At 43.5% G+C, this 144,179-nt stretch overlaps 1 protein-coding gene across 2 annotated transcripts; it reads left to right on the top strand.

The window, feature by feature from the left end:
* Nucleotides 1–84,162: 84,162 nt before the first annotated feature.
* Nucleotides 84,163–140,416, top strand: UBTD2 (ubiquitin domain containing 2). Of its 2 annotated transcripts, none has more exons than XM_075860039.1 (3): nt 84,163–84,541; nt 122,872–123,108; nt 139,930–140,416. In XM_075860039.1, exons 1-3 carry the CDS (start codon nt 84,472–84,474, stop codon nt 140,325–140,327), a joined length of 705 nt encoding a protein of 234 aa, XP_075716154.1. In that variant the 5' UTR covers nt 84,163–84,471; the 3' UTR covers nt 140,328–140,416. The 2 variants fall into 2 exon arrangements, with proteins under 2 accessions (XP_075716154.1, XP_075716155.1); XM_075860040.1 differs by lacking the exon at nt 84,163–84,541 and adding an exon at nt 121,140–121,160.
* Nucleotides 140,417–144,179: the final 3,763 nt, after the last annotated feature.

The raw sequence follows: 144,179 nt of genomic DNA, 5'->3' as shown, positions 1-144,179 counted from the left end.
CAAATGCACAGATTGCACACCTTTTAAAGCTCAGTGATGAGCTGAACTGCAACACCTGAGTTGCAGAGAAAACCCGTACTGGCAAACAAGGGAATGATAGGCCCCACTACCAATTTGTCTATCATTCCATAAAAATCCAGCCCCGAACGTAGGAATTACCAGAGTCCTTAGCAAAACTACTCCTTGCTAAGGAAACTCCGCTTACCTGGATTCCTTCCACCTCATCCAGATTTCCCTGGATAAGACAGATACTTCCTGGAGCATACTACACATATGAGAGGAATCTTGGGGCAATATGGAAAGCAACGTAGCGGCGCTCCCAGTATTTCCCCCCTCTCGCGCTATGCTTCTCAGTGGACATTTTTTTCAAACTGGTCAAAAAAGATCTAGAAACTATCTCTGATTTCGATACACCTCGTAATCTCAACTATAAGGAAAGGCAGGCTATTTTGGAGCTTAGAAAACTCAGAGATGTTGTTATCAAACCAGCCGATAAGGGGGGCAATGTTATATTATGGCCGGCACAGATGTATGAATGTGAGGCTTTTCGCCAACTTGACATGAGTCATTGCTATCGTAGGCTACCATCTGACCCAACGTCAGTTTTCAAAGGAGAACTTGATAACTTATTACAAAGGGGTGTGGATGCCAATATTATTCATTCCAAGTTGAGGGTGGGCCTTTCTGTGGATTTCCCTATCAAGCCGACGTTCTATTTACTGCCTAAAGTGCATAAAAATGTTACCTGCCCCCCTGGTCGTCCAATAGTATCAGGGATTGGCGGCCTGTGTGAGAATATCTGTAGATTCGTAGATTTTTATCTACAGAAATGTGTGGAAACCCTACCGTCATACATTAGGGATACCACAGATATGTTGCAGCGACTTGATGGGCTGCACCTAGAGGACGATATGTACTTGGTCACATGTGACGTGGAGTCCCTGTACACGTCTATATGCCACGACCACGGGATCCGAGCATCTAGACATTTTCTACAGATGACTAATCATGAACCGGATCTTATAGAGTTTGTTTTATGTCTCCTTGATTTTGCATTAACACATAACTTCTTTGTATTCAAGGATCGCCTCTTCCTACAGCTCCAGGGGAAAGCAATGGGGGCCACGTGCGCACCCTCATATGCCAACTTGTTCCTGGGGCTGTGGGAGAGGGACACTGTGCAACAAACTCCAGGCCATGATTCAGTGCTCCTGTGGTCGAGGTATATAGATGATATTCTTTTCATCTGGCAGGGCTCCACGTCCAATTTAGAGTCGTTTCTTGGTTCCCTTAATAGGAATGATATCAATATCAAACTCACGTGGCAGTATAGCCAAACCCGTGTTGATTTCTTGGATATTTGTATTTGTAGAGATGACAGTGGTTTCATTTCTACCGACATTTTTAGGAAAAAAACCTCTACAAATGCCCTCCTCCATGCTACGTCTGCCCACTATCCGAAGGTCACAACATCTATACCTGTGGGCCAATTTCTGAGGGCTAAGCGTATCTGCTCCAATGACAGCAAATTTGAGCGCCAAGCATTGGATCTAACGGCAAGATTTCAGAGTCGTGGGTATAGTCAGAGGGTCATTAAGAGAGGATATCTCAGAGCCAAGAATTCGACACGTGATGAACTTCTGGTAAGTAGGCCTAAGAAGCATAAAATAGATCAGAATGTGAGATTTATCACCACTTTTAATCCTCATTGGACTAGGATTCGTGATATTCTGCAAAAACACTGGCGGGTACTTCTTACTGATCGAGATCTGGCAGGGGTTTTACCCAAATATCCCTCCATTACTTGGAGGCGATCCAAAAATCTGAAGGACCTTTTGACGGCTAGTCATTACATCCCCAGCGCTCCACCGAATCCATTTGGGAGCAAAGGTCCTCCTTGGGGGTCGTATAACTGCGGCAAATGTTCCGCTTGCAAATATGTTCCACGTACCTTCAACTTCTACAGCTCTGATAGAGGGAAAGAATATAAAATCGTTTATAATATCACATGTAGTACAGTAGCTGTGGTGTATTTTGCCACTTGTCCGTGTAGGCTCATCTATGTAGGTATGACCACTAGGCAATTGAAGGTGCGGGCACTGGAACATGTTGGCAAAATTAAGTCGGCTTCTAATGCTCTGGATGTGGATAAACTCCAGCCTGTTGCGCGACATTTCCGCGAATTCCACTCCTGTAACCCTAGGGGCTTTGAGGTACGTGGCATCGATAAGGTTTCCCTGGGCTGCAGAGGTGGGGATGTACGTTTGGCTTTGTTAAGAAAAGAAATTAAGTGGATCACGTTATTGAACACTACAGCCCCATTTGGTTTAAACAAAGCCACTAGTTTCAGGCCTTTTTTGTAAATTTCTAACCATGCGTGAATTTTATTTATTTTTTCTAGGGTGTATTATTACTTTTTATTCTAGTTTTTCTGTTACAGTTTATCTCCTCTAGCGAAGGGGCATAGTAAACGGAGCTATACATTGGTAAAGATTTCGTATGGCTACAAATGAAGTTTCGAAGGAGAGAAGATACATACATAGATTCTGATATATTTCTGAAATGTTGCTTATTTTTATATTTTTGTGGCACTATGGATAATACATGTTTTGTATATATGTGCTGTAGTATGGATTTTTACATGTATACATTTATATTATACTGCACAGTTTTATGTCCCGAGTATATTTACCATCATGGCATTTGGTACAGTTATTTAGACTTGTGATATTTTCACTATCTAGTACTATTATATACTGTGTTTTTTATATTACTTGCATATGCTTTGATGTATTTATGTACTTATCATTATTTATATATGTCTGTATATTTATGTATCTATTCCTTTTCACACCTTCGCAAATGTCGAATACTATGTATTTTTATCTTTTTATTTTTATTATATACATATATAGTTATACATTCACACTTTATATTTTTTATTTATTATTTTTTATCTAATCTCACTTTTACAATTTTATTTATTATGCCTTATATCTCACACATATACATTTTTTATCACTATTATCACTTTATTTGTACACGGCACTTTATCATTATTATCGTGTTTTTGATAAATGTCCTTTTTTGTATTTTGCACAGTAAATTATTTATTACGTTAAATTATTTGTATTTTTGGTGAATATTTCTTCACTTCTTTATTTATTTATTTAGTTTTTATTTTTTGCACGTTCCATACATCACTATTAACTATTGACCTGTGTTATCTTCTTGTTCATATGTATTTTTTAATATATGTATTTTTTATCGACATCTGTATAACTATCCTTCTTGCATCGTTGTACTCATTTCAAACTATATACAAATACCGTCAGCTGGCCCCTTTGCTACAGGTATTTTTCTTTTCCTTTTTTTGTCATTTTGGGTTGTCTCTCCTGCGGTGCTTGCACAGACGCTCGGCCGCGCAGGAGCGGCAGGGCAGGTATCCGGGAGTGCCGCACAGCGTCTAGGGTTGCCATGGAGATGTTTCCATCACGTGGCACCTGTCACATGAAGCGCGGCGCGTCCCGTGATGCGTGTGCCGCCCGGTGGGCGTGTCGAGCGCCGATTTTCATTCACTGCAGGTGAGCCTAACTCTGTCTACTTATTATTTAAACCCCTGGATTTTTAATGTATGTAGCCTCCTGACGAAGCCGGTCACAGGGCGAAACGCGCGTCGAGGCGCTTGTTCACCCATCCACTCCTTTGAGCCTTCACGCCTTTCATCATGTCTCAGGGTATGTGCATAGGTTTTTTCAGCTTTGTGTAGCCTCCACAGTATTGTGCTTTGTCATTCAGCTATGTCAGCTATATTTTTCTTGGCCATTTGAGCCGTTATACCATTTTGCATACGTTTACAGCTGCATTCGTTACGTACTACCATATATACTTTGCAGGTTTTGTACGTACTACCACATGCTCTATATTCTGTGCAGGCTACATTTCTCCATACGTTGATATTTTAGCTGATAGCATGGCACTATGTATGGGACCTACCACCCCATACCCCTGGACTTACTGATTACTTATTTATACTCAAGCGTGTTATAGGTCATCAGTGGACGGTTGATTCTGTTGGTCTTGGTCTATTTCCATCTGACCCTGTTGCATATGTCTCCGTATTTATTGTATCATATCTCTTTTTCATCATTTGTCATTTGTTATTATATTCAATAAAGATTTTTTGTACTTTTATTTTTGGAGTACATTACTTTTCTAAGGGCTATGTCCCATTTTGGTTCGTTTTTAGGTTTATATTCTATAAGGGACCCCAATTTATGCCATCTCTGGTGTGAGGTTTTTGTTTAGGTTGTTTTTTTCCTTCCACCTCATCCAGATTTCCCTGGATAAGACAGATACTTCCTGGAGCATACTACACATATGAGAGGAATCTTGGGGCAATATGGAAAGCAACGTAGTGGGGTGAAACCGCAGCGGAGTGCGGCTTGACTGGGGGAGAAGGAGGAAGGCACAATAAGCAGCTTATTTTAAATTAATTTAATTGGGCCACAGTATTATTTCGGCCCAGCAGGTGGTGGTACGTGCACTGCCTGGGTGGGGTTATAAGAGGAGGAGCTAGGGGGGAAGGTGCCTCAGTTGGAGCCAGAAGAGAGAAGTTTATGGTCTGGTGAAATACAACAAATGGAGTTCCTGGGGGGGAAGGAGTCCCCAAGAATAGTTGGATAAGTTGCATTCGGTGCCCTTGGGCCAGGTTTGGACGGCTATGGGTAAGAAGTTTTACCTCACTTGGAAAGTAGGGGTCAAAATGGAGACTGCCTCCCTCTAAGGATCGTTTTTCCCCATAAAGGTTGGTAGATAGAATAGGTATTTGCATAGCTATGTATGCATGTTATGTATATATTGTATTATTATGTACATTTTATTGAAGTTATTTATGAGAATATTTGTTTTAATAAATATGGCTTCTATGGCCTTTCACCACAACGGTAGTCGAATTTTATTTATAAAAGGGTATAGTGGGGCCATGGTTGAGCCGGATGTCAATCTTCTGTCCTTAAAGTCAAGTAATCTCCTACCACATTTCCTGTCACTGTCTCAGTGCATACAGGTTGCCTGTCTGATCCAAATAAAACAATATAAAAGGAAAGTCCCAATATGAACCTTGATCGTACTCAAATAAGCTAACCTGTAATTATTACCGGTGTTTGACTCTTTTATGACACATTTACAGAGGTTCTTTATATTGATTTTTTTCAATTTTTGTAAAGCTGATGGTGATCTGCAGAGAACATACTACTATGGAGGTTGTCCAGAATGTGACTCACTGAATACATTAACCCTCAGGAGGATAGGGCTGGTTAACAAATATGTTTTTGGTCCAAGATTGTATTTCCCAGTGAAGTGATGAAGCTTTAAATAGCACATATAAAAGATTTACAGGGTTTATGTCTTGTATACAATATCTAATGCACTATTATTGTACCTATAATATGGTGTATGGTTATTCTAATGAGCTTGGTCTTAACAAGTGTTTTACCTCCTGGGAAATATTGTACATCATTACAATGTGCTGCCAAGCCAGAAAGTTGCTGATGTTGCCGATATTGACATTTCATTACAGTTTCAGTAAAAACAAGAGTATCAGGCTCTGCTATATACTTCCTATTCAGATAATGAGCTTGGAGGTGATAAGGGCTTATGTATAGTTCCATTTGGCAGGCAGTATAAAAATTAATGCATTTATTTTTTTGTCTTCTAGGTAATTCACCCTCTGGAAATACATAGTAGGTTAGAACTAAGAAAAATTCTGCATAATAAAATTGAACATGTAGCAAATGGAAGCTTTTTACAATGAACACAGCAGTCTAGCACATTCATTCACCTTTCTTATAAAATTCTGGAAGGGAAAAGGGAATTAAATAAATACAAATAGAAAAGCTGAAAAAGAACAGCATACACGGCTTCACTGCAGGGCTTAAAGGGGTTGTCTCCTAAAGACAACCTGGTCATAAAGCGGGTTCCCCTTCTTGGGACCAACTCTATGAGCCAGAGCAGAGATCTGCTCAATAATTGCAGTGGCAGTGGGCCCCGGCACTTGCCCGCGTTCGCCGGGTGCTGACGCTGGCCCTGGATGGATTGGAGGAGCAGGTAAGTGCTTAGATGTGTGATCTGAAGGACATTGTGGAATCAAAGGTTATCCCGAGGAATAGCCTTGGACTTGGGAGGCTGGGGAAAGTATTGAGCCATAAATAGTGACTGATAGTTCTGTAGGGGGTTGAATGGGATGACAGAAAACATGAAGAATTTGGTTTTCAACATGTTATGTTTTGAGAAGCAGTAGGAGAAGTGGGGGAAAAAGAAAGAGGAGGTAGCTGACACTCTGGATAGCAGACTGGTATCAGCAGTTCCAGAAAGGTAAATTAAAGTGACATCAGTGTAAAAAGTTTTATTGAAAGCGAAGGGATTTTATAAGTTGTCCTACAACCAAGATATAGATAGAGAAGAGAGGAGAGAGCCTTAAAGGATTGTCAAAAGAGAGAGTGACAAGAGGAGGTTATTTCCACGTGGGAGACACTAAATGTACGGTTGGTGTGGTATGAGAGGATCCAGGCAGGGGCCAAGTCTGTGATGCTAATGGACATTGAAATTGTGGGAGTGAGGGTTCAACTGTTTCAAAAGCAGGGAGCAGGTCTAAAAGCACAAGTGGATTTGTACTAGGAGGGAGGGTTCGACTGTTTCAAAGGCGGAGGACCAGACTAAAAGGAGTAGTACAGAGTAATGTCATGCCACTTTGGTAGTTAACAGATAGTTTCTGACTTTGGTTAACCCTTTCATGACCAAGGGCCATTGTGTCCAGGTCAAATATTCAATTTCTGATGTGCACTTCTTTAAACGATGATATCTTTGCAACCGTTTTGAATATCACAACTATTTTTACTTTGTTTTCTTTTTACAAGACTTATAAGGTTTTAATTTTCTAGATTAGTTTAATTAATTCCATGTTTTTAATTTTTATTATGAGTAGACAAATCACAAAAAATGTACAAAAATATTAAAAAATTACAAATGTTTTTTTTTCTATTATCCATCTATCTATCTATCCATCCATCCATCCACCCATCCATCCATCTATATATATATATATATATATATATATATATATATACATACTGTTGCTGCTCTGTAACATTTAGTCTTCTCTTTCTTAGAGAGTGAAGAAGGCTAAGGCCCTATTCACACGACAGGGATTCTCGGCCAAACAGCTGGCACGGGGCCGCAGTAGGAACAATAGACTCCAAATGGGGCTATTCACACGGCCGACTTTTTGACAGCCTGGTAAACCGAGCCGTGAAAAAATGGAACATGCCCTATTTTGGCCCATTCTCCCAGCCGCACGGCTCCCATAGAAGTCTATGGGGCCGAGTAAAGCACGGCTGCCACTTGGATGTGAAGGAGTGACGGCCGTGCTTTCTGTCGCTCGTTCACTCTCTTTTCCTCCTTACAGTGCGAAGTGCATGTGAGGAGGAGGAGATTTTCTTGCTCCCTGTAGGAGCAGAATCCCTAATCCCCGTCCACAGGGTTGCTGAAGCTGTGGCTAGGAATTCCTCTCCAGAAGTCCCTGAATTTACTGTCCATATATAGACAGTGACGTCAGGAACATGAAGCGGAATCCCTGGCCACAGCGCCACACAGCCTTAGGTAATGCCACACACCCCCCATAGGTAATGCCACACAGCCCCCTTTAGGTCAGTATGGACAGTGACGTCAGGGACTTCTCCTGAAGCGGAATCCCCGGTCACAGCTGTCCCTGACACAGCTGTGGCCGGTGAATCCGCTTCATGAGAAGTCACTGTCCATATATGGACAGTGAAGTCAGGGACTTCTCCTGGAGCGGAAATACAGGACGCTGTGGCCGGGGATTCCGCTTCAGGAGCAGGGGACCACTCCAGGAGAAGTCCATGACGTCACTGTCCATATATGCAAAAAAAGTAAAAACGTGTGCACATTAGACACATTATTGCTTGACAGTTCCCATTATCGGGTGTTTTGACCGGGTCACATAGTTTGGGTCACGTGTTGTGCCTCTTTCTTTGCGAGAGCTGTCATTGTTTGACAGCCGATCATGTAACTATCTTTGGTCACGTTAGGTAGCTGGGATATACAGTGATACCTCCCGAACGCAATCACGGACATGTGATTGTTAATGATATACACATGGCTGTGACCCCTTCAGCTTGGGTGAGATCTATTTGTTGATCTACCTATGAAAATGTACAATTGATTGATTAAATCAGGTGTGTAATGCACATTGATGAATTTGGACCTCTAATAATGCTAGATTCGTAACTTTATAGATGTATGCCCCTTTTTTCTTCATGAGTACTATTCTTGATAGAATATTTATCTACTTTATATAATGTTATATGCACTTTTAAGGTTTTATATATGTACATTTTGTGATTTGACGCCACCCACTGTAGTGCTATTTTGGAAACACATGTTTAATACTGCTTGACAAAGGCTGATTGAGCAGCTGAAACGTTGCATCATCTCTGTTTCACATATGGGAGAATAAATCTGGATTCTTGAAATCTTTGCTGGAGTGCTGCTTCCTTTTCCATTTTGCATCTACTGTGCATATATGCATCTACTGTCAGGGACTTCTCCTGGAGCGGTCCCCTATAGTGGGGCTATCTACGGGAAGGGCGGGGGTGTGCCATCTATGGTGGTGTGCCATCTACGGGGGTGTTCCATCTATGGGGGCATCTACGGGGAGCTATGCACAAGGGGGCTGTGTGGTACCTACAGGGGGGCTGTGTGGCACTACCTACAGGGGGGCTGTGGCAGTATCTACAGGGGGCTGTGGGGCATTATCTGCAGAGGACAGTGTGTGGCATTATCTACAGGGGGGCTGTGCCAGTATCTACAGGGGGCTGTGTGGCATTATCTACAGAGGGAAGTGTGTGGCATTAACTACAGGGGGCTGTGGCAATATCTACAGGGGGCTGTGTGGCATTCTCTACAGAGGCAAAACTGAAAATCGACCCTAATTGAGTATTATAAACCAGAGTGATGAAGGTATAAAATATAATTTTATTGATTAAAAATTAAAACAAAATACAACGGAAAATATGCAAAGCTGAAACAACAATAAAGCTGGTACACATGCAGTAAGGCGGCTGGTTCACTTTCACTCTGAGGGTATGTGCACACACACTAATTACGTCCGTAATTGACGGACGTATTTCGGCCGCAAGTACTGGACCGAACACAGTGCAGGGAGCCGGGCTCCTACCATCATACTTATGTACGATGCTAGGAGTCCCTGCCTCACTGCAGGACAACTGTCCCATACTGAAAACATGATTACAGTACGGGACAGTTGTCCTGCAGCGAGGCAGGGACTCCTAGCATCGTACATAAGTATGATGCTAGGAGCCCGGCTCCCTGCACTGTGTTCGGCCCGGTACTTGCGGCCGAAATACGTTCGTCAATTACGGACGTAATTAGTGTGTGTGCACATACCCTGACTCTGACTCTCACTCTGACTTCCAGGTATATCCCTGTTATTCGCTCCACATCACTGGGCTTTTGAAACTTGTATTGTATCTATGTGACTATGGCTGTGACCTTCTTAGATAAGAGATACTTCCTCATCCAGCACTGTGTAGACTGATTACTTTCTTTGACTAGATACATTATTATTGCTACTCTAAATTTAAATAAAACTGGGGTATTGATTTTATATATATATATATATATATATATATATATATATATATATATATATATATATATATATATATATACCATAAACACAACAAAAATTGAACAGCACATTCCAACTAAATGATACAAAATACGCAGGTGCAAGAACACCTATGACTGCAGATATACAGCAGATATAAAAAAATGGCGACAGCACCCTGCAACACTAATGCCACCTAAACCACTAAATATAAATAGATATGCACTAAAGCTAAATCTACCTACAAATAGGGAGGTTCTTAGTGCACATTTTGATCAAAAAGTGTTAGCCCACCTGCCACGACAAGGCAATATTCTGAGAAGAGAATGGCGTCTATTAACTAGGGCTTTTCCCCTTATTAAGGAATTCCAAGAGCCACCATTATTAGTATACCATAAAGGTAAAACCATCAGAAATAGGCTAGTAAGGGCAGATATTGGATCTAAAACTAAGATGTCACAGAGTGTTCTAGCCCCTCCAAAATATGGATGCTTCCCGTGCCTGGGATGTAATATGTGTAATCATATGACTAAGGGAGATAGTTTTTGTCATCCACAAACAGGTAAAACTTTTAAAATTCAGGGCTTCTATACCTGTAAAACCACCTTTGCAATCTACCTATTGATTTGTCCATGTGGCCTATATTATGTGGGTGAGACCACTACGGAAGTAACGCTTAGAATGAGGAACCACAAATCTAGTATTAACACCAAGAGAAGAGATCTATCAGTCTCTAGACATTTTGTAGACTGTAGACATAATGTATCCCAAATGCGCTTTAAAATTATTGATTCAGTACCCCTAAACAGACGAGGAGGTGATAGAGAGCTGGCCCTCAAACGTAAAGAACTTGAGTGGATTTTTACTCTTGAAACCATGTCCCCAAAGGGACTTAATGTAGAATATACATATTTCCCACATATTTGAAAGCTCATGTATATATGACATGATCTATTATGAGTCTGATATATTTATATACGATCCATTCTTTTGAGTGTAGGTGGGATCATTTTGACATTGTTTTTAAATTTATATAAATACAGATGTATTTTTATGTATACTCATTTTTACATATTTTCTCACTTTATATAAAATATTTTTTCTATTCACAGATACCAACTTATATGAAGGGATGTACATCATGGGAGCAGAGGTCACGTTTCCTAATCAATTTTTGTTCCAAGGATTATATACAGATTTTCTTTGATGTAAATCAGAAACTTTCTATGTGTATTATATGCTCTCTGTGGAAATCATGTGGAATAAATTATAATCAATATATGTAATAAATCATTACTTTTCTATTTATGTCTATAACATGGTCCTTAAATCAAAAAGACATGAGTGGGTGGTTGAGACTATGTTGTCTCTGTGAGATACGGCCACCTATTTGTAGGTATAGCCGTTCTCTCCATTTATGTTGTGGTCCGTGGCCATTCCCTTTAGACTACATAAATGAGTCTTTTTGTTATAGACATTTAAATATATCCCGCATATATATATATATATATCTAATATGGGCTATCTATATATAAAAAATTATAGATTGCTGGTTATATACTCTTCTGAGTTCTTTTCCATATTGATGTAAACATACGTCGGGACAGAGTTCACTGTCTGCGCATGCGCGGCTATACTGCGTTTCAGATATGCGTTCCACATGACGCATTTCCGGCAGTTCGCCATTTTGCGCATGCGCATTATTGACCGCGGGATGCCATGGTTTATTCCATGCATCACCGAGAGCTGACACTGTAAGTTTTATGATATAATATTACTTCTTTTCCACTATAATTGCATTGGAACATTCCCTCTGCTCCTCCCCCTTCATTATGAGCTGGTGCTTTTGATTAGGGTAATTATAATACTACCTTATTTTTCCTGTATTATTTTTCATATATTATGAGATGTTGTTTCTTAAACACATTTAGCTGGACACACATATTGGTATATGTCTACTTGTGTATAACTATATGTTGTATATTAATGGATTTTTTACATATATATTATTAATTGCACTGTTGAATGTAGATTCTTTGTATCCCTATTTATATGTGGCACTATGCACTGTTGTAATTAGCTTGAGAAAGGTTCAGGTGTGAACCGAAACGTCGCTCATTCTTTCCACCTGGTGGCGAATAAACCAACATCTCCCCAACATTGAAGTCCTGGTGCCGTTACTTGCTCTTTATTCCTGCTATATATATATATATATATATATATATATATATATATATATATATTATCCACAGAGGGCAGTGTGTGGCATTATCTACAGAGAGGCTGTGGCAGTATCTACAGGGGCTGTGTAGCATTATCTACAGATGGAAGTGTGTGGCAACAAAAATTGACAAATGAAATACATCCGTTTTTAGACGCCTAAGGCCTTATTGACACGACAGGTTCCGAGTGTCGGCCGTTTTTCTCGGCTGGTTTGCATCCATTTTGCATCTGTTTTTTTCCCTGTCCGTTTTAAAATCGGATTAATTTCATTTGTAAATGTTTGCTACACACTTCCCTCTGTAGATAATGCCACACACTGTCCTCTGTAGATACTGCCACAGCCCCCCTGTAGGTAGTGCCACACAGCCCCCTGTAGGCAGTGCCACACAGCCCCCTGTAGGTAATGCCACACAGCCCCCTGTAGGTAATGCCACACAGCCCCCTGTAGGTTGTGCCACACAGCCCCCTGTAGGTTGTGCCACACAGCCCCCTGTAGGTAGTGGCACACAGCCCCCTGTAGGTAGTGGTACACAGCCCCCTGTAGGTAATGCCACACAGCCCTCTGTAGGTAATGCCATACAGCCCCCTGTAGGTAATGCCACACAGCACCCCCATAGGTAATGCCATACAGCCCCCTGCAGGTAGTTCTACACAGCACCCCACCTCCATAGATGGCACCCCCCCCCTACCTGTCTGTAGATAGCGCCACCGGTCCTGGAGAAGTCCCTGACTTCAATCTCCATATATGGACAGTGAAGTCAGGGACTTCTCCTGGAGTGGAGACATCGGCCACAGGGTCGGGCTTTCCGCTTCAGAAGGGCCTGATGTCACTGTGTCCATATATGGACACAGTGAAGTCAGGGACTTCTCCTGGAGCGGAATCCCTGGTCACATCATCGGGGAGTCCGCTTCACAAGTCGCTGACATCACTGTGTCCATATTTGGACAGTGAAGCCAGGGACTTCTACTGGAGCGGAATCCCCGGCCACATTGCTGGGGATTCCGCTTCAGAAGTCCCTGACTTCACTGTGTCCATATATGGACAGAGTGAAGTCAGGGACTTCTGCTGGAGCGGAATCCCCAATCCCCGGCCACAGCTTTGCCGAAGCTGTGGCCGGGGATTGGGGATTCCGCTCCTACAGGGAGCAAAAAAAATACCCTCCTCCTCCTCCTCACATGCACTTCGCATTGTGGTGAGGAGAAGAAAAGAGTGCGAGCGACGAAAGACACGGTCGTCACTTGGAGCACATTCAAGTGATGGCCGTGTATTACCTGGCCCCATAGACTTCTACGGGAGCCGGGCGGCCAGGAGAACGGCCGAAAATAGGGCATGTCCCATTTTTTGACGGCCGGGTTTCCCGGGCCGTCAAAAAATCGGTCGTGTGAATAGCCCCATTAGGGGTCTATTGTTCCTACTGCAGATGTGTGACGGACATTTTTTGAACGGCCGTCACACAGCCGGGAAACTCTGTCTTGTGCATAAGGGCTAAGGCTCTATTCACATGACAGGGTCCGAGTAACGGCCGATAAAAACTGCCGTTTTGGGCCGTTTTTCTCGCCAATTTTGCATCAGTTTTGCATTAGTTCCGGGCCGTGTTTCCATTTTTAACGGCCGATTTTGACCCATTTTGAATCCATTTTTTTCCCTGTCTGTTTTGAAAATGGATGAATTTAATTTGCAAATTTTTTGCCACACACTTTCCTCTGTACACAATGCCACACACTGCCATCAGTAGATACTGCCACAGCCTTCCTGTAGGTAGTGCCACACAGCCCCCTGTAGGTAGTGCCACACAGCCCCCCATAGGTAGTGCCACACAGCCCCCCGTAGGTGAGGCCACATAGCCCCCATAGGTAATGCCACATAGCCCCCCATAGGTAATGCCACACAGCCCCCCGTAGGTAATGCCACACAGCCCCCCGTAGGTAATGCCACACAGCCCCCTGTAGGTAATGCCACACAGCCCCCTGTAGGTAGTTCTACACAGCACTCTTTCCCATAGATGGCAACCCCCCCCCCCTACCTTTCTGTAGATAGCGCCACCGTTCCAGGAGAAGTCCCTAACTTCAATGTCCATATAGGGACACAGTGTAGTCAGGGACTTCTCCTGGAGCAGAAACACCGGCCACAGCACCAGGGATTCCGCCTCCGAAGTACCTGATGTCACTGTGTCCATATATGGACACAGTGAAGTCAGGGACTTCTCCTGGAGCGGAAACACGGGTTGCCAGCGCCGGGGATTCCGCTTCAGACTGACGTCACTGTGTCCATATATGGAGAGTGAAGTCAGGGACTTCTCCTGGAGCGGAAACACCGGCTGCTGTGCAGGGGATTCCGCTTCTAAAGTCCCTGACATCACTGTGCCCATATATGGACAGTGATGTCAGGGACTTCTCCTGGAGCGAAATCCCCAATCCCTGACCACAGCATTGCCGAAGTTGTGGCCAGGGATTGGAGATTCCGCTCCTACAGGGAGCAAACAAATACCCTCCTCCTCATATGCACTTTGCACTGTGGGGAGGAGGAGGAGAGAGTGAGCGATGAAAGACACGGCCGTCACTCGGAACACATTCCAGTGATGACCGTGTATTACCCGGCCCCAGAGACTTCTATGGGAGCCGGGCGGCAGGGAGATCGGTTGAAAATAGGGCATTTTTACCCGGCCCGTCAAAAAATTGGTTGTGTGAATAGCCTCATTTAGGGTCTATTGTTCCTACTACGGCCGTGTGACGGCCGTCTTTTGAACGGCTGTCACACGGCCGGGAAACCCTGTCATGTGAATAGGGCCTAAGAGTTAAAACAAACTTTTCTATGACCACCATGAGACAGTCATGGTGATCATCAGATCCTTATCTGCCAAGATAACGAGCACACTGGCTCTGTTATCTCTGGGCAGAAGCCGTGGATGGAGGAAGAAAGAGGGGAGAGGTGCCAACACACGGGGAGAGAGCAGGGAGAAAGAGAAAAGTGCAGGGTGCTTAATTTCATTAAAAAAAGGGCTTAAAAACTGGAATTCAGTGAAATGGTGAGGTTGAAAGCCAGATTGTAGGTAGTAAAAAAGCAATATAACACCTCTTAATATATATATATATGTGTATATATATATATATATATATATATATATATATATATAGTGAAGGAATTAAGTATTTGATCCCTTGCTGATTTTGTAAGTTTGCCCACTGTCAAAGTCATGAACAGTCTAGAATTTTTAGGCTAGGTTAATTTTACCAGTGAGAGATAGATTATATTAAAAAAAAAACAGAAAATCACATAGTCAAACTTATATATATTTATTTGCATTGTTCACAGAGAAATAAGTATTTGATCCCCTACCAACCATTATGAGTTCAGCCTCCTCCAGACCAGTTACACGCTCCAAATCAACTTGGTGCCTGCATTAAAGACAGCTGTCTTAAATGGTCACCTGTATAAAAGACTCCTGTCCACAGACTCAATTAATCAGTCTGACTCTAACCTCTACAACATGGGCAAGACCAAAGAGCTTTCTAAGGATGTCAGGGACAAGATCATAGACCTGCACAAGGCTGGAATGGGCTACAAAACCATAAGTAAGACGCTGGGTGAGAAGGAGACAACTGTTGGTGCAATAGTAAGAAAATGGAAGACATACAAAATGACTGTCAATCTACATCGATCTGGGGCTCCATGCAAAATCTCACCTCGTGGGGTATCCTTGATCCTGAGGAAGGTGAGAGCTCAGCCGAAAACTACACGGGGGGAACTTGTTAATGATCTCAAGACAGCTGGGACCACAGTCACCAAGAAAACCATTGGTAACACATTACGCCGTAATGGATTAAAATCCTGCAGTGCCCGCAAGGTCCCCCCTGCTCAAGAAGGCACATGTACAGGCCCGTCTGAAGTTTGCAAATGAACATCTGGATGATTCTGAGAGTGATTGGGAGAAGGTGCTGTGTTCAGATGAGACTAAAATTGAGCTCTTTGGCATTAACTTAACTCGCCGTGTTTGGAGGAAGAGAAATGCTGCCTATGACCCAAAGAACACTGTCCCCACTGTCAAGCATGGAGGTGGAAACATTATGTTTTGGGGGTGTTTCTCTGCTAAGGGCACAGGACTACTTCACCGCATCAATGGGAGAATGGATGGAGCCATGTACCGTCAAATCCTGAGTGACAACCTCCTTCCCTCCACCAGGACATTAAAAATGACTCGTGGCTGGGTCTTCCAGCAGCACAATGACCCAAAGCATACAGCCAAGGCAACAAAGGAGTGGCTCAAAAAGAAGCACATTAAGGTCATGGAGTGGCCTAGCCAGTCTCCAGACCTTAATCCCATCGAAAACTTATGGAGGGAGCTGAAGATCCGAGTTGCCAAGCGACAGCCTCAAAATCTTAATGATTTACAGATGATCTGCAAAGAAGAGTGGACCAAAATTCCATCTAACATGTGTGCAAACTTCATCATCAACTACAAAAAACGTCTGACTGCTGTGCTTGCCAACAAGGGTTTTGCCACCAAGTATTAAGTCTTGTTTGCCAAAGGGATCAAATACTTATTTCTCTGTGCACAATGCAAATAAATATATATAATTTTGACAATGTGATTTTCTTTTTTTTTTTATATATAATCTATCTCTCACTGGTAAAATTAACCTAGCCTAAAAATTCTAGACTGTTCATGTCTTTGACAGTGGGCAAACTTACAAAATCAGCAAGGGATCAAATACTTATTTCCTTCACTGTATATATATATATATATATACATATACATATATATGGATATAGATATATATATATATCTAAATGTATACATATATATGTGAAAATCTAACTCCATCAGTTCACTATTAATTGCAATTATTTTTTTAATTTGTACAAGAAAATTGCTGGGGTAAGATTGGAGTTTAAATAGAATATAACTTTTACTAATATCTGTCACGGTCTGTGTGTATGTGGACCCACTAGGCCGCACAGCCGTAGCGGGGAGGCAGCTGGCCAAACAACAGAGTACCCCAGCAATACAAAGTCCCGGACTAGGGTACCTGAATAGTCCAGACAGTGGCCGAGGCTTTGGCATGGATGGAGTTGGATGCAGCAAGTTACACCAAACGTGGCAGATGGCACTGGACGTGGCAGATGGCACTGGACGTGGCAGACGACAGCAGGTGCTGAGGGACACGACTCCAACACTAACAGGCTCTGGAACACGGACACAGCACGGGAAACAGGATACAGTGCACGGGTAACAACAGGAACAGGATAACACTAAGGGACCATTTGCAACGCTGACATGGGAACGCTAACAATGCTCAGGCACGGATTAGAAGGGCAGGGCCCTTTTTATAGTCCAGGGAATCATGGGCAGTTGATGATGATGATTCCATTTGTGCACACGCTGGCCCTTTAAGACCGGGGGCATGAGCGTGCGCACCCTACGGGACACAGCGGACCGGAGCGGAAGTGAACGCTGGCATCTCCTAGGAAGCCAGCGCTCACAGATGCATGGTTGCGGTCGCCCTGATCTGCACCTTTTGGTGGGAGCATGCATCATAGTCTGATGTTCGCTTTCCACCTATCTGCCATGGGTTTTCGCACTGCGGTGGCGCAGTAGCAAGCCGTGGTGTGCCTGCGCGCAGTTGATATGTTGGCATGATAGAGCGACACATGAGCCAAGTAGGAGGGACTGTGCTCTGCTGACACAAGGCTGAGATACCCATATATGGGAGGTGCTACGTCACCGTTTTCGGTGGGGTATCAGGACCCAACATTGCACACACCTCCCAATACGTCATGGGGGGTGTGTGCCGAATGGGAGGAAGTTACTCAGATAAATAGGATGGACTAAACACTGATAGGTGATGACGTCAGACGCCACAACAGGTGTTCATACCAGCCCGAAAAAACATGTGCTATACTAAGCTACCTGCCACTGCAGAATCTAGAGATAAAAAATATGTGCTGCAACAGCACTGTCTGTTGAGCCTTGTTTGATAGGCTATTTGGCCATATCTCCCCGGATTAATTCTGGCCGTAAGGAAACGCCTCTGGAGAAAGAGAATATCGTTCCTTAAACATGGATAAGCAGGTTTCCCAGTCCCCTTACCGAGGAGTGGAATTGACCCTGCTGTACTATGGAACGGGTAGGGGGGTTAATTACACCAGAGGAGGCTATATCAGCTTATGGATGACAGAGGAAATACTTTCTTGCTTTTATAAATTAGTATCTGTTTTTGAGCATTTTACATACCCTGTGAACCGAAATAGGGGATTTATACATAATTACCTTTAATAGTTGCATACTTCATCAATGAGGGGAAAAGTTGAATAACCATGCTTTTTGCCCCTGCAACAAGGAAGGAAAAACAATTCTTCAATTTTTGTAAAAAATAAAACTTCTTTATGTGAGTCTACATTTGTACGTTTTTTAATATATTAGTAAAAGTTATATTTTATTTAAACTCCAATCTTACCCCAATGATTTTTTTTTGTGTGAATTTAGGTGGGGTATATAATACGGCACAATACCTTTGGTGAAAGGTCTCCAAGTTCACCACCTATATTCAGTCTTAATTTGTACAAGACAGAAACTCCCAAATCTCTTTATATCAAACATCAAGGTCAAGATAAATATGCAGACACTGCTAATATAGCTGACAGGCTTTATCGCTCCATATATAGAAGTTAGCAGAGACTGTTATACTGTACTATATTTTTGGAGATTGTCCAACATCTGCCTAATAATACAAATTAGTCTTAAACCAAGCAAGGGTGATTTCACATGAGATACAAATCTCCAAATCTTTCAAGCTGAACACATACAGAAATGCTGGAAACCCAGGATCAAACAAAATGAATAGAAATAAGGTGTGCATTAAGGCGCCACTGCACCAATGTTGTCGATGCACCCTAACCTTATATGTAGTAATAACTTGCTATGTCAAGTTTTACTATTATATTGGGGGGAATGATCCTGTATAAAGAATTAACTTTTTTATTAACACGATTACACAAAGCACTGTTTTTAAAACAAGACAGCAAACAACTTTTTTGAATATGTTTCCAAAATGTTTCCAATTAATTTCCTGTGCTTGTGTTTTCAAGCTTCGCAGTTTTATTGAACGTATACTCATATAAACAAGAGCAGTGGAGGATTAAGTGTACCATGGGCCCTGGGCTGTTGACACAACTTGGGCCCCCTTCCTTCTCACTCATAAGCAATTCAAATCCCCCAACCCGTCCGTACACCGATTGCTTGGCTTTCCGAGAAAATCAGATCAAAAACTAAGCAGCACAGCGGTCATCTGAGCGCTTCTGCCACTATGTTTTAGCGATCGGTGGGGGTCTCAGTGCTCGGACCCCCACCGATCAAAACTTCTGACATTTCACTATAAAGTGTCAGAAGTTTATTAGAAATTTAGTTACCCTTTAGGGCATGACCACACGTGGTGGATTTCCTCCGCAACTGTCCGCATCAATGCCGCACAGAATCTGCGTTGCAGATTCTGCTGCGGATCTGCACAAAATGTGCAGTAAATTGATGCGGACTAGCTGCTGCGGACTGCGGGAAAAGTGCTTCCCTTCTCCCTATCAGTGCAGGATAGAGAGAAGGGACAGCACTTTCCCTAGTGAAAGTAAACGAATTTCATACTTACCGGCCGTTGTCTTGGTGACGCGTCCCTCTTTCGGCATCCAGCCCGACCTCCCTGGATGACGCGGCAGTCCATGTGACCGCTGCAGCCTGTTATTGGCCTGTGATTGGCTGCAGCCGTCACTTAGACTGAAACGTCATCCTGGGAAGCCGGACTGGAGACAGAAGCAGGGAGTTCTCGGTAAGTATGAACTTATATTTTTTTACAGGTTGCTGTATATTGTGATCGGTAGTCACTGTCCAGGGTGCAGAAACAGTTACTGCCGATCGCTTAACTCTTTCAGCACCCTGGACAGTGACTATTTACTGACGTCTCCTAGCAACGCTCCCGTCATTACAGGAGCCCCATTGACTTCCTCAGTCTGCCTGTAGACCTAGAAATACATAGGTCCAGCCAGAATGAAGAAATGTCAAGTTAAAAAAGCAAGACGGATCCGCAGCACACATAACATGTGCATGACAGCTGCGGACTTCATTGCGGAAATTAGAATCTCCATTGAAGTCAATGGAGAAATTCCGCCATGAGTCCGCCACTGCTCCGCAACAGACAGAGCATGCTGCGGACACCAAATTCCGCTCCGCAGCCTATGCTCCGCAGCGGAATTTTACGCCTCGTCTAAACGAACACTGCTAAATTAAAGTGTAAGTCAATGGACAAACGGCTCCGCTGCGGATTAACGCTGCGGAGTGTCCGCAGCGGAATTTAAGTGAAATTCCGCCACGTGTGAACCCAGCCTTAGGCTGGGTTCACACAGAGTTTTTTGCAGGAGGAAAATCTGCCTAAAAATTCAGTTTGGAATTTTGAGGCAGATTTTACTCTGCCTGCACGCTTATTTTCGCACCGTTTTTTGCCCGAGGCCATTAAGCGCCGCAGGCAAAAAACGCAGCGAAATACACTTTCTCTGCCTCCCATTGATGTCAATGGGAGGTCAGAGACGTAAACGCCCAAAGATAGGGCATGTCTTTCTTTTTCCCGCGAACTGGTTTTTCCACTCGCGGGAAAAAAACGCCTCTGCCTCCCTTTGAAATCAATGGGAGGCATTTTCGGAAGTTTTTTGGCGCGTTTTGTGGCACGGATCCGCGTCAAAAAAACTTGTCAAAAAACTCTGTGTGAACTGGCCCTTAAAGGGGTTTTCCCATGAGGAACATTTATGACATATCCACAGGACAGCTGTTTCCGTAACTCTGGTAATCTCGTAGTAGTGTATGGCAGTTACAGAAGCAGCGTAGCATGCGAGCTACGCCGTTTCCGTAACTATTATTCAGTTCTATGGGACTTACGGAAACAGAACGTTGTGAGCAGTTGTGCTGTGGCTGAATGACTGAATGACTTGCCCCGCCAATCAGCACCTTTCAACAATGGAAGTGGCACGATGATGTCATCGAGCCGCAAGCGCCGTTGAAAGGCGCTGATTGGCAGGGCAGAATGACTTTCCCCGTCAATCAGCGCCTTTCAACAACAGATGCGGTGCGATGACGTCATTGCGCTACTAGTGTCTTTGAAAGGCGCTGAGTGGCAGGGCAGAATGAGTCGCCCCGCCAATCAGCGCCTTTCAACAACGGAAGCGTCGCAATGACATCATGCCCGGCCATTCAGCGCTTATGCATGTAATTCTATCTGCATCCTATAGACGCAGGTACAATTAGTTAAGGAGGGGGTGGCGGCGGCTAGTTTCAGTTGTGCCGCTACCCCTTTAGAGAGGCAGCAGGCCACTGCCTGTGGCGAGAAGCTCATCTCGCCTCATGGACGGTGCGGCCCTGCCCTCCCCCTCATCCCCATTAGCAGTGGCCCTATTCTGTCCCAGCCCGCCCCTGATATTGCTCTCCCTGCCCCACCTCCCCATCAGCAGCGGCATGCGGCCATTTGCAGCACTAGCGCACGGCAATAATGATTTTTAAAATTATGTACGGTTCGGGCGTATGATGAGCTGCAACAATATTACTAGTACCACAGTATGATGAGTATTTTTGCTTTAAATTTAGTTTTGGTGTAAAAAAAAAAAAAAGCACAAAGCGAGGGCTGTTCTTTTTATAAACTGGTTTGTTGGACTCATTTTAATAAAGGCATTTGCTGATCATTCCTGTTCATGGGCATAATCACTAGGGTGGTAGGCACAGCAGCTGCTACTGGACCCAGCAAGTAAAGGGAGCCAACCTCCAATCAGAGGTGAAATGCAGTTAGAAATTACTATGGGTAATGGAAGGGGAGCATGGAAAATTTAATGCAGATCACTGCGAGACAAAGGAAATGACATTGTGTTATATTACCTTGTGCATTATCCCTGTACTGTAATGCTCACTGATAACTCTTTGCATTATTTCTATGGTGTGACATCACTGTGTGCATTATCCATGTACTGTGACTTCATTATGTGCATTATTTCTCTGATGTAATTTCACTGTATGCATTATCCCTGTGATGTGACATACCTGTGCGCATTATATCCCTGTGCTGTGACTTCCCTTTCTTCATTATTTCTGTACTGTGACATCATTATGTGCATTTTCCCTGTGAGCTCACATCACTGTGTGCATTATGCCTGTACTGTGACATAAAAAATACAAAACCTGCAGCACATCACAAATCCCAAAACCAAAGGGAAGATAGTTTCAACGTATATAGACTTGGTGCAAGTGGTGTCGAGCTGTAGCCTTTTCAACTCTACTTCAACGATAAATTCAGGAAAAACCGGAGCACACATTCTTGAAATTGTAAAGCACAAAAGATTTTTATTTTACCACAACATAGTGACATTTCGACCCAAGCATGGGTCTTTCTCAAGCCTATGTTGTGGTGAAATAAAAAGCTTTTGTGCTTTACAATGTCAAGAACATGTGCTGCAGTTTTTCCTGTACTGGGTCATAACTATGTGCTTCATACCTGTACTGTGACATCACTATGCGCGTTATCTTTCCACTATTACATCACTATGTGCATTATAGCATTATTGTGTTTTCACTATTTGCATTGTTCCTGAGCTGTGATCAGTGGTGTGACTACCGCGGTCGCTGCCATAGCGGCTGCTACGGAGCCCGCGGCTTGAGGGGGCCTGTGCTGCCAACCGACACGCCCCCCCCATATGCCCGGTGGCGCCGCTAGCAGCCATTATGGCTGCTACAGCAGTAGCGCCGCTACTATGGTGCCCGCGCCGCCGAGCCTCCAACAAGTATCGGCCGGGCGACATAGGTCCTCTGATGCCTGTAGGCGTCGCTAGCACCGGAGGGGATCCCGGTGCTAGCGACAGCCAAATACATGCACTAGTGCTTAATGGCCAGGCATGTTCCGTGCCCGACCATTCAGCGCCTTACAATGACGCTGATTGGCTAGCGGCGCAATTACGTCATCGCGCCGCTTCCATGCTTGAAAGGTGCTGATTGACGGGGCAAGTCATTCTGCTCCGCCAATCAGCGTCATTGGACGACACTCGTTCAGCTCCTGCAGACCCGCTCAGAAGAGAGCAGATCTGCATCGCCAGCGAACAGGAACGGGATCATGTGAGTATGTAAAGTGATCTGCAGCGAGATGATTATGATATGATTTTTTTTTTGTGAAACAGCATCTCCCAGCATATCCTCACCATTGTTCGGGCCATGCTGGGAGCTGTAGTTTTATGCTGTACAAACCTATACGGCAGGGGTTGCACTAAATTGAGCTATATTTGTTCTAGTGTTGTATATATGTACTGATCTTGGTTCTGATGCTGTATGTAAGTACTGAGCTTTGTTCTGGTGCTGTATATACGTATGAGATTGGTTTTGGTTCTGTGTAAATATGTACTGAGCTTGGTTCTGGGGATGTATTTATGTACTGAGTTTTGTTCTGATGCTGTATTTATGTACTGAGGTTTGTTCTGGTGCTGTATATATGTACTGAGCTTAGTTCTAGTGCTGTATTTATGTATTGAAGTTGGTTTTGGTGCTGTATTTATGTACTGAGGTTGGTTCTGGTGCTGTATATATGTATGGGCTTTGTTCTAGTGCTGTATTTATGTACTGAGCTTGGTTCTAGTGCTGTATATATGTACTGAGCTTTGTTCTGGTGCTGTATATATGTCAGAGCTTGGTTCTAGTGCTGTATTTATGTACTGAGCTTGGTTCTAGTGCTGTATATATGTACTGAGCTTGGTTCTGGTGCTGTATAAATGTCAGAGCTTGGTTCTGATGTTGTATATATGTACTTAGCTTGGTTCTAGTGCTGTATTTATGTACTGATCTTCGTTGTGGTATTGTATTTATGTACTGAGCTTGATTGTGGTACTGTATATATGTCAGAGCTTGGTTCTAGTGCTGTATATATGTCAGAGCTTGGTTCTGATGTTGTATATATGTACTTAGCTTGGTTCTAGTGCTGTATTTATGTACTGATCTTGGTTATGGTTGTCACGGAGCGGGTTAGTGGACCCACTAGGCCGTACCGCCGAAGCGGGGAGGCAGTAGGCCAAACAACAGGAAACCCTAGTAATACAATGTCCCACACAAGGGTACCTGGATAATCCAGACAGTGGCCGCAGCTCTGGCACTGATGGAGATGGGTGCAGCAGATAATGCCAAACGTGGCGGATGACACAGGAGCCGCAGGTTGCGCCAGACGTGGCGGATTCCTTTAGACGTGGTAGATGACACAGGACGTGGCGGATTCCTCCGGACGTGGCTGATGACAAAGGACGTGGCGGATTCCTCCGGACGTGGCAGATGACACAGGACGTTGCGGATTCCTCCGGACGTGGCAGACTCAATACTAAAGGCACAGCACGGGAAACAGGAACAGGTAACAAGGCACGGATAACAACTGGAACGGGGAAACACTAAAGGACCATTTGCAAGACAGACTGGGAAAACTAACAAGGCTCGGGTAAGGATCAAAAGGCCTGGGGCCTTCTTATAGACCAGGAAATCGTGGCAGTTGATAATGATGACGACTTCCTTTGTGCGCGCGCTGGCCCTTTAAGGCCGGGCACGAGCGTGCGCGCGCACCCTACGGGACCTAGCAGACCAGAGCGGAGGTGAGTGCTGGCGTCTCCTAGGAAGGAGATGGGGGCCAGCGCTCACGGATCCATGGCTGTGGGCGTCGGGAGGTGAGTAAACGCGCCCATGGATGCTACAATGGTACTGTATATATGTATGAGCTTGGTTCTGGATCTGTAGTTTATATAAGATATATTTATAATAACAATAAATTGCAGGGCAGATGGAATTGTTCTCAATTCATTGTATATGTAATGGGAACCTGTCTGGTAGTTTTAACCCCTTAAACCACCACCATGCGGTGATACATGTCCTGACAATATTTCCAAACATTCCCTTGTATGTTTTTTTTCAGATGCAGCAAAATTCTTAAAATCCACTTTTAAAACGACGCACACTATATGCTAATTACTCATTAGAGGGTCATGGGGCGGTGCCGCTATCCTGAAGAGTCACATAGTCCTGCCTCCAAACCCAACTTTCCATGTTTGTGTGACATCTCCCTGGCTGATACAACTTTCTCGGATGCGCCATTGCCTTGTGGCACTACACACAAGGGGGGACTGTGTGGCACTATACACAAGGGGGGGCTGTATTGCAGCATACACAAAGGGGGGGCTGTGTGGCACTATACACAAGGGGGAGCTGTGTGGCACTATACACATAGGGAACTGTATGGCACCATTTACAAGGGGAGGGCTGTGGCTCTATCTACAGGGGGCTGAGAGTGGCGCAATCTACAGGGGTCTGTGTGTGGCACTTTCTACTAAGGGGGGGCTGGGCTGCACTTTCTACTAAGGGAGGGCTGTGTGGCACTATATACAGTGGGAGCTGTATAGCGCTATATACAGTGGGGGCTTTATGGCAATATCTACAAGGGGGAGGTGGGGGCGCTATCTACAAATGGGGTGTGACACTGTCTATAGGCGGGGCTACATGGCACTGTCTACAGGGGGGCTGTATGGCATATTCTACAGGGGGCACTATTTATAAGGGGGCTGCTTGTGGCCCCGGTCAGGAGTTTGCTATGGGGCCCAGACTTTCCTAGTTACGCCCCTGGCTGTGATCTTGATAAGTGGATTAATTATTCCTGTACTGTAACATAACTATGTACAGTATCCCTATGCTGTGACATCACTTTGTGCATTATCCCTGTAGTGTGACATAATTATGTGCATTAATCGTGTGCTGTGACATCACTGTGTGTATTATCCCTGTACTGTGTCATCATTATCTTCATACTATGACAATTTCTATTATTCCTGAGTTGTAACCTTGCTGAGTGGATTATCCCTGTACTGTGACATCATTATAAGAATTATTCCAGTGCTGTGACATCAATGTGTGCATGATTCCTGTATTGTGGCATCATTGTGTGCATTATTCCTTTGCATTAGAAAAAAACCCACAAAAGAATGGAGATTAAAATAATCATAAGCTTTGATATTTTGAACTCACTTGCTGCTGAAGGTGGTCATATTAGATTGGGGCCCCATTCCAAATTTTGCTTAATTGATTACTTGTTATTATCCTTGTTTAAGCTCAGTATTCTAATGGTGTCAATTTATATAAAGTGTCATTAAATATTATTGGAAAATTAAAATGTTGCACTCTACTGTAACAGAACTGATATCAGTGATTATACACCAAAACTGTATAGAGCACATTTTTCTTTATAAACTATAACAAATATACATTTTCATTTTGATCCAGTGATTTTTATTTTGAAAGAACTGACAAAGACTAGGAGCTTCATTTTTTTAATGTTAATATCCAAGCACCATCTTGTGGGCAATGCTAACAAAAACAAATTCAAAAAGGAAAGTTTAAGGCGGGATTCACACGACCGGGTCGTTCCCGAGCCCGAGTATCGGCCGGTAAAATCGGCCATTTTGCCCGGCCGGTTTGCATAAAGTTATGCATCCGTGCCGGGCCGGGCAGATCCGGACAGTGACATCAGCGGCAGCTCCTGAAGGGGAATCCCCATGTGTTCGGGGATTCCGCTTCAGGAGTTTCCCCTGATGTCACTGCCCAGATATGGACAGAGACATCAAGCGCTCTGTCCAGGAGCGGAATCCCCGAACACACGGGGATTCCGCTCCTTCAAGGAGCTAAAGTGCGGCTAGCACATAGCAGAGCGGGGAGATACCTCCCTGCTCTGCTATAGTGGCGTCGCTGCAGTAGTAGCAGCCGCAGCGGCAGCAGCTGCTGCTACTAGCGGGGCCATCGAAGGTGTCGCCGAGCCAGGGTGCTTTTAACAAGCAGGGGAAGGGAGCCAGCGCAGCGCTCCCTCCACCTGCTGTACACCCCGGCCCTGCAACACAGTGTACAGCGATGCCATTCGTCAGAATGGCATCAACTCCTCCTCCTCACATGCACTCTGCGCTGTGAGGAGGAGGAGATAGAGCGCAACCGCCGGGAAACCCGGCCATCACTCGGAACACATTCCGGTGATGGCCGTGTAATACCCGGCCCCATAGACTTCTATGGGAGCCGGGCGGCCGGGTGCCCGGGCAAAGATAGAGCATGTCCTATTTTTTGACGGCCGGATTTCCCGGCCGTCAAAAAATCGGTCGTGTGAATAGCCCCATTAGGGGTCTATCATTCCTAATGCAGCCGGGTGCCGGACGATTTATGAACGGCCGGCACCCGGCCGGGAAACCCTGCCGTGTGAATGAGGCCTAAACTTTCGAATCATCTATTTTAAAACAGTAGATCAACACATAAAAGCAACTCACTAAAAGACTAATTTTCGGTCAAGTAAAGCACCAACTTTTTATTAAAAGAACAGGACCACAAAAGTATGTGCACAGGAGAATAATTAAAGTACACTAACTATACAGAATAGTATGATTGTACTCTGCTCTGCAAAATAGACAATGTCTTATGGGCTACATGGAAAGCCGCTGTTGATAGTGGAATGTTTCACCTTTTACTTGTTAACACCTTGGTGACATGTAACATAATTGTACAGTCACCAAGTGGAAGTATGGAGAGGGCTCACAGACTGAACCATGCTACATACTAAATGGGTGTCGGCCAGATGTTACAGCCGACACCTCATTGCAACAGCTAGGAACACCTGCAGTACCACACACTGCAAAACATAAGTATTGCATTCTATAGTATCAGCGATCAAATGATCACTTGTTCAAGTCCCCTAGGGGTATTGAAAAAACACCCTGTAAAAAACTGTTAAAAGGTTTTTTTCAAAATACAAAACAAAAAAAAGTTACTGGTACCCCAAAATGGTACCAATAAAAATAATAGCTCGCCCCGCAAAAAACAATCCTTACACCGCTCAATCATAGGAAAAATAGCAAAAAATTTTTGCTCTCAGAATTAAAAACTTCAACTTGTCCCACAAAAAACAAGCCCTCAAATGGCTATGTAGACAGAAATATAAAAAAAATGTATGGCTTTTGGAAGGCAGAGAGGAAATAATGGCAAACCGAAAAATGCCTGAGGTGGAAAATGGTTGATCTGCCCCTGGATACTGCCATAATAAGTTGAAAAATGTATATACAAATAAAAATGTAACCATTTGCCACTATTTTAAAGACAACAGGGGATATTTATTGAGCTTGCGCATTTTTACAAAGTGGTTATTCTGTAAACTAGCAGTTTAAACTGTATCATATTTTTTTCAAACTGGCAAGCAAAGACTCAACTTTATATGCATTTTATAGTAGCTATTCACTTATGTGGCAAAGTGCAGTGCAGACGCTTCCAATCTATGGTCAAGCACTTATTAATTACGATGGGACTTAGGCAGCCAGTATGTGCAGGAGTAACAGCAAATTACCCTATTTTCAAAGTAAATAAAATAGGTTAAATGGCCCTTTAACAGGTTCCCTTTTAAAAAAAAGTTTCACATTATATAACAGTTTTACATTTAATTGCTTTATATGTACTACAGCATATAGCGTACATACGTTCCATTGCCACAGGTCTATAAAATCAAGCACCAAGCCATGCAGAATGTCTTTACAAACATTTATGAAAGAATGGGTCGTTCTAGAGAGATCACTGAATGCCAGCATGGTACTGGAATAGGATGTCACCAATGCAACAAGTCAGTTGGTGAAATATATTCCCTCCTAAATATTCCACGATCAACTGTGGGGAGTATTATTGCAAAGGACGCGTTTAGGAACCACAACAACTCAGCCACAAAGTGGCAGACCACTTAAAGTTACAGAGCGGGTTTGCCGGGTGCTGAGGGTCATAGTGCATAAAATTTGCAAACGCTCTGTTGTCTCAATAACTGCAGAGTACCAAACCTCCTCTGGCATTAACATCCGCACAAAAACTGTGTGCTAGGAGCTTCATGGCATGGGTTTCCATGGCGGATCAACTGCATGCAAGCCTTACATCACCAAGCACAATGTCAAGCATCGGATGAAGTGTTGTAACGTACGCCGCCACTGGAATCTGCAGCAGTGGAAACGTGTTCTGTGGAGTGACGAATCACGCTTCCCTATCTGTCAGTCTATCTGATGGTCGAGTCTGGGCTTGGAGAATACCAGGATACTGTTACCTGCATCACTACATTGTGCCAACTGTATACAGAAGAAAAGGAAATATTGATCCAGCACTTGTGAAGAGTATTAAAAGGAAGCAATGTTCCAAGTTTATTTTCCAAAGGTTAAAAAAGAAAATTCAAAGTGCATGGGGGTGGTGACAACAGCCTACGCGTTTCGGACAACGCTCTTGTCCTTATTCATGGCTCGTGTCTGATGCTAATGCGAACTGTCAAGATTTATATCCGATTGGAAAGGGGATTAATTATTTCGCACCTGAAATAGGGCAGGATTTAACAAGAACCGGAACATCGTCTACACAAGGTAAGAAAAGATAAATGTATGTATACGTCAAGCCGCCAGTATCAGATCGTAGCCTGACTATATTGGAACTTTACTGTTTACAAAAAATATATATGTGAATTCCGGTTTTAATATATGTTTTCTTTATGTAGCCTAAATTGAATGTTTTTGGATCGAGTACATTTAACGTGATAGTCACTTAGCAATAGACGTAAGGCGTATATAAAACAAAACAAAACAGAATATAACGTGCATGATGACTTATAAAACAACTGTTTAAAATAAATAAAATAATAACTGCTCGGAAATGGTCTGGATATTACAACAATTCACAATGGGTGATATAATATTCGTAAATATTGTACATTGTCAAAATTTTGTTTGTTTGTAAATTGAATTGAAACACATAATAGCCCAGTAGACAATAGAATATTTTATTCATGTACAAGGTTTCTATATTTTTAAATTACATCTGCGTACGCTCAATTTCATTGTAATTTGATTTTTATATGTTGTCAAAATTTTGTTTGTTGGTAAACTGGATTAAAATATATATTAACCCAGTAAATGGTAGGGTTTTTTATTCTTATAATAAATTTCTCCATTTAGAGTGTAATGTTTTCGTGCACTCCAATTTATTGTAATTTAGTCATGATTTCAAGCCGCCAGTATCAGATCGTAGCCTGACTATATTGGAACTTTACTGTTTACAAAAAATATAACAATACTCTTTGGAACAATACTCTTTTTAATACTCTTCACAAGCGCTGGATCAACATTTCCTTTTCTTCTGTTGCCTTGCCGTGTGCCGTCACGCAGGATCCGAGCGCAGTCTGGACCGAGACGATTGTTGTGTGAGCCGGAGGATTCCTCCCAGTTTTCTTCTTATGCCAACTGTATAGTTTGGTGGAGGAGGGCTAATGCTATGGGTTTGTTTTTCAGGGGTTTGTCTAGCCCTCTTAGTTCTAATGAAGGAAAGTCTTAATGCTTCAGAATACCAAGACATTTTGGGGACGTTTGTGGGAACAGTTTGGGGAAGGATCTTTTCTGTTCCAGCATGACTGTGCCCCAGTGCACAAAGAAAGGTCCATAAAGACATGGTTGGGAGAGTTTGGTATGTAAGAACTTGACTGGCCCGAACAGAGTCTGACCTCAACCCCATTGAATACCTTTGGGATGTACTAGAATGGCGATTGCAAGCCAGGCTCTCTCATCAAACATCAGTGTCTGACCTCACAAATGCTCTTTTGGATGAATGGACAAAAATTCCCACAGACACACTTCAAAAACTTGCAGAAAGCTTTCCCAGAAGAGTGGAAGATGTTTTAGCTACAAAGAGGGGACTAACTCCATATTAATGCCTATGGATTTCGAATGGGATGTCATAAAAGCTCCTGTAGGTGTAATGTGTAGGAGTCCCAATACTTTAGTCCAAATAGTGTATATCACATGACAACATTGCATATTATCACATGTGATGTCACAGCTTTATGTTTGGAGGCCCAGGTTCAGCTTTACCACAAGCATTCGCAAAAATTTAGCTACGCGGATGTATTGCAGACAAATGCTGGTCCACGCGTTAAAGTGTCAATCATTAAAGGGGTTTTCCAGTGACAATTCATTTTCTGGGTGGGCAGCGCACGAGCACTTAGGAATTTCATTATCACGAACAAAAGGAGGCGGGCATTGAGGCGTAAGCAGAGAATTGAACGGGGCGGGCATTGAGGAGGCTGTGAACCAATAGGAAGCATCAAACCCGGGTATACGTCAGAAGTGCCAGGTTTAAGTCTTCCTATTGGTCTACAGCCTCCTCAATACCCGAGTCGTTCATTCTCTGCTTGTGCTTCAATACCTGGGCACAATTTTCTTTAAGTTCATGGTATTCCTCTTGTGCTGCCCGGCCCGAAAAAAAATTTGGCCCGAGCAGCGCACGAACATTGAGAAATAGCATGAACTTGAAGAAAATTATCCTGGCATTGAATCATAAGCAAAGAATGAACGGCACGGGCATTGAGGCTGTGCACCAATAGAGGAAGCCTCAAACCCGGGTATACGTCAGAGGTCCCAGGTTTGAGGCATCTATTGGTCCACAGCCTCCTCAATGCCCACGCCGTTCATTCTCTGCTTATGCTTCAATGACAGACCTTTGTCAATACTCAGTGAGGTATCGACACAGGTCTGTTTGCAAAATAACACTCGTGCACGAGCGTGTGTCGAAGAAAAAAAAAGTATGATGAAAAGCAGAACTTCCGGCCGGCCAGAGGTAGGGTGAATAGGAACAAATGCGTTCCAATTTTTGACAGAATGAATATTAGGAAGTTTAATTAATTTTGACATAGAGTATTAGAACAAAAATGTTATATCCCTGGAAAAACCCTTTAAGATGCTTGGCACAGTTTACTCTTCCTAAAATATTAGGAAAACAGAAATTACATAATGTTTAATAAACTATGTCCCATATTAATAATCATCATCCACATTATATTATATGGCATTTTACAAATATAGCACCAGAGGTCACTGTTACTCTCGGAGTAAGCTGAACAGTTCACACAGTTCACAGAAATCATTCTTATCGCTGCAGTAGAATATGCACATGTACAAAGATAAAATATATACTAACTTAAGAATTACATTTCATCATCATCCAATCACAAATTCACCAATCTTTTATGAAGTTGTTTTTAAGATGAACACCTTTGAAAAGAACTTCAGTAAATTAAGCTATTTTCACATTAGTAGTTGCACCGTAATGAAAAGACCAAATGACCAGGTTGATGGGCTTCCTTTTTTTTTTTCCTCACATTCAACATTATAAAGTATCTCATGCAAAATTATGACAAGACACCCCAAATGCAGAACAAAAATAAAAAAATTAGTAGTCCATGGTAACTTACTAGAGAGAAAAAAGAAACCTCAGATCCTAAATCCTAAACATCAGAAAGTAAATACCAAGTACTAAGTACTGAATACAAAATGTGCAATGAATTCAAGTATATGGCAACTCATTGAAAACAGCAGCTTAAATGCTACCCCATGTTTAATTTACATCATGTTCAGGAGAATCATTCTCCAGTATGTCTTTGAAGATCAAAAGAATCTGATAAGATGTGGGGAAAACATTCCCTAATATTTCCTTACAGAATGTTTCACCTCTTTAAAGGGCCGCAATCCAATTCTAAATTTGTTCTAAAACCATGTGCGAGAGAGTGGATCTCCTGATGTAAACCGTGCTTAATGCCTTATAAAATTAAATAAGTGTTTTTTATTTTGTTTATTACTTTGTTTCCTTTGGTCGCATATAATACACGATCTTGCCTAAAGAATATGGACACCTAACTATCCTACCTATATCAATTTGTTGGACATCCCATTGCAAAACCATGGGTATTAATATGGAGTTCTGCCTGCTTTTGCAGCTACAACTGCCTCCACTCTTCTGGGAAAACTTTCCACAAGATTTTAGATTGATTCTGTGAGAATTTGTACCCATTAAGCCAAAAGAACATTTGTGAGGTCAGACACTGATGTTGTATGAGAAGGTCTGGGTCACAGTCATCATTCCAGGTCATCCCTAGGCAACATTCACACGACAGTTAAAACGGCCGTGTGACGGCCGTTTTTTTTACGGCCATCACGCGGCTGTTATCAGAACAGTGATGTTCTATGGGTGCATTCACACGCCCATTTTTTTTTAACGGCCTGTGAATATTGGTCATCAAAAAATAGGACATGCCAGAAGTGAATGGATTCGTTTTTAACGGCTGTCAATACATGAACAAACATTTTATAAAAACTGATTTGTGACATGGGGATTCTAGAGCCAAGGGAACTATTGGTTCCCTTTCTGGCTATCGGCGGCGCGATGAAGCTGAACGCTCTACACATTCACCGATGCAGCGCCGTCTTCTTCAGGTGTGGTCTCTAGTCTTCATGTGTTCTGCAAAGGCGTCGCGATGTTGTCATCGAGCCACCTTCGCAGATCCCATGTAAACTACAGAACACACCTGAAGAAGATGGTGCTGCATCGGTGAGTGTGTAGGGTTGTGTGGCATCATCTACAGTGAGGCTGTGTGGCATCAGCTACATCAAGGCTGTGTGGCATCACCTACATCGGGGCTGTTTAACATCATCTACAGGGAGGCTGTGTGGCATTATATACAGTGAGGCTGTGTGGCATCATCTACAGGGAGGCTGTGTGGTATCATATACAGAGCGGCTGTGTAGCATCATCTACAGGGAGGCTGTGAGGCATCATATACAGGGGGGCTGTTCGGCATCATATGCAGGGAGGCTGTGTGGCATCATTTACAAGGGGCTGTGTGCCTGTGTGGCATCATCTACAAAGGGATGTGTGGCATCATCTACAGGGAGGATGTGTGGCATCACTTACAGGGAGGCTGTGTGGCATCATCTACAGGGTGTCACGATGCGGGGTGTGGAGCCACTAGGCCGTACCGCATAGCAGAGTCAATAGTCCAGAAAGGTTACCTGAGGCAATGTAGATAGTAGCAAGGCAGGCTCGGCTGGGACCAGGCGGCAGGTAGACGTCAGGCGTGGAGTAGCAGAGCAGGCATGGAAATGCAGCACAGCACGACAACAGCTCAGCACGGCAGTAGATCAGGATAGTACTGGATAGCACGGGATACAGGATACAGGTACTGGGAACACTGGGAAGCTGGAAGACACTTAGGAGACCATTTGCAAGACACACTTTGGGAAACAACAACAACAACGCTCATGCAAGGATCAGAAGGGCAGTGGCCTTCTTATTGTCCAGGAAATCATGTGAGTTGATGAAGATGATTTCATGCGCACGCACTGGCCCTTTTAGAGCGGGCACGAGCGCGCACACGCACCCTCCGAGGAGGCCGCAGAGAGCTCTCCAAAACCTCAAGGTGGACTGGACTCCTCGATCCAAGACAATATGCAGAGGCAAGCCGTGCAAACGGAAGATGTTTTGTATGAAGAGGTCAGCCAGTCGAGCAGCAGAAGGCAGACCAGTCAGTGGAACAAAATGAGCCATTTTAGAGAATCGATCCACCACCACCCAGATCACACTGCATCCCGCAGAGAGAAGCAGACAAAGTCCATTATAACATGCCGCCAGGGGGCATTGGGCACAGGCAGTGGTTGGAGCAGACAGGCTGGTCTGGAGTGGGCAACTTTGTTTGCTGCACACACCGTACAGGAGGAAACAAAGTACATGACGTCTTTGGGCAGCGTGGGCCACCAGAACTGATGGGCAATTAGGTCTCGGGTCTTACGGGCACCCGCGTGACCTGCCAGCTTGGAACTGTGACCCCAGCGAAGGATTCTTCTTCTGTCTGCCAAACATACAAAAGTTCTTCCTGGAGGAATGTCACTAACCTGCAGAGGGTTAACAGAATAGATGCAGGAAGGGTCGATAATATTCTGTGGGGACTCCACAGTGTCCTCTGTTTCAAATTACCTAGACAAGGCATCGGCCCTCACATTCTTGTTGGCAGGTCGGTAGTGTAGTTCGAACCGGAACCGAGCAAAGAACGACCACCTGGCTTGACGAGGGTTCAACCGTTGAGCCATCTGTAAATAGGTCAGATTCTTGTGATCCGTGAAGACCAGGATAGGATGGACTGCGCCCTCCAGTAGATGTCTCCACTCCTGCAGGGCCAGCTTGATGGCCAGTAACTCCCGATCCCCAATCGAGTAGTTGCGCTCTGCGGAAGAAAACAGTTTGGAATAGTAGCCACATACCTTTAGAACCTCTCTGGAACAACAGTGCACCTGCACCAACAGAGGAAGCGTCCACCTCTAAAGAAAACTGTAGGGACACATCAGGATGGTGAAGAATAGAGGCTGATATAAAGGCTTTTTTTAAAGTCTCAAATGCGGCTTCTGCCTCCGGAGTCCACATTTTGGCATTCATACCATTTTTGTGAGGGTAGACATGGGGGCTGTCAATGACGAGAAGTTGGGGATGAACAGCCGGGAGAAGTTGGCGAATACCAGGAGGCATTGTATGGCCCTTAAGCCTTGGGGGCGTGGCCACTCCAGGACAGCTTTTACCTTCTCAGGGTCCATCTTGAGGCCCTGATTGGAGATGATATAACCGAGGAAGGGAAGAGATCTTTTTTCAAACATGCACATCTCCAGCTTGGCATAAAGATGATTCTCCCTTAAACTAAGCAACACCTGTTGGACATGACTCTGATGAGTTATCGGATCTTGGGAAAAAATCAAAATGTCATCGAGATACACCACAACACAGACATAGAGGAGATCACGAAAAATGTCATTGACAAATTCTTGAAACACCGCGGGGGAGTTACACCGGCCGAAGGGCATAACTAGGTATTCATAGTGCCCATCACGTGTATTAAATGCGGTCTTCCACTTATCACCCTGACTAATCCGAATCCGGTTGTAGGCCCCCCGCAAGTCCAGTTTAGAAAAAAAAATTGACCCCCGTATGCGATCAAACAGTTCCGAAATCAAAGGCAATGGGTACCTGTTCTTCACCGTGATCCGATTGAGGCCCCTGTAGTCAATGCGGGGTTGGAAGGATCCATCCTTCTTCTTGACAAAGAAGAACCCAGCTCCGGCCGGGGATGAGGACTTACGAATGAAGCCCCTCTCCAGATTCTCCTTGATGTAGGTCGACATAGACTGAGTCTCTGGCAGGGAGAGAGGGTATACACTACCGTGAGGAGGAGATGAATCAGGAACCAAGTTTATCGGACAATGGTATGCTCGATGTTGCGGCATGGTCTCCGCTTCCCTTTTATTGAAGACATCAGAGAACATAGAGAAACAAGAAGGCAACCCTGCCAATGTTTGAAGCGGAGGAGGCTGCGGTGGCTGGATATGACCCAGACAGCGGTCGAGACACTTGGGGCCCCACTGGACTGGACTGGACTCGGGCGTGCAAACGGAGCCAAGGCAAACCCCACAGCTTGGGGTTGACGGCCTTGGGCAAGACAAACAGGGAGATAAGCTCAGTGTGAAGAGCTCTCACTTGAAGTCTCAATGGCTTGGTCACAGACAACACTGGGTCAGGCAATGGCAGTCCATCTACCGAGGCGACAATCAACGGCCATTCCAGACAGACAGTGGGCAACTGGAGAATATCCACAAGGTCTTGACAGATTAAATTAGCTGCAGAGCCAGAGTCCAGGTAGATAGAGGCCAGATGGGGTTTCTCGCCAACAATGATGGTCACGGGAATAAACAGTTTGGAGGAGAGTTCACGATTAAATGCAGTGGCGCCCAGGGTTGTCTCTGCAACCAAACCTAGACGTTGTTTTTTTTTGGAATTTGTGGACACAGACGCACGACATGGCCAGTGAGGCCGCAATACAGACAGAGTCCAGAGGTGCGCCTGCGCTGTTTCTCTTGTACAAACAATTTTAGGGGATCCACCTGCATCGGAACCTCGGGCAAGGCAGTAGAGGACGGTAAGAGTGGTTGCTGGAAGTTGGGCGCCAATCTAGGAAGCTGTTTCTCCTGTCGAAACTCATGAGATTTCTCCCTGAGCCTTATATCCACCCGGGTAGCCAGCAGAATTAGGTCGTCCAAGGCAGGTGGTAGATCTCGGGCAGCAAGTTCGTCCTTGATCTCGGGCGAAAGGCCATGCCAGAAGGATGCTACCATGGCCTCATTGTTCCAGGACAGCTCCCCTGCCAGGGTCCGGAAATGGATGGTGTATTCGCCCTCGGAGGTGTCCTCTTGGCGCAGGTTGAAGGTAGCAGTGGCTGCCGACGAGACTCATCCTGGCTCCTCAAAAATAGTACGGAACAACCGCATGAACCCCTGGAAGTCTTGAGTCTCAGGTCCCTGACGTTCCCAGATTGGGTTCGCCCATGCCAGGGCCTTGCTAGCAAGTAGAGACACGAGGAAGGCGATCTTGGTTCAGTCCGACGGAAATGCTCGGGTGTCCAGGGACAAATGGATATAGCATTGGTTCAGAAATCCCCTGCACGAACTTGCGTCTCCATGGAACCGAGAAGGTAATGGCAGCGAGAACCGAGGATCCGAACCGGAACCGCCAGGAGGTTTAGGAGGAGGGTCGGTCGGAGGAGCTTCCACAGAAGCAGGAAGGGAAGCAGCTAGCACCCCTAGCTGCTGCGCCATGGATTCCACTGCCACAAGAAGCTGATCATGTCTTGCTCGGTGGTCCTGCAGGTCCGCCTGCATGGCTTGGGAGGGTGACATGCCCTTAAATTGACCAGCAGGGTCCATGGCCTGAGCATACTGTCACGATGCGGGGTGTGGACCCACTGGGCCGAACCACGTAGCGGGATGGCAGCTGGCCAAACAGGTATGGTACAGAGTCAATAGTCCAGAAAGGTTACCTGATGCAATGTAGACAGTAGCAAGGCAGGCTCGGCTGGGAACAGGCGGCAGGTCGACGTCAGGCGTGGAGTAGCAGAGCAGGCGTGGAAATCCATCACAGCATGACAACAGCTCAGCACGGCAGTAGATGAGGACAATACTGGATAGCACGGGATACAGGATAAAGGATACAGGTACAAGGAACACTGGGAAGCTGGAAGACACTTAGGAGACCATTTGCAAGACAGACTTAGGGAAACAACAACAACGCTCAGGCGAGGATCAGAAGGTCGGTGGCCTTCTTATAGTCCAGGAAATCATGTGAGTTTATGATGATGATTTCATGAGCGCGCGCTGGCCCTTCTTTAAGAGCGGGCACGAGCCTCACAGGGGGACGACGCAGCACAGCAGCAGGATGTCCATGGCCGCGGTCGTCGAGGGGTAAGTTAGAACGACGAACCGCGGCCATAGACGTTACACAGTGAAGCTGTGTGGCAACATATACAGGGAGGTGTGTGGCATCATATACAGGGAGGTGTGTGGCATAATTTCCAGGGTGGCTGTGTGGCATCATCTACAGGGGGGCTGTGTGGCATCATCTACAGGGAGGCTGTGTGGCTTCATCTACAGGGAGGCTGTGTGGCATCATCTACAGGGAGGTGTGTGGCATCATATAAAGGGAGGTGTGTGGCATCATCTACACGGGGGCTTTGTGGCATCATATACAGTGAGGCTGTGTGGCATCATCTACAGGGAGGCTGTGTGGCATCTACAGGGAGACTGTGTGGCATCATCTACAAGGAGGATGTGTGGCATCATACACAGGGAGACTGTGCAGCATTATCTACAGGGGGGCTGTGTGGCATCTACAGGGAGGCTGTGTGCCATCATATACAGGGAGGCTGTGAGGCATTATCTACAGGGGGTCTGTATGGCATCATCTACAGGAAGGCTGTGTGGCATTATCTACAGGGAGGCTGTGTGGCATTATCTACAGGGGGTCTGTGTGGCATCATCTACAGTAAGGCTGTGTGGCATTATCTATAGGGGTCTGTGTGGCATCATATACAGGGAGGCTGTGTGACATCATCTACAGGGGGCTGTGTGGCATCATCTACAGTGGGGCTGTGTGGCATAATCTACAGTGAGGCTGTGTGGCATCTACAGGGAGGCTGTAAATAGTGTCTAGGTGAACATGTGACCTTCCTTTGGGTTTTTCACAGGGGGTTGGGACAAAAAAAGCCTGACAATAGAAATTCATCAGTTGTTTTAAAATGACCATGAATAACAGGTGCAAACTGGATGTCAAACAGCCATTAAAAACGGACAGAAGCACTGGAAATGGATGAAAATTTGGAGACACACTGATGCAAAATCGCCATGAAAACTGACAATTGATCCGTTTTTAATGGCCATTTTTTTTTCACTGTCGTGTGAATGTAGCTTTAGGTCGAGCTAGGGATTCCGCTCCAGGAGTAACCCCTTGATGTCACTGTCCATATATGGATAAGTGACGCCGGGTTGCTTCTCCAGTAGCGGAATCCCCTGCCAGAGCGGGATCTGGCCGCTGGGGATTCCGCTCCTACAGGGACCTACAGTTGGGCTATCTCCAGGGGATGGGGGGGTTGCTATCTTCAGGCAGGGGGGAGCTATCTACAAGATTGGAGTCCCCGGCCAGAGATCTTGCGATGCATGTCAAGGACTTCCCCTGGCTCAGCGTGCAAAATAGCACTGTGTGCGGAGAATCCTCAGCCAGGATCAGTTTTTACAGGCCGTTTACGAGGATTGTTTCCTGAAAAACGGCCAGTAAAAACGAATCCATTGACTTTTATGGGAGCCGTAAGACCGTCAAAACGGCCAAAAATAGGGCATGTCCTATTTTTTGACGGCCAGTGTTCACAGGCCATTAAAAAAAACGGCCGTGTGAATACACCCATAGAACGCTATTGTTCTGGAAACGACCGTGTGAATCAGCTTCACAATCTCATCACCAATATAAAAAAACTTTTAATTTCTCTAATTACACTTGACTCATTTCAGACCCCCTTCTGAGTGTACTTGTATATTATACTTATTTGCAATATTATATTGCAGGATTCATTTTTATTTTGAATCAGATAACATGATGTTAAATCCGGGATGTTCAAATATTGCGAAGAAGGCTAACAATACTAATAAAAATCTAAATTAATAAAATTTGACAAGTTCAAATGTTCAACATTTGTCAATTTACTAAATCCTGAGAAAGTTTAAAAAAAATCTCTACGTAGTTATGGACCAATGCACACGGCACTACTGTATGCACAGAGCCCTTAGGGGTGAACTTACAAGTGGTAGATATCTCCTATGTAGGTTAGGCCGTGAATCAGAGGCAAATCGACAGCAAAATCGAAATGTGTTACACGCATATTTTTCAAGTAGATTTGCAGCAATTAAAATCTGAATTGACATGCTGCGTATTTAGAAATCTGAAGCATGCCCTGAATTCTGCGTAGACTAATCGGATTTGCTGCAAAATCCACAGTGGAAATAGCGTGTGCAATTGAAGTCATAAATACAGTTTGTGCTGCTGCAGGATGTTTCCATAAAGCACCATATTCTCTCCTAGAAGCACTACTTCTAGTGGATAATACCTCTGTAATACAGCATGCTGTAACGAGCATGTTACGTCCGTAATGGACGGAAAGTATTTCGGCCGCAAGTCCCGGACCGAACACACTGCAGGGAGCCGGGCTCCTAGCATCATAGTTATGTACGATGCTAGGAGTCTCTGCCTCGCTGCAGGACAACTGTCCCATACTGTAATCATGTTTTCAGTACGGGACAGTAGTTCCACGGAGAGGCAGGGACTCCTAGCATCGTACATAACTATGATGCTAGGAGACCGGCTCCCTGCAGTATGTTCGGTCCGGGACTTGTGGCCGAATTACGTTCCATCCATTACGGACGTAAAATGCTCGTGTGAACCCAGCCTAAGAGATTTTTACAATCTTTACTTTAAAACGCCCCTCAAACCAATATGGACTTTGTGCAGAAAATCCTCAAGTCATGTCCCAATAGTAGGAGCCAATAGCATTTTGTAATGTGTATGAACCCTTAGGTACTTGCCAATCACTCTTTTACCAGCTAGTGTGTTCTAAAATATCAGGCAAAGCTTTTGATAATTTTTGTACTTCTATTGAATGAATAGATACTGTATGTACCCCCTGGGGCGGTTCCCCCAGTAGATGTTTAGGGCTGCCTGTCCACGGCCCACCTTAGCTATGATTCCTCTGTGAATCCCCGATGAGTGGCGGCAGCACAAGTATACATTGATGAACAATACAGGAGCAGGTCAGTTACTGACTGTAGGCTATAAATGATTGAATGTAGACATCTGGGCTCAAACGAGACCTCAAGAGGGCAATAAATAGTATTTGGGCACCGATTTCAGTGCCTCCTTAGTGGCCATTTGCCATTTATTGCCTCTTCAGTTCCATTCTGTGACAGAATGGTGCTAAAGGGGCAATAAATGGAAAATGCGCACCAATGGGGCACTGTGTGTGGTACTATCTACTGGGGGAACTGTGTGAGGCACTATCACTATTAGAGCCCCCAGACATAGCTTTGCTTGGGGCACTAAAAATGCCAAATTTGCCCCTGAGGGTAAATATAAGGATACTTACTGCTGGGGCCCTGTATCTAAGTGTATCATGTGTGATATTGTCTGCTGGAGCCATGTATCTAAGTCTATCATGTGTGATACTGACTACTGGGACCCTGTATCTAAGCCTATTCCATATGAGACTGTTTGCTTGGGCCTTGTATCTAAGCCTATCATGTATGATACTATCTGCTGAGCCGATGTATCTAAGCTTATCATGTGTGATACTGTCTACTGAGCCGATGTGTCTAATCCTATCGTGTGCTACTGTCTGCTGAGACAACACAGGGCTCCTGTGCAGAACAGTATATGGGTTCCTATCTTTCCAACTGCTAATTTAATAAGCAAGAGGTGCTAGTCATACAGCACCTCCTTTTTGAGCCTTAAGAAATTCCCTTATTGTCGGCCTACTGAAGTCAGTAGGAAGCCTCATTATTTATTTATTTTTTCTAAATAGTAAACTCTCTCGCCCACTAGGCACCTATGAAGCTGCACAGGTTGCACATATGGTTTGCTTAGCCCTGAGATGCTCATAGACTTTAGCATTAGCTTGTGCATAACTGGAAAATCAGTATCTGGGCCTCAAATGATTTCAACTTCCTAATCAGTAATATTTTTCAAGACTGAAGACAATAATTTCTTGTACCAAAAAAGTGCTACAAATACTGGTTCCAATAACATGAAGTGTATTCGTTGTACCAGAATACAAAACTTGAATTATTTTACAACTTCAAGAATTATTTATCTAAGGCCCTATGCACACGACCGTAGCCATGTGCACGGCCGTGATTTTCGGGTCGGCCGGCAGCGGAGTGTCACCCGCAAGCCGCCCGCAAATCGCGGGCCGTGCACATGGCCGTGTCCATTATTTCCTATGAGCCTGGGCCATGCACGGACCGTGAAAACTACGGTCGTGTGCATGGCCGCATAGGAATGAATGGGGCCACAATTCTCCCGTGGATTTTCGGGGGAATTGCGGCCGCAAAAGCACATTCGTGTGCATGGGGCCTAACATGTCCATGTCCTGAAACAATATTGGGTGAAGAACAAATGGCCAATTACAGAGTGATTTTTTGGAAGAATCACTGAACTTTAGTCTATCAATTTTATGTCACTGAGTATTGTATGTCCCCCTTTACAGGTAACGGCTATGTATTTTTCCCAATATACATTCTATTAAAATAATTTTGAAAGAAAAATTGTGTCTATACTTTTTGGAGGTAAACAGGCAAATACAGTATGTAAGGAAAAAAAATTCTATAATAAACTATGAATGATAGAATAACTTTTTCTTACAGAACTCCAGAAGCAAACTACAGCAGCTAAAGAAAGGGAAGCGGAGCGAAATCAAATTCACTATGACTCCTTGCTGCTAGAGGGCCAATGGGTAGCTCAAGTTGGCTCCATGCCCCCCCCTAATGGGCAGAATAAACTTTTGTAGTGCTCCCTCTATCTATAGGTTCTCGAAAACCCTAGAAACAATATAGAAATATATTTAAATGTCACAATCAGTGAAACAGAAAATAAAAATGTCCATTGTATGAAGAGCTCTCTGTACATAACCATGGATCAAAGAAAAGTCACTAGGGCTTTGCTACCAGTTACTATACAAATAATTGCTAACTAACAGGTCCCTACTGGATGCACCAAAGGGAGCACCTGAATGTCTCAATTCATGCAAAAGATCACTCTTTAATAACCTTTCTTTTAACCTGTTATACTGATTGTTCCTTCAGTATGAATTTTAAAGAGGGGGTTTGAGATTAAAAAAACTTCTTGTAACTAAGCTGAAATTCTTAAGGCTCTGTTCACATCTGCGTTGGGGTCCCGTTCTGACGTTCCGTCTGAGCTTTCCGTCAGAACGGGACCCTGAACAAACGCAAACTGACACGAGGGGTTCCCGTTTTCCATCACCATTGATTTCAATGGTGAAGGATCTGGTGCCCATGGTTTCCACTTGTCTCTGTTGTGCGCCGGATCCGTCGTTTTACCGGAAGCAATAGCGTAGTCGACTACAGAATGTCAGAACGGGACACCAACGCAGATGTGAACAGAGCCTAACACGGAATAGTGTTTTTTTTATTTAAAAAAAAGCATAACCCAGTTTAGCAGTTTTGTTTAACAGAATTTCAGAGAGTGAATATAACGACCCCATGACCCTCCAAGCTGCTATGTATTGTTATATTGTAACCACAGCACGCACTTTACAGAGAAATGCAATACTCTGACATATGATATAATGTTTGTTTTATTCTATAATATCTTCACTTTCTTCACCTTCCCATTTTGTCTAATTCTATTTTTCTGCATTAAAGACATCGGAAATTCAACTGACAAGAGATTAAAAACCTGACAATATAAAAAAAATAACATGGCCCTGTCTATGTAATAAAATGAATACTAAAAATAAGAAATCAATTCATTTATACACTTTTAGACTGGAGTATTTTTTTTTTTTGAGTTGGGAACATGTAATAAGAACTTCTACAATTTTTTTTATCCTCTACCTGAATTTTTTTCCTTTACATTAAATACTATGATTATTTTCCCCCAATCCTTTCTTGTTAACATCTACGGTGTTTTAACCAACCCCACTCCCACTCCCACCTACCCATACACACTACTAGATGTTTCCTATTATTTCAGATTTTGATAACTTTGTTACTTAAATACATACATTAATGAGTTAATACAAAATGTGGCCAAGAGGGGGGGGATGCAATAAACGGGCCCTTACTCAGCTGACATGTCAGCGGGGTCCCCGCTGTTTGTTGACATGGCGACAATAATGACGTACCCATATACCAACTAACGTGTTTGCAATACCGCTGAGGCTAGTGATTGCCTCCAGTAATCACGTGGTTATATGGGCACATCATTGCTGCAGCCATGTGAAGAAAAAAGTGGTGGGGAGGACCGAAGTGGCAATGCTGGAACCCCAGGAATCTGTCGGGTTAATAATGGCCGAACTCGGAAAACCCCTTTAAAAATTAAAAAACTGTATTTTGTGTTTACTCAGTGTCTCTTTATCAAATACTACATTTTATGTAATGGATATCTGGAAGAAATAGGTGGTACTTTTTTACAGCATTATTTGATTTGCACTTTGAGTTTTTAACTATCATTATATTATTTCTGTGCATAAATCAGTAATAAATATGAATACTTGAAACTCTGTAATATATCCTAATATGGGGCAATTGGTGTCCGTCTCATAGAGTTGTTACCTTCCTCTGGATCAACACTGTAGGCAGTGGCGTAGCTATAGGGGTCGCAGCGGTCGCAGTTGCGACTGGGCCCCTAAGCCTGGGGGGCCCCCGTTGCCATACAGCATGTTTCCTAACTAAATCTTCTGTGCCGTGAAGCCGGCACTTCCTGGTTACAGTCACATGGTACACTTAGTGTACCATGTGACCGTGTTGTCATGTGACACGGCTCCCAGACAAAGCAGAGGAAGAGTCGGTGCGGAGGACTCAAGGTAAGCTGCAGTGTAATGTATTGAGTTGTAATGTAATGTAATGTATTGTGTTGTAATGTATTGTGTTGTAATGTAATGTATTGTGTTGTAATGTAATGTAGTGTATTGTGTTGTGATGCCTTGTAATGTATTGTGTTGTTTGCGGTGGAGAGGGGGGGCGTTAAATCACAGCCCCCCCTCCTCCACCGCAAACTGCACAATACAACACAATACAGTATAGTAAATGACTATGAGAGCGGGGCTGCGGCTGTGTAATACAGTCATTGCCCCGCTCCTGAGTCCTGACATGTGCGCGCCGTTAGGATGATGCGATGTGGCCAGCGCTGCACTAATGATCTGCGGCACTGAAGACAGAACATGGCGGGGCGCGCTGCAAAACACCCCCATGTTCTGTCGGCAGTGCCTGAACCGCCGCTCATTAGTGCAGCGCCGGCCGCATCACCTCATGCTGACCGCGCGCGCACTTACTGTCAGGAGCGGGGCAATGGTTGTATTACACAGCTGCAGCCCTGCCCTATAACTGCGGAGATCAGAGAAACCTCTCATCTCAGCCGTTATTCCCCTGAATGCTGCGATCAAAGCTGACTGCAGCATTCAAGAGGAAAGTGAGAAGGGGGGGGATGCCCCTTGGATCGCGTCACAGAAAATCCCTGTGACGCGATTAAGGGACATACCATATATGGGCAGACAGCCCAGGGTCTATTGACGGAGCCCAGGGCTGTCCTACCATATTTCCTGTTAGGGCATACTTAGGTATGTCCTAACTGCCTGTGTGCTATCAGTACACAGGCTAATGTACTGGCATATAGATATATGCCTGTGTACTATCAGTATATAGATATATGCCAGTACATTAAAGTTTAAAAATAAAGTAAAAACAAAGTAATGTTAAATTTAAAAAAATACACATACACCTTTTTTACAATAAACATTCAAATAAGTCTCAATACATGAAATATACACATAATCAGTATTGGCGCGGCCGTAATAACCTTGTTTTTGCATCATTTATGATGTGTACTCTGTAAAAAAACTAAAATAAAAATTGCTTTCTATCACTTAGGCCCCATTCACACGACCGTGCCCGCAATCACGACCCGCGGTTGCGGGCACGGCCGGCTGCCGACTGCCACCCGCATTTTCGGGCCGTGCTCCCATACAAAGTATGGGAGCACGGCCCGCAAAATGCAAAAGAACGGACATGTTCCATAATTTTCGGAACATTTCTACGGCACAGACACCCTTCCGTAGCGCTGCGGAAATGTGTCCGCGCTCAATGAAAGTGAATGGGTCCATTTTTGCGGACCGCTATTGCGGTCCGCAAAAACTGAGGTTATTTATGGTCGTGTGCATGGGGCCTAATTGTGAGGCACAAGGTGCGATGATGAATTTAACCTCCATGTGCCTCACATTACTAGTAATTAACCCCATCATGTACCTCACACATTAACCCATTATGACTGAGAAACATGATGGGATTAATTACTATTAATGTGGGGCACATTCAAAATTCATTGCACCTCGCGCCTCACATCAGAAAATGGAAGAACTTTTTTTTTTTTATTACTGTTGGCAAAGTAAACGAAGTATCGGTATCGAAGTCCAAATTTTGGTATCGTGACATCCCTACACTGTGGGTCGCGTCCCCCTGGGGGTTCGTGTGAAGACCTCCGGTGGGTCGCGAGTCACTCACCGAGGTCCCGGTTCCATTCAATGCTGGAGCAAGGAGCTGACATCTCCCTGATCCAGCATTCACTGTGCCCTGAGCGGCTCAACGCAGGCAGGCGGGATGTAGCGACATCATCGCGCCTGCCTGCGCTGAGTCACTCATATTACAGACCGGAGGAGGCGAAGGATCCTCCACCCGACGTGGGAACGGGGATAGGTAAGTAATTATGCTATTTTTATATTATGCACATATGGGGGCATTATACTGTATGGGGAACGGATATGGGGGGCACTATACTGTATGGGGGGCTGATATGGGGAGCTTTATACAGTATGGGGCTGTAATGGGGGGCATTATACTGTGTGGGGGCAGCTATGGGAGCATTATACTGTGGGAGGCAGCTATGGGAGCATTATACTGTGTGGGGGCATTATACTATGGGGGCTGTTGGGCAAGGCGTCTGGGGTCTGATGATGATGATGGTGTTGGGGAGTGGTAGGGGGGCCCAAGCTGAATTCTTGCACCCGGGCCCTTGAGCCTTTAGCTACGCCCCTGACTGTAGGAATGGACTTGATAGACCTGTCAAACTTCTCAACTATGTAAGAAGTGGCATCTTACTTTTGCTGCCTGTAGGATCTCTGAAAATATACAGAAACCTCCTCAGTCTCTGAAAAATCCTTCTAGTATAAAATACCAAATAGAAGACATGTAGCTGCAGATAGGGGAGGAGCAGCAGCAGAGATGAGATATCTGATTGGTCAGAGCACACAGCATAGGTTTTAGACCACATAGGAAGAGCTCATCCACTAACTCAACATGCATAGAAAGAGACAATAAACATTTAGGGTATGTTCACACGACCTCTTTTCAGACGTAATGGAGGCGATTTACGCCTCGAATTACGCCTGAAAAGACGGCTCCAATACGTCGGCAAACATCTGCCCATTGCTTGTGGGTCTTACGATGTTCTGTGCAGACGAGCTGTCACTTTACGCGTCGCTGTCAAAATACGGCGCGTAAAATGACGGCTCGTCAAAAGAAGTGCAGGACACTTCTTGGGACGTTTTTGGAACCGTTTTCTCATAGACTCTATTGAAAACAGCTCCAAAAACGGCCGTAAAAAATGCAGCGAAAAAAGCAGCGAAATACGCGAGTTGCTCAAAAAACTTCTGAAAATCAGGGTCTGTTTTCCCTTGAAAAGAGCTCCATATTTTCAGACGTATTTTGTTAATCGTGTGAACATACCCTTACAGAAACCAGGATATAAAAGAAAAGTATGCAGGATATGCTTTGTTCATATCTACGTCGGGACTCCGTTCACTGGTTCCATCAGAGCAGTCCGTCAGGGGAACCCATGAGCGGAATCCAAACTGAAACAAACGGAAACCATAGCTTTCCATTTGCATGACCATTGATTTCAATGGTGACAAATCCAGTGCAAATGGTTTCCGATTGTCACTACGGAATCAACGGATTCAGTAGACTACGGAATCAATACCGTATTCGACTGCTCCATTCATTCCATCCAAACAACGAAACCCTTACACAATGGAGACAAATGGAGGCACCGGATCCATCACCATTGAAATCAATGGTGATGCAAACGGAAACCTATGGCTTCCGTTTGTTTCAGTTTGGATTCCGTTCATGGGTTCTCCTGACGGAAAGCTCTGACGGAACCCATGAACAAAGTCCCGACGCAGATGTGAATGAAGCCTTACACACAACATTTCTGGCTGCACTATATCTACAGCTGCTTAAAGCGGATTGATCAGATATTTATGCTGCCCTGTCTAAGAGCAGCATAAAGAAGTGACTGATACGTTGATTTAAGGGCCTGTTCACATCATTGAGGGGTTCCGTCAGAGCTTTCAGTCGACTGTGCTATTGAGTCAATCAAAAAAAAACAACCCTTTCGCCACAGTGACAAACAGAAGCCATTTCCAAAGTATCCATCACCATTTAGATCAATGGTGATGCAAATGGAAGTTATGGTTTCCGTTTGCCTTTCCGTTGAGGGGTTCCCCCGATGGAAAGCTTGGACAGAACCCCTCAACGGAAAGACAACACTGATGTGAACAGGCCCTTAGTTGTCATTTATTAGTTAATGTTTTATAGTTTAGGAAAATGTAGAACTTATATTTGCGGTGCGCAGCCAGCGCCGTAAGTATGAGTCCAGGTATATTCATATATTCACGCTCCAACGCCCCTAATTGACACAATTTTCTCCCTATGCACAGTAATAGGGAGAAAAGATGAATCAGTGGCTGGTTCTAAATACTCTATAACTACTTAAAGAGGCTCTGTCACCAGATTTTGCAGCCCCTATCTGCTATTGCAGCAGATCGGCGCTGCAATGTAGATTACAGTAACGTTTTTATTTTTTAAAAACGAGCATTTTTGGCCAAGTTATGACCATTTTCGTATTTATGCAAATGAGGCTTGCAAAAGTACAACTGGGCGTGTTGAAAAGTAAAAGTACAACTGGGCGTGTATTATGTGCGTACATCGGGGCGTGTTTACTACTATTACTAGCTGGGCGTTGTGTATAGAAGTGTCATCCACTTCTCTTCACAACGCCCAGCTTCTGGCAGTGCAGCACTGTGACGTCACTCACAGGTCCTGCATCGTGTCGGCACCAGAGGCTACACTTGATTCTGCAGCAGCATCAGCATTTGCAGGTAAGTAGCTACATCGACTTACCTGCAAACGCCGATGCTGCTGCAGAATCATCTGTAGCCTCTGGTGCCGACACGATGCAGGACCTGTGAGTGACGTCACAGTGCTGCACTGCCAGAAGCTGGGCGTTGTGAAGAGAAGTGGATGATACTTCTATACACAACGCCCAGCTAGTAAAAGTAGTAAACACGCCCCGATGTACGCACATAATACACGCCCAGTTGTACTTTTACTTTTCAACACGCCCAGTTGTACTTTTGCAAGCCTCATTTGCATAAATACGAAAATGGTCATAACTTGGCCAAAAATGCTCGTTTTTTTTAAATAAAAACGTTACTGTAATCTACATTGCAGCGCCGATCTGCTGCAATAGCAGATAGGGGCTGCAAAATCTGGTGACAGAGCCTCTTTAATATTACTTAAAGTGGCAGCATGCTGAAATCTGTCACTTCTTTATGCTGTCCTTGGACAGGTGTTACAATTAGCAGCAGTACTGCTGCTAATCAATGATTTCTCTTATCTCTGTCTTTGGGTGTTGCTAGGAAATGCCTTTGGTCTGAATCTGGATTTGGTCATCATTTAGCTTTGCCTGGTTAATTAGGGCGGAGTACTTTTCTTGGGCTATATATATATATATATATATATATATATATATATATATATGTGTATATATATATATATATATATATATATATATATATATATATATATATATATATATATACTTCTGGATTACTCAGGTGCTGGTTATACTGTTTCTGGCATGTACTAATCGCTTTCCAGATTCTTGTTTGTGACTTTATTCTTGTCTGTTTGTTTGTATTGTGAGGCCTGTTGATCCTCTGAGAGACTTAGTTTTTGTATAGTGGTTTTATGTATATCCTGGGATCTGTAGTTCCACTGGTTTGTTTACCTTTCCTGTGAATTTGATCTGCTTCCAAGCTGTTGTCTTACCCTGCTGTGGAATAGTATTCAGATAGGGTCAGTGAGTGCTGTTAATTGCTTCCAAACTATTAATCTGCCATCCACTCCATTTATGCATCGTCTTCATCTTCTGCTACCTTCAATATTCAGTTCTGCTCATCCACTGGTGAGCTACTTGCTTTTAAATTTTGTTATCAGTATTGATGTGTGCTTCAGGCCTCATTTACACGAGCGTGTGCGTTTTGCGCAGGCAAAAAAACGCAGCGTTTTGCGTGCGCAAAAGGCACTTGACAGCTCCGTGTGTCATCGGTGTATGATGCGCGGCTGCGTGATTTTCGCGCAGCCGCCATCATAGAGATGAGGCTAGTCGACGTCAGTCACTGTCCAGGGTGCTGAAAGAGTTAACTGATCGGCAGTAACTCTTTCAGCACCCTCGACAGTGAATTCCGATCACCATATCGAGTAACCTGTTTAAAAAAAAGAGGTTCGTACTTACCGAGAACTTCCCGGCCGTTGCCTTGGTGACGCGTCCTTGGTGACGCGCCTCTCTTGACATCTGGCCCCACCTCCCTGGATGACGCGGCAGTCCATGTGACCGCTGCAGCCTGTGCTTGGCTTGTGATTGGCTGCAGCTGTCACTTGGACTGAATTGGCAATCCGGGAGGTCAGACTGGAGGAAGAAGCCGGGAGTTATCGGTAAGTCAGAACTTTTTTTTTTTTTTACACGTTCACGTATATTGGGATCGGAAGTCACTGTCTAGGGTGCTGAAACAGTTTAACTCTTTCAGCACCCTGGACAGTGACTGTCTCCTGCCGGGTTCGGTCAAAACGAGTTCGGCCGAACCCGGTGAAGTTCGGTTCGGTCATCTCTAAGACACTCCGTTCGGATGTTTGTAAACAGAAAAGCACGTGGTGCTTTTCTGTTTACATTCAGTTTGACAGTTCTTGCGCGAATCACGCAGTTCGCACGGAAGTGCTTCCGTGCGACCTTCGTGGTTTTCACGCACCCATTGACTTCAATGGGTGCGTGATGCGCGAAAAACTCAGATTTTTAGAACATGTCGTGAGTTTTTTTCAGCGCACTCACGCTGAGCAAAACTCACGGACTGTCTGCATGCCCCCATAGACTTGTATAGGTCCGTGCGACCCGCGTGAAAAGCACGCGAGTCTCACGGACGTATATCACGTTCGTGTAAATGAGGCCTCACCCATATGAAAGATTGTTTGGTGTTTTGCAGACTTGAGCACCCCCAGTAGTGTAACAATATATCCACCTCCACCGGGGTTGCCGCATCATGTCTGATGCTAATCCTGTGCAAAATTTGACTGATCAGATTCAGTCCTTGGGTTCTGTGATGCAGAATGTTCTAGCTCGTTTGGGTTCTCAGGAACACCTTCCTCATAATACGCAGGGGGATGAGTTACTCCGGCAGCTTGTCTTGAACCTTATATAGATTTATCAAACCAATTCTCTGGTGATCGTACTCAGTTTAGAAATTTTTGTGAATTGTAGATTGTATTTTTCATTGAGGTCTAGATCTTCGGTGGGGAAATTGGAATTATTTAGACCATGTTACAAGGTTATCCACATTCTTGGGCTTTTAGTCTTAGGCCTGTAGATCCAGCATTACTAAGTGTGGAAGCATTCCTGTCAGCTTTGGAGGTTCTTTATGATGACCCGGATGCAGCTACTTGATCATCTTCGGGCTTTAAAACAGGGAAACAGGACAGTTGAAGAATATTCAGCAGAATTTAGACGGTGGGCCACTGTTAGTGATTGGAGTAATGCTGCCCTCCGTAGTCATTATCATTAAGGCCTTTTTGTCCAGGCAAAGGATACCATGGTACAATTTCCCTTGTGTGATTCTCTTAATAGCCTTATGCCTTTAGACGTTTATGACGGCATCCGAGTGGCACCCGATAGTCTTCACGGACCCATTCACTTTAGCAGGTGAATCGGGTCCGTGAAAATGGTCTGAGTCTCCGATCCGAATATTCCCTATCTTTCCTCGGATCACTGATGGGACTCGGACGGCACACTCGTTCATGTGCATGAGGCGTAAGGCAGAGAAGGATAGGTTTTCGTTTGTAATGCGGTAAAGAGGGACATTTTGTCCAAAAATGTTCCCTAAAGTTGGGGAAGCTTCAGAGCCTAGAAGTCAATGGGGAGATTGTATTGTATTGCCCTCTAAGATTGAATGAAGGGCATATCTTTGCATATGTAGGCCTTTGTTGATTGTAGTGCTGCAACAGATTTTCCAGATTTTGATTTGGCCAAGAAGTTGGGTATTATTTCTGTACTTCTGGACAGTGGCGTAACTACCGCCATAGCGGCTGCTACGGGGCTTGTCGCATGAGGCCCCCATTCCGGTGGCGCTGCTATGGCTGCTGCAGCGGTAGCGACGCCACATTCAATAGTATCTGTGTCCTTAGGGCGCAGATACTGAGGAACACTATGGCAGACCAGGGAGGTATCTCCCTGCTCTGCCATTTACTAGGCCACAGGCCGTCACTGGATCACGCCGGCCTACACAAGGATCCCATCGGCATTGTGGAGCAGAACCTTTCGTCGTGGGAACGGGGGCTAGATGAGTTATATTTATTTTTTTCCCAGGGGCAGTCTACAAGGGGGAGGTGGGGGGCACTGTCTACAATGGGGAGGTGGGGGTCTGTACAGCAGTATCTACAAGGGGGAGGTGGGGGCACTGTCTACATTGGGGAGGTGGGGGTCTGTATGGCAAGATCTACAAGGGGAAGGTGGGGGCACTATCTACAAGAGGAGGTGGGGGCACTATCTACAGGGGGGCTGTATGGCACTATCTACAAGGGGAGGTGGGGGCACGGTCTACAAGGTGGAGGTGGGGGGGGCTGTATGGCACTATCTACAAGGGGGAGGTGTGGGCACTATCTACAGGGGAGCTGTACTGCACTATCTACAAGAGGGAGATGGGGGTCACTATCTACAGGTGTGCTGTATAGCACTATCTACAAGGGGGAAGTGTGTGACACTATCCACAAGAGGAAGCTGTATGGCACTGCCTAAAAGGGCGGAGTGGGGCACAAACTACAGGGGGGCTGTGTGGCACTATCTATGAGGGGGGTGTGATACTATCTACAGGAGGGGCTGTATAGCACTGTCTACAAACAGAGCTCTATGGCAGAATCTACAAGTGGGGCTGGATGGCACTATCTATGGGGGAGCTGTATGGCATAATTTACGGGGGCAGTATGGCAGAATCTACAGGGAGGCTGTATCGTAGTCTAAAGGGGGGGCTGTATGGCACAATCTACAGGGGGCACTATCTACAAGAGGGGGCTGTGTGTGTCACCCAGTTTGCTATGGGGTCGTCTTTCCTAGTTACACCCCTGCTTCTGGAGAAACCTATTGACAATTGTTCATCGGATGGTAATCCTGTATCTGCAGGATTGGTAAAATACCGTACACTGTTGGCACATGGGTAGTGCTATATAAATGCCAATGTACTGCCATGTTTTCAACTGTACCATTACTACAACATACTATAAGAACATCATGATTTAGCTTTCAGCTATCTGTTCTACATATCTAGTTTAGTGCGTCGCCGTTTCCTGTTGTAGGGCCTTGATGGTGTGTTGCTATGGCTTAAGACGCTTTGTCACCACATTATAAGTGCCCTATCTCCTATATAAGGCGATCGGCGCTATAATGTAGGTGACAGTAATGCTTTTTATTTAGAAAAACAATCTATTTTAAACCACTTTATGAGCGATTTTTAGCTTTATGCTAATGACTTTCTTAATGCCCAAGTGGGCGTGTTTTACTTTAGACCAAGTGGGCGTTGTACAGAGGAGTGTATGACGCTGACCAATCAGCGTCATACACTTCTCTCCATTCATTTACACTGCACTAGCGATATAGTTATATCGTTATGTGCAGCTACATACACAAACACTAACATTCCTGTAGTTTCCTGATAATGAATATACATCACTACCAACCTGGACGTGATGTTTATTCAGAATCCTGACATGTCTGTAGCGTCTGTGAGATTTACAGCAAGGCAAACGTAATCTCGCGAGATTACGATGTAACCTGTCATTTCAAACGAGATTACGCATGCCTTGTTGGAATCTCACAGAAAGATTCAGAAGTGTCAGGATTCTGAATAAACATCATGTCCAGGCTGGTAGTGATGTATATTCATTATCAGGATACTACAGTAATGTTAGTGTTTGTGTATGTAGCTGCACATAACAATATAACTATATCGCTAGTGCAGTGTAAATGAATGGAGAGAAGTTTATGACGCTGATTGGTCAGCGTCATACACTCCTCTGTACAACGCCCACTTGGTCTAACGTAAAAACACACACACTTGGGCATTAAGAAACTCATTAGCATAAAGCTAAAAATCGCTCATAAAGTGGTTTAAAATAGATCGTTTTTCTAAATAAAAAGCACTGCTGTCACCTACATTATAGCGCTGATCTTCTTATATAGGAGATAGGGCACTTATAATGTGGTGACAGAGCCTCTTTAGTTAATGAGACCTCTGTATGATGCCAATTGGAATCTACCGTACTCGTCTGTCTTGAAGAAGTGGGTGCTTTGGTGTTTATTCTGCCCATAATCAAGTCCTCTCTCACTTTGCAATGAGTCATCTGAGAGAAAGCATTCATTGCAGCACTAGTACACAAGACCAGCAGCACAGCTGCGTGAAGCAGGAGAGATATTCCGATGACACATAAATCAAGAAATTAAAAGCATTTTACTTAAACATGAAAAATAGTTCTAGGGGAATGAAAAGATGACAAATATGACAGGTTCAATAGAAAAAGGATTATCACTCGAGTAAAGTTAGGGTGCTCCAAGGACGCTTCATCTAGTTACATTTAAGAAATATATCAGCAGCACACCATTAAAAGTATGTGTATAAAGTCGTTTTTTTACTGTTTAGGCGAAATATTATATTTAGATACTCTGCTTTATATTATGTTTAGACCTTTTCACTGTATCAGTAAAAGAGCAAAATCAATAAAACATTTGTATACAAAATACATCTCATAGATAGACCATAAATACTAGTATAAATGTTAAATCAAAATAGGGATTACATCCCCAATATATATCAAGATATGAACTTTTATGTGCAGATGGAAGGACATCTTCCAATGCACATGAGAAAATCTGTATAGAGTAATAACAATATTACTAAAGTATTATTAACATACAATCTTACTAAATGCTCGCATCAGTATACCATAAATGGTGTAGAGTCCACGGCCGAGGGCCGTCGGGTTTACTCTCCTCACGATGCCAGCAGCCATGGATCCGTGAGCGCTGGTCCCCATCTCCTTCCTAGGAGACGCCAGCACTCACTTCCGCTCCGTTCTGCTGTGTCCCATAGGGTGCGCGCGCACGCTCGTGCCCGGCCTTAAAGGGCCAGCGCACGCACAAAGGAAATCGTCATCATCAGCATCATCAACTGCCATGATTTCCTGGTCTATAAGAAGGCCCCAGGCCTTCTGATCCTTGCCTGAGCGTTGTTAGTCTATCCCAGTCTGTCTCGCAAATGGTCCCATAGTGTTTCCCCGTTCCAGTTGTTACCCGTGCCCTGTTACCCGTTCCTGTTTCCCGTATTGTTCTTGTTCCTGTGCCTACCAGTGTCATTTGCCACGTCCAGTGTCTTCTGATACATCGGATACTGCCCGCCACGTCTGGCGCTACTTGCCGCACTGACCTCCATCCGTGCTGAAGCCACAGCCACCGTCTGGACTAGTTCAGGTACCCAAGCATTGCTATCTGCTATTGACTTTCGTATAGACTGTGACCTGGTCAGCTGCCTCCCCGCTACGGCGGAGCGGCCTAGTGGGTCCACATACCCTGTGACCGTGACAAAGGGTAACTAAACTTTCAAAAAACTTCTGACATGTCAGAAGTTTTGATCGGTGGGGGTCTGAGCACTGAGACACTTGGTTTCTGATTGGCTTTTCTCGGCCCGTTCTCTGTTTTACATTTTGATTTTGCTGTATCATTGAGTCACGTCATGTGCATCATATTTTCACTATATTTAAAACTGGGATTTACTACATATTTCCATCATACAAACTTGATAGCTATTTAGCTGGTGTATAGCTTTCTAATCGATTCTTACCATATATTGTTATTCTATTATATAATCGCTCTATATTCCATTGTCATTGAAGTTGTAAAGTGCAATCTTGTGTGCTCACTGGTTTTTCTGGTGATTCATCAATTATTATTCTTTTATTATGTGTAACATTTTTAATGTATTTCAATAAAATATATATTTTTTATTGGTATAAATAGTTACGGCTGCATGACTTTTTTTTTTCCAATTTTGGTTGTATACTTGAATGGAGTTGTAGCTAGATTCAATGATCGGTTTGGACTATATATATGTATAAATGTCACTATGACATGTTAGCTTTTCGAAACTTTAGTTACCCTTTAATACATATTTAACTGTATGGAATTATGGATCATGTGACCATAGTTACAATAAGGACCTATCCCTGAGAGTTATAAGAGTTGTATTCTATATAAATATGGCAATTCAGACATATATGTCAACCACCCCTGGCCATATACAGTCATAGGAATATCACAGAGTGTAAAGCGGAGAGCAGTTGCAAAAGTGAGGCCCTAGCTCCAAAGGACTTATTACATGGTCGCCCTTTGAATTCAATGGATGCTATGTAATACTACGTTTGCCCAGAAATGACACTGCAGAGGAATTGTGGACTTCAATATGCCCAATCCCTTCTTCTCCTGGGAGCAGGGCTGTATTTACCACTAGGCACTGGGGGTGCAGTGCCTAGGGCATCCAGCAGGGGGGGCGGCTGGATGATCGTATTTTTCTTTTTTAATTAAAATCTTAACTTGTGACCTGACCGGCCAGCCGTCAGGTCGCTCACAGGGCAGGGGGGTGTTGTGCGCTTCACTAGCGCTCCTTGGTCTGTAAAACACGCCCATTGTTAATGGATTGACCAGAGCAGCTGTGGCCAATACGAGAACAGTGGGCGTGTCTTAGACTTTTAGAACTTTTTATTATTGTTGGCAAAGTATCGTTTTGGTATTGAGAATTGCAATCCTACACAAAGTATCGGTATCGAAGTCCAAATTCTGGTATCGTGACAACCCTAATGTAATGTACTGTCCTCAATTGTATCCGAGTCCTTAGGAAGCGGATACAATTGAAAGAGCAGGTGAAGCAAGGGAACCATTAGTTCCCTACCTCATCATTCGACGCTTTCTTGTGGCGCAGGCGGTACGATGACCTCATTGCGCCGCCTGCCGTCGTTCCGCTGGAGCAGGCCTGATCAGAAAAGACCAGGCCTGCATCAAGGAAAACTTCATTGCTGAGCCCCGCCGACACTAGTAACTCCTAGTGTGGGGATTCATTGTTTCTGAAGGAGTCCCCACACTAGGTTTATAATGGCACACGCACCCGAGATGCGCCACAATTCTGGCACATCTCGGGTGATCCTGCGTCACTTACAAGGCTTTGTAAACTAAGCAGTGACAGCTCTAAGCTGTCATTGGTTAATTTACATCATGTGGTGGCTGGTTACCTAAGTTCATTGGCCTCATTTTAAAAGTGTGAACTGAGGTAACCTGGGACCATTTGATGTAAATGAACCAATGACCGCTAAGAGCAAGTATGATAATGGTTTTGCTTTTTTACTTATTAAAGAGGCTCTGTCACCAGATTATAACTGCCCTATCTCCTACATAATCTGATCGGCGCTGTAATGTAGATAACAGCAGTGTTTTTTATATTGAAAAACGATAATTTTTGAGCAAGTTATGAGCAATTTTAGATTTAGGCTAATTAGTTTCTTAATAGACAACTGGGCGTGTTTTTACTTTTTACCAACTGGGCGTTGTACAGAGGATTGTATGACGCTGACCAATCAGCGTCATACCCTTCTCATTGTTCCATTGTTACAGCGTGATTGTGCAGTGAAAGAGGCTGGGCTGGAACAATGAGAAGTGTATGACGCTGATTAGTCACTGATTGGTCAGAGTCATACACTTCTCTGTACAACGCCCACTTGGTAAAAACACGCCCAGTTGTCTATTAAGAAACTAATTAGCATTAATCTAAAATTGCTCATAACTTGCTAAAAAATTACGATTCTTCAAAATAAAAACCACTGTTCTCTACATTACAGCGCCGATCAGACTATATGTAGGAGATAGGGCACTTATAATCTGGTGACAGAGCCTCTTTAATGTTAATGTTTTATTGTGGGTTTTTTTAAGGAAAAATGGGGGGACCCCACGTCGTTTTTTTAAAATAAATAATTGAAAAAACTACTTTGCGTCCCCCTATTTTTCATAATAAGCTAGATACAATAAAGTAGCTGCATTACCAGGGTGGGAAGGGACATTGTTTTTGGGCTTTGCCAGGCTAATAATACCAGCCCGCATACGCCCCAGTACCCAACCATCACTTTAGAAGTTCGGGTACTGGATTGTACTCTGCTCTTCCTAGCACCCCCGGTGGCGGTGGATACTGGGGTAATAATGGGTGGGTTAGTGTTAGCCTCTCCACCGGCTAACACTAAGCCCCGCCTTAGTAATGGACACTGTCTATCGGAGCAGTAATGAAGTTAAAAAAAAAACACCCACACAGAAAAAAATATTTTAGAGAAATAAAAGCCCCCACAGAACCCTCGTTAACCATTTTATTTCAGAAAAAAACGCCGTCATCAAAGTAGTCCTCGAATCCGATGCAGTCCAACAACCGAACCTGTAAGAAAACACACACAAAAAAAAAACAGTACCACTAATAAATAAAAAAGCAAAACGATTATTATACTTACCTTCCTGGGTCTGTGACCGTAAACTGAGCTAGTTTACATCACATAGTCCCAGGTTACGATGTACTGAAGTACCTTGCAGGGCATTTTCTGCTCTGCTTTTTTCTAAAAAAATAATAAACTGTGACCTGATCAATAATAGGGGAAATGGGCCCCAATGTTCATGTGGGGGCATGGGAGAGCATCTTACTGGGGTAGCACTGAGCATTTCTTTTAGGGTATGTTCACACGTAGCGTAAATACTGCAGATTTTACGCAATGGATTTAATTGTGAAAAATCTGCAGCGTAATACAGTAGCAGTAGAGTGGATGATATTTGAACAAATCTCATCTACACACTGCATAAATAATCCACCGAAAAAAAACTTTCATAAATTTAGCTGCGGTGCGTTTTTTTAAATTCCGCAGCATGTCAATTCATGTTGTAGAATCGCTGGTTTTCTGTTGCACTTTTTCCCCATTGAATGCAATGGGAGGTAAAACCCGCAACAATTAGCACATGTTTTGATTTTTGCGGAAAAAGCTGCGTTATCGGGGGGCGTCAGCCCTAAAAGTGCTGAGTGCAGCACAAATTCTAAATACGGCCCTAACTGGGAGATAAACGTCTGCTATGGGAGCTGTATTTTTAAAATGGTAGAATATGTTTTTATCAACGCTATTTTCAAAATTGCTTTAATTTTCATTTTAGATTGGAGAAATTAAAAGTAACTGGTTGCAAAGGTGAAGAGAATGTCACTAGGACAGTTCTATTAATGGGGATGTCCACTTTTGACAATTCCTTATGTCTACTGACAATAACTGTCCCACTGTTGTCCTATTAAGGCATATGGAATGTGTCTTAATGAAATAACTGTAGATGAATGCATTTACTGGGACACCATCCAATTGACAGATATTCCTTAAAATCGACATACAAGTTCCTAAAAGCTCTTGAGTGGGGTTTTACATTTTGCTTGGTGAAAGGATATTCTAATGTGCCAGCTGCTATTCTCTGATGTCCAGAAACTGTAAGGTAAGGGTCATTTGTGAGGTGGTTGCCTTGTGTGGTATTTTGGTGTTATGAACTCTAAGGTCTGGGCCAGTGCAAACTCACATGCGATATGTGAGACGGGTTTGTTGGCGTTATGGGAAGGGGCTGTAATGTCAGTTCTGCAAAATTTGCAAAAAAACACCGATCACTGTAGAACTTTATGCAACTGCGAAGATCACGAATGCATGACACAGCTAGCATTGCATGTGACATTAAATTCCTTGAGGAGTGAGCCATTTTTGGCCTTAAAGACCAACATTTTTTTTTTTCATTTTCTTTTTCCCTCTCTGCATTTTGGCAGTCATAACTTTTTTTAAATTTTTTTGTTTAACATGAGGTTTTGTTTTGTAATGGGACCAGTTGTACGTTATGTGTCATTTTTTGGTATATATAAATTAGAATTTAATTTATATCTTTTTTTTTTTAATTTTGGCAATAACCTAGAAAAATGCTATTTTAGCATTGCCTTCTTATTTTTTTAGGGCATACGCCGACCAACATAAATGATCCTATAAATTCAATGAACAGGTTGCACGGTCGTGACAATACCAAATTAAAATATATTATTTAATGTTTAACCGGTTAAGGACTAGGCTGTTTTACAGCTAAATGACCAGAGCAAATTTCACAATTTTGCTATGCGCTTCTTTAGATGACTATAACTCTGCAGGTGAATAAAGTTCATCTTTGAATTTTACACTCTTTTTAAAGGACAGATAGGGCTTTGTTTTAGTGGCATTTGTCAATATATATCATTTTTATTTTTTTCTCTAAAGTGGGCAAAATTGGATAACAATGCAAGAATTTTGCAATTGCGTCAGTTTAGGCTAGCATTTTTCACACACAGTATGGACCACGGACAAAATTAATCTCCTTTCACACTCTTCCACTTCTCCCGTGCATGGGGATACCAAATATGTGTGCCTTATTCACTGTGCGGGCATGTGCCAGGGCTTGGCATAAAAGGAGGCTTTTTGGCCTTTTCAGTCCAGGAATTTTGCATTTGATTTTATAGCCGCATACTGTTTTCTGGGGGGTGTAATGCTGCAGAAACATTAGAATCACCCCATAAATGACTTCATTCACACAAGTAGACCCCACAAGGTTTCCTTCAAGGGGTTTATCATATTTTTAGCAAGTCCAGTTTTCTTCTGAAAGTTTCTTGAATAAGATGGAACAAAATAAAATGTGCTTTTTTTTAGCAAATGCGTCAGTTTATGCTAGCTTTTTCACACACAGAATGTACCACGGACAAAATTCATTCCATTTCACATTCTTCCACTTCTCCCGTGCATGGGGATACCAAATATGTGTGCTTTATTCACGGGCATGTGCCAGGGCTTGGCATAAAAGGAGGCTTTTTGGCCTTTTCGGTCCAGGAATTCTGCACTTGATTTTATAGCCGCATACTTTTTTCTGGGGTGTGTAATGCTGCTGAAAGATTAGAATCACCCCATAAATTACTTAATTAACGCAAGTAGACCCCACAAGGTTTTCATCAAGGGGTTTATCATATTTTTAGACAGTCCAGTTTTCTTCTGAAAGTTTCTTGAATAAGATGGATCAAAATAAAATTAGCAATTTTTTAGCAAATGCGTCAGTTTATACCAGCATTTTTCACACACGGCATAGACCACGGCCAAAATTCATCTCCTTTCACATTCTTCCACTTCTCCTGAGCATGGGGATACCAAATATGTGTGTCTTATTTATCACATAGAGATGTAGGACGTCGGATGATAAAAGAAGCTTATTTCACAAATCGCTTTTTTTCAAAGCTGGTTTTACAAAACTCAACAGAGTTTCTATAACACTTCCAAAATATCTGCTCTTGAAGCAGAAATCCCAAAATATTCATCTAGGGGTATAATGGGAATTTATTTTTTGGGGTTTTCTAAAATAAGAAATTGCAGGTTTATGCAAATGGAGCTCTCCAGCAGATGAACTTTAGAGAATATGCAAACATGACATCCACCCCCCACCCATTCCCTCCCTCACCCTTGGAGTAAAATCAGGGGAAAAATAAAAACGTAATGTAGGGCAAATATATTTTCAACAAATTAACTAAAATCTAATAATTCAGAACAGTGTGGTATCTTTTAAAACATGGCTCAATGCACAGGCCTGGTTGCGAGGGACATGAGGGACAGAAATATCGGGAATCTTTGCGGTGCCCGTCTTTTCTGTAGACGCGGCACTTTTTCTGGGGGTTGCTTCTGGTTGGTGTTGGGGGAATCCGACTGATGAAGTGTCTTTCAGTCAGTCGCATGACATCCTCAGACTGGGGGCATTCTCGGGTGTCCTAAACATCAAATATGAGGCCTTCAATAATTTTCTCCTGGAAATCCAGGTATGTGTCTCTGCCTCTGTTTTTTTTGTAGAGCACAAATGAGTTGTGGATGGGCACCTGTAACAAATAAATGGCCACTTTTTTGTACCAGGTTTTTGTTTTTCGCTTCTTATATTTGGACACACTCACTGGTTTGTGCTTGTCCGATGCTGCCCCTCTTTCCCTCACTGCCACTGTTCCTGCGGTATGAATCGTGCTTAGCACATACACGTCTTTGCGATCCCTGAACTTGACCGCCAGCAATTCCTCGGATGCATAAGCACAGGAGTCCCCCTTTACCATGCGCTTCCCCACTAATTGCTGTGGACCATGCGGTTTTTGTGCATGGTACCACATGCCCCAGTCCTTGCAGCATGCAAATGCCTAAACAGGGGCACACTGGAATAAAAATTGTCGCAGTACAGGTGGTACCCCTTGTGAAGCAGAGGCTGCATTATCTCCCACACGATCTTACTGCTGGTGGAAAGATCAGGGGGGTATCCAGGAACATTTATTGAGCGGTCCCGCCCTTCATAAATCCTGAAGGCGGTGGTATATCCTGACAAGCTTTCAAACAATTTGTAAAGCTTAACACCATATCTTGCCCTTTTGGAATGTAGATATTGGCGAAAGCTAAGTTTTCCATGAAAGTTGAGGAGGGATTCGTCCACACTTACATTTTGCTCAGGGGTGTAGAGTTGCAGAAATAAATTATTCAGGGAATTTATTAGCGGTCTAATTTTTGAACAACCGATCCCGGTTTGCATCGGTACTTGGGGAGGCCTGTGCGTTGTCGTTGAAGTGGAGGAACCTCATTATTGTCTCATAACGAGACCTGGGCATTGCTGCAGAATATACTGGGGTGGCTTGTGCGGGTCTTGTTGACCAGTAAGACCTAATGGAGGGATTGTTGACAATACCCATATTTAGGGTGAGCCCCAAAAATTTTTTTAATTCCTGCAAATTGGTGGGCGTCCAATCTCTGGCATGGGTGGATGAAGGTTTCTGCCTTATATATTGAGTGGCATATAAATTTGTTTCGTGGACAATCTGATTTAGGATGTCGTCCGTTATAAATAAATGGAAGTAATCCATTTGGACAAAATTTGTATTGTCCACGGTTATGCCAGGAGTGGCAGTAAATCCATGGATTCTAGGCCCAAAATATGGGGCAGGTGCCCATACAAGAGCCTGGACTGGAGGGACCAGGCTGTCCCGTGCTACAGCGCTACTTGGCCCTCCGCTTTCATGTTCTGCAGTTTCAACTGCATCAGGGACTACGTCCCCTGAAGATGAACCTGAAGTGACGCTATCATCGTCACTGCCCAAAACAGGTTCCATCTCTGACACCATCTCTGATGCGGTCTCCGACTCAGACCACAGCATGGCGTATGCCTCCTCGGCGCTAAACAACTTCCTCGCCATAACGTCACTAACACTAAGCCTAACTAAACAAATTTTTTTTTTTTTTTATAAAACACACAAACTAACTGGTATATATATCTACACTACCGCTAACAAAAAAATAAATCGCTATTGCTATATATATTATATATATGTGGATATATATATAATTATATACTCCCTACCTGCCTATTCTAATAGAATAAAAGAAAGAAAGGTAGATAGATAGAAAAAAAGATAGATGGATAGATAGATTGTATAGATAGATAGAAATCTATCTATACAGAGAATGTTTTATAGTGTAACTGTATTTTTTTTTACTGTAATCTTCTGCTGTTGGTAACAGCATGGGCACAGGGCTGTGTGGGGGTTATCTCTTTTGGCGTGGTCCCTTCAAACTGTTCAGGAGCCAGGGGCGTAGCTAGGGGGGAGCAGGCAGGGCACGTGCCCCAGGCGCAGTTCAGAGGGGGGCGCCAGAGCCACCTCCTCCTGCACTATAATTGTACCTGTGTCGCAAGGACACAGGTACAATTAGAAGCAATGAATGACCGCCTCTCCACGAATGAAGCGACTGGTACCTTTTGTACCAGTGACGCTTCCGTCGATGAAAGGCGCTGACTGACTGGCAGGGAAAGTCATCCTGCCCAGCCAATCAGCGCTGTGTTCAACCCCCTGGAGACCTGCGCAGAAGAGCGCAGGTCACCATGGCTGCCAGACGGCGTGGGAGCGGGAATAAGGTGAGTTTGAATATTTTTTTTAAATTGTAATAGACGTGTGTCGCTGTATCTGCGGGGGGGGGGATACAGGGGGACTATATCTAGAGGGGGTGGGCTATATACAGGTGGACTATATCTACAGTTGAGGGCTATATACAGGGGGACTATATCTACAGGGGGTGGGCTATATACAGGTGGACTATATCTACAGGGGGGGCTATATACAGGGGGACTATATCTACAGGGGGTGGGCTATATACAGGTGGACTATATCTACAGGGGGGGCTATATACAGGGGGACTATATCTACAGGGGGTGGGCTATATACAGGTGGACTATATCTACAGGGGGGCTATATACAGGGGGACTATATCTACAGGGGGTGGGCTATATACAGGTGGACTATATCTACAGGGGGGGCTATATACAGGGGGACTATATCTACAGGGGGTGGGCTATATACAGGTGGATTATATCTACAGGGGGGCTATATACAGGGGGACTATATCTACAGGGGGTGGGCTATATACAGGTGGACTATATCTACAGGGGGGGCTATATACAGGGGGACTATATCTACAGGGGGTTGGCTATATACAGGGGGACTATATCTACAGGGGGTGGGCTATATACAGGTGTACTATATCTACAGGGGGGGCTATATACAGGGGGACTATATCTACAGGGGGAGGGCTATATACAGGTGTACTATATCTACAGGGGGGGCTATATACAGGGGGACTATATCTACAGGGGGTGGGCTATATACAGGGGGACTATATCTACAGGGGGGCTATATACTGGGGTGGGCTATCTATGGAGCACCATATACAGGGGTGGGCTATAGCTACAGGGGGGGCTATATAGTATATAGCCCCATGTAGATATAGCCCACCCCTGTAGATATAGCCCACCCCTGTAGATATAGCCCACCCCTGTAGATATAGCCCACCCCTGTAGATATGGTCCCCCTGTAGATAGCCCACCCCTGTATATAGTCCCCCTGTAGATATAGTCCCCCTATAGATATAGCCCACCCCTGTATATAGTATCCCACAAATAGCTTCCCCTATAGTGCTCCACAGAAAGCCCACCCCTGCATATAGCCCCCTTGTACATATAGTCCACCCCTGTATATAGTGCTCCACAGATAGACCACCCCTGTATATACTATATACAAGGGTAGGCTATCTGTGGAGCACTATATACAGGGGTGGTCTATCTGTGGAGCACTATATACAGGGGTGGACTATCTAGTGGAGCACTATACAGGGGTGGACTATATGTACAAGGGGGGCTATATACAGGGGTGGGCTATCTGTGAAACACTATATACAGGGGTGGACTATATGTGGAGCACTATATACAAGGGTGGGCTATATCTACAGGGGGCTACATACATGGTTGGGCTATCTGTAGAGTACTATATACAGGGGTGGGCTATATCTACAGGGGGCTATATACAGGGGTGGGCTATCTGTAGAGGACTATAGGGGGAGTTATTTGTGGAACACTATACAGGGGTGGTCTGTATGGGGGCACTATCTACAGGGGCTCTATGGCAGGCACTATCTACAGGGGGCTCTATGGCAGGCACTATCTACAGGGGGCACAGCGTGTGTGTGTGTGTAGGACACGGTGTATGGTGCTATTATAATTAGAGGTGCAGTGTATGGTGCTATTATATTTAGGGGCATAGTGTGTGGTATAATGATAACTTTATATTTATTTATAGGTGCAGAAATGTTGGAAAAGTGAGAAGCTGAAGACATCTGAGCAGCAAACTGCAGAAATGGGCTGTGACCGGGAGAAGCCACCATAGAGGTCTGGACCGGATGGAGAAAAAGAACTAGAATCTGAGACGTCACCGGTGAGTCACTTAATGTAAATGTTTATTCTGCCTCTGATCAGTAATGTAGTCACTGTATGATCTGCAGCGAGATGATGGGTGGTGTGATTATGATAGGATTTATTTTTTGTGAAACGGCATCTCCCAGCATATCCTTACCATTGTTTGGGCCATGCTGGGAGCTGTAGTTTTACGCCGTACATACCTATACAGCAGGGGTTGCACTAATTTGAGCTGTATTTGTGCTGGTGATGTATATATGTACTGAGCACTATTCTGGTGTTGTGTATAGAACCATATTTCTTGTAAAATGTTCAAATGTTTTTATGCTCGCGTTACATAAAAATAAATGACACGTCGAATGGTAGAGTAAACAAACACGGCGAGGGGGAAGATGTCGGGAAAGAGGTTGGGGGGGGGGGCGCCAAACTGAATCTTTGCCCCGGGTGCTGGAGAACCTAGCTACGCCTCTGCAGGAGCATGCACCGTTTAGCTATTTTTAGTACACGTTACTTAAAGGAACAGTGTCATCACAAATTATTTTTTTATATGTTAAAGATGTTAGTGCTTTATTAAAAACGTTTATATTCATTTGTGTGTTTGTGTTTTACTTTTTCTTATTTTTACACTTTTTCTTCCCTATGGGGGCTGCCATTTTTTGTTCCATTTCTGTGTGTGTCGATTAACAACACACACAGACATGGAGTACGGCAGCCACAGTCCCATAGGGACTGCGAACGGCTCCCGTCCCATTGACTTCAGTGTACGGCGTCTGTGTGGGAACTGCGCATGCGCCGCTCCCACACAGTCCAATTCGAAATTGGCGCCGTCCGGCGCCATTTTCCTGTGGACCGGAAGTCGCGGCCGGACAGTAATATTACTACTTCCGGTCGCGGCTTCCGGATTTGTGCACTTGGACCAGCGGCAGCAAACGGAGCGGACGGGCCGGAGGGAGCCGCGGCGGCAGGAGCAGGTAAGAGATTTCAATGTATGTTCGTGTTTGTGTGTGTTTACTACTGTATGTAAACCTACTACACTGTGTGTTAGCTCAAAAAATGGCGACACACAGTGTAGGCGGTTACACCGTTCAAACCCCTCGTTTATCCCGGCACTAGCCAGGATAAAGGAGGGGGGATGCTGAGAGCTCACTAGAGCGAGGGCTTTTAACCCAATGTTGCAATGCTGCAATTTTGGGAATAGCTCCATCTAGTGACCAAAAATGGGTAGTATTATAAATTAGAATTAATTTATAATATTTCCTGACTATTTCCTGACTCGTGAAAAAAATAAAAAAAATTTGAACAATGTTTAATCACCCACACACTAAATGTTTAATTTTTAAAAAAAAAACATGTTTTTCTGGCAACACATTCCCTTTAAAGGGAATGTGTCGCGAATTAAAATATATTTTTTTAGCATGTTCATTTTTTTGATTATGTTTTTCTCATTTTTATTTTTCTTCTACAAGGTGGGAAGTTTAAAAAATTAAATAATAATTTCACATGTTTTTCTATGTTGGCCACCAGAGAGAGCACTTCCCAGAATTACAGCAAAGTCAATCAGGTAAAGCAACCTGACATACAGCTGCTCTAAATGTGGGAGGGAGACTCACCCCTCTCACTATTTTTTTGGCTACAAGCCAGGAAAAGGTGACTTCAAATTGCCAAGAATTGTCTCCATTTTTGAAGAGATTTTACAAATGGCAGCTGACAGCAGCTCTAGGACACACCAAAAGGCTAAGAATAATGAAAGTCAAGAGGGAAGACCGTGTGGTGAATGACTTTTCAGTTGACTGGTTCACACAGCGTGTATTTTATGTGTTTTTTGGCATATTTTACACGCCGAAAAATGAGGAAAAAAAAAATATGTTTAACATTTACATCAATGGGAAAGCGCGCTGTCAGTACATACGTGCTTTTTTACGCGCCAAATGTTCCCATAGTCAATGGGAGTCCTAACTATGCACCAAAAAACGAACAAAAAAAAGCATGCACAAAATGCGTCAAAAAAGCTTAAAAATAAAAAACTTGATTAAGCTTCCCATTTACATCAATGGGAAAGCTTTTTTACGTGAGCGTTTTAAAAAAACTTGTTGCGTAAAAAACTGGTGTCGGATTAATTCTTTGGTGCATAAAACGCGCTAAATGTTCCCATAGTCAGTGGAAGTCCTAATTACAGTGAAGGAAATAAGTATTTGATCCCTTGCTGATTTTGTAAGTTTGCCCACTGTCAAAGACATGAACAGTCTAGAATTTTTAGGCTAGGTTAATTTTACCAGTGAGAGGTAGATTATATTTTAAAAAAAACTGAAAATTACATTGTCACAATTCTATATATTTATTTGCATTGTGCACAGAGAAATAAGTATTTGATCCCTTTGGCAAACAAGACAAAACCCTTGTTGGCAAGCACAGCAGTCAGATGTTTTTCGTAGTTGATGATGAGGTTTGCACACATGTTAGATGGAATTTTGGCCCACTCCTCTTTGCAGATCATCTGTAAATCATTAAGATTTCGAGGCTGTCGCTTGGCAACTCGGATCTTCAGCTCCCTCCATAAGTTTTCGATGGGATTAAGGTCTGAAGACTGGCTAGGCCACTCCATGACCTTAATGTGCTTCTTTTTGAGCCACTCCTTTGTTGCCTTGGCTGTATGTTTCGGGTCATTGTCGTGCTGGAAGACCCAGCCACGAGCCATTTTTAATGTCCTGGTGGAGGGAAGGAGGTTGTCACTCAGGATTTGACGGTACATGGCTCCATCCATTCTCCCATTGATGCGGTGAAGTAGTCCTGTGCCCTTAGCAGAGAAATACCCCCAATACATAATGTTTCCACCTCCATGCTTGACAGTGGGGACGGTGTTCTTTGGGTCATAGGCAGCATTTCTCTTCCTCCAAACACGGCGAGTTGAGTTAATGACAAAGAGCTCAATTTTAGTCTCATCTGACCACAGCACCTTCTCCCAATCACTCTCAGAATCATCCAGATGTTCATTTGCAAACTTCAGACGGGCCTGTACATGTGCCTTCTTGAGCAGGGGGACCTTGCGGGCACTGCAGGATTTTAATCCATTACGGCGTAATGTGTTACCAATGGTTTTCTTGGTGACTGTGGTCCCAGCTGCCTTGAGATCATTAACAAGTTCCCCCCGTGTAGTTTTCGGCTGAGCTCTCACCTTCCTCAGGATCAAGGATACCCCACGAGGTGAGATTCTGCATGGAGCTCCAGATCGATGTCGATTGACAGTCATTTTGTATGTCTTCCATTTTCTTACTATTGCACCAACAGTTGTCTCCTTCTCACCCAGTGTCTTAGGCTGGGTTCACACGTGGCGGAATTTCACTTAAATTCCGCTGCGGACACTCCGCAGCGTTAATCCGCAGCGGTGCCGTTTGTCCATTGACTTACACTTTAATTTAGCAGTGTTCGTTTAGACGAGGCGTAAAATTCCGCTGCGGAGCATAGGCTGCGGAGCGGAATTTGGTGTCCGCAGCATGCTCTGTCTGTTGCGGAGCAGTGGCGGACTCATGGCGGAATTTCTCCATTGACTTCAATGGAGAGTCAAAATTCCGCAATGAAGTCCGCAGATCTTATGTGTGCTGCGGAGCGTATTGGTTTTACTACCATGACATTTCTTCATTCTGGCTGGACCTATGTATTTCTAGGTCTACAGCCAGACTGAGGAAGTCAATGGGGCTCCCGTAATGACGGGAGCGTTGCTAGGAGACGTCTGTAAATAGTCACTGTCCAGGGTGCTGAAAGAGTTAAGCGATCGGCAGTAACTGTTTCTGCACCCGGGACAGTGACTACCGATCTCAATATACATGTATCTGTAAAAAAACATATAAGTTCATACTTACCGAGAACTCCCTGCGTCTGTCTCCAGTCCGGCCTCCCAGGATGACATTTCAGTGTAAGTGACGGCTGCAGCCAATCACAGGCCAAGCACAGGCTGCAGCGGTCACATGGACTGGCGCGTCATCCAGGGAGGTCGGGCTGGATGCCGAAAGAGGGACGCGTCACCAAGACAACGGCCGGTAAGTATGAAAATCGTTTACTTTCACTAGGGAAAGTGCTGTCCCTTCTCTCTATCCTGCACTGATAGGGAGAAGGGAAGCACTTTTCCCGCAGTCCGCAGCAGCTAGTCCGCATCAATGTACTGCACATTTTGTGCAGATCCGCAGCAGAATCTGCAACGCAGATTCTGTGCGGCATTGATGCGGACAGTTGCGGAGGAAATCCGCCACGTGTGGTCATGCCCTTACTTATGGTTTTGTAGCCCATTCCAGCCTTGTGCAGATCTATGATCTTGTCCCTGACATCCTTAGAAAGCTCTTTGGTCTTGCCCATGTTGTAGAGGTTAGAGTCAGACTGATTAATTGAGTCTGTGGACAGGAGTCTTTTATACAGGTGACCATTTAAGACAGCTGTCTTTAATGCAGGCACCAAGTTGATTTGGAGCGTGTAAAAGGGTATGTGCACACACACTAATTACGTCCGTAATTGACGGACGTATTTCGGCCGCAAGTACCGGAACGAACACAGTGCAGGGAGCCGGGCTCCTAGCATCATACTTATGTACGATGCTAGGAGTCCCCTGCCTCGCTGCAGGACAACTGACTCGTACAGTAATCATGTTTTCAGTACGGGACAGTTGTCCTGCAGCGAGGCAGGGACTCCTAGCATCGTACATAAGTATGATGCTAGGAGCCCGGCTCCCTGCACTGTGTTCGGTCCGGTACTTGCGGCCGAAATACGTCCGTCAATTACGGACGTAATTAGTGTGTGTGCACATACCCTAACTGGTCTGGAGGAGGCTGAACTCTTAATGGTTGGTAGGGGATCAAATACTTATTTCTCTGTGCACAATGCAAATAAATATATATAATTTTGACTATGTGATTTTTAATATAATCTATCTCTCACTGGTAAAATTAACCTAGCCTAAAAATTCTAGACTGTTCATGTCTTTGACAGTGGGCAAACTTACAAAATCAGCAAGGGATCAAATACTTATTTCCTTCACTGTATGCACCAAAAACGTGCAAAAAGCAAGCACAAAACGCATTAAAAAAAAAAGCGAAAAACACATAAAAAATGCCTGTAATTTAAAAAGCGCTTTACAAGAAATGATCGTGTATTTGACACGGTTACACAGTTTTTTTGAGCGCTGTTTTTCATTGGCCTCTAGTTTCTATTGCGGTGCAGTGGAGAACACAGAAGTCGCTGTAGGTGAGTATAAGATTTTTATTTTTCAAATTACTAACTTTATTTTTTAGTTTTGCAGGACTGTTTGGACTACGTCGTAGAATAGTTAGACTACTTCGATGATCCACAGTTTTTGTTTTGTTTTTTTAAATAAAATGGTTACCGAGGGTTGTGTGGGGGAGTTTTAATTTCAATTAAAAAAAACTACATTTTCTTAGGGTATATTCACACAGTGTGGTTTTGCCGCTTTTTCCCATGCGGCCGAAAACCACATCGAAAAAATTGCGGTAAAAACGCATGCGTTTTTGAAACGTGATTTTCCGCCGCGCAGCAAAACCACACTGTGTGAATGCACCCTTAGGCTGGATTCACACGAGCATGTTCGGTCCGTAAATGACGGAACGTATTTCGGCCGCAAGTCCCGCACCGAACACACTGCAGGGAGCCGGGCTCCTAGCATCATAGTTTTGTACGGCGCTAGGAGTCCCTGCCTCTCTATGGAACTACTGTCCCGTACTGAAAACATGATTACAGTACGGGACAGTTGGCGCTAATTCAAATGCCGTTTCCGCGTAAAAAAACCTCTGTTTGAACATTGACTTATGTCTGTTTTTTAATACTTTATTAGCGCCTTTGTAATTGCAGTTGTCTGTTAGACGACGTCCATTACTAAGGCGGGGCTTAGTGTTAGCGAGTAGAAAGGCTAGCACTAACCACCCTCATTATTACCCTGGTACCCACCGCGACCAGGAGTATCGGGAAGAGCCGGGTCCGATCCAGAATCCAACCGTCTGTAGTGATGGTTGGGTACTGGGGTGGCCACAGACTGGTATTATTATTCTGGGAAGGGCCAAAAACAGTGGCCCTTTCCACCCTGGTAATGCTAGGCTACAGCTGCTTTATTGTATCTGGCTGGTTATGAAAATGGGGGGAACCCCATGTCGTTTTCATCAATTATTTTTATTTATTTTTTTAAAACTACATGGGATCCACCCCCATTTTCATAACCGGACAGATACACTAAAGCAACCGCATCCTAGCATTATCGGGGTGGGAAGGGCCACTGTCTTTGGCCCTTCCCAGCCTAATAATACCAGCCTGCGGCCACCCTAGTGCCCTACCATCGCTATGGGTGGTTGGGAACTGGATCATACCCGGCTCCTCCCGGTACCCCTGGTGGCGGTGTGTATCGGGGTAATAATGGGGGTTACTGCTAGCTATCTTACTGGCTAACAGTAAGCCCCGCCTTAGTAATGGACGCTGACAAACAGACAACTGCCATTACTCCGGTGCTAAAAAAATATAAAAAAAACACAGAGGCATAAAAATCTTATACTAACCTACAGCTGACTTCTGTCCCCTCCCCTGTGCCGCAATATAAACTAGAGGTCAATAAACTATAGTTTCTACTGTAGCACATGGGACTTAGAGATGCGGCAGAAATATTAATGCATATTAATAATTCTGGCGCATCATGAAGCTCCCCCCACATGGAGCCGCTCCACAACCCCCCCACATGCAGATGCTCCGCAAATCCCCCATACACGGCCGCAACCCTCCACACACAAACCCCCCAAACATGCAGCCCAAAACCCACACCCCCCCCCCCTCCACATACACACACACACCTGACCTGCTGTGCTGCCGGTCTTTACCAAAATGGCATCTGCTTTCCCCCTACAAACCAGCTTTTACGCTAGTCGTCGTTCTAACTCTGAATTGCGCATGCATGTAGGCGTTCAGCTAGCGTTTTTTAAGGCGTATATCGATGTGTTTACGCCCCGAAGTACACCGTTCTAACTCTGAACTGCGCATGTTTGTAGGCGTTTAGCTAGCGGTTTCAATGTGTATTTCCGGGTGTAAATGCCACGAAATAAACTTTGAAAACGCTAGCTAAACACCTACAAACATCTGCCCATTGAATTCAATGGGAAAAACTGTGTTTAGTTCAGACGGGGCGTTTTTTTACGCCGCCGTTTTAAAAAATGGTGCGTAAAAAGACGCACCATAAGGGTATGTTCACACGCTTAACAAAAAACGGCTGTAAAATATGGAGCTGTCTACAAAGCCTGTGATTTTCAGCTGTTTTTTAAGCATCAAGCGTTTTTTGGTGCGTTTTTTACAGCCGTTTGTGGAGCTGTTTTTCTATTGACCCAATGAAAAACGGCTCCAAAAACGGCTCAAGAAGTGACATGCACTTCTTTTTTACAGGGAATTTTTTTTATGCGCGATTTTTACAAACAGCCGCATATAAAACGCCCCATGGGAACGGAACACTGTTTTTACTATTTAAATCATAGGGCAGATGTTTGGAGGCGTTCAGCCCCAGTATTTTTAGCCGTTTTTCAGTGTCGTTTACGGCCCGAAAAACGGCTGAAAATAAGACATGTGACCGTACCCTTCAAAGAAGGAGCATATCACTTCTAGAGCCGTTTTTGGAGTTTTTTTAATTGTGTTAATGGCAAAATAGATCCAAAAACGGCTCCAAGAAACACCTCAAAAAACATTTTCGGCTAAAAAAAACGGCTGAAAATCAGAGGCTGTTTTCCCTTGAAAATAGCTCTGCCGTTTTTGATTTTGCGTGTGAACATACCCTTAGCCTCCTAAGTCTACATTCACACGACAGTGAAAAACGGCAGTGCGACGGACGTTTTTGTAACGGACATCACACAGCCGTTTTCAGAGCAATGAAGTTCTATGGGTATATTCACACGGCCGTTTTTTTATCGGCCCGTGAAAACTGGCCGTCAAAAAATAGGACGTGTCTCACGGCTCCCATAGAAGTCAATGGATCAATTTTAAAAACTGATCCTGGTTGAGGATTCCCCGCACACAGCGTTACTTTGAGCGCTGAGCCTGGGGAAGCCCTTGACATTACTGTCCATATTATGGACAGTGATGTCGGGCTTTCAACTGTGAAGTCTCCAGCCAGAGCATCGCGAGATCTCTAGCTGGGGACTCCTGTCTCCCTCCCCCCCCCCCTGTAGATAGTGCCTCTTCCGTAGATGGCACTCCCCCCCCCCAGATAGCGCCGCTGTAGCTCCTTGTAGGAGCGGAATCCCCAGCCGACGCTCTGGCCAGGGGATTCCGCTACTGCAGAAGCCCCTGGCGTTACTGTCCATGTCTCTGTTCATATACGGATAGTGATATCAGTGGCTACCTCTGGAATACCCTGCCAGAGCGGAATCCCCGGGCGACACTCTGGCCAGGGGATTCCGCTACAGGAGAAGCCCCTGGCGTCACTGTCCATATATGAGCAGAGACATCAAGGGCACCCTCTAGGAGTGAAATCACCGGCCAGAGTGATTCCGCTCCTACAGGGAGCTACAGTGGCGCTATCTACAGGGGGGAGGTGTCATTTAAGGGAGTTGGTGCTATCTACAATGTGGTGTGGTGCTATCTACAGTGGGGTGTGGTGCTATCTACAGTGGGGTTGGTGCTATCTACAGGCGTGTAGCGCTATCTACATGGGCACTGTGGCACTATATGGGGGTGTGACACTATCTACAGGGGACACTGTTGTGCTATCTACATGGGCACTGTGGCACTATGAGGGCACTGGCACTTTATATGTTGTAATGCCCATGGCCGCGGGCCGCCAGGTTTACTTAACTCCTGACAGCCGCAGCCATGGATCAGTGAGCGCTGGTCCCCATCTCCTCCTCAGGTGACGCCAGAACTCACTTCCGCTTCACTCTGCTGTGTCCTGTAGGGTGCGCGCACGCTCGTGCCCTCTCTTAAAGGGCCAGCGCGTGCACCTGAATTAAAGACCAAATTAGCCCATGAGCACCCTGCACTATAAGAGGGGCCCAGCCCCTTCCTGCATTGCCTGAGCCTTGTTGTCGTTTACCTATTTTTGTCTCTGCAAATGGTCCCTTAGTGTTTCCTAGTTCCCAGTGTTCCCGTTCCTGCTACCTGTATCCCGTGCTATCTAGAACCACGTGCCGTATAGAGTTGAAGTCGGGCTGCGCTAAGTACTACACCTGTCCTGTTACACCACGCCTGGTGTCTGCCTGCTGCCAAAGTCTCATCCGAGCCTGTCTTGCTGCTGTCCGAAGTTGCCACAGGTACACCTATTTGAACTATAGACTTTGACCTGTGTCCTGTTGGCCAGCTGCCATACCGTTAAGGGCATCATATCACTGTATATGTGTGTACTGTGGCACTATCGGCTGTGGGCACTGTTGCACTATGGGGGCAGTATCTACAGTGGGCACTGTGGCACTATCTACATGGGAACTGTGGTGTTTTCAGGGGGTTTAGACAATAAAACCAACAAATTAAACCTGGTTTTTTAACGGCCATGAAAAACGGATGATAAATGGCCATTACAGACGGACTGGAAATGGATAAAAATTTGGAGACCCACTGATCAGGGGCGTAACTAGGAAAGACTGGGCCTCATAGCAAACTCTTGACCGGGCCCCCCCGGGTGCCACAAGCAGCCCCCCTTATAAATAGTGCCCCCTGTAGAATGTGCCATACAGCCCTCCCGGAAGACAGTGCTATATAGCCGTGCCTATAGACCGTGTCACACCCCATTTCTAGATAGCGCTCTCACCTTCCCTTTGTAGATAGTGCCATACAGCCCCCTGTAGATATCGCCATAAAGCCCCCACTGTATATAGCGCTATTCAGCTCCCACTGTATATAGTGCCACACAGCCCCTTCCCTTGTATATAGTGCCACACAGCCCCCTTAGTAGAAAGTGCCACACACAGACCCCTGTAGATTGCGCCACAGCCCTCCTCCTTGTAAATAGTGCCACAGTTCCCCCTTGTGTATAGTGCCACACAGCTCCCCCTAGTGTATAGTGCCACACAGCTCCCCCTTGTGTATAGTGCCACACAGCCCCCCCTTGTGTATAGTGCCACAAGGCAATGGCGCATCCGAGAAAGTTGAATCAGCCAGGGAGATGTCACTCAAACATGGAAAGGTGGGTTTGGAGGCAGGACTATGTGACTCTTCAGGATAGCAGCACCGCCCCATGACCCTCTAATGAGTAATTAGCATATAGTGTGCGCCGGTTTAAAAGTGGATTTTAGGAATTTTGCTGCATCTGAAAAAAACATACAAGGGAATGTTTGGAAATATTGTCAGGTCATGTATTACCGCATGGTGGCGGTTCAAGGGGTTAAAACTACCTGACAGATTCCCATTAACCCCTTCAGGACCAAGCTCATTTTGGCCTTCAGGACCAAGCTCATTTTGGCCTTCAGGACCAGACCCATTTTTTCAAATCTGACATGTTTCACTTTATGTGGTAATAACTCCGGAACGCTTTTACCTCTTAAAGCGATTCTGAGATTGTTTTCTCGTGACACATTGGACTTTATGATAGTGGAAAAATTTGCTCGATAAATTCAATATTTACCAGTGAAAAACACCAAAATTTTGTGAAAAATTGCAAAAATTAGCATTTTTCTAAATGTAAATGTATCTGCTTGTAAGACAGGCCGTTATACCACACAAAATTGTTGCTAATTAACATCCCCCATATGTCTACTTTAGATTGGCATCGTTTTTTGAACATCCTTTTATTTTTCTATGACGTCACAAGGCTTAGAACTTTAGCAGCAATTTCTCACATTTTCAAGAAAATTTCAAAAGGCTATTTTTACAGGGGCCAGTTGAGTTGTGAAGCGGCTTTTAGGGCCTTATATATTAGAAACCGCCAAAAAGTCACCCCATTTTAAAATCTTCACCCCTCAAAGTATTCAAAACAGCATTTAGAAAGTTTCTTAAACCTTTAAACGTTTCACAGGAATTAAAGCAACGTAGAGGTGAAATTTTCAAATTTCATTTTTTTTGGCAGAAATTCATTTTTAATCTATTTTTTTTGTAACACAGAAGGTTTTACCAGAGAAACGCAACTCAATATTTATTGCCCAGATTCTGCAGTTTTTAGAAATATCCCACATGTGGCCCTAGTGCGGTAATGGACTGAAGCACCGGCCTCAGAAGCAAAGGAGCACATAGTGGATTTTGGGCCTCCTTTTTATTAGAAAATATTTTAGGCACCATGTCAGGTTTCAAGGGCTCTTTCGGTGCCAAAACAGTGGAAATCCCCCAAAAGTGACCCCATTTGGGAAACTACACCCCTTGAGGAAATTATCTAGGGGTATAGTGAGCATTTTGACCCCGCAGGTTTTTTGCAGAAATTATTGGAAGTAGGCCGTGAAAATAAAAATCGTCATTCTTTCAAAGATAATGTAGGTTTAGCTAATTTTTTCTAATTTCCACGAGAACTAAAGGAGAAAAAGCACCACAACATTTGTCAAGAAATTTCTCCCGAGTAAAACAATACCCCACATGTGGTTATAAACGGATGTTTGGACACACAGCGGAGCTTAGAAGGGAAAGAGCGCTATTTGGCTTTTGGAGCTCAAATTTAGCAGGAATGGTTTGCGCAGGCCATGTCGCATTTGCAAAGCCCCTGAGGGGACAAAACAGTGAAAACGCCAAAAAAGTGACTCCATTGAGAAAACAACACCCCTTGAGGAATCCATCTAGGGGTGTAGTGAGCATTTTGCCCCCACAGGTGTTTCATAGATTTTATTAGAATTGGGCAGTGAAAATAAAAAAAATCCTTTTTCTTCAATAAGACGTAGCTTTAGCTCCAAATTTTTAATTTTCTCAACAAATAAAGGAAAAAAAGAACCCCAACGTTTGTAAAGCAACTTCTCTGGAGTACGGCAATACCCCACACGTGGTCATAAAATGCTGTTTGGGCACACGGCAGGGCTCGGAAGGGACGGAGCGCCATTTGCTTTTGTTGTACAGATTTTGCTGCATTTGGTTTCTGGGCGCTATGTCGCATTTGCAAAGTCCCTGTGGGACCAAAACAGTGGATCCCCCCCAAAGTGACCCCATTTTGGAAACAACACCCTCAAGGTATTCACCTAGGGGTGTAGTGAGCATGTTAACCCCACAGGTGTTTTGCAGAAATTCGTGTGCACACGATGTGGGAGAATGAAAATGGGAATTTTTCCTTAGATACGCCAATATGTGGTGCCCAGCTTGTGCCACCATAACAAGACAGCTCTCAATTATTATGCGGTGTTTCCCTGTTTTAGAATCACCCTACATGTGGCCCTAATCTTTTGCCTGGACATTGGACAGGGCTCAGGAGTTAAAGAGTACCATGTAAAATTGGGGCCTAATTTGGCGACATATAAAGTATTGGTTCACAATTGCAGAGGCTTTGATGTGAAATAATAAAAGAAACCCCTGAGAAGTGACCCCATTTTGGAAACTGCACCCCTCAAGGCATTTATTAAGGGGTGTAGCGAGCATTTTCACCCCACGTGTCTTTTCCATAAATGATTGCGCTGCGGAAGGTACAAATTAAAAATTTTCCCTAGATATGCCAATTCAGTGTCAAATATGTCCTGCCCAGCTTGTGCCACTGGGGACACACACCCAAAAATTGTTAAAAGGGTTCTCTCGGGTATGGTGATGCCATATATGTGGAAGTAAACTGCTGTTTGGGCACACTGTAGGGCTCAGATGGGTGGGAGCGCCATTTGGGTTTTGGAGCGTGGAATTTGCTTGGTAATAATTTTGTTTGGAGTATCACTGTTGTTTCCGTTTATAATGTGGGGCATATCTGAGCTGGGCAGAGTACATCAGGGGCATAGTCAGGTGGTATAATAAGGTAAAAAAAATAATAAAATGATCCATAGATGTGTGTTACGCTGTGATCGATCCTGTCTGCACAGGCCGGTGTCGCACTGATAACTGGCGTCCTTCCTTATCCCCCTTTTGGTCCACACTCCACACCTTTGCAGTTTGGGGAATTTTGCCGGGAAAGCGTTGTCCTGGTATAATACGGTCACCGTCGCTTCCAGCGGATATGGTTGGGCCCTCCCCTTCCTGGTTCCCTAATTTTAGTGCCTTGATACATCGCCTTTTGAAACAGAAGAAACGTTCCCCTCGGGCCTTCACAACTGGATAATTTTCTTTCCTGAATTATTGGAGCCTTAACTTATTTTATTTTTTCATAGACGTAGTGGTATGAGGGCTCTTTTTTTACGGGACGAGCTGTAGCTTTTATTGGTACATATTGGGGTACAATCAACTTTTTGATCACTTGTTATCCTTTTTTTGGGAGGCAAGGTGACAAAAAAAACTGAAATTCTGCCATAGTTTTTTTAGTTGTTTTTTTTTTATACAGCGTTCAACATGCGTTATAAACTACATGTTACCTTCATTCTGCGGGTCAGTACGATTCCGGCGATACCTAATTTATCTAACTTTTTTATAACTTTTTGCACAATAAAATTACTTTTGGAAAGAGAATGTATTTTTTCTGTCGCCAAGTTGTGAGAGCCATAACTTTTAAATTTTTTCGTCGATGGAGCTGTTTGACGGCTTGTTTTTTGCGAGACGAGTTATAGATTTTATCGGTACCATTTTTGGATACATGCGACTTTTTGATCACTTTTTATTTCAATTTTTGGAAGACCGTGACCAAAAAAACAGTAATTATGGCAGTGTTTTTGAGTTGTTTTTTTTACGGCGTTCACTGCGCTGGATAAATAACATAATAGTTTTATAGTTCAGGTCGCTACGGTCGCAGCGATACCAAATATGTATGGCTTTATTATTTTTTTCTATAATAAATGACTTGATAAGTGAAAAAGGGCGATTGTGTTTTGTGTTATTATTTGAAACTTTTATTGTATGTTTTACAACTTTTATTTTTACTTTTTTTACACTTTTTTTTATACTTTTCTTTAGTCCCACTAGGGGACTTGAATGTCCAACTGTTTGTTTGATGTTCTAATACATTGCACTACCTATGTAGTGCAATGTATTGGAACTGTCAGTTGTTCACTGACAGCAAGCCGATCAGGCTCCGCCTCTGGGCGGGGCCTAATCAGCTCACGTAATGGCAGACAGGAGTCCATTGTTAGGGCTCCTGTTGCCATAGTAACAGTCGCCAGCCTTGCCATCGCAATCACAATGGATCGCTGCATCGAAGGGGTTAATGCCAGGAATCGGAGCTAGCTCCGGTTCCTGGCGATAGATCGGGGTGTCCGCTGTAACATACAGCGGACACCCACTGCTGATGACGCCGGCTCAGCTTCTGAGCCGGAAGCTGAGGCGGCGCCATCTTGCCGATGGTACCGGAAGCCTCCTGGGCCCCGCCGACGACAGGGCATAGGAGGATTCCGTTACAGGCTGATCGGGAGGTAAGCATTAGCCCTCCGATCGCCTTTGCAGCCACCGGCAACCCAGCGATCACGTTGCTGGGGTGCCGGTGGCTATAAACTCCTCACATGCTGCGATCTCTATTGAACGCAGCATGTGAGGGGTTAATCGGCCGGATCGGATGCTGGCTCCGGTCCTGGCCGATACCTCAGGGTGCCAGCTGTAACATACAGCTGTCACCCGGCGGTGATGTCGCTGGCTCAGCTCCTGAGCCAGCTTCATCTCCATGACGTACAGTAACGTCAAAATGCGGTAAGACACCGTTTTTATTGACGTTAATATACGTGATCCGGCGGGAAGGGGTTAAATATACAATGAATTGAGAACAATTCCATCTGCCCTGCAATTTTGTTATTAGAAATATATCCTATATAACTACAGATTCAGAACCAAGCTCTGACATATATACAGTACCACAACTAAGCTCAGACATCTATGATGGATTTCTACCGGCCATGACCCATTTCTGCAGTTTTCCGCTCAGATGTCTTCAGCTTCTCACTTTTAAAACCTTTCTGCACCTATAAACAAAGTTAAAATTCTCAACACCTCTTGCACGTCTAACTAAAATAGCGCCATACACTGTGTCCCTGATTATAATAGTACCATACACTGTCACACACACACACACACACACACACACACACAGTGCCCCCTGTAGATAGTGCCCCCATAGCCCCCTGTAGATAGTGACCCCATAGAGCCTCTGTAGATAGTGACCTACATAGAAGCCCCTGTAGATAGTGTCCCACATACAGCCCCTGTAGATAGTGCCCACATATGGACTCCAGAGCTGCAAGGCAATAGTGCTAACCACTGAGCCACCGTGCTGCCCTACATATAGCTTCCACTATAGATAGTGCTCCACGCAGGGGCATAACTAAAGGCTGATGGGCCCTGGTGCAAGAATTCAACTTGGGCCCCCCTACCCCTCCCCAAGCAGACCCTGCTCGCGCCCATACGCAGTCGCCTTGCCCAACGGCAGGACCAAAATCTTATTAGGAGAATACATTATAATAATAATAATAATAATAATAATAATAGGGATGACATCTCATAGTAGTAAATAATATATTTTTTTTTATTAAAAAATAAAAAAATCTGAAGATAAAAATGTAGAGGCCCGGGTACTGGGAGGACACACTGTGGCAGACCTATAAGCAGGAAAAATAGCTGCCCCTACAGTATAATGCACTCCCATAGCAGACAGCCCCGTTTAATGCACCTCCATTGCTCCCCCCCACAGTATAATGCACCCTCATAGCAGACAGACCCCTGTATAATGCTCCCCCATAGCAGACAGCCCCCCTCCCATACCCATACCCCATATGTGCCGAATAGAAAACTACTTACCTAGCCCCGTTCCCCCGACGGGTGGAGATCTTTCTCATCCACTGTGCTGAGTGACTCGGTGCAGCCAGGCGCGATGACGTCACTACATTGCGCCTGGCTGCGGCTTCCATGGCTCACGGCACAGTGAATTCTGGAGCAAGGGGCCGTCAGCATTGAATTCAATTTTATCTGTGTCCTGACGAAACAGATACAGTTGGAACAGGAACCTCGTTTAGTGGCTCACGACCCCCCGGAGGTCTTCAAACGACGTCCCCAGGGAGTCGCGACTCACTGTTTGTAATATATTGTATTGTGCTGTCCTCTCTCCACCGCAAACACAGACAGCACGATACAATACATTACATTACACATCACATTACACTACGGGCCCCCTCACCAGGTCTTGCTGTTTTCTGAGGAGTCGGATGATCGGCTCCAACTTCCAGTGCATCCAGGTTCTATTCCTCCGTCCGCACCACGCTGCGTTCTCTTCCTGAATGCCTGGTACGCCCTTCATGTGATGTCACATGGTACACTGAGTGTACCAATGTTATTGCGACGTCATGTGAGGGCCCTGCCTAGTGCCAGCGTCACCGCAAGTAAAGGTTTAAAAAATCTATTCTACAGTTAGCGCCGGTTGGCATCGGGGGCCCCCCAGGCTTAGGGGCCCGGTCGCAACTGCGACCCCTATAGCTACGCCACAGGCTCCACGTATAGCCCACCTCTGTAGACAATGCTCTACATATAGCCACTCTGTTGCTATTGCCCCACAGGTAACCCACCCCTGTATATAGTGTCCCACATATAGCCCACCCCTATAGAAAGTGCCCTAAAAAAATAGCTCCCCTATAGTACTCTACATATAGCCCACCCCTGTATAGTGTCTCACATATAGCTCCCCCTGTAGATAGTGGCCCACATATAGACCCCCCTGTAGATAGTGGCCCACATCCCCACATATAGACCCCCCCCCCTGTAGATTGTGGCCCACATCCCCACATATAGACCCCCCCCTGTAGATTGTGGCCCACATATAGACCCCCCTGTAAATAGTGGCCCACATCCCCACATATAGACCCCCCCTGTAGATTGTGCCCCAAATACAGACCACCCTTGTAGCTAGTGCCCCCACATATAGACCCCCCCCCTGTATATAGTGACCCACATATAGACGACGCTCCTGTAGATAGAGCCCCCACTATAAACGATATAATAATGCCATTAACAGTTTTATGAGAAGAAAAACCCCAAAACTTTACATACTCAGATGATCCTATTCCCACGCTATTCGCTGGCGATGCAGACATGCTCTCTTTTGAACGGGTCTGCAGGAGCTGAACGAGCGTCGTCCAATGACGCTGATTGGCGGGGCAGAATAACTTGCCCCGTCAACCAGCGCCTTTCAAGCATGGAAGCGGCGCGATGATGTCATTGCGCCGCTAGCCAATCAGCGTCATTGTAAGGCGCTGAATGGTAGGGCACAGAACATGCCTGGCCATTCAGCGCCAATGCATGTATTTGGCTGTCGCTAGAACCGGGGCCCCCTCCGGTGCTAGCGATGCCTACAGGCATGAGAGGCCCTGTGATGCCCGGCCCATACTTGTTGGAGGCTCGGCGGTGCGGGCCCCATAGTAGCGGCGCTACCGCTGTAGTAGCCATAACGGCTGCTAGCGGCGCCACCGAACATACTGGCGGCACGGGCCCTTCAAGCCGCAGGCCCCGTAACAGCCACTGATGCAAACTGGACATGAAGAACTGACAGTTGATAAGTTTTTAATGGCCATTTTTTTTTTTACTGTCGTGTAAATGTAGTTATACAAGCATCCCGGCGATCATGTGACCAGTCACATGATCGTCGGGACCAATAGTGACAGCGTTCATTGGGTCCCTGGCAGTCTCTTATAGCTGGTCACCTGACATTCAGCAGCCCAATCCCTGGGGCAGCAAGCTTAAAGCGTCGGCGGTCCTGAACCGGTTAATAAACGACTATAGTCCCTGACTTTAATTGAATAAACTAATTGTAAGGTTTTTTTCACAACTATTAAGACACTAAAATAAACTTGATATTATTTTTTTCGTCATATAAAAATGTTAGGACAACAGAAGTAGAAGGATTGAGGGAAGTTCACGTCAAGTTCTCAAAAGGACGAAAAAAATACTCCTAGAAGCTCACAAAATTGCAGTAGAGGCGGTGGAACGGAAGTACATGCCTGCTCCCGTCCCCTCCGCAGACATCCAATGAGCTGCCGCATGTCGGAGAACTCAACGGTCCCCACTCAGTGACCAGCAGCGTACTAGACCCCTCTGTGACGCCATCAGCACGGCAAAAGAAGGCCGATACTGCGGGGTGTGGAGCTCAGTGACGTCAGAGGCGCGCTGCCGCGACGTACTCTTTCCTCTTCTTCGTCCCCGCTTTCGGTGCCGCGCAGCGTGAGCGCGCCCGCCCGTGTGAAGGCAAGAGGGAGATAACGGCAAAGGCTGCCCCCGCCGGCACCCATGGGAGGGTGTGTGGGCACTCACCACGACTCTTCGGGCAGCCTGAACGAGAACTCGGACGGGACCGGAGGTGAGGAAGGAAGGATGTGGGGAAGAGGAGGAGAGAGAGGGGGAGGAGGGAAGATGAAAAGGGATTCGCTGCTCTTTTGTCTGATGCTGGCCCGGTGCAGATAATGCCCCCTGAGGGGTAACAAGCTCTGTCTGGCTGCCCCCAGCCCATAACCTGAGTGGGGGATATAAAGTGCATGATGTCCGGGTATCATTTCTGTATTCTGGTTCTTGTCCCCCCTATCGTGCACCCCACTACTTTGGGGTTCAGGGCACAGGTCAGCCTTGCATAGACGTAGGATAGCTCCTCCTGGTAGTGTAAACCGCTTTCTTGGGGATGATTTTCTATTACAACTCCCATCATTGTAGATTGGATGCTTATATAGACCGGTACAATGGAGAACCATACTCTTCTAACTCTGTGTACCAATCTGATCACTCTTCAGGGTAACTTATCTCCTCGGGTGCCCTCTATTGCCACCTGGCACTATGTTATAATGTATCATTGTATATGTGTATTTCACTTCTCTAATTTGGAATCTAAAAGTACCACCCAGAATTTATTTCTGCACAAATATAATTCCTCATATATTCAGATCTGATCTATTTTATGTTTATTTCCATACTATTTAGTGTTGACATTCACTGCTTTTCATACATAACTTTTTCTGGTTTCCACTGATGTGTAGATCTAAGTTTTTTGTTTTTTTTTGTTTTTTTTTGGCCTGGCTATTAAAAAAAAAATCACACTGGCTCTGGAGTGGCTCATGAGGCCAGGCGGGGGCGTAGCTATAGGGGATGCAGAGGTTGCCCAAATGCCCCTCTGCCACATTAGTCACCGGTATTATAAATGGCACATGGTCGGTGGCGGGTCATGTTACAGATTTCGCGCTGGGGTCCAGAAGCTTCAAGTTACATCTCTGAAGCTGGATTCACATGTTGTGAACACATCAAAGTTTGTGCATAAATTAACATGGATTTTTCTGCAAACTTCACACCCGACAGTCTATGTAATCCACTCCCTTTGTACGTGAAATCTGCGACCTGCAGACGTGCTGCGGAATACAAGGCTTGGTTCCCACGTAGCGTAAACGCTGCAGGATTTCCGTAATGGAATTCTGTGAGGAAATTCCCCGGCATGTTACAGCAACAGAAAAGTGAATGAGATTTAGCAAATCTCCGCCACACGCCGCGGATAAAAAAAAAAAACGCAGAAAAGTCGTGTGGAAAGTGGTCTGCGGTGCGACTTTCAATTCCGCGACATGTCGATTGATGCTGCATGTTTGGCCCATAGACTTCAATGGGGAGCGTAAATTCCGCAACAGATTTGTTTTGTTGCGGTTTGTACAGCGTTTAAGCCGCTGGAAATCCGAAGGTACACGTATTCTTTGCTGTAATCAACATTTAACGCTAGATCCACAGGCAAAATTGCTGCGGAACAAACGCGGCAATATGCGCAGCAAAAATCACTATTTGCTGCAGCATTCTTTGACAGATTTATCTGCTTTTTTTTTAATTTATTTATTTTTTATATAGATTCCGTTGCAGATTTCCTGTTGCAGAAATTCTGCAGCACATCCTGTGTGTGGGAACACACCCTAAGGTCTCGTGCACACTTACATCACCGTTTTCACGGCCGCTTTTGACGGGTCCGTGAACCCGTTTTAGCGGCCGTGTGATTTCCGTGTGCACTCCGTGTTTCCGTGCGCCGAGCATGGTACTGTCCAGGGTGCTGAAAGAGTTAATAAGCTGCACTTATCGGCGGTAACTCTTTCAGCACCCTGGACAGTACCATGCTCGGCATGCGGAAAATAAAATTTTAATGTAATAAATAATAAGTTCATACTTACTTTCCTCCTGTCCGGCCTCCAGCGATGACGTTTCATCCATGTCGCCGCTGCAGCCAATCACAGGCTGTAGTGGCGATCACGCATGTCAGTATGACGTCAGAAGGCCGGCCTCCAGGGATCACACTTCATCCCACGTGACCGCCTCTGCAGCCAATCACGGGCAGCAGCGGCCTCTGCAGCCAATCACAGGCTGCCGCGTCACAAAAGAAGGTCGGACTGGAGGAAGAAGAGGGACTCGTCACCAAGACAACGACCGGGTACGTATGAAATGCTTTTTATTTTATTTTTAATCAGCAGCCTCTTTTCTCTATCAGTTATTGATAGAGACAAGTGGCTGCCGATTAGTGTAATATTTTTCTAATGTTTTTCTGCCCGCCCGGCGGTTGCTAGGCAACGGCTCCGTCACACACGGACGGCACACGGATGCCTTCTGTGTGCCTTCAGTTTTTTTGATGGCCCCATTGACTTGCATGGGCCTCACGGTCACGGAATCCCGGACCAAAGTAGGACATGCTCTACTTTGGATCGGAACGGAGCAACGGACCGTCAAAAAAAACTGTAGTGTGCATGGCCCCATTGAAATGAATCGGTTCAGGGTGCTATCAGTGACAAAAACGGATAGCACCCTGAAGGAAAAAACTGAAGTGGGCATGAGGCCTAAGGCCAGGTTCCCACATGTCGGATACGCTGCGTAAAAGTACGACCTGGAAGGAAAAAAAAACAGCTTTTTAAACTAAGTGTATGTTCACACGCAAACTCAAAAACGTCCGAAAATACGGAGCTGTTTTCAAGGGAAAACAGCTCCTGATTTTCAGACTTTTTTGAATCTGAAAATGAAGCTTCTTTGGCTATGTTCACACGGAGTATTTTGCAGGCAGAATTTCTGCCTCAAAATTCCGTTTGGAAGTTTGAGGCAGATTTTCCTCTCCCTGCACGCCAATTTTCGCGGCGTTTTTCGCCCGCGGCCATTGGGCGCTTCGGGCATAAAGCCGCGAAATACGCTTTCTCTGCCTCCCATTGAAGTCAATGGGAGGTCAGAGGCGTAAACGCCCGAAGATAGGGCATGTCTCTTCTTTTACCCGTGAGGCGGTTTCCGCGTCAAAAAACTCGTCAAAAAACTCAGTGTGAACTTAGCTTTAAAGGGGAAACCACGTCGGAAAAAGCGCCAGAAAACCGCTTAAAATGCCTCCTATTGTTTTCAATGGGAGGCGGAGGCGGTTTTTCCCACGAGCGGAAGAATCGGCTCGCGGTAAAAAGAAGGGACATGCCCTATCTTCGGGCGTTTACGCTTCTGACCTTCCATTGACATCAATGAACTTTATTCAAAATACAAAAATGATAAAAAGATGAGTCATTGCAAAGCATGAACAAGACGTCCCTTATTGCAGGGAACATGTATGGACAGCAGTATAACACGTGGACATGGATTAGATAGAAATGAGGATATAAAACGTATGTATCCTGAGGTCACTGTCCATCCTTAAATATATTAGCTGAACAGCTGGCAAAATGATGCAAGTGTGCAGCTGGTCATTAGATGCAATGATCAATAATATATTGTATAGAACAACATATCATTATACTTGAATTACATACCCATGTGACTTGCCCTGCAGGCAAGAGACGTCAGACCCGACGCGCGTTTCGTCCGGGGGTGGCGTCTCTCCAGTGGGGACCTCCATTAAAAGGTTAGCTCAGCCAATCGGACAAAAATAGGGCGTTATCATCCAAAGCCATGTATGGGCGTCGCACACCTGGTATGGAGATGGTCGGCGATGTACTTCCGACCAAGCGTCATCGAGGTCATCGCCGACCATATCCATACCATGTGTGTAACGCCCATACAAGCACATACATGGCTTTGGATGGTAACGCCCTATTTTCCTATAATGTCATGTGAATATGCAAGATAGCTGCACATGCACTGGTGTGACACAACCATAGACCAACGTAAAATAACCGCTATCTTAGCAGTCAATGGTTGGAGAGTGTGCTGTAGTTTAGCCGGCAAAAGCAGGAATTAAAATATGAGGAGCCCCCCCGAAATGTTTCGCTACTGCTGTAGCGTCCTCAGGGGAAATGGGGCTAAGGTCTGTCTTATTGTGGTCTGTCTTATTGCTATATATAGCACATTAAAGAATTTACTTTATTTAATTATCTATCTCTTATGGTAGTTGGAAAACAGGGTTTTTTGCCTAATGGCAACTAGTTAGTATTGCTAACCTAGTGTAGGCACATAGGCCCGGACCCAGTAAATAGACATCTTGTGGTATGACAGTGGTGTAGTCCCCCTGCTGATCTCTGCTCCAGCACCACTCTGGTGAAACATCCTACTACATCTGGTTTTTGTCTCCTGTCCTGTCTGTATCTAGTTAGCTCGGATTACGCTGGGCTGTGAGCTTGACTTGCCACGTTCATTACCAAAACATAGGTACACATAGCTGTCCACAGCCATTGAGTGCAGACGGGCGAAGTGTGTTACAAAAATAAAAAAAGATTCTTGCCGATACACCCTCTGGCTTGGTCATGCATATAGCGTCTTTCTGACCCATCATAATTGTTTTCTAGGTGACATTTATTTTTATTTTACCTTCATGGTCTCTGTGTTTAGAGAAGGCCACTTTTTTTTTTTTTTTCTTTTCTTTAAATGCAATGAACATTTGCCTGTAGTGACTAATACTCCAGCATTTGTCAGTCATTTTAACTGTAGTTATTTTAACGAGTATCCTTAGGGTCCTCTTGGACATGGACCGTGTAAACGAGCGCCGATCAATGAGACAGCTCAGTGATCGGAGCTTGCTTGCTCTTTTCACAAGGATCGATGCATGTAGACGAGCAATCGTTACAGTTGGCCATAGAAACGAGCGCCAATCAAGGAGACAGATCGTTGATCAGCGCTTCTTTGCTCCATTTACAAGGAGCAATGTTTTGGTTATGTATAGGGACGAGCGATCGTTGCTATATTTATTGCTGCATTAACGATACGATCAGCCAACGAACAAGCATTTGCTGATCGTTGCCCTGTTTACACAGGCCAATGACCGGGAACGAGAGTTCTGTGAACGCTTGTTTGCCCAATAATTGGCCTGTGTAACAGGGCCTTCAGATTGCAGGTACTTTTCACAAAGCTATTTTCAATTACATAACAAACATGACAGGAGTTAAAGAAGCTCTGTCACCAGATTTTGCAACCCCTATCTGCTATTGCAGCAGATAGGCGCTGCAATGTAGATTACAGTAACGTTTTTATTTTTAAAAAACGAGCATTTTTGGCCAAGTCATGACCATTTTTGTAGTTATGCAAATGAGGCTCGCAAAAGTCCAAGTGGGTGTGTTTAAAAGTAAAAGTCCAAGTGGGCGTGTATTATGTGTGTACATCGGGGCGTTACTAATACATTAGTATTGCAGTATATCATGCAAGTGATTCAACGATCACTGGTTGAAGTCCCCTAGGGTGATTTATAAAAAACTTTAACTGTTATTTACTTTTTTTTTTTTAATGTTCCAAAAGAAAAAAATATTACAATTTAAAAAAAATCCCCCTTTTCCCATTTTTTTTTCCCTAAAGCAATGTTAAAAAAAAATAAGTTCACATAACTGGTATCGCCACGGCCGTAAAAGTCTGAACTATCACATTGCAGCGTTGTTTAACCCGCTCGGTGAACGCCGTAAAAAAAATATATATATAAAACATGCAACTTGCTGTTTTTTGGTCATCTTATCCCTCCAAAAAAATTGTAATAAAAAGTGATAATGTAGCATGTGCCCAAAAATGGTATCGGTGAAAACTACAGTTCGCCCCGCAAAATTTAAGCTCACACAGCTAAATTGATGGAAAAATAAAGTTATGGCTCTCAGAATATGGCTAAACAACTTTTTTTTTTGTTATTACTTTTTTTTTTAAAGTGGTAAAACATAGAAAAATATTTTTTTTTACCGCCTGATGGATGCCGTAAAAACAAAACTCTCACAAAAATTGAGTAATCACTGTTTCTTGCCCATTTTACCCCACAAATATTTTTTCTTCAGCTTCCCAGTACATTATGCGGTACAATAAATGGTGCCATGAAAAACCACAACTTGTCCCGCAGATAACAAGCCCTCATACGGACGGCTATGTCGACAAATAAATTTTTTTTTTTAGGGCTTTTGGACAGTGGGGAGATAAAAACGAGAATGAAAAAACTCGGCCCAGTCTTTAAGGTGTGTGTGTGTGTGTGTGTATAAACATCATATTGTCCTGTCAAACTTGCTCTTAGTTATTAGGCTGGGTTCACACGTGCACGTCCGTTACGGCTGAAATTACGGAGCTGTTTTCAGGAGAAAACAGCTCCGGAATTTCAGCCGTAGTGGCATGTGCAGGCGTTTTTCGCAGCGTCCATTACGGACGTAATTGGAGCTGTTTATCCATGGAGTCAATGCAAAACGGCTCCAATTACGTCTCAAGAAGTGACAGGCACTTCTTTGACGTGGGCGTCTTTTTTACGTGCCGTCTTTTGACAGTGGCGCGTAAAAAAAAATTACCGTCGGCACAGAACATCGTAAAGCCCATTCAAATGAATGGGCAGATGTTTGGCGACGCTTTGGAGCCGTATTTTTGGACGTAATTCGAGGCTGAAACGCCTGAATTACGTCCTTAAATAGGGTGTGTGAACCCAGCCTAACTGTTTCTAGGAAAAACTGTTTCTAAAATGCATGTATTTTACAGCGATTTGCGAAACAAAATAAAATCGCCCTGCGGAAAACCAGCTTTGGGGTCAATGCACACGATGTGTATTACATGCGGTTTTGCCGCATGGATTTGCACGCTACAAATCTGCAGAGTAATACAGTACCAGCATAGCCAATGAGATTCCAGGAAATCTCATGTCCACGCTGTAGTATCTTTCCGGACTGAAATTGACCTCTGGTGCGTTTTTTAGAATTTGCAGCATGTCAATTCATCTTGCGTTTCCGCTTGCGAATTCTGTCTTCCTAGTGCAGAGGAAAGTCACACCAAAATCCGCAGCATGAAACCGCATCAAAACTGAAAAACCGCATAGAAAAACACACATTCAGGTGCAGGTTTTTTCCTGTGAATTTCTTGCGGTTTTGCTGCGTATTTTCCGCAGCAAAATACGCAACATGTGCATGTAGCCTTAGGGTGCATTTTACGAAGACTTTTTTACCACACTGTAAAATACACATAAGAATTAGCGGCACAAATGCACACACTGATTTTCAGCCACAATTTTATTTTACGTGTTTCACCTGTAAAAACTGCACTGGCGAAAATCGCAATACCGTGGCAATTCGTGCTTAAACTGTTATCGGTTTTCCCACTATGCGTTTTAACTGCTTGGCCCAAAAATTCTCATGAAAATAACGCCTTAAGGCCTTATTCACACGAGTGTATTTCACGTCCATGTTACGCACATTAAAATGGGCGTCACGCGGTCCTATGAAATTCAATGGGGTCATTCAGACATTGTGTTTTTCATGCAGCGTGTGTCTGCTGTGTGAAACTCACTGCATGTCCTACACTTCTGCGTTTTTTACGCAATTTGCTAATTGGGCTGCAATACATTCCTCTTCTCCAATTCCTGCAGAACTTCAGCTCGATCCAAGAGCTCCAGCACAGCTCTCGTGTCTATAGATATGCAGGCAGCCATTTAAATCATTGGATTCTGTATAACGTTTTATTTTTTTTCAACAGCGCCAAACCGATCACTTACACTGAAGCTCCCTCTACAATCGGTTTGTGTCTAGGAGCCGCTATGTGAAAAGGACTATCCAAAGGTGGTAAATACGGGAACATTTTTGCCTGTGTTTACCACCTTTTACAATTCAGCTTGGCAATTGGCTATTGTTTGCTCCATTGAAATGGAGCACTGATCGGGAGTGTGGGGATGAAAAATTGTTAGGGTCCATTTAGAAGTTAAGGTGCGGATAAAACCATCCATTTTTTACCGTGACTATGTGCGTCTTTCAATGCAATAGCGGTGAAAAATGCAACTACATGGTAAAAATGGATGTAGTTTTCGCATGCGGTTTTAACTGCTGCTCAATCTCAATGTCTGAATGGACCTTTACTATGATCGTTCCTCCCCGTATATTAGCACCTTGTCAGCATCACATGGCCTGTATACATGGGGAGATGTGCTGCTGACAAGCGACAGTTTTATGGCCCTTGTCAGTCGATGAACGAGCGTTTGCTCGTCCATGATCTGATCGCTGCCCTGTTTACACAGGGCAATGATCAAGAATGAGCGTTGATAGGAACACTCGTTCACCCGATCATTGGCCTGTGTAAAAGGGCCTCTGAAAGCCTCTTATTTTGTACACATAGAGGTTTCATAGTTACGCAGAGGTTTTTCCCCCACAGATTCATACAAACTTTGTGAGAAAAACATTGTAGCACACTGCAACGCATTCCAAATTACGATGCCTCCATACAGTGCCTACAACTTCATCAAATAGGCTATCCGTGGCTCCATGTGCTACCATACAAGGTGTTTACATAAGGCTTTACCATGTGCACATGAGGCCTTAGCCAGGTCTAGGAGCCAACTCCAAACGTTAGGAGTCTGCAACGACAATCTGTAGGATGATGCGGCTGGGGATGTGCCAGGCCTCAGCATAGACATCCCTTTGGTAATTACAGCAGCGCCCCCACTATTTGTAAACATTGTGTCCCTTTTCTCCTAGTAGTAAAATTTGGTCACGCTCTCCTATTAATTTCCCCTGTCATAAACGCTCACAACCACGAGCAGTCCCATTACGGTTGCCATAGGATTCTCAGTTCAGACTAGACCGCCCTGTCAAGGCTGAATCTGTGGAAAGTAAATATTCTTCACACTGTCAAGTCAGGGCTGCAGGAAAAGTGGATTAACTTTCTAAACTCTGGTTCCATTATTTCTGGGAAACTGGAGTAAGTGCTGCTCTAATGCAATCGTGATGGAAAAACCGGTATAAGAAAAAAGGTAGATGCCTGATACAATGACTTATTTCCACTACTAACATTGCTATAGCTTTGTAATGTGCTAGTAAATATTATCGCTCACACATCTTGTTTCTAATTTTGGCATTGCTAGAAATGTGACTGAAGACTGCTCTTATATCGAATTTAAGAAGGAATTGGGTGGTTGGTATTTTATAGAGAATCGCTGCAACAAGTAAGAGTCTTCTTAAAGAGATCCTGTGTTATTTTGATGTTGCATTTATAGAAATAGAATTTATAGTGTATTTTAATCTAGTCCCTTAGCTGAGATGTCGGGGATTCCCAAAAAACAGTCCTCGATACAGACCTCTTCGCTTGTAAGCTGCATCAGAACAGATTGTAAAGTTTCATACCTTTCAACCCTTTATTCTCATATATATCAAAGTAGTGCAGAAGTCAATACCAGCCCTGACTTCCAAGAAGACAATACCTCCGGCTTCCCTGAATGCTGAGCCTAGAGAAATCATTTTAGGAATCGGTTTGCCAATAATAATTTTCAATTTGATGCCTGGATATTATAGGTGAGACTCTTAGGCCTGATGCACACGACCGTGTTCGGTCCGTGATATACGGTCCGCATGTCGGCCGCTTGTCCCGGACCGTACAAAGTACAGGGAGCCGGGCTCCTAGCATCATACTTATCTATGACGCTAGGTGTCACTGCCTATCCACGTAACTACTGTCACACACTAAAACATGATTACAGTACGGGACAGTAGTTCCGCGGACAGGCAGTGACCCCTATCGTCATAGATAAGTGTGATGCTAGGAGCCCGACTCCCTGCACTGTGTTCGGTCCGGGACATGCAGCCGACATGCGGACCGTATATCACGGACCGAACACGGTCGTGTGCATGGGGCCTTAGTGATTTGATACCATTATTTCTCCATGTCACATTCACACTATGGGACAGATTTACTAAGACTGACTTTTTTTATACTCCAGTCTTAGCTTTCTGCTCCACTGAAGTAAGGCGCACTCCTCTCAATAAATCTGTCACATCGTTCCACTGGCCGTGTGCCACAACTGTGGCGTAACAATTCGACTATGACCCCCCCCCCCCCTTTCCCTATTTGACAAAAAAAAAAATTGTGTTTACCTCCCTGCTATAATTTAAATTTTAGTCCCATGTGTAGGGACACGGCCTTCTTTTGTTAAACCACGCTTCCCTTTTCTAAAAGTGTCCAGGGCAGTACAAAATGCCCAAATGTCGACTCTTGCGATTTTTCTTTGCCAGAGAAATGGTGTATAAAAGGTTCATATATTCTCTCCCAATGTGATTAGTTTCATGTAGACTGCATTAAAGATGTACAGTCTTTAAGGGATCAGGAAACACCATGCGCAGCTCAAATTCCACAGCAGGTAAAGCTCAGTACACAGAGTTCAGTATGTTTTACCATGATGAAATCGCATAACAGCACCCCTATGAATGAGAAGATCAAATAGTTGTGTAAATCGACTATACAAAAATTATCCTCTCAATAGATAAGGGAATTGGGGTTCATTCACGTATATCTGATGCATCCGTTTTTTTTCTCAAGTGATTACAACTGATGCAAACATGTATCAGTTGCCATCAGGCTTTTTCACAATTTTTACTACAAAACCTTTAGTTGGCATCAGTTTTTACCATACGTTTTTACCACAGTGGTCCACCAAAAAGGTAGTCTAGGGTCTGAAAATGTGCCAATTTTACCAGAGTGGTGTAAAGTTTGTGATAGACTGGATACGTGATAGATGAGATACTTGTTGTGTACCATGTCAGGGCTCTCCTCTACTACGGCCTCAGCGCTATACTGAAGTCTGACACACCCATTGTAATGTCATGTGTCATATTCCGTGCAGCACCAAGGCCGGCGCCAAGAGAGCCCAGAAGGCAGCTGCAGTCAACTGACCTGAGATCAGTTCTTCGAAGCAGCCTTGTGAGCCTGCAAAGACGCCAAACACTTAGCCCTAACTTCAGGCGAGTAGCTAGTTTTTGGCGCCTTTACAGCTACCCAATCCCACCCCGAATCTCGAGGTCCGTTTTTGATGGCCGTTTTGTATCCTTTCCGTGTCAGTGTTTTCTGTTTTTGACAAATTTTGAAAAACTGAATTTCATGTGTAGATAAAGAAACCGTGCCCTCTCTAGATAATGCCGCAGTGCCCTCTGTATATAGTTCCACACTCCCCCTGTAGATAATGCCGCAGTGCCCTCTGTAGATAGTGCCACACACCCCCCTGTAGATAGCGCCACACAGCGCCCACTGTAGATGGCACAACGCAGCACCCTTGTAGATTGTGCCACACCCCCCCCCCCACCTGTAGATAGCGCCACCCCCACTGTGTGTGTGTGTGTGTGTATATATATATATATATATATATATATATATATCGCTACCCACCTTCCCCTGTATATAATGCCACAGTGCCCTCTGTAGATAATGTCACACACCCCTCCTGTAGATGGTGCCACACAGCGCCCCCTGTAGATGGCGCCACCCCCACTGTACATAGCGCTACCCTTCCCCCGGCCAGAGCATTGCAGACGGTGTGGCCGGGGATATCCTCCAGGAGGAGCCACTGTCCATATATGGGCAGTGACGTCAGGGGTTACTACTTGAGCGGAATCCCCGTTTCTGGCTCCGGCTGGGGATTCCGCTCCAGGAGTCGTCCCTGACATCAATGTCCATATATGAACCGTAACCTTAGGGGTTTCCTCTAGGAGCGGAATCCCCGGCAACGTCGATTCCGCTCAAGGAGTAGCCACTGATGTCACTGTCTATATATGGACAGTGACGTCAAGGGCTTCCCCGAGCACAGCGCTTACAGTAGTGCTGTGCCTGGGGAGTCCTCGGCGAGCAGAGGACCTCCCTCTGCTCCTCGGCTCTGAATTAATTCTGAAGCAGGGAGCTGATGGTTCCCTGCTTCAGAATTGAGTTTGACAGTGGGACATACCCCCGGCCGCCTTCCCGCTGGGTGATGCCGGAAGGTGGATACGGCAGCACCTGGAGTTCATACGGCCACAGTTAAAATAGATAGGATATGGTGCCTGACCTCCCTGGGAGCCGGACTCAAAAACGCTGCAGGTAATGTTTTTGGATAGGCTCCTGCATAGGTCCAGCACCGTACAGAGCCGCAACTGATGTCCCCTGTGCCAGGACAGATCCCATAGAAAACGAAGGGATCCGTTCCAGCATCCATTTCCCTCCGGCTGTTCTGCAAACACGCCGGAGGGAAACTGACAGGAGCAACGGACATATGTGAATGGCCCCTAAGTTAGAAGGTTTTGGGATCGCCTATAGAATAGTGTTTTCCTTTATAGGGACGGTGTCGTGATTTATTTTTTTTAAATAAATTTTATTTTTTATTTAATAAAATATATTGACTTTATTTTTTCACACACAATATTTTTTTTATTAACACTTTCTTACTTTACTGGGGGCTGCCATGTTTTATTTAATCTGTGTATGTGGTATCCGTGGAAATAATGAGCAGGTCTTTTTTTTTTTTTCCTCTGCAGCATGGTCAAAAACCTGTGCAGATTTTTTCCGTTTCTTGTGAATGGGGTATAAAATACCCCTTTCACTTGCACTGGCATACGGAATGTGAGCAGATTTGGTGAGGATTTAGATGTCCTCATCAAATCCATATTTGAAGAGCCATAACTTTTTTATTGTTCCGCCAATGCAGTTTTATGAGGGCTTTTTTTTTGCGGGAAGACTTGTAGTTTTTATTGGTACCATTTTGCAACTTTTTGATCACTTTTGATCACATTTTTTTAAAGTCATAATTCACAGAAAACAGCAATTTTTCCATAGTTTTTTATTTTAATTTTTTACGCCGTTCACCGTGCGGGACAAATAATGTAATAGCTTTATAGCTGGGGTCGTTACGGACGCGGTGATACCAAATATTCAGAACTTTTTTACTTTATTTTGGTTTCTTAATAGTAAAGCAGTTTGTAAGGGGAAAAGGTTGGGTTTTTCATTTTTTTAACTTTTTTTTTAAACTTTATTAAACTTTTTTTTACTAGTCCCACTAGGGGACTTTAATATGCGATCATCCGATCGCTATTATAATACACTGCAATACTTTTGTATTGCAGTGTATTACTGCCTGTCCCTTTAAAATGGACAGGCATCTGCTAGGTCATGCCTCAGGCAGGCATTCACTACAGGCAGACCTGGGGGCCTTTATTAGGACCCCAGGCTGCCATTGGAGACAGACACTCGACGATCTTATCGCCGGGTGTCGGGAGAGAGAGGGAGCTCCCTCCCTCTCTCCAAATCAGCTCAGATGCTGCGCACGCTATTGAGCACCGCATCTGAAGGGTTAAACGGGTGAGATCGATACTTATATCGATCTCACCCGGTCGAGCAGGGACGCCCCCAGCCCTCAGCTACATCTGGCAGTTGAGAGCAGGGAGATTTGACAGCTCCCTGCTCTGTTTATTTATTCTGATGCAGCACCGTGAAAAGGCTTATGCATCAGAATAAAGCCCATTAGTGGCCAACGTGAAAAGGCGTATTGGCGGTCACTAACGGGTTAAATAAAAAGTGGTGTTTACTGCCTGGGTTTTTGAGATATCACTGTGCATTCTTGGGGTTGTTATATAACATGGAATTTTTTGAATAAATTTTTTTACTTTGTGTTATCATAAATTATAATCTAAGACGATGTCTCAGATTATCATTTGACAATATTCTTTAGATTTTGTGCAATCATGGAGGCAGTCTTATTAAAGGGGTTATCCAATGACAAGTAGAAAAAAATAAAGGAAAGCCACCAAACACCTATAACAGTGACCATTATGTTTCTACCGTTAGAGCCATACTGCTGCTCACGCACTGTAAGAATGCCTGGTTCTAAGTGGGACTGCGTGCTGTTCTTGTGACGTTTTCCTACATGTCCCATTATGCCTTCCTTTCCTTTCTGCGCAGTCAATGCCACCCACCAAATCTCTCTGCCCGTCGTCCTGTATTGTTCCGCCCCTAGTCAGCTTAGTTTCCACCTTGCGCCCTCTAGTAATCAATTAGAACCTGCGCAGGCGCAATGCTATATTGATGTAGGGCGCTGGGTTAGTAAACTAACGTCATCAGTGACAGCCCCTTGCAGTCACATGTTGAATGATGCGTCTGCACCGAGAGAAGCAGGAAGAACTTCAGGTCATGTGTATCGGTTTTGGCTCGTCATCAAGAATCCGAAAACGACAGAATAAACTGATCACGTGACCGCTGCAGCGACTGGCGTGATCATCCAAAAATGCAAAAGCAAGTATATTGAGAAGAATATTTATATGTAGGGGAAAACTGTTTTAGAGTATGTTTAAGTGGTCTGGATAACCCCTTTAATAGGTTCTTATTCAGCAATAAAACTTCCAAAATTCCTATTGCAAGCTGCGTGAGACGTCCCCCACCCCCCCCCCCCCTACAAATTACACTTGTCTCATTAGATTACTTCCTTGAATATTGCGAGACATACTGAGAATAGATGTAGAAAGCAATTGAATTATACGGTAAGCCTAGGAACAACTTTGCCAAAGGAGCTGACCCAAAGGTTTTCATTGGTACGCAGCATCAAATATTCACGGCACGGTAGAGAGTTAGGTGCATTTATAAATTTCGGATGACTAGCTAGATCAAGTTCCTCAAACTCTCTTTAATAAATGTATGCAGGCTGTTTGGCTATGTAATGGCTGAAATATACTTGGGTTGTTGTATAGGAAGATACCTTGCAAAGAGCAGGGGAGCTCCGCTGGTTTTACATGGAGAAAGGTCGGTGGCACTTATTGATGCCTCATTCCCAGGGAAGAGTGGCTGGGGGGACATTAGTAATGGGATTGCCTGATTCCTGTCACAGTTCTTCTTCAATAGTGAAAATTAAATAAATATACACTATATGGACAAAAGTATTGGGACAACCTCTTTATTCAGGTGTTTCCTTTAGTCCCATTGCACAGGTGTATAAAATCACGCACCTAGCCATGCAGTCGGCCTTTACAAACATTTGTGAAAGAATGAGTCGTTCTAAAGAGCACAATGAATTTAAGCATGGTACTGTATTAGGGTGCCACGTTGTAACAAGCCAGTTCGTGACCGTTTCCTAGATATTTCAGGATCAACTGTGAATGGAATTATTGAGACGTGGAAGCGCGTGGCGGACCATGTAAAGTTACAGAGCGGATTGCTGAGGCGCATAGTGCATAAAAGTCGCCAACGCTCTGCTGACTCAATAACTGCAGAGTACAAACCTTCTCTGGCACTACTAACTAAATATGCACAAAATTACTGCCCCCGCAGTGTCATGGCAGGGCTTTCATGGCACGCAAACCTTACATCACCAAGCACTATTCCATCCCTCAGAGTGGTGTAAAGTACGCCACCACTGGACTCTGCAACCGTTGCAATGTGTTCTGTGGAGTGACAAATCATGTTACACTATCTGGCAGTCTGATTTACCAGTCAGGGTTTGGCGAATGCCAGAAGAACGTTACCTGCTTGACTGTATTGTACCAACTGTATAGTTTAGTGGAGGAGAGATTCTATGTGTTTGTTTTTCAGGGGTTAGCCTAGGCCCCTTAGTTCCAGTGAAGGGAAATCTTAATGCTTCAGCGCATCAAGACATTTTGGACAATTGTAGGCTTTTGGGGAAGGTCCTTTTCTGTGCCAGCATGACTGCCCCAGAGAGGTCCATAAAGATAAGGTTGGGTGATTTTGTTGCGGAAGAACTTTTATTGGCCTGCATAGAGCTCTGACCTCAACCCCATCGAACGCCTTTGGAATGAACTATAAGGCTGGATTCACAAGAGCATGTTCAGTCCGTAAAGGACGGAATGTATTTCTGCCACAAGTCCCGGACTGAACACACTGCAGGAAGCCGGGCTCCTAGCATCATAGTTATGTACGACGCTAGGAGTCCCTGTCTTGCTGCGGGACAACTGTCCCGTACTGTAATCATGTTTTCAGTACGGGACAGTAGTTCCACGGAGAGGCAGGGACTCCTAGCATCGTACATAACTATGATGCTAGGAGCCCGGCTCCCTGCACTGTGTTCGGTCCGGGACTTGCGGCCGAAATACGTTCCGTCCTTTATGGACCGAACATGCTCGTGTTTATCCAGCCTAATAGAGATTGCAAGCCAAGCCCTCTCGTTCAACTTTAGTGTCTGATCTTACAAATGCTCTTCTGGATGAATGGGCAAAAATTCCGACAAACACACTACAAAATCTTGTAGAAAGCCTTACCTGAAGAGTGGAAGCTGTTTTACCTGCAAAGGGAGAGACCAACTCCATATTAAATTAATTTTCCAGTCCTAAAAGATAGCCTCCAGATAGGCCATCAATACCTGATTGGTCTGGGACGGACTCCTGGCACCCCCGCCGGTCAGCTGTTTTCAAGGGGCCACGGCACGATTCCCCTTCATTTCAACCTGCACGTACTGTGAATCGCCGACACACTTGAAGCTGCAGTTCACAGTATTACAGCCTTCTCCCATTAAAGTGAATGGCAGAATGCTGTAATACTGTGAACTGCCACTACGTGTGTCGGCAATTCACAATATTGAGCAGGTAAGTTATGAAAGGGATCCACCACGAGTGCTGCGACCCCTTCAAAACAACTTATCGGCTGGGATACCTCGAGTCATTCCCTACGATCAGGTATTGATGGCCTAGCCTGAGGATAGGCAATCAATTTCCTATGAATAGACAACACCTTTAATGCCCATGGCTTTAGAATGGAATGTCATAAAAGCTCCTGTAGGTGTCCCAACACTTTTGTCCATATAGTGTATCTGTGTTCTATTCAGTCTTTTTACAGTTATATTTGTTTCTAACCACTAATACATTCAGCGTTCTAGCTTCCACAGGAATTTTCCTGCAGCTTTCCTAGACTTGTTATGGCAGCCTTCTTGGTTGTCACTTAAATTCACACACTATTTTTGATTCTATAGAACTACTGCATTTTCCAGATGTTTCACAAAGTTTTTAGGGGATCCTGTATTTTTGTTCAAAGTGTATTGTCTTATTCATTGTGTTTTTATGCCATTCAGGTAGTAATTTTGCGTGGCATAGGAAAGATGCAGATCTGCTTTTCTACAAAAGCAGTTGTAGAAAAAGTTCTAAGAGAAAAAAGTTAGAGAAAAAAATGTAGCTGCATAATTACCATTGTGTGTACCCTAACCCAAAGCATCTCCCTTCACGTCATCTTTAAATAAGTCCCCTATGTCAGTACCCATAAATAGCCTGAGTATAGCCTAATGCACACGAGTGTAGTGTTTTTGTTTTTTGTTTTTATTTGGTTTTTTTTATCCGTGTGCAATCCACAATTTTGCAGATGGTACACTGACCCATTCATTTGTATGGAGCTATGCACACGACAGTGATGTTCACGGATCCCTGTGGGGGGCGCGAATCCAGACTGCAAAAACTCAGGACAAGTCATTTTACAGTGCGGATTTGCGGCTAGATTAAGCTGGTGACATCAATTTTTATTGCGTATTCGTGAATCCTGACAACACACTAATGCACATTGTAAGGTTTTGTTTTTTTGCGGACAAATGGAGTGCAACTGAGGTTTTGCGGCTCGCAAAAGCACTACGGTCATGTGCATTAGGCCCATATGTGTGGCAGCTACCTGATAATCCGTTTCTCGTTGGTGGTTTAGTTGTTTGTGGATTATTACTGATATTCGCTTCACATGTACTTACAACCTGGTTAGCTTGTGGTGGGTCTGTTTATACACAACAGTAGGGGTGAGCTTGTAGAGCTGCAGTGTATAGCATGAGAGGCACTTTTTAGACACTACAGTTAAGTCTGCACTTGCTGATCATAGTTGTCTCCTAATCGATTAGTCAACATTAAGGCCTTATTTACACGAACGCTGCGCCTCTCAGACGTAAAAAACTGCAGATTTTTCACGTCCGAGGTGCATCCGTGCTCAGCGCTGCGGGACACGATGTCATTCATCCCCCATAGTGGAGAGTCTATGGAGGGATGCGTGATGCGCGAAAAGAATGGACATCTCCTGTTTTCCCACGGACCCTTCACACTGTCGGTTGAAACAATGGCTGTGTAAACGGCCACATTGAATTGCATAGGTCCGTGGGACGGCCGCTGTTTCAACGGCCATCCCACGGACGTTTAACACGTTCGTGTAAATAAGGCTGAGTTCACATATGGGCGGATATACTGCATGAAGGCATGCAGCATATTCGCCCTGTACACCGCAGGGAATTCCGGTCGAAAAACCGCCCCAAACTGTGGTGGTGTTTTTCACCTGGAATGTCTGCTGTGGAAAACTGCAGCACTTGGCTGGCCCTGTTATTGGCTGCAGCAGCGGTCACATGGGATGAAACCTCATCCCTGGAGGGAGGAACACAGACTTCTAGGTAAGTATGAGATTTTTTATTTTTTTCGGAGTTCAAAGGGGAAAACCCACAACAATTAAGCAGCGTTTACACAAATACAATTGACCTGCTGCGGATTAAAATTCTGCGCCACAAGTCAATATCTGTGCGTTTTTTCCACTCAGTATTTACGCGGCATGTGGATGAGATTTGTTTTATCTCATTCACTTTGCTGCTACTATATTTGTTGCGGATTTTCCACAACAAATTCCATTGCGGAAAATACGCAGTCTTTGCGCAACGTGTGAACTGACCCTAAAGGCGATCAATATCGGGCAAACCCAACTAGACATCTGTTAACTTCTCACAATTTCCATATTTGACAACCTTTTGAAGCCATCTATGACTGACTCCTTATGATATATGTTAACATTGCAAATCTAAAGAAAACCGTTACTTTACCTGACTTTTCTCTAACTTATTATAAGCAAAGGCTTTCATTTACTATTTGAAGTCTTGGTTTTTCTAGCAAATAAATGGCAAGACCTCCATAAATGTGAAAGCATCACCACCACTGGGCCAGAGTCTATTTTCATTGATAATTTATGCTTCGAATTGCCAGGCAATCCTGGAAAACATCTGTCCTCAGAAGTCATCAGACAATAATAAACGTGCCGATTTTTTCTTTTTTTTTTTTTTTTTTTTTTTTTTGCTGATTCAACATCAGAACACAATATTTTAGAGGCTTTCTTAACCCTGTGCCAAACCAAATATGTGGTGGAGAGAGTTCTTGAAGAGGCGGGAGTGCACAGAAAGTGTTTCTTCTGCTTGTTTCCAGCTCAGACTGTTCACATCTGCTTTGGAGGCTCCATTAGGTGCCCATCGTCACAGATCCGGCAGAGGATGCTGCACTTTTGTTTCTGGTAAAACCACGGACACAGAAAGCCGACGGAACTAGTTAAAGATATTGGGTTCTGTCGGCCCCAGGTGGTGACCGTGGTGCAATGGAAACCATTTCTTCCAGTTTTCCCTTGTTCTGCTGCTCTGATGAAACAGAACAACCGAAGCCCCTGACGCAGGTGTGAATATAGCCTCATCCTCCAGATATAGACTAAATTCACAATACGTTGGCCAACATGACACATTGATTGTTATTCTCAATACAGCATTGTAAATGTGTCCACGTAGCAGCAGGTCATTTTATCTAGGTCAGGGTTGAGCAGGGAGACATGAGATAAATCTAGACCTGCTGTTTCTCTGATTGCAAAAGACAGAGATGTGCATGGTGGGTCTTATCATTTCCACAAGATTTACCTTAAGTTCTCAGAGTGGGGGGGGGGGGATATTTGCCTTTTTGCTGAGCATTTATCAAGATATACTCCACCCATTGAATGCAGCATCTCCCTGTACTGAAGCACACTACCAAGGTACGGAACGTGGTTGGACATGGTTGCTAGGAAGCCTTTAAAGAGACTCTGTCACCAGATTTTGCAACCCCTATATGCTATTGCAGCAGATCGGCGCTGCAATGTAGATAAGAGTAACGTTTTTATTTTTAAAAAACGAGCATTTTTGGCCAAGTTATGACAATTTTTGTATTTATGTAAATGAGGCTTTCTAAAGTACAACTGGGCGTGTATTATGTGCGTACATCGGGGCGTGTTTACTTCTTTTACTAGCTGGGCGTTCTGACGAGAAGTATCATCCACTTCTCTTCAGAACGCCCAGCTTCTGGCAGTGCAGACACAGCGTGTTCTCGAGAGATCACGCTGTGACGTCACTCACTTCCTGCCCCAGGTCCTGCATCGTGTCGGACGAGCGAGGACACATCGGCACCAGAGGCTACAGTTGATTCTGCAGCAGCATCGGCGTTTGCAGGTAAGTCGATGTAGCTACTTACCTGCAAACGCTGATGCTGCTGCAGAATCAACTGTAGCCTGTGGTGCCGATGTGGCCGTCACGATGCAGGACCTGGGGCAGGAAGTGAGTGACGTCACAGCGTGATCTCTCGAGAACACGCTGTGTGTCTGCACTGCCAGAAGCTGGGTGTTAACGAACAGAAGTGGATGATGCTGATTCGTCAGCATCATACACTCCCATTCCTAACGCCCAGCTAGTAAAAGAAGTAAAAACGCCCCGATGTACACACACAATACACGCCCAATTGGACTTTTACTGTAAACACGCCCAGTTGTACTTTTGCAAGCCTCATTTGCATAAATACAAAAATGGTCATAACTTGGCCAAAAATGCTCGTTTTTTTAAAATAAAAACGTTACTGTAATCTACATTGCAGCGCCGATCTGCTGCAATAGCAGATAGGGGTTGCAAAATCTGGTGACAGAGCCTCTTTAAATTGACACTGTAATTTCAACAAACTTTGCATAAATGAGTAGTTCGGGCGATATTAGAAACTTTTATAATATATCTTATCGGAGTAACAAGCCTCTTTCTGCTCTTATCTGGCTGTTTTCCTCCCCCACCTAAATTACGTTTTAGGCTAGTACATCTCCAGGGAAAAATTTAAAATCAAATTCAGTATTTGCCCATCTTGTGTGATGCTCATCTTGGCGACTCATTACACCATTGGCACCTACTGAGTTGGTGTCCTGAACGCCTTGTCAGAGAATGACCACATACAAAAATACCACAAGCATGTGGCAGGAAGCATAGGCCTAGAATGCCACGTTTAAATCTACATAGAATGTTAATATCTTTATACTGCCACAATGTTTTCCACTCATCCAATGTTGCATTCAAAATTGCATGGGAATTGGGTTCTGGCGGCGACCTCCCTCAGCATTGCAAGCTGATCGACACGGTTTCAGGTAGCAGTTTCACAGATATCATCTGGCTTCCGTTAGTTATAGGTTGTGTTGTTGAGAGAACCCATTTAATTTTTTTTCTAACCTTTTTCTGATTTGCCAATGAAACAATGCACTAGGAAAGGCTGGTGACAGGCATACTAAAATACAAACCTGTGACTATGGAGTATTCCGACTTGTGTTGAAACCAGAAAAAGTACATGGTCACTCTACCGGTAGATCAAGGTCTACTATTTGGCCACCACTTATCTAAACTACTAGCTATGTGTCGATCAACGATCTTGCTACTTGTTGTTATAGCAGCAAGCATAAGGGTATGTTCACACACTTAACAAAAAACTGTTTTCAAGGGAAAACCGCTCCTGATTTTCAGCCGTTTTTTTAAGCAAACGTGTTTTTCGCTGCATTTTTTACGCCCGTTTTTGGAGCTGTTTTTTTCTATAGCGTCAATGAAAAACTGCTCCAAAAACGGCACAAGACGTGACATGCACTTCTTTTTATGGGGCGTTATTTTACGTGCCGTTTTTCAAAACGGCCCGCTTAAAAAAACGCCCCGTCGGAACAGAAAGCCGTGTTTCCCATTGAAATCAATGGGCAGATGTCTGGAGGCGTTCAGCTTTTGATTTTTCGGCCGTTTTTAATAAGCCCTGTGAACATATCCGAATTGTGGAAACCGCTGCAGGATTGACCAGTTATTTATCTCACCATTTAGAAGTGATCTATAGCAGGGGGATCCACGCAGGACCCGCTGGCACTGAACCAGTCAGTCCCGCTGACCTGATGGATTCGGTTATTATCGCAAGCTACAGCTGTTCTTTATACAGTTCTTTATACAAGTGAGCTGTATATAAAATAAAAAAGTTACATGGTCAGCAGGTTGGCACAGAAGGTTTTTTAGGGAAACCTTGAAGTTGCAGTAATGTCGCGGTTACACCGACTTGGCTGGGTAGCCAAATATTGCAGTCTAGCCTTGGTCAAATATGAGTTTTAAAGAGGCTCTGTCACCAGATTTTGCAACCCCTATCTGCTATTGCAGCAGATCGGCGCTGCAATGTAGATTACAGTAACGTTTTTATTTTTTAAAAACGAGCATTTTTGGCCAAGTTATGACCATTTTTGTATTTATGCAAATGAGGCTTGCAAAAGTACAACTGGGCGTGTATTATGTGCGTACATCGGGGCGTGTTTACTACTTTTACTAGCTGGGCGTTCTGACGAGAAGTATCATCCACTTCTCTTCAGAACGCCCAGCTTCTGGCAGTGCAGATCTGTGACGTCACTCACAGGTCCTGCATCGTGTCGGCACCAGAGGCTACAGTTGATTCTGCAGCAGCATCAGCGTTTGCAGGTAAGTAGCTACATCGACTTTCCTGCAAATGCCGATGCTGCTGCAGAATCAAATGTAGCCTCTGGTGCCGATGTGTCCTCGCTCGTCTGACACGATGCAGGACCTGTGAGTGACGTCACAGCGTGATCTCTCGAGAACACGCTGTGTCTGCACTGCCAGAAGCTGGGCGTTCTGAAGAGAAGTGGTTGATACTTCTCGTCAGAACGCCCAGCTAGTAAAAGTAATAAAAACGCCCCGATGTACGCACATAATACACGCCCACTTGGACTTTTACTTTTAAACACGCCCACTTGGACTTTTGCAAGCCTCATTTGCATAAATACAAAAATGGTCATAACTTGGCCAAAAATGCTTGTTTTTTAAAAATAAAAACGTTACTGTAATCTACATTGCAGCGCCGATCTGCTGCAATAGCAGATAGGGGTTGCAAAGACAGAGCCTCTTTAAGTTGGGGTCAGTAAACAAGTAATGCAATGTGTTTACACAGCCAGTTTCCTGAAAATAATCCTACACTTACCACCTTTTCTTAGTAAATTTTCCCCCTGGTTATTCATCTGCATGTGATTGAGGAAGATACGTTTTTGAGGTTGAATATTCTTTTAACACTTAGAAATTGCATTTATTGTTTCCTGAAAATAAGCATCATCAGTGTGGTTAATTAGCATAATATTAGCGTCTGCTTTCAAGATGATCCATAATGTTGCCTTTCTGCTATTGATTGAAAGCCAAACCTTCTATATCATACTTTGCTGTAGCTAATAATAACAAGAATGTTCCATTGATTCTCCATAGCGTGTCAGACTGTGCCTTTAAGGCTCTGAATTGGCTTAAATTAATTGCATGCATTGTAAACAGAGGCTTTTAATGTGTTTGCATTGGCTAATATGACCAGAGGAGTTTTCAGGCTATCATGCTGTGACTTAGAATCTCAGATTTACTCCACAGATGGCAAATGAGTGTGACCAAGGCCAATGTGCCGAAAAGGTTGTGTTTGAATAGTAGCAACTGATTTTTCCAGTAGATTACTGCGATCCCAGAACATTGGTTAATGTCTGTGAAGTTAAACTTCAGAAGTCAAGATCAAAAAATGACAGAGCTTTCATTTAGAAACATAAGGTGACTGCACTATTGGAAGCACTTAAAAGAACACAGTCATCCGAATAATACAAAATAAAGTTATTTATTATCTAGTCTGCAAAGTCTTCATGCTTTTTTTTTTCTGTTAACTTGTTTTTTTGGTGCCTATCATGTGTATGGGCAATTTCAAGCCTGTTAGAATTCCTTCCTGAGTGCCAATGCTGCACTAAGCTTATCTTTGAAGAATATTATAAAATATAGCAGAAAGCGATTAAAACTCTAAGGGGGCAGATTCACTAAGGCCGCATTCAGACCGTAGTATGCGTCCATGTAACGACCATTAAAACAACGGCCGTCGCACGGATGCAGGTATTACTATTGAGCCCTTCATACGGCCGTTGTTTCAACGGACCGTGTAAAGGATCCATTGAAAAATAGAACACGCCCTATGTTCAGTTCTCATGGATCCCTCGTTAGACCCAAGTCTATGGGGATCTGTGAAAACGGGACACGCACGGGTGCAACTCAGATGTGAAAAATTGCCGTTTTTTGCGTCCGAATTTGCACTCGTTCGTGTGAATCTGGCCTAACCTTTTATACGCCAGTCTTCGCTTTCTACTTGGCTGGAGTAAGATGCGACAGATTTATTAAACGTCACATCTTTTTAGCTGGCGGTGCACCATCCATTCCCCTCTTACCAAAAAATTTTCTGGAGTAAACTAATAAATTTGTTGGGAGTCCCCCTTTTGTTATGCCCTGCCCTCTTTTTACAAAAGTTGGCAGTTTTTAGGTTAAAAAGGTTGTCTTATCACCGGCAGCCCCTCTATTTTGAGATTTGCTCATGAATACAGGTCTGGTTCTTGAGACTCTTGGGAAACTGCTTATTTTACAAGTAGTAGTTGTCAGCTGATCATTTGTGGTATTACATGGTGGCCATTCAGGTGTATGGCCATCCACATAATACCGTAGGTGGCCCAAGTACGCCACAATGAGAGCCGCTGCTTGTTTGTGGCTCCCTGCTCTGACTCCGAGGTGGACCCTGAGCCTGGACCGCCCCTCTATGACGTCCATATGCCGTAATCGATGTAGTCCTATTTAACAGTATAATACTTTAGTTACACATGTTTGTCTACGAGTAATAAAACAATACACTTTAAATATTTTAAGGAAATTAGCCCAATATTTAGACAAATTTTTTTTTTTTTATATTCTTTAGAAATCAACTGTTTTTCCATAGAGAGAAATTATTTTCAGGGAGTGCTCAGTTCACACACCACCCTTTGGGGTATGGTAATGTTTAACGCTTTCCCAACCACCCACTGTCTTTTGACGGAGGGCGGTGCAGGTCCTGAGTCTACAGTAGCGTCTATTGATGTTGCTGTAGAAAAGGTTTACGAGTACTCCAGTGAGCGCTCATGCTGTACTTAGAGCAGCTTCCTGGGCACGGCTGGGATTGGAGGAACCTCCAATCCCAGCCATTTAACTCTTTGATTTTTGCAGTCCATAACTGTGGCATTATTAAAGAGACTCTGTCACCACATTATAAGTGCCCTATCTCCTACATAAGGAGATGGGCGCTATAATGTAGGTTTCAGCAGTGGTTTTTATTTAGAAAAACAATCTATTTTTACCACATTATTAGCGATTTTTAGCTTTATGCTAATTACTTTCTTAATGGACAACTGGGTGTGTTTTACTATTGGCCAAGTGGGCGTTGTACAGAGGAGTGTATAACGCTGACCAATCCGCGTCATACACTTCTCTCCATTCATTTAGTCAGCGCATAGGGATCCTGCTAGAAGTGTTTAAACCGTGAATAGATATTCCTTCCAGCCAGGACGGGATGTCTATTCACAATCTCGACACTTCGTTAACGTTTCTGTGGTAGTTCCAGCAGAGCAAGCGTAATCTTGCGAGATCACGCTGCGAATGACAGGTTACAGCGAGATTACGCTTGCTGTGCTGTAAGTCCCACAGAAACGTTACCAAAGTGCCGTGATTGTGAATAGACATCCCGTCCTGGCTGGAAGGAATGTCTATTCACGGTCTAAACACTTCAGTAACGTTAATGTGTCAGTATAAGACAGCACATAGAGATCTAGCAGGATACCTATGCGCTGACTAAATGAATGAAGAGAAGTGTATGACGCTGATTGGTCAGCGTCATACACTCCTCTGTACAACGCCCACTTGGTCTAAAGTAAAAACACACCCATTTGTGTATTAAGCAACTCATTAGCATAAAGCTAAAATCGCTAATAACGTGGTGAAAATAGATTGTTTTTCTAAATAAAAAGCACTGCTGTCACCTACATTATAGCGCCGATCTCCTTATGTTGGAGATAGAGCACTTATAATGTGGTGCCAGAGTCTCTTTAAAGGGAACTCCCCTCTACGATTGCATCACCGGAAACCCGGTTGACAAATTCAGAAGCTGGGGAACCCTCTGCAGTTAGCTCTGGGGTCCTTTCTAGGTCGCCAGGGCTATCTGTTCTGTAAGCCTGCTGTTAGGGCACGCTGTGTGTTGACCTAACAGGAGCCTGTGACACAGTGTAATGTATTCGCATGCAGGAGTAAGCTAATACTTTATAAGCATAACATAAAGTTGTTAAAGTTATCCCTTCATAGGATTAAAAAAAAAAAGTTACAAAAAATAATGTCCATCAAAAGTCATTATTTATTTTAAAATTTATTTTATTGCCCATACATTACATAAAAACAAAAAACCTACATATATTGGTTATTTACGTGACCATAATAACCTGAGGAATTAATTTAACAGGTTATTTAGTATGACACTTGATTGGTATTAAAAAAAAAAAAAACTAACTATTTTGACATTTTTCTATATTCACAATTCAAAAACAAATTGCGCAGGAATTAAGGCATTTTCAGGTATTGTCATTAGGGGGTTAATGAATGATGCAGACAGATGCTACTATCTGAATTTTCTCCATGACTTAGATATTTTTAGGAGCTATTTCCTAGGTTTTACACGGCAGTTAATTGAAGGAAACCGACTATACCTAAATATGATGAGGGTGTTTTTAGCCTATCTCTAAAAGTTTCTGGAGAAACTTGGGCTCAAACACGAATGGATAAATTGGGGAGAGGATGGGTAGGAGGAAAGATTAAATGAAAAGGGAATTTGCAGGAAGAAAATCTGCAGCGTTATACAGTAGTTTAATAAATCTATTCCACTCACGGTGGAAAATTTATTCTGTGGATTTCACTCCTTTCAATGAGAGGGGTGACATTTGCTGTGAAAAGTGCAGCAAAATCCACGTCTAACATGCAGACTTTGCTATGGAAACGCTATGGATTTCTGGCGGAAATTTCCACCCCGTGTGGATGTAAAAAATGCTATTTGTAAACAATATATTCTCAAAGTGAAATTAATTGATACTCCCACACGAAATGAATGCTTGAACTTGTTACTTCTCAAGTTTTTTTCGTTTGCAAATTATTTGTAAGGGCCTGTTCACATCACCGTTCATTTCCGTTCCGGGGTTCCGTCGGGTGAACCCCGCAACGGAAAGTGAAACTGACAGCACAGCTTCCGTTTCAGTCACCATTGATCTCAATGGTGACGGAAACATCGCTAATGCTTTCCGTTTGTCAACATTCCGTCTGGTTTGCGGTTTTCAGACGGAATCAATAACGCAGTCGACTACGCTATTGATTCCGTCGGAAAACCGGAAACCAGACGGAATGGTGATGAACGGAAAGCATTAGCGATGTTTCCGTCACCATTGAGATCAATGGTGACTGAAACGGAAGCTGTGCTGTCAGTTTCACTTTCCGTTGCGGGGTTCACCCGACGGAAACCTCAGATGGAACCCCGGAACGGAAGCCAAACGGTGATGTGAACAGGCCCTAATACACCACAAAATTAATGACCTTTAAAAACCAGACGTTTCAGTCCTTCACAGACTTTTCTCAACGAGTATTTGGTGACATGCTGATACCTTATACTCTCATCATGTCACCACATAGATTCCCATTGAGAAAGGTCCAGGAGCAACCGAAACGGTCATTTTTTTTATGGTCATTATTTTGTGATGTTTTACTTACAAATAAATTGCAAATGAAAAATACTATACTTGAGAATTAACATCAAGAACTCATTTTGTGTGAAAGTGCCACTTATTTTCACTTTGAGGATTATGTAGCCATATTGGCCTTAAGGGAGCACCCCCGAACCTTGATACGGAGTGACGGTCAACCAATAAATTATATTTATCATAGCCAACATGTTGTGAACATACATATTAATATGGCAGCGGCTCATACACCACAGGAAAAAAGGATGGAGCATGTAGGACATCTGCAGTACTGGCATATGTTGGCGTCCATTACAAATCGGCCTCCCTGCTCTCGTATTTTAACAATTTTAGAGAACTTTATCATTAAGGATCTAATTTCAATACAAGCTGCATTATGGATGAGATACAAGGAATGACTCCATAAAGATGTACTAAACCATCCATAAAGCAGATATAGATAAACCATAGCCCTACTTCTACGGTCAGTAGATATTAAAGAGGTAGAGCTTTTTTAATGAATTAAGTTATTTACAAAATTGCCATGAATCGCCTCCCCTTTTGTTGTATCTTTATATGTTAACACTTTGTATTATTTTACATGTTAGTGCCTTTTCAACATTGTTCTGAATTTGCTAGTGGAAGATTTATTTCCTCCATCTGCTTTTCTCGGAACGAGGCATATAAAAGCCTGGCTTTCTTCTCATTTACTAATGTAACTGTTCGGAAGCACAAAGTCCAATTTACACTCCAAATGGGAATGATTTGTTTAAATCCGTCTAGTCTGCAAAGTACTCTGACTGTCATTTTGTTTATATGTCAAGGACAATTTTCGATTTTGTCTCACATAGCTAAAAAGAAATACATCTTTATTTACAGGGTAACTAAACTTTACAAAAACTTTTTGATATGTCATAGTGACATGTCAGAAGTTTTGATTGGTGGGGGACCAAGCACTGAGACCCCCACCGATCGCTAAAACGAAGTGGCGGAAGCGCTCGGGTGATAAGCTAAGTAGCACGGTGCTCACCTGAGCGCTTCTGCTGCTTTGTATTAGTGATTGATGAGTGTCTCAGTGCTCCGATCCCCACCAATCAAAACTCCTGACCTGTCGCTATGATATGTCAAGTTTTTTAAAAGTTTAGTTATGCTTTTAAGTTTTGTATCCTTGTTTGGGTGTGTACTTTTAAAATTCTGAAACTGAGTTGTGATGATTTGTTATGGCTTCCCAATATACAATGGTTGTTACAATTACAGTTACAATTCACTGCGGTTGTGCAGTGAAGAGGAGCGGGGGGGCTCAGGACCCCCATTCTAGTGTTCAGTGGTGGTCCCAGTTGTGGGGGTTCCAGCAATCAGACATTTATAACCTGTCCTGTGGTTAGGTGATAGATGTCCTTAGTGTGACAAACTATTTAATTATAAGGTATATTGTCCTCTGCTTTCAGTTTGTTAAAATTTCATTTGAAAAATTTAGTTTGTTAAAATGTCATTCCTGTGAAGATTTTGCAATACTATTTATTTTAGTTTTACCAGTTTATCTTGCTATATTCACACGACAGTGAAAAAAAATTCCATTAAAAACTCAACGGTCAGTTTTTCATGGCCGTTTTGCATCAATGTGTAACTTTTTACCCATTTCTAGTCCGTCTGTCCGTTTTTAATGGCCGTTTGACATTCGTTTTGCATCAGTTTTTCACGGCCGTTAAAAAAACGGATGAATTTCATTGGCCAGGCTTTTTTTGTCCCAACCCCCTGAAAACACCCAAAGGAAGGTCACATGTTCACCTAGACACTATTTACAGCCTCCCTGTATATGATGCCACACACCTCCCTGTATATGATGCCACACACCTCCCTGTATATGATGCCACACACCTCCCTGTATATGATGCCACACACCTCCCTGTATATGATGCCACACTCCTCCCTGTATATGATGCCACACTCCTCCCTGTAGATGCCCTACATACTCACCGATGCAGCGCTGTCTTCAGGTAAGGCCTCCCGTCTTCACGGGATCTGCGGCGACACGATGACACATACTCACCGATGCAGCGGCAACTTCTCCTGGTCTGGTCGCTAGTCACACAAGATCTGCAAAGGTGATGACGTCATCACGCCGCCTTCGCAGAACCCGCAAGACTAGCGACCAGACCAGGAGAAGTCAGCGCTGCATCGGTGAATCGGTGAGTATGTGTCGTCGGCCCGCCGATAGCCAGCAAGGGAACTAGTAGTTCCCTTGCAAATCCCCATGTCACAGATCCGTTTTTAACGGTTGTTACATGTATTTACAGCCGTTAAAAACGGATCCATTGACTTCTACGGGGGCCGTCAGGCCGTTAAAACGGCCTAAAATAGGACATGTACTATTTTTTGACGGCCATTATTCACGGGCTGTTAAAAAAACAGCCGTGTGAATACACCCATAGAACATCATTGTTCTGAAAATGGCCGAGTGACAGCCGTTAAAAGAACCGCCATCACACGGCCGTTTATTACTGTCGTGTGAATAAGGCTTAAGTGTTCAGTCTTTCATGTTAGAAACAGTGACACAAATAACTAAATTCATGGCTGATCTTAAATAGCAAAGCTTTGCTTTTAAAATCTTCCTTCGTTTTAGAATCGGACTACATGAGTTTTCTGTGATCAGTTGTTTTTTACGATCTTAACTGTTCTCTATTACTGTCCTGGGTTTGAATCAAGCCTTTGTAATATTCCACTAAACACTGTGCTGTTTATCGGAACCCCTACATATATGGCCATCACTTATATAGCCACTGGTAACTTTTGTCATCTCTGTTCTTTTATTTTCAGATAAGTTTTTAAACACCAGAGGTAGATTTTAACCTATTTTAAAAATGTCATACTGAGATGCCAGAAGTTTTCATTGGAAGGGGCCATGATCTGGACTCACCTCTGATCCCTAGAACGAAGGGACATGCACTGGACCATCCAGTGAAATTTCATGGTTGCTACGTCATTGTTAGTTTGAAGATCTTCAGAAATATGGAAAGCTCCGAAGGCCCTCTTACACGGGCCAATGATCGGGCAAATGAGCGTTCATATGAACTCATTCCTGATCATCGCACTTTGTCACTGCTGTCATTTCCTTAAACATCACATGATGCCTCCGACTGCACTTGCGCCTCCTTGCTTCATAGACTCTCACCAGCAAACCAACCATGTTCATTCACTTCAAATGGGCCGTTCACATATGTCCGTTTCAGTTTCCCTCCGGCGTGTTGCAGAACAGCTGGAGGGAAACTGATGCTAGAATGGATCCCATAGCTTTCTATGGGATCTGTTCTGACACAGGGGACATCATTTGTGGTACTGTACGGCGCTGGACCTGTGCAGGAGCCGGATCCAAAAACGTTACCTGCAGCGTTTCTTGGTCCAGCTCCCAGGGAGGTCCGGCACCCTATCCTATCTTATTTAACTATGGCCGGAAGAACGCAGGGACCTGGCTGGAACGTGGATGCGAGCAGGAACAGAATCTAGTGACCCCCCCCCCCCTGTTGATAGGGCGCTGTGGCCGGGGATTCCCTCCAGGGGGAGACCCTGACGGCACTGTCCATACATGGACAGTGCCATCAGGGGTTACTGCTAGGAGCGGAATCCCCGGTTATAGCATTTCCGGGGATTCCGCTACAGGCGGAGCACCAGACTGCACTGTCCATATATGGGCAGTGACGTCAGGGGCTACTCTCTGAGCAGAATCCCTTGACACAGCATCGGCAACACTGTGGCCGGAGATTCCGCTCCTAGCGGTAACCCGATGTCACTGTCCATATACGGACAGTGGCGTCAGGGGCTCCTCCAGGAGGGAATCCCCAGCCACAGCGTCGGGCCGGGGATTCCACTCCGGGAGTTACCCCTGACGTCACTGTCCGTATGTGGATAGTGGTGTCAGGGGCTTCCCCTTGAGGGAATACCCGGCCACAGTCGGCAATGCTGTGGCCGGGGATTTCACTTCAGAAGTTGCCCCTGATCTCCCTGTCTATATATGGATAGTGACGTCAGGGGCTTCTCCTGGAGCGGAATCCCCAACCAGCAGAGCATCGGCAACACTCTGGCCAGAGATTCCACTTCTAGAGGTAACCGATGACGTCACTGTTTTTATATGGGCTGTGGCAGTAGAATCCTGGAGAGAATGTCACTGTCCGTATATGGATAGTGGTGTCAGGGGCTTCCCCTTGAGGGAATCCTCGGCAATTCTCTGGCCGGGGATTCCACTGCTTCAGTGGCACTATCTTTAGGGGGAGTTCACACTGAGTTTTTTTGCGAGTTTTTTTACGTGGAAACCGCGCCGCAAAACGTGCCAAAAAACGGCCGAAAATGGTTTCAATGGGAGGCGGAGGCGTTTTTTTTTCCCGCTAGTGTAAAAACCGGCTCGCGGGTAAAAGAAGGGACATGCCCTATCTTTGGTTTACGCCTCTGACTTCCCATTGACATCAATTAGAGGCATAGAAAGCGTATTTCGCTGCGTTTTATGCCCGCGGCGCTCAATGGCCACGGGTGAAAAACGCAACGAAAATCAGCGTGCAGGCAGAGGAAAATCTGCCTCAAAATTCCAAACTGAATGTGTCCTATGGCTTTCTATGGGATCTGTTCTGGCATAGGCGACATCAGTTGTGGCGCCGGACCACCCAGGGAGCCAGATCCAAAAACGTTACCTGCAGCGTTTTTGGTTCCGGCTCCCAGGTTGGTCCGGCGCCGTATACTATCTATTTTAATTGTGGCCGGGTGCTGCCGCATCCACCTTCCGGCAATCCTATGTAAACCACTACGGACTGCAGCATTTAAGGGGTTAAACGGCTGCGATCGAAGTAAACGTCGATTTCTACCTGTAATCCTACAGCCGAGCACTGGCTCTAGCCTACACGGGACACCCGTGCAGGACTTCGAATTCGGCCGCCGTGAAAAGGCGGCAGCCTAGCCTAAGGCTCCTTAGTGACTGCCGTGAAAAGGCGTATTCGTGGTCTTGAAGGGGTTAAGAGTCTTGTAGTATACGGTCTATGTTCTGCTATAATTTTTTTCTTTTTTTTATGCGCATTTCCTGTCATATCATATGTTACTTCACTTGAGCTAACCCTAGAATAATTGCTAGTAACTTCAATGGTATTATATCAAAGAAATGATGTAAACCTATGTAAGCTATGTAAACCTTTGAAGGGTAACTAAACTTTCAGAAAAATTCTGACATGTCATAGTGACCTATCAGAAGTTTTGATCGGTCACTATGATATCTGATGTACAGTTACATCATAGTCAGGAAGGATAAGTATAGAGCTGAGCCCGCTCCATATTCAGTGGGTGTCACTGCAATGGCCAGGATCGGAGAGAACTCCGATCACAGGAGCATAACTACTTATATGCCGTGGTCGCTATACCGTTAAAAAGTGGGGCTGGCCTCTATAGTCGAGTTTCTAGAAAGTGCAGTTATAGATTTAGAGAATGATAGTGAAACTTATCTGTCTAGCTTTGTTAGTTTTCTTTTTGGAAACTTGTCTCACTTCTCTGAATATTCAATGCTAATGACATTAGCAGATTCCAGGTCGCTTTTTATCCACCCTTTATACATTCTACATTAGACACTATGTAGAGTGAATATTACCGAAAGGAATAAACTCTTAAACGCTGTGTGAATGGACAAGCAAAAATAAAGATTCCTCTCAAATACCTTGTGGATCGTAAAAAAAATAATAAAAAAATAAAATAAAAAATTTACTAGTTCATTTCTTATAGGGTTCGTTAAACCTTTTTACAAACCTTTTGTTTTAATTCAACCGTGTTCACATTCTTTGTGAAGAGGGAAGATATGGAACCCATAGGTGACTGTTATGGAGAGGTTCTTGCCCAGCTCTGCTCCAGTGCCATAGAAGTACATGTTCATATATAGATTTCTTCCTAGTGGTTTGGTTGTTTGAATTTTGCAGGAGCAGTTCTAGTATTTCTGTTTGGAAATAGATGTACAAATGAAAGGAGAGTCGCACGTCACACAATTGTGTGTAGCCCAAACCCTCTTTCATCGTATGAGTGCATAGCAACTGGTAGCAAACAAGTATATTGGCAATAGATACAGCATGAATATCTATGCACCATTAACCCTTTAATCACCAGCTTATTTTGGGCCTTAATGACAAAGCAATAATTTTTTATATATATATAAAATATATATATATATATATATATATATATATATATATATATATTTTTTTTTTTATTATTATTTTTTTAATTGTCCCATTTCAAAAGCCATAACGTTTATTTTTCTGTAGACCCAGCCATGCCAGAGCTTATTTTTGTGCGGGACTAGTTGTATTTTTTAATGGCACCATTTTTGAGTACATGTAATTTATTGATTAACTTTTTTGGAAATAATGGAAAAAGTTAAATTCTGCCATTTCTTTTTTTTTTTTTTTGCTTCATAAATGTACACCGTTTACTAAGTGGTATCTGTTTTTTTAACTGATAGCACCCTATCACATTCATTTCAATGGGGCCATGCACACTTCTTTTGTTCTAACGGAACCGTGCGGCCGTTCCATCAAAAATAGGACAGGTCCTACTCCTGTTCGATTTTGACTGAAAAGTCTGGACCTTTTCATTGATTTGGTCCGTGAAACAATGGACTTCACATGAAAGCCCTCCGTGTGCGGTCAGTGTTTCACGCATCCGTCATTAGCGGCCGTACAACGGCTGACGGACGTGTGCATGAGGCCTTAATGACCGCCATGAAAAGGCATATGAGCGGTCATTACAGGGCTAATATCTTAGTAACTTTTGCATTTATAATTATATTGGGTAATCAAATTTGCTAGTCCTGCTACGTCCCATCTTCTCCATTTTACTGTCTGTAGATTTGTAAGAAGCGAAAAAGGCCCTATTCACACGACAGTGATTCCCGGCCGTGTGACGGCCATTTTTTGAACGGCTGTCACACGTCCGCATTAGGAACAATAGACCCCAAATGAGGCCGTTCACATGGTCGATTTTTTTTGGAGCATGCCCTATTTTCGGCCATTTTTCCCACCACATGGCTCCCATAGAAGTCTATGGGGCAGTGTAAATCACGGCTGTCACTAAAAACGAAAACACGGCCCCGAACGGAAACAGAACGGATGCAAAACGGCCGAGAAAAACTGATGTTTTTATCGGCCAACACTCGGACCCTGTCTTGTGAATAGAGCCTTACACTGGACTTCTGAATTCAACTATACACAACGTTTCTGTGAATTCTGTAATCAAGGAAACCTATAGGTCTACATAGGAGATGTATACACAAAATATATAGAATTGCAAAAAAATATATAAATGGTTGCAATACGGAGAGGCACCGACGTTGTATTTTGATGACCTTTGTGCATGATGTTACTTGATTATCACACTCCAGCTTGGGTTTTCTCATTCATTTTACTGCAATGTGACCCTGTTTTAATCCTGGCCTTAAAACAATGTTCGGAGAAATTTAGCCTGAATAAACTTGACCCTAGTGGAATTTACTATAGCAAAACATTTACAGGTACGGAGTAGTTACGTAAAAATAATAATTCTGAAGGCCTGTTCACAATATTTATATGTTCACAATATTGCCTGCAGGGAATAAGTTAATAAAACGTGTATTTTTAGTCTTTGATCATAAAATCTGCATGTGAACAGTGCTGGATTCATAGAATGCGATTGTGATCTGTTCGAGACTTTCATGTTGCTGCCTTTACTGTCTGGGCTGTGCTATGCATGTCAGCAGGGAGCTGGCTAATAAAATATTTAAAGTACCTGTGACCTTCTCTTGTGGAGTATAAGACACGTACTGTAACTCTCGCCGACTTTTCTAAGTCCAACTCCATCCACACTGCTGGATTATGTTTATAGCAATCCATTTATGAAAACATTTGGATAGAATACATTTTTCAGGAATTAGTTTTGGTTACTTTTGCTTTTTTAGAATTTTTTTTTAATTTTCTTTTTCAGTGAGTTTTATTAAGGTAAACATTATTTGTTACATTTGAATATATTACATAGAAAAAAAATATAATCATTTGCATGTGCCTTTTTTAGTGAAAAGGGTTTTTATCAATTAAATACGAAGTACTCCATTGCCATCTGAAAATGTCATCACTTCACAAATCCTTAAAACAAGGCATTTATTCCTAATTGTTCAATATCATTGTACGATCTGGTAACTCCCTGCGCCATGGATACCATATTTTGCATGTTAAATGGATTGCATGGGCTTTGTGTGTGCTAGACATTAGTGCGGTGGTCTCCAACCCGTGGCACTCTATCATGTAACTAGAACACCCAGTAGGATATGTTCATAAAGGGCGGATACGCTGCGTAAAAGCATACCGCGTATCCGCCCGGGTGCCGCAGGAAACTCTGGCTGAAAAACTGCAGCAAATTGTGGTCATGGCGACGCGTCTCTCCGCCGTCCTGCAGCCCGGCCTCCTGGAATGACGTTTCATCCCATGTGACTGCTGCAGTGGTCACATGGGATGAAACCTCTCAGGAGGCCAGCCTGGACAAAGAAATACAGAATTCTGTGTAAGAGGTTTTTTTCTTTTCTGAGATGCGTTTTTTGCGGTGGAATCGCTGCTTTTCTGCCTCTAAAAAAGCATCATCTGCTATTTGTTGCCGGTTTTACCACCCCATTAAAATTCAATGGGGAAAACCCACAACAAATAAGCAGCGATTATGCAAATACAACTGACCTGCTGCGGATTAAAAAAACGCACCACAGGTGAGTGGGAAAAAAACTCTCAAATTCATCATTTATGCAGCATGCGAATGAGATTAGTTCAAATCTGATTTACTTTGCTGCGAATGTATTATGCTGCAGATTTTCCGCAAAAAAATTCAGTTGCAGAAGATTCCGAGTATTTACGCTACGTGTGAACTTACCCTAGTTGTTCCACAACAGATGTGTTCTGCTATTCGCAGGGTCTCTCTGGACAGCTACTTTAACTGTCTATGTGCTTGGCTGCCTCCATAACTACAGACTACAAATCTGTGTGTAGTCTGTTCCTGCAGCCACGGGAACCTGTCCACTAACCCATTCTTCTTGCAAACCTACAGAACTATAGAAGAGGGGGCAGATCGAAGATAGAAACACAAGACTGCAGGATCAGACCACATACAAGGTTTATCTGTAGCTTGTAACCATAGACAGGCATAGGAGTAAAAATGTAATTTTTTTTTAAAGTTTCTTTATTTAAGTTGCATGTAGTGAAAAAGTTAATGCAGAGGTTGACGTAGCCTTTAATGCTAGCAAATGATGACTGCGTAGTAGAAAATCATTCAAACTATGCGTGAATTTTGTCAACTAATTTAGTTTACATGGCACTAGGCATACAAGCACTGTACATTCACATCATTGTGCCACATTAATCTATACCAGCGGAGGAAACTGGCACCTCTTCATTTTTCTCAGTGATTAAAACAGTTGGCCTAAACACAAATACAAAAAAACAAATAAAAACTGGTGATTCTTCAATGTGGCTGGTAACCAACAGGATTTCTTTCATTGGTGCCAGCGTGAAGACTTTGCATAAGATTTGGTTAGTAAGAGCTTATTCCCTGAAACTGCTTTCCGCTGCCATCCTTGAGTCTTTAATGTAGCTAGCAATTCTGAGAGCTGCTGCTTCAGAACATCTAGCTGCACTTTTCATTTTATGGTGTTCACATTTGACCCACTCGACCGAGTGTTTGGATTTCAACATGCCCCATGAAAATACTGCCATAGGCTGTGCCCTTTACACACACTCAGTGCCCCCTGCAGACAGTGCCACACACTGTGCTCCTGTAGACAGTTCCCACCACACACGGGGCCCTCTGTAGACCGTGACATACACACAGTGCCCCCTGTAGAGTGCCACACGTCCCCGCCCCTCCGTGACTCCAGACCCCTGATCAAACCTCAGACAGAAAAAAAGAAATACATTTTTCTAAAATAAAAGACCTTTTTAAATTCCCCAGCAGCTCTAGCGCTGACATTTTGTTGGTCCCCACCAGTCCTGCAGCGATGACATTACGTACATCAGTCACGTGACTGCTGCTGCCAATCATCGGCCTCGATTTGGCTTTAGCGGTCACGTGAATGATGTACGTGGCGTCATCATTGCATGACCGGTGGGGACCACCGGAACGTCATCGCTCGAGCGGCAAGGGGATTTAAAAGATGAGTAATGTGTTTTTTTATTTTTAGAACATTGACTGCAGTTACTTAGTTTTTCAGCTGCAATTATTGCTGGTGAAAACATTTTACCGGCACTGACATCTTGGTGCAGATGCCGGTTTGTTGCCGCCTGGGTGGCAAACCTACATACATCTTATCAAGACGGGCTTAAGAACCTGACAGCGCTGGGCAGATGTTGCGGCCCTCTGCGCTTTTGAAAGTCCAGAAAAAACAGAAAGTCTAATTCCTTGCAGTGAGGGCTACAATCTATAGCAGATAGCTGCCAGTGTAGCAGAAAGTTAAAACAAGCAGTAAAAGACTCCCTTGTTGGTGTGGCGCCTGCCTTCGTGTTGAAAAGTCCGGTCGGGCCACAGCACCGCTAAGTTGAGGTAATCACTCCCATGTTCCACGGTGACACCACAAAGTTGATTATGTGTGGTGGCTGGCGTGGTGTGAAGACCTCTGTGCAAAGTCATGGTTGAGGGCAGGAAGGTTGGCATGGTTAGAGGAGCACTATGTCTATGGCTAAAAGCAGAAGAGGTGAGTCAAAGAAAGTGAGGCAGGCCATAACTCTGTTGCCTACGGGCTCACATAAGTCTGAAGACTGTTTTGCACCTTGATCATAGAGCTTGCTTCTTTTTATATTTTGTTTTTTTCCTCTTAGTTAGGTTTCATGCTTTTTTTCTGAATGTGTACTTACTGCTTGCATCTTTCATATTCAGTGGCCTTAGGACGCAATCAACCCTTGAAAAAGGATAAACCCAAATGGAAAAGTGACTACCCTATGACAGATGGACAGTTGCGCAGCAAACGGGATGAATTTTGGGACACTGCACCGGCTTTTGAAGGTCGGAAAGAAATTTGGGATGCTCTGAAAGCAGCCGCACACGCTTTTGAGAATAATGATCATGAACTGGCCCAAGCAATCATTGATGGTGCAAGTATAACATTACCGCATGGTAGGTTTGGTGAACCTAAATCTGAAACTGTCTGCGTGTATACAGCTGATTTACATTTTAATATATTAATTTCAATTGTGATTTATTTATTTTTTAACACTAGTAATTATAAAATGATTCTTGCTGCCTAATCGAAGGGTATTTTTTCCAAGGACTTCTTTCACTTTTCTGGGAAAAGTTTTGTTGACATCACAAGTGTTTCAGGAAGTGCCCAACACAAAACTAAAAATGCCTACTATATCATTGAATCAATCAGGGAACTGCCTAATCTCAGAAAATGGCCCCCTATACAATACCTTTGTGGCATGTTGGATTGGGTATATGGGTTTCTACAAGATGCCCATAAATATTAACCTAGTGGGTGATTATAGCACCCAGTGCACAACTTCCAGAACTGTGAGCGGAGAGGCTTTTCCTTTATACTGTGCCATTCAGTTCTGCTGGCAAACTATGATTTTGGGGGCTGTATATTGGGCATACCCTGTATAGATTAACCCCTTATGGGCATCTTGCGGGTCCCGTTTACAGCTCATCATAGGTAGACTTACAAAGGCTTTGCTTTTTGAACTTCATTGAAATAGTAAATGCTTATGTTCTGTGAAAATAAACTGCTTTTTATTTGAGGTGATACTATTGTCCGATACACAGATTGCTTAACTTTTAAAAATGAATAATGCTTCAATGCTTGGTGCCTTCAGCACTCTGAGCCCACAATTTACCCTTTTTGAGGACTTGACCGTTCCTCTTTAATCTGGAACTGACGAATGACATTATCAAATTTTCTGTATTGTAGGTTGATCATAGAAAAAATAAAGATGGAGAATAAAATAGTAGTGCAAAAAATGCCAAGCCACTGATTCTGCTTGCAGGAACTTGTAACATGAGCACGTTCACCTGTTTAGATGAAATGCAATCATTTGGCTGTGAAAATCTAGCCACATACTTATTCAATGTAAAAGCAACTATGTATAAACATCTATCATAATTTACTATACACAGCAAGGAAAATAATTACTTAGGCTGAATGCACACGTTGCGTGATTTGATGCGGAAAATCTGCACCAAAACCGAAGGTACGGATTTTGGTGCGTTTTTCGTTAAAACGACTCCGATACAATTCGCAAGTGGAAACGCAAGGTAAATTCACATTCTGCAGATTTTAAAATATGCACTTACTTGCAGAAAAAAATCTGCACCGTGTAGATGAGATTTCTTGGAATCTCATTTACTTTGCTGGTACTGCATTACACTTTGGATTTGTCGCATGAAAATACGCGTGGCAAATCCACACGTAATACGCAACGTGTGCATTCAGCCTTAAAGTTATATTCATGAACCCAAAAAATTCAAGATTCTAACATTATGATGTTGAGTTGTTGTTTTGTGCCATTTCGGCTGCTAGGAGTACAGACCTGCAACTAATATGCTGGGGAAGGGGCTTTCCAGCCGGTATAAATTGATGGTCTATCCTAAGGATAGGCCATCAATAGCTGATCGGTCATGGTCCGACTCCTGGGTTCTTGACAGGTATTGCAGCCTTTTCTCCTATACACTGCAGTGGGAGAAGAAGGCTGCAATACCTGTCTATCACTGCTACATGTGTGTCGATGATCCACAGTGAGCAGGTAGAAATGAAGGTGAAGCCGCGCTCGTACGAGCACTGCACCCATTTCAAAACAGCTGATCAGTGGGTGGTCCCGGGAGTCAGACCCCGACCCTTCAGCTATTGATGGCCTACCCTGAGGATAGGCCATCAATTTTTACTGGCTGGAAAACCCCTTTTAGTTGATAAATCCACTTTAAGTCTAATATCCATGGTAATGTAGGGTGTTTTTTGTTTTTTTTATTTCTCCGGTCTCCAGCTTTGTCCAGCTGCCTGTGCCAGGAAACAGCATGTGGTGATGTTATCCTTACCCTGATCATAAAGATTAGTTCAGTTTAGGAGAGAGGACTGTGCAGTAATGGGGTTTTACACTGGCAGATTATCGTGCAGACGAGCGTTCATATAACGCTCGTTGACGATAATTGCCCTGTGTAAACGGGAACGATCAGCAGATGAACGAGCAAACGCCCAATCTTCTGCTGGTCGTATAGTTTTAAAAAAGTAAAATATTATGGGACACGCTGCCGACATGATGATGATGATGATGGATGGAGACAAGCGATCGGAGTAACGACCACTCGTCCCATCCATAGCTCAGTGTGACAGAAGCAAACGAGCGCCGATCAAAGATGTCTGTTTGATCGGCGCTCGCTGCGCCGGCGTTTTTTCGGCCAATCTAAAAGGCCCTTAAGGAGTCAATGACATAAAGACGTTTACACTGACCAATTGTCCTTCTGATTTGCTCATAACCATAAGTGGCAGGTGTAAATAAAGGAGATGATCAGCCATAAATCGGTCATCGTTAATCTTCATTGAAATTATTCTCGGCATCCTAATCGGTAAATGTAAGGGCAGGCAATTGCAAAAGCAGTCGCTAGGCTGCCAGAATTGTACTGATGGAAATGTTCTTTAGATCCTTGGCCACAATTTTTCAAAATTGTTGTATGTAAAGGCACCTTTATATCTAGCAGCAAATGGTATTCATCTTCTACAGTGAAAGCCATGCCATCAGAATTGTGACATCACAACCTTGAATGTAGCCTTCACTTTGGCTACCTGCCACCATAAATAAGTCAGTCAGTGACAACTGTGTTTCCACAAGGCACAATGTGAATCCTCATAGCATTCGGTGTTTTCCAGCTCTTTATTAGATGTTGCCTAAATTACCACTGAAAGTCATAAATACAATAGTCCTATTGCCAGGATTTTGCGATCAATTAGGTCATTGCATGCGCCTAACTGCTAAACCCGGATAAGCTGCATATTACCAGAAGTAAAACCATGGGGAGATTTTGATAGACCATGTGCTCATGCAATAAGATAGGAGGAGAGCTGTTCTAAGTGCAATTTTAGTTTACAGAGAGACCACCATATAATACATGGATGGAAAAAGTCCTATTTGTTCGGCTTTCCACAATATCTAATATCACTGGACCCCCCTCAATGATATCAATAAATGGGTATGGGACAAGAGTTCTTTCATATGACTTACCTGGTATTCTAATTTTACATCAGTGTGATTTGGGGTTTTTCTTTGTGATGCTGATGCTCCGTAACCTGATCGCAGTAATAACTAATAAGATCTGTGCCTAAGGCTATCTTACTATTTACTGCCGGACCCAAGGCAGAAATCCAAGGCTTACCTTGGATTTCTGCCGCAAATGTGCTGAAATCCGCTAGCTTTTTCATTCAAATCTGCGTCAATGAATGAAATGTCACTCTCTGTCACAGTTATTAAATACACAAGAAAAATTCTGCCAAGTCGGCACAGAGATGCAGATTTCCCATTAAAGTCAAAGGGAGTTTTCTATACGTGGATTTTGGCGTGAAATCCATAGTGTGCGAACTAGGCCTACGGATGATTTTATATGTGCCCTTTTCATTCAGTTTTATATTCACTTTTGTAAGTTAATGCCAGGTTTGGATTGTAAAGAGAGCGGAAGTATTTAGGAAAGATTCTGCTTCTCTTTTCTATTCCACTCCTGGTTGTGGTTTAAGAAAACTGCATCAAAGCGGCACGTGTGAAAGTACCCTAAGGCCCTGTTCACACAGAGTCTTCTTGACACGTTTTTTGACGCGGAAACCGCGTCGGAAACCACGGCCGAAAATGCCTCCCATTGATTTCAATGGGAGGCGGACGCGTTTTTTACCACGAGCGGTAAAAAGTGCTCGTGGTAAAAAAAAAGCGTCATGCCCTACCTTCGGGCGTTTATGCCTCTGACCTCCAATTGACATCAATGGAAGGCAGAGAAAGCGTATTTCGCTGCGTTTTTGGCCGTAAAACACTCAATGGGCGCGAGCGAAAAACGCTGCGAAAATCGCGGCAAACCGAGTGCAGGCAGATCACAATCTGCCTCAAAATTCCAAACTGAATTTTGAGGCAGAATTTTCCTCCTGCAAAAAATGCTGTGTGAACTCAGCCTAAAGGTCCTTTTTACACGGGCCAATTTTGGCCTTAAAATGAGCACCGATTAATGAGACAGATCGTTAATTGGCGCTTGTTTGCTCCTTTTACAAGGAGCAATGGTTTACAAGGAGCATTTGCTCGTTCATCAACTGATCGGGAACGAGCGTTTATATTAACGCTCTTTTGCCCGATCATTGGTTCATGTAAAAGACCTTAAGGCCCCCTGCACATGCTACAGATTTGGTTGCAGAAATTTCTGCAACTGAAAGTCAATTCCATTCATCTAAATGTGATTTGTTTCTGCTATAAGCACAAAATCTGCAGAAACGGAACCTAAACAGACTAAATATATAATGGAAGGCCCTATAGGTCTGCTCTCATGAATCCAATTCTGGTTTTGGCTTAAAAAAAAAAATGCATACAAAATCAGCAGCAAATCTGCACTGTGGGAACATACCCTTATAATGCAGTCACATGCGGCAGATTTTGTTGCAGAAATTTTCTGCGACTGAAATCCGTTTCATTCATCTGATTGGAACGTGCAGAATTCGATGCGCGTACTGCAGAAACAACCACAATAAGATAAATGGAACGGATTCATGTGTGACTGCACCCTAAGGCCTTGCAGACATGCTGCAGATTTTGCATGTATTTTTTAAGCCAAAACAAGGCACAAAACATAAACAGAAGAAATATATAAAGCAAAACCTTATAGGTCTGCTCTCCTAAATCTCATTCTGGTTTTGGCTTAAAAAATGCATGTAACATCTGCAGCAAATCTGCACTGTGTGAACAAAGCTTAAAGAAAGGCCATTAAACTCCGATCATAGGGTCGTTTAGGATTTGCTTAAAAAATCTGGGCTAATTTCTGATGAACTATAAATCATACACAAGTTATTTGTTCAATTTTTTTGTGGCAGACCATAAAAACCCCTAAAATTCACGTGACCTATATTTAATAGAGAGTTAAATTATGCATAGAATATTTTCTATGTAAAGTAGCGGAAGTGGAAGCTCTGTTTATATAGATGTGGTTTAGCATGCATATGTTAGGAAATATACAGGAAGATTTCTCTTGAACATTCTGGTCTTCGTGGTCAACCGTTACTCTACGAAGTTTGTGTAATATACATTATATGTATGTGTGTAATTAAAAAAATAAGTGTGTGTGTGTGTAGGGAGAGATAGAATGAGGCAAGAACCTGAACGTATCCCTGCACAGGACTGAGTGGCTATATTAGAAATTATGCTAAGAAATTGTTTAGGGCTGATACATATTGGATTCAGCGTAAAGTTGACGGTTTAGGAAATTGTTTTTGTCGTTTGCAAGAGTAACAAGTGTGATAAATGTGATCTCCAGCAAATTCTATTTCTCGCAAAAATTGGCAGAGGTTATGCGTTTCTCTTGCAGAACTTCTTTTGTTAAAGCTACAGCTTGTTTCGTTTTGATAAATAAGTTCCGAATAAATTGTTTTCTACATAACGGATTTCATTCATTTAGCCTACAAGGTTTATGGGCTGAAGTTTTAAATAGCACACATGGCATACACAATAGCAAATCATTAGTGATGAATTCACCAGAAGATACAGTACTTGGCAAATGTGCAGAATTAGGGCCTGTTCCCATAACCGTCGGGTTCCATTTGGAAACTATAGCTCCCGTTTGCATTACCATTGATTTCAAAGGTAATGCTTCCGTTACAGTTGGTTTCCGTTTTTTTCCGTTCCGTAAAAAAAATCAGTTTTTTTAAATGAAACAATAGTGTAGTCAACTACGCTATTGTTTCCGTGAAAAAAAAAAACTTTACAAAATGGAAACTAACCAACTAAATTTTTAATACTTGGATAAAAATCCTTTGCATCCAATGACTGTTTGGAGTCTGGAACCCATAGACCTTACCACATATTGACAGCCTACAAAAAATGTATGCTACCAAGAAAGTATAGAAAATTGAAAAATCTTTATTGAAATAATTAAATTAAAAAGAATCCACGGACCTACAGAAAAAAGGACAGCTCACTGTGTGACTCACAAAAGAAGTAATGATTGAATACTGCACAGACCTGCGTACTATAGGTAATACATGAATACCAAATGGTATAAAGAAAAGCTATGCAAAAATGGTCGGTGCATAAATAAGTGAAAAAGTAAACCTTCAGGCCCTATTACACCAGCCAATTTTGGCTGATGCAACGAGCGCCAACCAACCAGACAGCTCGTTGATCGGCGCTCATTTGCTCCTCTCCCAAGGAGCTAGTATGGGCACGAGCGCTCGTTACTACAATCGCTCGTCCTCCTACATGATCATGTCGGCAGCAGTTTTTTAGAATGATACGATCAGCAGATGAACAAGCGTTTGCTCGTTCATCTGCTGATCGTTCCCCTGTATACACAGAGCAATTATCGGAAACGAGCATTCTATGAGCGCTAGTCTGACCGATAATTGCCCAGTGTAAAAGGGCCTTAACATTTTAGACAAAAGTAAAGGGACATAATATACCCATGATAAGTTTACAGGAGTACAAAGACAGGGAGCGTCCACCCCAACATGCGTTTTGGCGCTGAATGCCTTCTACTGGGGGTGGCACTGATAGTACACTCACAGTATTTAAGTGAACGCTAACCAATAGTATTTTGTAGATATCCAGGTGAGATACATGCCCATAAAACAAACAATGGATCACCCCTTATTGGAAATATATGCTGTGCATTTGGGGTTTTGGATCCTTGCTGTCTTTTTGTCTGCTGCTCACCAAATATTGAGTTTGCTCCCTTGAGATTCTTTGTCTTTACTGCAGCCGCCTACAGTTGCTGCTTGTTTGTGCTTTTTATGCCGCCAGTAAAGGCAAAGCATGATTGATCGGGTTGAGGTTAGATGACTGACTCAGCCATTGAAGAATATTCAATTTCTTTGTCATAAGAAGCTCTTGGGTTGCTTTTGCGGTATATATTGGTTTATTATCTGTACTTTGATGCGCCGTTCTATCCGTTTTGCCGCATTTGACTATGTGAGCAGAAAGTGTCACGCTGTACACTTCAGAATTCATCCTGCTACTTATATCTGCAGTCATATCATCAATAAACACCTGTGACCCAGTTCCATTATCAGCCATATATGCCCATGCCATAATACTGCCCCCACCATGTTTGACAGATGATGTGCCTGAGCTGCTGTTAACAGGGTTAATGGGTTTCAGCAAATTTGATATTTTTTGTATAAATCGGTTATACAATCTTCCAATATAATTTCTGTATTAATTACTCACTTTACACAATCTCTGCTTGTTGTTATTCAGTTGGAACAGCCATTGTTTACTTCCAGTGGATAAGAGTCTGTCCATGGTCGTGTGACACACACAGTTGCTGGGATCTTTACAAGACAAAGCTCTGATACATACTGTAACGATCCATGCACCTGTGTCCATTACATGACCATGGACAGAGTATTATCCACTGGAAGTAAACCATAAATGTTCCAACTGCATAACAACAAGCAGAGATTTTAAAACCATTAGGAATTAATACAGAAAGTATATTGGAATATTACATAACTTTTATAAAACATAACATTAATTTGTTGAAACCGAACAATTCCTTTAACTGCATTTAGAGAGATTCTATACAGCAGCCACATAGGCCATATAACCTGTGAGGAGGAGGTGACCCATTGACTTCTATCGGAGAGTTTTCTGGGCATGCTTTGTGATTTGCTGAAAAGAATACAAAGGAAGCTGTGTCCATCATTAGTAGTCTTTGCTAATATATTGAAAAGAAAAAACTTAAATATTTCATTGACATAAGTATTCAGTCCCTGTACTTAGTTGAAGCAGCGATAACAGCCTCCAGTCTTCTTGGGTATGACGCCACAAGGTTTGCACACCTAGATTTGGTGATTCTCTGCTATTCTTCTCTGCAGATCCTCTCAAGGTCTATCCGGTTGTACGGGGACCGTCGGTGGACAGCCATTTTCAGGTCTCCCCAGAGATGTTCGATTGGGTTGAAGTCAAGGACATTCACAGAGTGGTCCCTAGGCCACTCCTGTGTTTTCTTGGCTGTGTTCTTAAGGTCATTGTCTTGATCGAAGGTGAACCTTCGGCCCAGTTTGAGGTCCAGAGCACTCTGGATCAGGTTTTCATTAAGAATATCTCTGTTGCCCCATTCATCTTTCCTTAAACCCTGACCAGTCTCCCTGTCTCAGCCTCTGAAAACACCCCCACAGCATGATGCTGCCACCACCATGCTTCACTGTAGGGATGGTATTGGGGAGGTGATGAGCAGTGCCTTGTTTCCCACAGACATCAAGCTTAGAATTGAGACCAAAAAGTTCAATCTTGGTTTCATCAGAACACAGAATCTTGTTTCTCATCGTATGAGGGTGCTTTTTTGCAAACTCCAGGCGGGCTTTAATGTGTATTTTACTGAGGAGATGCTTCTCTCTGGCCACTCTGCCATAAAGCCCAGATTGGTGTAGTGCTGCAGTGATGGTTGACCTTCTGGAAATTTTTCCCATCGGCACACAGGATCTTTGGAGCTCCGCCAGAGTGGCCATTGGGTTCTTGGTAATCTCTCTTATCAAGGCCCGTCTCCCCGATTAATTAGTTTGGTGGGGTTGTTCCAAACGTCTGCCATTTAAGAATTATGAAGGCCAGCAGAATCCTGTCTCTGAGCTCTACAGACAGTTCTTTCCTCCTCATGGCTTGGTTTTTGCTCTGATATGCATTGTCAGCTGTGAGACCTTATATAGACAAGGGATGTGTCTTTCCAAATCATGTCCAATCAAATGAATTTATCACAGGTGGACTCCAATCAACGTGTAAAAACATTTCAAAGATCATCTAGAAAAATGGGAGGCCCCCAGAGCTAAATTTCAAGTGTCATAGCAAAGGGTGTGAATACTTATGTCAATGCAAAATTTGAGTTTTTAATTTAATAAATTTGCAAAAATTTCTTAATTTCTGTTTTTTTATGTTTTTCGCTTCTTCTTGCTCTATCTATTGAAAAGTAGTCACGTCACAGCCGCCATTCTTTACAGTGGTTGTTAAAAGGTGTGCATTGCCTTTAAATTCACGATTTTGACAAGTTTTTATTTAAAAAAAATTCTCAGACTTCTAAGGCTCATCTAGGGTCACCTGCTGTAAATGTAAAAAATAAATCAGAATTCGAGAACTGTTTATTAAAAATGTATTGTCTTACCAATATTACATCTAAACTATCTAGTATACATGACTAAGCAAGAGTGGTACTTTATATGTCAAACAAGTTCGTGCCTCCATCCTAAAGTGAAATATAGTACATCCCTTTATAGTAGTCACCAGCTTAGTTGGACTCCGACACATACCACATACTTAGATTACCTTCAATATAACAAGTGTACTCCTAGCAGGTCATTATTTTGATTTATTTGGTTGTTTACTTTGCCAGGCAGAGAGAATCTGAAAAGGCTGTAGTATATTAGTTCATCATATGCAAAGTGTTCTACTGTTGTCTGCATGAGGCTAATAAGTCTCATCTTCAGTACAGATTATAGAATAGCAGAGTGCAATAGTTTGATGAAACACCCCCAAAAGAATCGTACAATCAATATCAAACAAAAAAAACAAATCTTTAGGCTTCCCTACAGTACTCTGTAAAATGTTATATGCAAGGTATGGAAGTGTTAGGCCTCATGCACACGACCGTAGCCATGTGCACGGCCGTGATTTTCGGGTTGGCCGGCCTCTAAGTGTCACCCGCGAGCCGCCCACAAATCGCGGGCCGGGCACATGGCCGTGCGTCCATTATTTTCTATGAGCCTGGACTGCAGAACACATCTGTAATAATAAGACATGTCCGTTCTTTCTGCGGTCCAGGCTCCTGGGCCATGCACGGACCGTGGAAACGGCTCCATGGGCCCATAGAATTGAATGGGGCTGCAATTCTCATGTGGATTTACGGGGAAATTGCGGCCCCAAAAGCGCGTTTGAGTGCATGGGGCCTTACACTCTTTGTAAGAATAAAAGACTGATCTGTTTATCTTACAATAAAATATAGTATCAACATTGCCAAGAAAATAAATATAGAAAAATAAATAAAAATAAAATACAAGTAAAGGCCCGTTCACATTAGCGTTGGGTTCCGGTGATGGGTTCCCCTGACGGAAAGGTCTGACGGAACCCATCAATGGAAAGGCAAACGGAAGCCATAGCTTTCCGTTAGCATTACCATTGATTTCAATGTAATGCTTTCATTGCTAATGGTTTGTCTCCGTTCCGTAAGGTTTCAATTTTTTTCGGCAGAATCAATAGCGTAGTCGACTGCGCTATTGATTCCCGAGAAAAAAAAAACAGACAAACGGAAACCATTACCGTTGAAATCAATAGTAATGCAAACAAAAGCTATGGTTTCAGTTTGCCTTTCTGTTAATGGGTTCCCCTGACGGAAAGGTCTGACGGAGCCTATCAGCGGAGCCAAACGCAGATATGAACGCACCCAAATACAAAAAATACAAGTCAATACATATATCAACACTGCAATATAATATAAAAAATACATAAAATGTAACTGTTTCATTTTCAACCCCACTTACCCTACTAAATATATCTATAGCGCTTTCTGTACAAATTACACAAAGTTGCCTTTTATATATATATATATATATATATATATATATATATATATATATATATATATATAATAAATAAATATATATTTCAATGTCAACATATATTTTTTATTATTACTTGTATTTTATTTATTTGTTTTATTTCCTTGCCAATATTGATGCTATATTTTAATGGGAGATAAACAGGTTATACAAACATATTATTTATGCTTACAAAGAGTGTAACACGTATATACGTTGCATATAACCTATATTTTAGAGTATTGTAGGGAAGCCTGAAGAGCGGGTTTCTTTTTTAATGGGTTGTTTACCTTCATGAGGGAGACCCATACTGGAAATAGTTTCATTTTATTCAATTCTACATCCCTAAATACTTCCCTAATACCGAAAACTACATTTTTGTGAATGTTAGAAAAATATTTGAAATATGTATTTTTTTATTTTAAGCATCTCTTAATCCATATTCAGTGTTTCTGTGCTGAAAATACGTCTTTCTAAACATTCTCATAAGTAAAGCAGCAATGACTGGACAAGTAAAAAAAACAATTGCAACATAAGCAGTCACAAAGCAAATGGTTGCCCATTGGCTCATTTTATAGAGCAAGTCAATATGCTCAGTATTACTGTCTAGGGACACCCACTCTAATTGTTTTCTCATGCACTTGGCTGTAGTACAGTTTGATGCTTAAGGGAAGAACGCTTGAGGACTTGATTCAGACATTATTGGCGCTCAATCTTTGTATCAAAAGGTTGGTGCCAGATTGAAAGGATAAGGTCTCCCAGCAGTAAATCTAGTGCGCTATTCTGTTGCTGTCACATGTCATGAAGCAAATAGGGTGCTGTCATATGAAAAGAGATTCTGTATGCAAAAGTTATTATGTATTAGATTTTGGTTTCTGCTTTCCACTCTTTTTAAAGGCTGTGTACACCTTCCTTTTTTTTTTTTTTTTTTTTTTTAATTTTTTAGCAATTTTTGTTTTATTTAAATGAAGGTATATTAAACTTTCAAAATCAGTTTTATTAAAATATGTTTTTTACTTTTTAAGAAACCGCTTTTATCCTGTATACATAGAAGCTGTATCATTCTCTCTCAGCCGGCTCTGCTGAGAGAGCGGGTACTGTGTGTCTCTGGCACACAGGATCCACCTAATATCAATAGCATCTAAGTTATGAATTCAGATGTGATCGATATTAGGTGGATCCTGTGTGTCAGACACACAGGACCCACTTTCTCAGCCGAGCCATCAGTTCAGCTGCACTGGCGGAATTGGCTAAGAGAGAAGAATACAGCTTCTATGCATACAGGATACATAGAAGCTGTATTTTAAACAGTAAAAGCATTGTTTAATAAAAGTGATTTTGAAAGTTGTTTAAAAGCATACAATACTTTAATTAAAAATAATTGCTTACAAAAGTGTACTATGGAAGCCTGTACCAAAATGTTACATTAGCTGTAGGTTATGCATTTGGCATGTCCGTAAAGTCCCTTAGTCTGACACATAATGGAACAGAATTCATGTTAATGGAGAGTTTGACAACCGTATCACTGACCGTAAACTATGAGGAGGGCATAGAATAAGTTTGCATGTCCCGAAAAGTTGGTTGAGATTTCTGGTAATGGAGCACCTAGGCAGTCCTAAATATACTGTGTATGTATTTTCATGAATAGCTTATACATTTAAAAAGACAACTAATGTGTACTATACTTTTTATTAGATTTTTTAGCTTTATTTGACCAGCAGAGAACACAAGCAATACTGTCATTAGGAAGGAAGGGGTTCTGGTAAGGGATTTCTTAGGGCCCATTCACATCAGCGTTGTCTTTCAGTTCATCTGTTCCATTCAACCTTTCTGTCAGAGGAACAGATGAACGGAAAGCCAAACGAAAACTAGTCGACTACGTTATTGTTTTCGTGAAAAACAAAACGGAAGCCTAGCGGAACGGAGGACTAAAACCAACTGAAAGAAAAAAAAACACCATTTGAAATCAATGGTAACGTAAGTTGAGGCGATAGTTTGCGTTTGGCTTTCAGTTCACTTGACAGGTTGAACGGAAGGACAATGCTGATGTGAATGGCCTCCAGTTAAAACTAGCGATGTGCACTGGACTTTTTTAAATAGTTTTGTTCTGTTTTCATTTTATTATTTTTTTGTTTATTATTATTGGGGGATAGCTTAGCAGGGGAAATATGATCTTTGTGTTTTTTGCTGTTCCCATATGCAGACACGAATAACCGATCTAACGGTAACAGCCCTGTCGTGTCTGACCGAGGACTACCGGAGACGATAGCGCAGCATACTGCTTTATTGTTTGCGGTAAAATCATGGTCGCTGCGACGGAAAGCTGTCGGAACCCATTAAAAGTGAATGGGTTCCGTCGGCCGCCAGTGGTGTTCGTTGTGCTATGGAACAGTTGCTTCTGTTATTCCCTTGTTCTGCTCCTCTGGCGGGACAGAAGACGCAGGTGTGAATGAAGCCTAAAGTGTCACTTTTTTGACGGATCCTGCAAATGGATTAGTCAAAAAAAGGAAGGTTTTACTTTTTCTGTCGGGGTGTCAATGGTTTTACCGGAAACAATAGTGCAGCTGCGCAATTTGTTTCCGTTATTCTCGGACGGATCTGCGACAGAGTTACTAACCCGAGGTACTCTTTAGAACAGATTGAGGCTAGTAGCTATTTCTGCGGTTACATCTGTCAAACATCACAGTGATGCCGTTCTGGAATCTTTCCTTTCTCCATAGATCCCATCCCTGGGTATTGTCAGAAGTTCACATCAGAAGCCAGCTGTTCTTAATTGGGACAGATTCCACATGTCCCTTCTAAATGACACACTGTACTTCCAGTTATTGCACGGTGCTGCCTGGTTACAACTAACAGGGATGTAGCATTCATTCTCATCCACACCGGTAAAGCAAATATAAAGGGTCAGCCCACATTTAATATTAATAGTAACTTGGTTATGACCATATTGCCTAAAAGAAACATTCAGCTAATAATAATAAAGAGGAGCTGTCACCTCTCCTGACATGTCTATTTTAGGAAGTATGTGTATTCCCCTATGAAATAACTCTTCAACAACTTAGTTTTTAGAACTCTGTGTGGTACTTCTGTTGTGCCTCCTAGTAATATATGAATAGATTGACAAGTGGGTGTTAATATTCCCCTTGTCAAAGGGGTGTGTCACTACGCAGTCTCACTCTGTCAGCCCTAATTGGACATTTGTAGTCCGTGTCCGGACACCCACTAACTGGTAACACCCATATCTACATTTTTAATACATTTCTAGGAGGAATAACAGAGGAATTTCACAAGAAAAGATGCTCCAGAATTATTGTTTCATGGGGAATACAATAATTTACTAAAACAGGCATGTCAGGACTGGAGGGATAACGGGTCCTGTATAAATGGAGTTCCAAATCCATGCAAGATATCAAGTATTCCTAACTTTCCAAAGAAGAGCCCCATAGAGGCAGTGGATTACACAGTGTGTGCCCATAGCGAAATATAAATGGACCTGTGCTTTACTGTTGCTGTTTTGTACACTCGCAACTAAATGAATTTAGAGATAAGAGCACAGACGGCTGTTTGGTGGCACAAGGAGTGTATAGGTGGCGTCATATGGTGCCTCTCTACATCACTGTATTACTGTAGCATTGCCTCTAGGGGAGAAGATCTTCATGATGTGGCATCCGATAGATTCTGTTTGAAATCCGAGATGTATGGAGGTACTATATGGGCTTATAGACTTATAACGGCTTAGTACACTATATGGCATGAGGCCTTAGTCTTATCAGGATATATAGGAAAATGAATACACAGGTATGGGATTTTTTTTTATTTACTACTTCTCTGGGATTAAGACATAAGAAACTATTTGTTCAGATAGAAGTATTACTTTTTCTTGTATCTAGTAATGGGTTTCACAATTTATCTGCTAACACTGGCCTCCTGGACTAGATTGTTTTCTTCTATAGTACACACCAGACCATAAAGTATGTACAGATAAATTAAAAAAACAGTCTATGTCCTATATCTATATTAAGAAGTTCATAAAGTATTCTCTGGAAATATTTTGAACTGGTGGTGAGGAGATGCTGACAATTGGTGCTTTTTCTATCTTTATATAATTTGCATATCTTAAGTGTGGTGTTGCAATACTCGAGAGATGTTGTTACTAGAATCATTATAGCCAATTACTGTTGTCAAGAATGAGGTCACTGGACGCATATTGCAGTGTAACCACAAAACCGCCGCTAACGTACCTCCGTGTCATGCTCCGGCAACAAGGAGCTGTGCCCGCTGACGCCAATAAAAGAGAAGAAACACTTACATTTTTAATGCGGACCAGCTGTGAAACATTTGCAGAATAACAGTCCAATAGCTATTGAAGGTGCTTAGGTTTAGGGACTTGGCTTCTTTAGAATGAGACATCTGCCCAGTTGTTGTACGCCATCTGCTGGACAAAGTAGGGATTATCTGTAATTATCTATAAAGCTCTTGTTGTGGTGATAATACAGTACGTTATGTTCAGTTGATTTCTCGTCAGAAAAGTCCATTCGACAATTAACACACTACACAACCAGGTTGAATTTGTGTAACCATATAGAGCATTATCTCTGAACTACTTGGGATAATGTTTTATGTCCGCACAGTACAATTTTACAGTAAACCGTGCACATTACATATGTCTCCATTAGCATTGTACACTTTAAATTGTTAAATCGTAGATGTCATTGCCTGCTTGGGGATAAACCGTTATCTAATCCTAGGTTGAGAACCCTAAATACCTTCTCCGATCCTGCTATTTGGTGCAGGACAAGAAGAGGATTCATGTATTTTTATTTTTATTTTTTGGCCATCCTTGAAAGTTGCATTTTAGAAGTAGATCTGGAAGCGCAGCCCTTCACTCCAAACTGCCAAATTACTAATGGTAAAATGTGTAGAAATTGGCAGAAAAGTACAGAAACCAAGGTTAAAGAAGCTCTGTCACCAGATTCTCAAATCCCTATCTCCTATTGCATGTGATCGGCGCTGCAATGTAGAGAACAGTAACGTGTTTTTTTGTTTTTTTTTAAAACGTTCATTTTTGGCCAAGTTATGAGCTATTTTATATATATATGCAAATGAGCTTTGAAATGGACAACTGGGCGTGTTTTTATTCGTATGTCCAACTGGGCGTGTATTGTGTTTTTAACTGGGCGTGTTTATGTGTATGACGCTGACCAATCCGTGACCAGTCAGCATCATACACTCCTCTACATTCATTTACACAGCACATAGTGTTCTTACTAGAACGATGTGCAGCCACATACACAAGTGTCCTGATAATGAATACACATGACCTCCAGCCTGGACGTCATGTGTATTCAGAATCCTGACACTTCTGAATCTTTTCTGTGAGATTTCAGCAAGCCACGAGTAATCTCGCGAGATTACGAGGTAAACGAGATTTCGTTTCCCTTCCTGGAAATCTCACAGAAAGGATTCAGAAGTGTCAGGATTCTGAATACACATGATGTCCAGGCTGGATTTCATGTGTATTCATTATCAGGACACTTGTGTATGTGGCTGCACATCGTTCTAGTAAGAACACTATGTGCTGTGTAAATGAATGGAGAGGAGTGCATGATGCTGATTGGTCACTGATTCGTCAGCATCATACACTTCTCTCCACAACGCCCAGTTAGTAAAACAAGTAAACACGCCCAGTTAAAAACACAATACACGCCCAGTTGGACATAACGAATAAAAACACGCCCAGTTGTCCATTTCAAAGCTCATTTGCATATATATATAAAATAGCTCATTACTTGGCCAAAAATGAACGTTTAAAAAAAAAAAAAAAAACAACACGTTACTGTTCTCTACATTGCAGCGCCGATCACATGCAATAGGAGATAGGGATTTGAGAATCTGGTGACAGAGCCTCTTTAATATTGATAAACTTTGTCACCCTCCATTCACATTTGAGAACATGCTCTATTGGTGCCTATGCACGTGGCATGGCTGCCTGTACAGACCCCATATGCCGACACATGAAGTGCCTATGGGTCTGAATTATTAAGACGTATACACTCTGTAGACTCTAACTTAGTGTCACATGGATAGTGTTTTGTTATTTTCTTTGGTAAATATGTTTTATTCTATTTATTGTGCAGAATATTCAAACAAGTTTATTTTCTCCTTTTTTTTTTTTTTATATCTATAAGGTGCCCTTACTGAGTGCTACGATGAACTGGGAAACCGCTACCAGCTGCCTGTTTACTGCCTTGCCCCTCCTATTAATATGATTGAGGAGAAGAGTGACACAGAAACTTTGGACATCCCTGAGCCTCCTCCAAATTCTGGACATGAATGCCAGCTGCGCCTGCGCCTCTCAACGGGCAAGGACCTAAGGCTCTTGGTGCGCAGCACGGACACAGTATATCACATGAAGAGACGCCTCCACACTGCGGAAGGGGTTGAACCTGCCAGCCAGCGCTGGTTTTTTTCTGGCCGGCCACTCACAGACAAAATGAGGCTGGAGGAGCTGAAGATTCCCAAGGACTATGTAGTACAAGTTATAGTGAGCCAGCCTGTTCCAAATCCCACACCAGTAGAGAATTGACCATCTCAAAGACCATGTTCACCGTCCTCCCCCTCTTTACTCAAATCACTCCCTGCTATGTTTGTACGCAGCCTGTAACTTTTCTCTTTACATTTTATTTTTTTTAATAATGATAATGTGTCCTGAGTTGTCAGAGCAATGTAACCCATTGCAGGCCTCTTTGGCATCACAGGACTTTGTAGCTGGTTCAGTGGACATGTGACTGCAGAAGGAAGAGCCGGGCCTTCCTCTGAGTTTTAAGGGCGGGTGGGGGAAGGGAGTCAGTCGTATTTCTTAATAATGCAACAAATGACTTTTTATAACATCAGGAAAACTCTTTTTTTATCTGTTCTATAAAGGTTTGGACTGTACGTGGCGTATTTAGCAATGCACTTTTAAAAAATGAAAATTTGAAACAACCAAATGTTTTGTCATGTTTTGTGAACAACTTACACCTAGTTGAAATTCACTGCCTGTATAAACGTTTAAAATAATTTTATTAATATGAATCAAAAAGATAGGGCACTAATGCCAAGGATCTGGGTACAGGCATTGGCAACAAAGATCATGAATACTTGATGGAGTGTCTGAAATATATTGGTTCAAAGTACATTAGGTTTAAAGTATCTGAGATAGACTGGTAACAATTCGTGTATAACTCCGACACTCCACAAAGATGCTAACAAATAATAACTGGTCTGTTTGCCAAAGATAAGCAAGATTCCCTACGTGTTTCTGCGCCCCTAAAACATAGGGGAGCGCCCTCAGGGGTATAAATTGCCTGAATATTTCTAAATGCCGGTCAGCACATATTATGCTGTTTGTTTTCCGGCGTGCACTAGACACTGATAACTGCTCTAGCGCGCGACTGGGAAACCCTAGAGCCTTATAAGGCTCCGCCCCGCCTACTCTGGTCGTAGTCATAGGGATCTAAATCAATCGGTGTGTGACGTCAAGCTGACGCCCACCAAATAGAACGGCCCCTTGGTAACGTTGCGACCAATAGATTGGATGCAAAAAGCATCATCGATCTCTAGGGGCGCTTCAAGCGGCCATACATACTCCGCTGAACAACACTGCAACAAAATTGGTGACTAAGGAAGTTGAACTTACGAGAGTGAGGGCAATAGTAAACGAGGGATAGATAGGACTTGGCAACGATAGGGATATATGCCCCAAATAGATAAAAGCATGGAGTGAGAAATAATTAAACCCCATGGATGCCAAAAGGAGGACCACACCAAATAGTTAACCCCCAACCAGTCCAGGCAATTACTAGACTGGATGGGAGTAAAACAGATAAGGTGGCATATAGACACGTAAATATGTGTAAACACATGAGGAAGAGGATTGAACAAGGGGGAAAAAAATTATGGATAAAGTTGGAACCAGTTCCCATATTTTAAGGGAGGGAAGATGGGATATTTGTTCGTTTAGCCCCAGTGGTCTGATGGTTTTCATCCTAAAGATCCACTCCTGCAAAATCCTCCTGTCCCAATCCCCCCCCCCCTCTCACTGGTGGTTGAATGAAAAAGGGCTATATATAATATATCTATATAATATATATGCTTACTACACACTCACCCACTTGTGCAAAAGGGCTGGTATAATAGCTGGGTTTCACCTACGTGGTCGCCCACTACTAACTACCTCACTTATAATCAGGGTCACTAGGGTTATTCCTAGTTCCCCTACCTTTTCCTTATACTAACGTCTACTTGCTTTGCTTTGCTCAACGGAATAAGACCGTACAATAAATACAATTGTATAGTAAATAAAGGGTAATATTTATTACTAACAATAATCACACTTACATATAAAATACACAGAACACAGTAACTGATCACAGTATAGTATCAGTATACCCCAATACATATAACATGTTAATATATACTGAGTATACTCACACTATACGTAGTACAGTATAAACACGGTATCCTATGTTATGCCTCCACCCACATACCTAGACATACATATGAATACAGTTGCGTTACAACACAATACACATGTACATGCTCACTGTTTCTGCCCCACTTCCATCTAGCAATAACTATCCCTGTACACTAAAGGTTAATCAGCTAACAGGGACAGCAAGGGTTACTTAGCGCTTCATGTGGTACAAGTTGGTGTGGTCTCTCAGGAAGGGCCAGGAGGGAAGAGGAGACCCTTAGTGGAGCCAGGGAGCAGGAACAAGAGCGAGAACTTTGGGACCGTTTTTGTCCTTTTAAACCTCCCCGTGCACACCTGTGTGACATCACAGCTCATGCACGTGAAAGGGGGGGGGCCTGGGCCTCATGGAATACCATTATCTAGTAGGGGGATGGAAGGGCAGTTGGAACTTCCTGCTTCCTGGATTAGTTCATTGTTTTACATCCCCCAGGGTGTCTGATTAGATGACACCTTTCTGGAGGGATAGATAGATAGATATCTATCTATCTATCTACACTACATGTACATAGATATAAATATATAAAACACTTCCCTTTACATTGAACATGTTCCATCCCCTGAAATTTAAGGACCATTGGGTCCCCGAATCGCACTCCCATACATGCCTGGGGATCATGTCTTGCTTCCTCGCAATATCACATACATGAGCCCTAATTCTCCGTCTTTCCAACATACGGCGTCTCACAGACACAGGTTATAAGATACACTACCCCTTTAGTAAGGCAATTAATAAAGGATCTCATATGGAGAACTTTTCCTGTGGTCCTGCTCTTAAAGGTTTTACTGTTCCAAATGGAGCTACATGCTTTACATCTGCCACATCGATACGTACCCTTAAGGTTTGATGACAGCCAAGTTGTAGTACTCCCAGCCTCGAGATGACTGTACTAGTCCATCTTTAATATTACGACCTCTTTTAAAAGTAATCTGAGACCTGTCACCAACAAGGCTACCCACATCTGGGTCTGCTTTGAGGATGTCCCAGTATGAAGTGAGTATCCTCCTAACCTCCTGATGTGCAGCGTCATAGGTCCCTATGTCCCTGATGGTTTCTTCATCCTTCTCTGGATGTACTTTGGGATTAAGGAGAGATTCTCTTTTCGCCACTAGGGCATGATGGTATGCTGTTTTTAGAACACCACTGGGATATCCCCTACGCTCAAACCTATCTCTCAAACCTCTTGCTGACGTTTTAAAATTTGATACTATAGTGCAGTTTCTTCTGGCTCTGATGTATTGCCCCTTAGGTATACCTATTTTGAGAGGTGTAGGGTGCGAACTATCCCAACTTAGTAAATTGTTTGTTGCAGTATTCTTTCTAAACGTTTCTGTCTGAATATAGCCCAGATCGGTTTTCTCTATTTTAATGTCAAGGAATGTTATAGCCCTTTCTTTAATTTCAGAAGTGAAACAAATGCCCAGATCATTGATATTCAAGATGGATACAAATTCCTTGAACTCACCAGATGTTCCTGACGACAGAATGAATACGTCATCAATGAATCTGAGCCACATCAAAATGGAAGAAGTATATTTCTCCATTTCCTCAAAGAACACAAATTCCTTCTTCCACCAGCCCAGGAAGAGGTTGACATAAGTGGGGGCACAGGGGCTGCCCATTGCCACCCCCCTGAGCTGGTGGAAGATTTTATGATCAAATACAAAAAAGTTGTGTTCCAATACAAACCGGAGTAATGTTAGTAACAAATTGGTTGTGTGCATGAAAATGGGTCCCTCTGTCCTGGAGGAAATACTTCACAGCTCCACACCCAAGTGAGTGGGGAATGGAGCTGTAGAGCGCCTCCACATCAAGGCTAGCCAGTAGAACGTTGGGGTCACATCTAATACCCTCCAGTTTCGTCAGCACCTACAGTCATATCTCTCACATACGATGGAAGTGCCTTGACGAAATGTCTAAGGATC

The sequence above is a fragment of the Rhinoderma darwinii genome, chromosome 3, assembly GCF_050947455.1.
Source record: "Rhinoderma darwinii isolate aRhiDar2 chromosome 3, aRhiDar2.hap1, whole genome shotgun sequence".
NCBI classification, from domain to species: domain Eukaryota; kingdom Metazoa; phylum Chordata; class Amphibia; order Anura; family Rhinodermatidae; genus Rhinoderma; species Rhinoderma darwinii.
The sequence above is the reverse complement of the archived record's forward strand: the minus strand, read 5'-3'. Positions and strand labels throughout refer to the sequence as shown.

Coding starts and splice junctions, on each gene's coding strand:
- UBTD2 (XM_075860039.1), top strand. CDS start 84,472: ATGGGAGGGTGTGTGGGCACTCACCACGACTCTTCGGGCAGCCTGAAC. Junction 84,542..122,871: donor GAACTCGGACGGGACCGGAG/GTGAGGAAGGAA, acceptor TTTCATATTCAG/TGGCCTTAGGACGCAATCAA. Junction 123,109..139,929: donor AAGTATAACATTACCGCATG/GTAGGTTTGGTG, acceptor TATATCTATAAG/GTGCCCTTACTGAGTGCTAC.